The sequence below is a fragment of the Salmo salar genome, chromosome ssa15, assembly GCF_905237065.1.
Source record: "Salmo salar chromosome ssa15, Ssal_v3.1, whole genome shotgun sequence".
In the NCBI taxonomy this organism is placed as follows: domain Eukaryota; kingdom Metazoa; phylum Chordata; class Actinopteri; order Salmoniformes; family Salmonidae; genus Salmo; species Salmo salar.
Genome location: NC_059456.1, coordinates 83,166,015 through 83,309,704, shown reverse-complemented (window position 1 = coordinate 83,309,704; position 143,690 = coordinate 83,166,015). Strand labels below are relative to the sequence as shown.

General features: G+C 41.8%; 2 protein-coding genes across 9 annotated transcripts; both read left to right on the top strand.

Moving 5' to 3' along the window:
• The first annotated feature begins 6,556 nt into the window (after positions 1-6,556).
• On the top strand, positions 6,557-33,743 carry LOC106572364 (calcitonin gene-related peptide type 1 receptor). Of its 5 annotated transcripts, none has more exons than XM_014146432.2 (13): positions 6,557-6,693; positions 20,784-20,838; positions 20,964-21,105; positions 26,397-26,504; positions 26,627-26,728; positions 26,889-26,980; positions 29,197-29,320; positions 29,488-29,641; positions 31,301-31,472; positions 31,660-31,726; positions 31,835-32,053; positions 32,182-32,223; positions 32,398-33,743. In XM_014146432.2, the coding sequence occupies exons 3-13, from the start codon at positions 21,082-21,084 to the stop codon at positions 32,659-32,661; spliced, it is 1,368 nt and encodes a 455-aa protein (XP_014001907.1). In that variant the 5' UTR covers positions 6,557-6,693; positions 20,784-20,838; positions 20,964-21,081; the 3' UTR covers positions 32,662-33,743. The 5 variants fall into 5 exon arrangements, with proteins under 5 accessions (XP_014001907.1, XP_014001906.1, XP_014001905.1 ...); XM_014146431.2 differs by having other exon boundaries at positions 26,627-26,739; positions 31,412-31,472; XM_014146430.2 differs by having other exon boundaries at positions 26,627-26,739.
• A 30,050-nt stretch (positions 33,744-63,793) lies between these two features.
• vdr0 (vitamin D receptor) lies at positions 63,794-143,307 on the top strand. Of its 4 annotated transcripts, XM_014146371.2 has the most exons (10): positions 63,794-64,009; positions 64,487-64,628; positions 115,475-115,622; positions 122,260-122,390; positions 130,677-130,861; positions 131,083-131,182; positions 132,364-132,547; positions 137,895-138,049; positions 142,570-142,686; positions 142,845-143,307. In XM_014146371.2, exons 3-10 carry the CDS (start codon positions 115,477-115,479, stop codon positions 143,096-143,098), a joined length of 1,272 nt encoding a protein of 423 aa, XP_014001846.1. In that variant the 5' UTR covers positions 63,794-64,009; positions 64,487-64,628; positions 115,475-115,476; the 3' UTR covers positions 143,099-143,307.
• The last annotated feature ends 383 nt before the right edge of the window (positions 143,308-143,690 follow it).

Below are 143,690 nucleotides of genomic sequence, written 5' to 3'. Positions count from 1 at the left end.
TCTGTAAACAATTGTTGGAAAAATGACGTCATGCACAAAGTAGATGTCCTAACCGACTTGCCAAAACTATAGTTTGTTAACAAGAAATTTGTGGAGTGGTGTAACGTTCGTCGTCGGGTGATGAGGAAGCGGACCAAAACGCAGCTGGGAGCGAACACATGTTTATTCTTTAACCTGAAAATAAACACGTACACAAAACCAAGACAAGGCCGATACGTTACTTGCTCAAAACAAAGAGACAACACCCCACAAACAGCGTGGGGGAAAAAGGAACTTAAATGTGATCCCAATCAGAGACAACTAGCGACAGCTGTCTCTGATTGGGAATCGACAGAACCCAACATAGAAATAAGCCACATAGAGCTCACACAAGGCTATAACACAAACATAGAAAACAAACCAAGGAAAAATACCCAACATGACACACCCTGACCAAAATACCCGAGTTCACCTGGTCAGGGCGTGACAAGTGGTTGAAAAACTAGTTTTAATGACTCCAACCTAAGTGTATGTAAACTTCCGACTTCAACTGTAGGTGTTCCTTTTGTCCAGGTGGGAAAAGGTGTTGTGAAGTGCAATATAGATTGCATCATCTGTGGATCTATTAGGGCGGTATGCAAATTGGAGTGGGTCTAGGGTTTCTGGGATAATGGTGTTGATGTGTGCCATGACCAGCCTTTCAAAGCACTTCATGGCTACAGACGTGAGTGCTACGGGTCAGTAGACATTTAGGCAGGTTACCTTAGTGTTCTTGGGCAGAGGGACTATGGTGGTCTGCTTGAAACAAGTTGGTATTGCAGACTCAGACAGAGGTTAAAAATGTCAGTGAAGACACTTGCCAGTTGGTCAGCGCATGCTCGGAGTACACGTCCTGGTAATCCGTCTGGCCCTGCGGGCCTTGTGAATTTTGACTTGTTTAAAGGTCTTACTCACATTGGCTGCGGGGAGCGTGATCACACAGTCGTCTGGAACAGCTGATTCTCTCATGCATGTTTCAGTGTTACTTGCCTCGAACCGAGCATAGAAGTAATTTAGCTTGTCTGGTAGGCTTGTGTCACTGGGCAACTCTGGGTTGTGCTTCCCTTTGAAGTCTATAATAGCTCTGCCACATCCAGCGAGAGTCGTAGCCGGTGGGGTACGATTCGATCTTAGTCCTGTTTTGACGCTTTGCCTGTTTGATGGTTCGTCGGAGGGCATGGCAGGATTTCTTATAAGCTTGCGGGTTAGAGTCCTGCTCCTTGAATGAGTTATCACTACCCATTAGCTCAGTGCCGATGTTGCCTCTAATCCATGGCTTCTGGTTGGGGTAAGTACGTACAGTCACTGTGGGGATGACGTCATCAATGTACTTATTGATGAAGCCAGTGACTGATGTGGTGTACTCCACAATGCCATCGGAAGAATCCCGGAACATTTTCCAGTCTGTGCTAGCAAAACAGTCCTGTAGCTTAGCATCTGTTTCATCTGATCACTTTTTTATTGACAGAGTTACTGGTGCTTCCCGTTTAAATTTTTGCTTGTAAGCAGGAATCAGGAGGATTACATTTTGGTCAGATTTGCCAAATGAAGGGTGAGGGAGAGCTTTGTACGCGTCTCTATGTGGAGTAAAGGTGGTCTCAAGTTTTTTTCCCTCTGGTTGCACATTCTACATTCTGGTAGAAATGAGGTAAAACGGATTTACGTTTCCCTGCATTAAAGTCCCCGGCCACTAGGAGCGCCACCTCTGGATGAACGTTTTCCTGTTTGCTTATGGCGGTATACAGCTCATTGAGTGCGGTCTTTGTAACAGAATCGGTCTGTGGTGGTATGTAGACAGCTACGAAAAATACAGATGAAAACTCTCTAGGTAGTTAGTGTGGTCTACAGCTTATCATGAGATACTCTACCTCAGGCGAACAATACCTTGAGACTTCCTTAGATATTGTGCACCATCTGTTGTTTACAAATATACATAGACCGACACCCCTTGTCTTACCAGAGGCTGCTGTTCTATCCTGCCGATACAGTGTAAAACCCGTCAGCTGTATGTTGTTCACGTCGTCATTCAGCCACGACTCGGTGAAACATAAGATATTACAGTTTTTAATATCCCATTGGTAGTTTAATCTTGCTCGTAGTTCATCGATTTTATTTTCCAATGATTGCATGTTTGCCAATAGAATTGGAACTCGAATTGGTACTCGCTCGCCTACGAATTCTCAGAAGGCAGCCCGACCTCCGCCCCATATTTCTCCATCTTCTCTTCACACAAATGACAGGGAATTGGGCCTGTTCCCGTGAAAGCAGTATATCCTTCTCGTCGGACTCGTTAAAGGAAAAAGCTTCTTCCAGTTCATGCTGAATAATTGCTGTTCTGATGTCCAGAAGTTATTTTCGGTCATAAGAGATGGTAGCAGCAACATTATGTACAAAATAAGTTACAAAAATTAGTTACAAACAATGCAAAAAAATTAACAAAATAAGTTGGTTAGGAGCACGTAAAATATCAGCCATCCTCTCCGGCGCCATTTCAGGTGAGCCAAGCTTGTAGCGTCATACTCCAAAAGACTCGATGCTGTAATCACTGCCAAAGGTGCTTCAGAAAAGTACTGAGTAAAGGGTCTGAATAATAATGTAAAACTTTCAGGTTTTTATATGTAATACATTTGCTAAATTTTTAAACCTCTTTTTGCTTTGTTATTATTGGGTATTGTGTGTAGATTGACGGGGAAAAAACAATTTCATCAATTTTAGAGTAAGGCTGTAACTTAACAAAATGTAGAAAAAGTCAAGGGGTCTGAATACTTTCCATATGTAATGTACGTAAAACATAAGTAATATTAATATATTGCAATATTACTTTTATAAATGGGCACAGATGTTATCCACAAGTTTATCTGATTCTGGGGTAGTAGATAAAGGGCCTTGTTGCCAAAATCCGAAAGTATCCCTTGAAGACATCGGTTAGAATTACCAAATAAGTATTTTTCACATCTCTCATTGACTTCTCAAACCCCAGCCTAGTCTGTTTTGTCTGTTTTGCAAGCGTTCTCGGAAGTTTCGTAATGTTGTTTCTCTGGGTTTAGAAACTGTGGTTTTAGCATGGGCAGTGCCATTGAGGGCTTCCAACATGCTTCTGCCATTATAAAGTTGTCAAAATAGTCACCTGGTTTGGGATTCCTATGGGTTATAGCCTCAACAGTGCTAAGATTCTTCTTCTGTGGATATTTTATGGCGGTTGTCAACCAACTTTAAGGTGCATTACTTACTGTACTGGAGTGTGGACCAGTGACAGGAAAGGTCTGAATCCTACCCAAAATTGAAATGCATAATGAAATAGTACATCCACTGAAGATATCCCCAGCAGTTCACTTCATCTTGGCTTTTCAACCCCATTTCTCCTTAAATCTAATAACAAATCGCTCCCTTTCCCTCCTATATTGCTGGCACTAAAGTAGAAATTGTTCCACTGTCTCCATCTCCTTCTGACAATGATCCCACCTCCCAGTCAGTCTCAGCCCTTCCTGCCCCCACCTTTTCCTGGATCTTACACAGATGTCTTTCCCTCCTTTTTCCACAACTCTTGCCATTTGTTTTTAAACACTGTTTAGATCAACCCCTTGGCTTCTGCTTTACTGATTGACAGTTCAATCTCAACATTAGGATGTTTCGGACCCTGCTTCGCGAAAACATCCACCTCCTCATTTCCCTCTACTCCCATATGAGCTGGTACCCAGAGGAACATCACACATACACCCATCTGTCTCACTCTATACAAGCACTGCAAAACCTCATACATTTTTACATTTTCATTTTAGTCATTTAGCAGACGCTCTTATCCAGAGCGACTTACAGTAGTGAATGCATACATTTAATTTCATGCATTTTTTGTATTTTTGTAATGGCCCCCCGTGGGAATCGAACCCACAACCCTGGTGTTGCACACACCATGCTGGCGTTGCAAACACCATGCTCTACCAACTGAGCCACAGGAAAGGCCTGTGCCGATATTAATACATTGTATGCAGAGCAGATACATCTTGTCTGCTCTGAGACACAAATTAATTTAAGTTCCTCAGTGCTGCACAGGTAACAGAGAAGATGACTACCCTGTCTGGCCTCACCTCCTCCACCCACTCTGCAGCCAAAAGTATGGCCAGCAACTCCATTGTGTAAACAGATAAATTATCTGTTGCTCTTTTTATCACTGTGACCTTAAACTCAGGAACACCAAAAGCTGCACCTGTCCTCCCTGTTTTATGGTCCTTAGATCCATTTGTGAATATATTCAAGAAAGCATAGTACTGTGTTCTTAAATGGTCACTTACAACTGAATCTACTCCTTCCTCAACATATCTTACCCTCTCAAGCAACCATACATCTATCACTGGCTGAGGGAGCAACCAAGGTGGGATAGCAGGAAGAACCAGCTAAACTTCTTCCCAAACATCTCGCCATGCCATTGCCTATCCACCCAAAACTGGTATTCAGATTTCGTTCATGTTTCCAGCACTCCACGAGTACCATTTTTGTAGGATGTGTAACCTTATGTCTTTGTAGATTTACCCAATGTGTCATGCTTAGTTGTTGTCTTCTTAACTTTAACATCATCTCTCCCAACTCTACCTACATCGCTATGGCGCTACCAATGCTGCCACATACGCTATAATGGCACAGATATAAAGATGAGTCCTATATCTATTTATATGTGTGATGGAGCCTGCCCCCACCGCTGGAAAAGGATACAGATAAAACATTATAGCCAAAAATGTAACACACTAGCTAGGTTTCCATCCAATTGGCGACGGATTTTCATGCAAATATCACCATAAAGAAAATATATGCATTTTCCCACCAGTGTGTTTCCACCAAGCGGACTTGTTGCAGATAACAGTCAGTGCATGATGACATAGTGCACACAAAATTAATTTTTCTTCGCTTACATTTTCATGTTTCCATCTTATTTTCAACTCTACTGTAGTTTGTCACAAAAACTGCTGCTTTAAATAGCAAATGTGCCTACTCTGGTTTTTGCACGTGCGCTCTAGCCAACAGCTCGCAGATACAGTGCTGATAGGTTCTACATGATGAGATTATTATGGATAAAAGCTAGAATATTTTTATTCGTCAAAAGGCTGTCAAGCATCGATCATCATGTCACCAGAATAACACCTTCGATATTTATTGTAAGGAGCATCAATATGACCATGCATTTTCACAACTCTGTGAAGTTCATCATCATTTATTTAATCTGTAGACTAATTAACGGCATGGTTTCCCGAGTCATATACATATAAAGGATGTGTAACCTTATGTCCTACATTTCTTGCATAACTCACTTTAGACAAAAAGATCCCCCTCATGTCAAACTAACAAATGATCTGTCGGCATTTATAACATTTTACCGAAAAGTCCTATTTCCATCAGAGCTGTTGTGCTTTTTTTTCATACTTTATGATAAAAATTGTGGATGGAAATGTGGTTACTGACAATTATTTGTGGTTCTAGATTTCAGCTTCCATTTTGTAATATAACATACAATGTATTCATTTTTATCTCCAGGCTTAATGACATGATTACTTTTACTTGTTCATCATCATTTGTATAATGTTGTTGATCCAGTAAATTTCATGCAAAAGATTGTACAGAATATATTCAGCACAAAAATAAAATGAGAAAATGAGAGCCCTAAATAGACATCAGAGGGCAGCATTACTCAGTAGCTACTGAGTGTCTACGTGTAATGTCTTCTCTATGTCAGAGGGTGGAAATCCTTATGTCTGTGCTCAGTACTCTTGAATATTAACTACAATGTTAGATCATGAGAAATTGAGTGAGTTACCAAAATTCGGGTTGTGCAGAGTTTCCTTTTTTTTGTTGACCATGTAAGGTCTATGTTTATAAATGTAACTGTGACTTCATTAAATTGAAAAAAAATAATAATAATCACACACTCTTCAGCCAATTAATTCATGCATTTTCTATTTAATGTGAGTGAAGCAGCAGCTTGCTATAGTCTAAAAGCCTCAGACAGCTGACCTGCCATTAATGTCAACAGTCATGTGCATTGGAAGGAGTAGTAGGTTGACTACATCACATAATAGTGACTATAAAATATGTCTGAGCATTACTTCAACAATTGAAACACTGAATCAATCATGGAAATAGCCAATTAAATGTAAAGCTGCAATATGTCACTTTTTGGGCTACCTACCGAATTCATGTAGACATATGAGTTATAGATCTGTCATTCTCATTGAAAGCAAGTCTAAGAAGTGGTATATCTGTTCTTTGTGCACTATGCTTCCAGTTCTGAAGTTTCATATTTGCTTCTTTTACTTTCAGTTTTGTTCACCAGCTTCAAAAATCAGAAAATACAATATGTATGGTTATTGAAAATATATTTCACATCGGTTGAGATGGTACAATGAATATTGTACATTGCTTGTTTTGTCACATAAAGTGAAATTAGTAGAACTTTTCGAATTTTAGCAACCAGGAAATGGTGGTGTGATTTTTGCATATTGCACCTTTAATGTTGATAGTAAAATCCCCAAGAGCCTCATTGCCCGTGAGATGGACCGCCCTCAATATCCGCGGTTATCAATTCAATGCGTTGGTGCGGGCTGGACGCAGTGCCTGACACATTTACACTGGAACATGTGAAGGTGGGAAGATTTGGAAAGTAGTTAGAGCATCCAACAAATTCTGAAGGTATTTTTGCACATTTTCCAAGAGTATGTCTATGTTAGATTTAAATGTTTTTGCTTGTAACATAAATAGCTTTTTTTTTTTTTTACCAGCTACAGAATGTGACATCTATGTTACTGTGATTGTCTCACGAGTTCAAATCATAGATAGGCAACGCGCGTAGCCTATCAGTAGCTTACTGTATGTATGCCCAGCGAAACTTCAAGAATTTAGTGTTCTTTTAAGTAAATGGAACATTTTTGTTTATAAACAAAAAAAAATGTAAATTAGTAAAAACAATTAAAGCACATTTGGGCATTAATGCACGAATAACTCCACCAAAGCATGTTGAGTGATAAACAAGCCCAGACCAGTTAGTTGGTTGCCTTGTTTGGGAATCGGAGTGCATGAATTTAAAGTTGCAAAATGTAATTGTGTGTACGTGTTTGTGCGCGTGCGTGTGGACGTACGTGGTTAGTGCAACAAATTAGCTTTTTATGAACAAGTGATGTATGTGAAATGAAATTAATTTCCTTGACTGTTGTGCCTTCATAACTACATGTGACTGTTTTGTGTCACTCAAATTATGAGTAGTGGTTCACATCAAATGCTGGCAATAAGTAACTTGAGGTGTTTCCAGATCTGTTCTATTTATGCATATTGTTTTAAAGGGATAGTTCGCCCAAATTACACATTTGTATTTGGGTTTCCTTACCCTGTAAGCACTCTATGGACAAGGTATGACTGCAGTCCGTGCTTTGATTTAGTTTCCCTGTCACGGTTTCCACATGCTAACGTTTTATCATTTGTGGCACAAATTCCATTCAAGTCATGGGACCAATATTAGACATTTTCGTGCATCATATTTAAAACATCTATAAGTGACTATGTTGAGCTTCACAAATCAATTTGAGATACTTTAGGATGGTTTTGAACATGTGTGAGAAAGTACCATGACTTGAATGGGGCTTGTGCCACAAATGCTAAAATGTTAGCATGTGGAAACAGACCAGGGAAACTAACAGTAAAAATACTTTGAAGTACTACTTATTAAGTCGTTTTTTGGTTATCTGTACCTTACTATTTATATTTTTGATTACTTTTAGTCCACTACATTCATAAAGAAAATAAGTTATTTTTACTCTTGTACATTTCGTCTGACACCCAAACGTATTCTTCACATTTCGATCGCTTAGCAGGACAGGAAAATGGTCCAATTCACGTGGTCACCCCAAGTGCCTCTGATTTGGCGGACTCACTAAACACAAATGCTTCATTTGTAGATGACGTCTGAGTGTTGGAATGTGGCCCTGGCTATCTGAAAAATGTTAGCACGATTTCTTGTTTATCTTGTTTGCTTAATATAATACATTTGAAATGATTTATAACATTTACTTAAGTATATTTTAGCAATTTGTTTTGCATGTAAGCAATCAAGTTTAAGATGTATAACTTTCAAAATGCATAAATGCAGACAATATGATGCATTCATACCAGCTGTATTTATGTATTTTGAAAGTTTATATCTTAACTTGCTTATATTCAAAACATTTTGGGACTATATCAACAATGGACTAATGAAACAAATACCAAAATGTAGTGTATGGGTGGACTTTTCCTTTTAAGTATATTTAAAACCAAATACTTTTAGACTTAAGTATTATTTTACTCTGTGACTTTCACTTTTACTTCAGTAATTTTCTATGAAGGAATCTTAACTTTTACTCAACTATGACAATTGGGTACTTTTTCCACCACTGGAAACTAAACCAAAGCATGATTGTGGTCTTGTCTTGTCTACAGACTGCTTACAGGTTAAAGAAACCAATGTGTCATTTTTTTATTTGGGTGAACTATCGATTTTAATGGTGCTGTTCAGAAGTCCCCGCCCCCCAACATGTCTTTGCCCCAGAACATGCTGGACCTGCCAAGCAGCTGTTGAGTGGTATAAATAGGTTTTGTGTGCCTAATACTTTAGTCCAAAACCCTTTTGCAATCATGCCAAGACACTGTGCCTAACTAACCTCTGCTTTTTTGGGGTAGCGAAAGGAAATGGGGGGCCTGGGTATCATGTTACCTATGGATTATTTTTTATTTTGAGTAACTGGATGGCTTATAAACTGACAGTTGGGGGGAGTGCAACCAGAGTGTATTTGTTTGGGGGTATCACAGTGATAAGTTATGATAGTCGGGACAGTGTGTTGGGGAGCTGTTCTGGACAGTCTGTGCTGCCTTTCTCTCTATCGCTCTTTCTCTCTTTGCCTCCAGGAAAAAGTATGGCATGGCTCCAAGCTTGGAAAACTATTTTTGGATCCAGCTATGGGAAAATAAGCAAGTCCATAATCACTCACAAATAGACAGCTTTTTGAAAATCCCTTGAAAACAAAACGGTGATTTATGGAATCAGTCAGTAAAAGTAAAGAATCTTTTCCATGAAATACTTTACCTTTTGTCATATTAGACTTTGTACTGTGGTCCATACAGTAGTTGAGGTAGGTTTACACATTATGTACAGTATGCACTGACCCTATCTTGCACTGACTCTATGCACACTCACAAGACTATATACACTGAGCGTAGAAAACATTAAGAACACCTACTCTTTCCATGACATAGACTGACCAGGGGGATTCAGGTGAAAGCTATGATCCCTTATTGATGTCACTTGTTAAATACATCAGTGTAGATGAAGGTGAGGAGACAGGTTAAATACAGATTTTTAAGCCTTGAGACAATTGAGACATAGATTGTGTATGTGTGCCTTTCAGAGGGTGAATGGGCAAGACAAAAAATGTAAGTTTCTTTAAACGGGGTATGGTAGTAGGTGCCAGGCAGACTGGTTTGTGTCAAGAACTGCCACACTGCTGGGCTTTTCACACTAAACAGATTCCCATGTGTATCAAGAATTGTCCACCAAAGGACATACAGCCAACTTGACACAACTGTGGGAAGCATTGGAGTCAACATGGGCCAGCATCGCTGTGGAATGCTTTGGATACCTTGTAGCGTCCATGTCCTGATGAATTGAGGCTGTTCTGGGGGCAAAGGGGGGGTGGAACTCAATATTAGGAAGGTGTTCTTAATGTTTTGTACACTAAGTGTATACATACACTCACTCCACACACACTACACTGCCACTCTCACACAAAACCAACACAAATTCACATACACTACAAACGCACACACACGCGTACAGACAAGACAAACACACATACAAGCACACACACACACTACAACTCTTATCTATCCTGACACCTAGTGACTTTACCCTGCCTTCATGTACATACAGTATCTACCTCATACAGCATACAATGCTGTTAAAGGTAAAGCTCACAAGTGAATATTGGTATAATATTGGGAAGATGATTAGTTGTTAGACTATTATCACTATTGATATAATTAGTTATTATCATTAGTATTATGTTCCACACTTTGCTGTTATCTGGGTATCTTAAGGTCTTTTTGTCCTCAATAGCACTACATTTATTGTTCTCTTTCTCTCTGTCCTTTTTTCTTTTTCCATGAATTCCAAAAGAGGATGCACTTCTCATGGTCATGCCATAGGCTTACAGGGTTTTGGCTGGGCGCTTGAGGGGTGGCAGCATTGAAACGTGTCATGGGACAGTACCAATTCTTTACTTTGGCCATGCCAATCGGTGGTTGAAGGTGTGCTTTAAGACACTAAAGGCGCGTTACGGGTACAGAGGTGGTATGATAGTATCAGGGACAACAGCCCCATCTGGGATCGGGGAGACTTTCACAGGAAGGATTTTGGAAGACAGCTGGAGGTCTACTGAGAGTCAGTTGCAGCTACAGTATGTTTAGCAGTGCATACATTATAATTATAGTACAGTTACATGGATAGAGGTCATGTATTGATTCTTGTGGTATTGGTATGATACATTTAGAGTGTCTAGCAGCTTGATCATCATGGTACATTTTGTTAGTAAGTTTACATGTATGTATGTATGTATGTATGTATGTATGTATGTATGTATAATTGAAACTTGTACCTCATTATGAGTATAGCTAGTTATAATTGTAGTGGTTTAGCAGATTAGAAAAAAAAGACGATGAGTCTTTTAGCCAGGTAAACTCACTCTACAATTACAGATGAGGTTGTGTGGAAAAGGACTGGGAGAGAGCAATATATTTCTGTCATGGGCAAAGAAACTCAAAAGGGGTGATGATATTAAATGATCAATTGTCTTGATCTGAATGTGCAAACTGTCCAAACAAGGAATTCAACCTCATTGCTTGGTTTTTGCTCTGACATGCACTGTCAACTGTGGGACCTCATATAGACAGGTGTGTGCCTTTCCAAATCATGTCCAATCAATTTAATTTACAAAAAGGTGGACTCTAATCAAGTTGTAGAAACATCTCAAGGATGATCAATGGAAACAGGATGCACTTGAGCTCAATTTCGAGTCTCATAGCAAAGGTTCTGAATAGTTATGTAAATGTAATGTTTCAGATTTTTATTTTTGATAAATTAGCAAACATTTCAAAAACCTGTTTTTGCTTTGCCGTTATGAAATAGATGAGGGGAATTTTTAAAAATCAATTTTAGAATAAGGCTGTAATGTAACAATGTGGAAGAAGTCAAGGGGTCTGAATACTTTCCAAATGCACTCTACCAATAGCTGCCCTTCTTTGCAAAGCATTGGAAATCCTCCCTGGTCTTTGATTGAATCTGTTTGAAATTCACAGTTCGACTGAAGGACCTTACAATTATCTGTATGTGTGGGGTACAGAGATGAGGTAGTCATTCAAAAATCATGTTAAACACTATTATTGCACACAGAGTGAGTCCATACAACTTATGTCACTTGTTAAGCTAATTGTTACTCCTGAACTTATTTAGGTTTGCCATAACAAAGGGGTTTAATACGAATTGACTCAATATATTTCAGCTTTTCATTTGTAATAAAAATAATAAAAAATAATATATATATATATATATATATATATAATGACATTATGGGGCATTGTGTGTAGGCAAGTGACAAATCAATGTTTAATCAATTTTAAATTCAGGCTGTAACACAGAAAAATGTGGAAAAAGTCAAGGTGTGTGTGAGTACTTTCTGAAGGCAATGTAAATAATGGTTACTTCTCAAAGTATTGAACTGTCAAGGAGTTAAACAAGGTTGCCCATTGTCTTCGTATCTTTGTTTTGGTCATCTAAATGTTAACTATGAAAATCAGTTCCAACAATAATGTCAAGGGGTTACAAATCCAGTGTTTAAAAACCAAAGTGTCAATGTATGCTGACGACTTAAGTTCTCTTAAGTCTGCAATCTGGATCACTGCACAGTCTCATTGAGGATCTAGATATTTTCCTCTAGCCTTTCTGGACTAAAACCATATTACGTATTTAATCGTTAAAAGACAACTTTAACATTACCCTATAGTTTACCAATAAATTGGTCTGATGGTGAAGTAGACATACTTGGTATTCATATGCCCCCAAAAATAAATGAACTCGCTACAACAAATTTCAATAGAAAGTTAGCAAAAATTAACAGGATCTTGCAACCATGGAGAGTGCAATACCTCTCCATTTATGGAAAAAAAAATCACACTGATTTAACTCTTTAGTCATATCACAGTTTACATAATGACTTATGGCGCTGCTTACTCCAGACTAATAGTTTTTCAAATGAGCAAAAAATAATTTTATTTGGAACGGTAAGACAGACAAAATTAAATATGCCTATTTATATAATGAATAAGAGTTTGAGTCTAAAATTATTACACATTAAAGCATTAAACCTCTCACTAAAAGCTAAAGTAATACAAAAGTTATACCCAAACAAGCCATACAAAGCTGGTTGCAATTCCAGTTATCCCCTAGAAAAGACAGAATAAATATTATGGTTAAACGCAAATATACTGATAAAAAAAACACTCTTTATTAAAAAAAAGTGATATTATGAATAGGAATGGTGGAGTTATGTCACAAGTGCAGAGCAAACATTTCCAGATTTTTGTTCACTATCAAAACCAACTGATTGCAGCATTACTGCAAAAATGGAGGAGGCAGGTGGAAGGGGGAGAAGGTTCTTGTGTGTCTGCCTTTTATTAAAATACCAAAATTAGCAATTATAAAATAAACACATTTTCCAGTTTCATTTGAGGACAAATGTTGACAGCGGTGGCGCAATACAGGTTGCAAAATAGCTGGGAAAAGATTTGGGATTTTCCGATTCCATGGCACATGGTTTATGAACTGATACACAAAACAACGCTTTATTCAAAACTTAAAGTTTTTCAATTAAAATTATTATTCAAATTTCTTGCCACCAATAGAATGTTATGTGTATGGGGCATACAACCATCTCACCTTGGCAGATTTTGCTGAGAAGGAACAGAATCATTAGATCATTTATTCTGGTATTACCCCTATGTAGCTTATTTCTGATCACAGGTTCAGGAGTGTCTGAAAAATCACATTTACCTAAAACTAGCCCTGCAAATAGCACTGTTGGGAGATTTGGAAAGCCATAGTCAATCAACAATATAATAACTTATGTAAAAATATTCATCTTAACTTACAATCTGTAGATACTATGTGATTAGAAAGGTTCAGAATGTATGTGAATTATCCCAGCACAGTTGAAAAATATATGGCACATGAAAATCATAAGGGGGTGGTTTACGGAGATACTGTAGGTGGGATGGGCTGAGAGCAGCTGAGGGGTGGGTTTAAAAGCCCTTGATCTATGATATTTATGACTACAAACACTATATATAATGTACAGTATACTGGATGTGTTTAAGTACCATCTATCCAGATGTACACTGAACAAAAATCTCTTAAAGTCATCTTAGAGAATTTGGTAGTACGTCCAACCGGCCTCACAACTGCAGACCACGTGTAACCACGCCAGCCCAGGACCTCCACATCTGGCTTCTTCACCTGCGGGATCATCTGAGACCAGCCACCCGGACAGCTGATGAAACTGTGGGTTTGCACAACCGAAACATTTCTGCACAGACTGTCTCAGGGAAGCTCATCTGCGTGCTCGTCATCCTCACCAGGGTCTAGACCTGACTGCAGTTTGGTGTAGTAACAGACTTCAGTGGGCAAATTCTCACCTTAGTTGGCCACTGGCATACTGGAGAAGTGTGCTCTTCACAGATGAACCCCGATTAACTGTACCAGGCAGATGGCGTCGTGTGGGCGAGCGGTTTTCTGATGCCAACGTTGTGAACAGAGTGGCCTACAGTGGCGATGGGATTATGGTATGGGCAGGCATAAGCTACGGACAACGAATACAATTACAATTTCATTTTATTTATGTCAATTTGAATGCACAGAGATACCGTGATGAGATCCTGAGGCCCATTGTCATGCCTTTCATCTGCCGCCATCATCTCATGTTTCAGCATGATAATGCACGGCCCCATGGTCGCAAGGCTATGTACACAATTCCTGGAAGGTGAAAATATTTTTTTACTCTGCATCATTGGTAAGGGCTCGTAAGCAAGCATTTTACGGTAAAGTCTATATCCGTTGTATTCGCCGTATATGACGAATACATTTTGATTTGACAGAACTGTTTTAGTTATAATAAAACATTTCGGGAATCATTTTCAGGCAGTTAAATGTTAAAAATATAGTATTACTGACACCAACACCCAATGTTGAAAGTTCAACATTTTCTTCTAAAACCCTCTGCCTTTGTGTAGGTGTAACAATGGCGTATTTTTAACCTGTGGCTGTTGTGAGAGGGGGACGGAAGTGCCAGGACAACTAAGGAAGAGAGGCCTCCTCATACTTTATCCTTCCTGGGATTTGGAGAGGCTCTCCGCAGCCCCTTTGAAATACAAATAAACAGGCCTCTCCCCAGTGAGTAACAGTCAGTGAGCTATGACTGCCTGACCTACAATTAGCAAAAGAGAGGGGGAAGTTGTGTAGAGGTCGTCCCTAAGCTCAACAAATGGTTTACCATTATTGCATGGAACTCCGTTCCATCTCATATTGCTCAAATAAACAGCAAACCTGGTTTTAAAAAACAGATGAAGCAACACCTCACAGCACAACGCCTCTCCCCTATTTGACCTAGATAGTTTGTGTGTATGCACTGATATGTAGGCTATGTGTGCCTTTAAACATTTTTTATGTAGTTCTGTCCTTGAGCTGTTCTTGTCTATTAATGTTCTGTATTATGTCATGTTTTGTGTGGACCCAGGAAGAGTAGCTGCTGCTTTTGCAACAGCTAATGGGAATCATAATAAAATATCAAAACTACCACCATCATGTGGCAAGAAACAACTAATTGGCACCAGAGAGCCACCATTAGAATGTAACCCCTAAAGGACAGAAATAGATGAATTGCTCTCGGGGGTCATGGGGTCATCAAAAAGGAGCTGGGAAATCCAAATATTTTTCATAAAAACATGGAATGCATGATTAGCATCTCTCCTAGTCAAATGGGTTACAGATGCTTCTAACGCGTGGGTGGAAATTTAGAGTCCAGACGTCATTAAGGTCTGATGTCTCAGAGGAATTTATAAAACTGACTGGATTCAAGTTTTTTTTAAATGGTGAAATAAAACGGTAAACAGTTTAGAGTTAGGGAGGATGGTGCTTGGTAGAGACAAAATAACATGAGAAAAGCTTTCCTGAGAGACCTTGGTTTTAGAATCACACCATAAGATGATATTGTATTGTTCGGTCAAAGACAGCCAGGTTAGACAAATCATAAAGAAGGGGTCTTCTTGCCACGTGACGGGGGTAGTTGAGCCTTGGGATGATTCTGCACATCATAACACAAAAAGGTTTCAGGATCTGGGTTGAAAATGACATTTTCATGGCAATCCATTTCACAAACGCGTCAGCCACTTTAGAGTCCAATGGAAATCGTGGGAAACGTGTTGCTTCCCCTCCATCCACTTCGAGTTCCCTCGTAAAAGTCCAACACAATATAAACAGCTCCTCTTGCTGCTGTCGGAAATACTCAAGATGTTCAATATACGGTGCGACCCACATTAAAAAAATACTATAGTATACTATGGTATAAAAACTATATTTCCCATAGTGTTTTTGTGGACTTTACTCAGTATTTAATGTAGTATTTACAGTTAACTCAACTAAATACTGTAGTAAATATACTTGTTTATAATATATTAATTCATGTAGTGTTTTTGCGGACTGTAGTATTTACTGTATTATTTTTGCAGTCTAGTATACTGTAATTTTTACTGTAGTGTGTTTGTGGACATTACTGCAGTGTTTACTATAGTGTCTTCAGGAAACATACTGGAGAAAAGCGCACATTTTCCATAACTTGTAGATAGGTCAAACTGGGGTCGGAACAGAGCAGAAGCGCTGAACTATAACCTGTAGGGAACACAATATATGGTCCACACTTGGCATTTAGGTTACTCACTAATGGGTGGCACAAATTGCAATACAAAGGGAGGGGAATGGGCAGGGTATATGCAAATGAAATACTGTAGTTTTTACTATAGTGAAAAAACATTACTTTTATTTACTACAGTGTGTTTTTGATGATAATACTGTAGTATTTACTATATTATTCTATAGTATACTACAACATTCTATAGTAAGTACTACACATGATCGAGGGATAGTAGTTTTTACAAGCATTTTGCTACATTGTAAGCATTGCTACACCCCCAATAACATCTGCTACATATGTGTATACAACCATTAAAGTTTAATTTGACTTGATTGCTACAGTGTGTCGTATAGTATACTACATTTTACTATAGAAAACTGTAGTATTTTTTTTCATGTGGGAAGACACACTGCAGCCACATCTGTATTTTTCCAGTGGCAGGACTCTTTGGTAGAAAATAATGTAAGGAAGAGTGAACATGAGAAAGGTTTGTCTGAACCTACCCATACACATTTATGAAAGTGTAAATGGACATTTTAATTTATCTATGAAAGTGCACATGTGCTATATGTAACCCAAGAAGATAAACAAAACAAGTAAAAGTGCATTGAAAGCTTAGAACACAGAATACATCCTGTGAGTCAGACTTAAAAGACTTGGACTGGAATGAATAAATTATTTGAGTGGTTATGAAGAGCCTCCTGAGTGGTTGTCAAGGGACAGTTTCTAGCAGTAATTACAATTTTTAAATAGTCATACCTGTAAATATGTCAGTGTGCAAACCAGTGAATAAATCAATGTAAATTGTGTCAATCAAATTTTTGCATCAACTATTAATATAAGTACCAATTTGATCTTTAAATATGTTGATTACCTAGGATGCTGGACCAGGGATGTGAGTTTCTTAACGCCATCTCTGGTGTATTTTGTTTTGAGTTGAAATTCTCTTGAACCTAGATTCGGACTCAGAGTATGGGACCATTAGTGTTGGCCACAGACACATATCCAAACAGACTACTCTTCCCCTCCATGTCAGGGTAATGATAGGAGGCAGTGGCCTCTGGTAATATCTTTCTCGTCCTTATACAAGTCAAGGGTGTTCACAATCACAGCATGGCCTCTATCTTTTGTTTTCCGTTCTTCCTCGATTCTCTACATCAAAGCAACAAACACATAGAACAGTACAATAACAATAGACAAATGGATCTCTACCCAAAGCTGTTGTAGCTCATGAGTCATGGCTTTGTTTCTGGCAACAAATGAAACCGCTTGATTAAGGCTTTCTTTTGCAGTTTCTTTCTTGGTCTTGATATTTTTCATAGCCTAATTAGGCCTCTTTGTCCGGTCTACAGGAATTCAAATGCTTTGATAGCAAACACTGCATGTGTTTGAATCAATATTTGTTAATTGGGCTAATTTAATGTGGCAAAGCATAGTGCCAAATGAAATTGAAAAGAAAAAAAATCCCAGACTTGTTTGACACTAATATTCAATGACACAATATCAGCTTTGTTCACAGACAAACTACAGTGGCGTTAACACTTTTTTTTTTTACAAGATTTACTCAACTAAGCATTGTATTTCGTACTTAACTGTAGTTGGCAGAAAATCCACTGACATTTACATTTTAGTCATTTAGCAGATGCTCTTATCCAGAGCAACTTACAGTGAGTGCATCCATTTCCGTACCTTTTTCATACTGGTCCACCATGGGAATCAAACCCACAACCGTGGTGTTGCAAGCACCATGCTCTACCAACTGAGCTACTTGGGATGTGTAAAAGGGTTCTTCAGCTATCCCCATAGGGGAACCCTTTTGGGTTACATGTAGAACCCTCTGTAGAAAGGGTTCTACCTGGAACCCAAAAGGGTTCCTCTTGGAAAAAACTGTTGTTGGCAGAAAATCTACTGATCACTATGCTAGAGCTTTAGAGCATCAAAAGGACAGTTGGAGGGACTATTTTCAGGTTGTTCTCCATCATCTAGGGTTGTGTGATCATGATGTTTGCTGATGACCTTTATCCTTCATAAAAGGAGAAAGTGAAGGGTGTCACTCACATGATAGACTGATCTAGGTCCCTCCATGGAAACACAACCCTAGATGATGGAGAACAACCTGAAAATTGTCCCTCCATGGAAATATGTCCCTCCATGGAATAATTTTCTGTTGGACATTCTTCCCCACAGGCCTAGCAGTCTCTCTCATCTGATGAATTGATGTCCTCAGAATGTAATATTCTGCTCATTACTACTCCGTTTATGATAACAACCGGACTGTTATTACAGTTCTCATTATAGTTTGTTTTCCTTGGCATAGGAGGCAAATAGTAGTTTTATAGATGTAAAGGGATTGGGAACGTGGCTTGATTGTGAAAGGGTGTTGTATAGTCTTGGATGAGAACACTGTTGAACACGTGTGACACCATGTCCCTGTGTCTCCCTTTGGGACTTTGGTCAGGTGATAAGTCATTGAAGAGCGAGGACCCTACAGTGCATTCGGAAAGTATTCAGACCCTTTGACTTTTTCCACATTTTATTAAGTTATTTTATTCTAAAATGGATTTAATTGTTTTTTCCCCCCTCACCAATCTACACACAATACAACATAATGAGTTGTTTTGTTTTTGCAAATATAAAACTGTATCATATAAGTATTTAGACCCTTTACTCAGTACTTTGGTGAAGCACCTTTGGCAGCCGTTTACAGCCTCAAGTTGGGTGGGAGCGTCGCTGCACAGCTATTTTCATGTCTCTCCAGAGGATGTTCGATCGGGTTCATGTCCGGGCTCTGGCTGGGCCACTCTAGGACATTCAGAGACTTGTCCCAAAGCCACTCCTGCGTTGTCTTGGCTGAGTGCTTAGGGTCATTGTCCTGTTGGAAGGTGAACCTTGACCCCAGTCTGAAGTCCTGAGCGCTCTGGATCAGGATTTTGCTAAGGATCTCTCTGTACTTTGCCCTTTTCATCTTTCTGTCGATCCTGACTAGTCTCCCAGTACCTGCCGCTGAAAAACATCCCCACAGCATTATGCTGCCATCACCATGCTTCACTGTAGGGATGGTGCCAGGTTTCCTCCAGACGTGACGCTTGGCATTCAGGCAAAAGAGTTCTATCTTGGTTTCATCAGACCAGAGAATCTTGTTTCTCATGTTCTTTAAGTGCCTCTTGGCAAACTCCAAATGGGCTGTCGTGCCTTTTACTGAGGAGTTGCTTCCATCCGGCCACTCTACCATAAAGGCCTGATTGGTGGAGTGCTGCAGAGATGGTTGTCCTTCTGGAAGTTCTCCCATCTCCACAGAGGAACTCTGGAGTGAGCATCAGGTTCTTGGTCACCTCCCTGACCAAGGCCCTTCTCCCCCGATTACTTAGTTTGGCCGGGCGGCCAGCTCTAGGAAGAGTCTTGGTGGTTCCAAACTTCTTCCATTTAAGAATGATGGAGGCCACTGTGTTCTTGGGGACTTTCAATGCTACAGAAAATGTTTGGTACCCTTCCCCAAATCTGTGCCTCGACACAAACCTGTCTCGGAGCTCTAGGACAAATCCTTTGACCTCATGGCTTGGTTTTTGCTCTGACATGCACTCTCAACTGTGGGACCTTATATAGTGTGCCTTTCCAAATCATGTCCAATCAATTGAATTTACCGCAGGTGAACTCCAATCAATTTGTAGAAATATATGTTGAGGATGATCAATGGAAACAGGATGCACCTGAGCTCAATTTTGAATCTCCTATCAAATAGTCTGAATAAGTATTTTTTTTTTTTTTTTTTGCTTTATCATTGTGGTATTTTGTGTAGATTGATGAGGAAAGTGTGAAAAAAGTTGGAGTCTGAATACTTTCCGAATGCACTGTATATACACACTTAGAAAAAAGGGTTATTTGGCTTTCCCTATAGAAAGGGTTCTACATGGAACCCAAAAGGGTTCTACCTACAATCAAAAATGGTTCTTCAAAGGGTTCTCCAATGGAGACAGCCGAATAACCCTTTGGTTCTAGATAGCACCTTTTTTTTTTAAGAGTGTATACACTACACCAGTGTATTGTATTTCTGGGCCAATCATAAGCCTCTGTGGATTGTCCTTGGTCTTCACCCAAAGCTCCACAGTGTTCCATATTCTATCCTCTCTCTTTTCCTCCTGTCTTTCTCTCCCTTTGCTCATGTTTTATAACTCACTAAAAATATGTTTTCATGTCGCGTAGTACTAAAAAAATCAACATACTTATGTTCCTGTTTTAACAGGAAGTTTACTGTGCTTTAAACTGGGTTAGTCAATTAACATTTGGATTTCATGATGGGCGACTAGTGTTATACTTCACGTTTTTCCAGTTTCAAATTTCAACCATAATCAAATAAACATCCTGCTTGGTATTGTAAATATGCATGTTCCCTGACCTTGAGTGGAACGACTGCTGTGACCTCCTATTGAGGGTGGACATCCTGTTCTGAGACACTTGTACACACTGCGCTGCGTGTTCAGCGAGTGCAAAGACAGACAGTAGAATCATGAACAAACAAGTATTTTTGTTGTTTCCTCATAGTATGGCCAATTACTGTTGAGTGGTCCATTTCAAATGGGAGCTATTGCTGCAATTAATCCCCACCGTGAACCAAACCACATGAAGTATATCCCAAAGTTAGAAATACAGCCACACGCTCCTCTATATTATTTCCATGCTTGTGATTCCTCTCGCCATAGTTCACTGATGCTCACTGGCAACACCTCTCTTTGTCCCATATAGAACCATGTGGAGGATCCTAGCACTATGGCTTCCGGTGCTACTCCTGGGAGTTGAGGTGAGAGAGCGCAACTACTCTGTGTGTGTGTGTGTGTGTGTGTGTGTGTGTGTGTGTGTGTGTGTGTGTGTGATGTCTTTTATAATATTAAAAACTGAAAAGGGGCCCTTAAACATATCCAATAGGTGTGCCACTGTGAAGATGTGCTGGAATCAGAAGAGGTGCCTATCAACCCTGTGTCAACCACAGTGACACGCAGCCAGATTCTGTCAGCTCAGTTTGAGTGCTACCTAAAGATTCTTCATGACCCACCACACAATGAAGATGGTGAGGCACTATACACATGCACCCCCACACACACATGCACCTGTGGAGGCTCTAATAAAAACTATAATAAAAATATATTCACAAGTCACCAAATGGCTGATTTAAAACACACTGTTTTGCAATGAAGGTCTACAGTAGCCTCAACAGCACTCTGTAGGGTAGCACCATGGTGTAGCTGGAGGACAGCTAGCTTCCATCCTCTGGGTACATTGACTTCAATACTAAACCTAGTAGGCTCATTGTTCTCACCCCCTTCCATAGACTTACACAGTAATTATGATGACTTCCGGAGGACGGCCTCCAACCTATCGGAGCTCTTGCAGCATGAACTGAGATGTTGTCCATCCAATCAAAAGATCAGATAAATCATCCAGTACTGAAAGGATAAGCTGCAAATAGCTAGCACTGCAGGGCATAACGTGTGGTGAGTAGTTGACTCAAAGAGAGAGAAAGACAATAGTTGTACAGTTTTGAACAAATTCCTGTATTAAAAAATTAAGGAAAAGCAGCAGAGAGAGAGCTAGTTATATTTCATTACATTTTTTGTTTTACCTTTCACTTACTTAGCTAGCTAATGCAGCAAATTTAGCCTACTCAACAACCTGACTTAAACAGAGAGGAATGCTATTAAAATGTTAGCTAGCTGGCTAAGGCTATCCAACACTGCAACACAGTGGCAATTTTTTATTAATTTATTGCCACTGGGCCCCAACGGTGTAACTACTTGCTGTACACTACTGCGTGATTGTACACATGGATTGGGTTGTAGGTTTACTAACGCGTTAGTTTCGCTGTTGACTATGATGTTAGCTAATATGGTGACAACGATGTAGGTTGTGTAGACGCGGGGTTGGTTGAGTAACTGATTGCATGTTATTAAAAAGAAACTAACTGTAATCAGTTACATTACCCACAAAAATATTGTAATCAGATTGCAGATACTTTTGAAAAACCTAGATTACTTTTAAATTCAGAAAGGATGTTAGCGAAAAAAGAGAAAATACATTATGATACCTTTGTCCTCTGACATTCAATTCAGCGTTGAAAAAAGGCACAAGTTTAAGTTTGTTCCACCTGAGTGAGTCTAACCACAAGTCAGAGACCAATGTGATGACACACTAAATGCGTTTGATGGATCTTTTTTACTTTCCCCTAAGAGTCATTAAAAGAAAACAATCTAAAAGTAACTGACTAATCACATTACTGAGTTTGGGTAATCCAAAAGTTATGTTACTGATTACAATTTTGGACTGGTATCTAGTAACTAATGTATTACATTTAGAAATGATTATAATTATTTTTAATCCCAGCCCCCTTCCCCGCAGGAGGTCTTTTGCCTTTTGGTAGGCTGTCGTGGTAAATAAGAATTTGTTCTTAACTGACTTGCCTTGTTAAATAAATAAAGAATGCAACCCTTCCCAACCCTGTGTAGCAGTTATGGTATGAAAATAATCCGTTAGCGTCCAGAACTTTTCCTAGTAATCCTATTTTATTTGTGTAAAAAAATCCACTGGGACAGACATGCTTGACACATGCCTGATTCTGGAGCCCTTGACATGTTTTTAATCTAGCCATTCTCTTGGGTATTATTCCTAAGGTGTGGAAGTTGGCCCTTTTTGTTCTCCCGCTCCACAAAGGTGGTGATCCCTGCGATCTTAATAATTATTGCCTGATCTCAAAACGTTCACGTCTAGCGACAATATTAGAACTCTTGGTAAATTCTCAAATGCGGTCCTTTTTAGAAAATGTATTCTGAATGCTCACCAGTCAGGCTTTAGGCCAGGTCACAGCACCATCTCGCTGCTTCTCGAGTCTTAAATTACATAAACACACAAGACAGGAAAGAGCACTGCGCTGCCTTTTTTATTAATCTGTCGAAAGTATCCGATATAGTTTATCATGCACTCCTGCTACGGAGGCTATCCGAAGTTGGTCTAGACCAAGAGACCTATGGCTGGTTAAAAAATGACCTGCACGACAGAAGTCAGTGTATATCTGTTGATGGAGTTCAGTCTAATTTTCTTAACATAACCAAAGGAGTGCCACAAGGCTCAGTACTAGGCCCTTACTGTTCACTATTTACATTCATAATTTTGGTTTGTCCCCCAACAACAACAACTGGGGCTTACATCTCTGTGGATGACAGTTACGTATTCCCGTCCCCTCAGTGCAGCAGGCCATTCACAACTTTCAGCTTGGCTTTGATTAAATTCAATCTTAAATTAGTGCTACAATGTTGATAAAACAACGTTTTTATATTTTTCTCCAGGTCTCATTAAAATGTATCCTAAAGACCTGCATATATGTACATTAAAATAAGTCCAAATTAAGCTAAGCACCCATTATAATTATCTAGGTATTTGATTGACGATAAGCCGGCCTTTTAAAAAAACACACATTGATAAGCTGACAAAGTTGCGAGTATAGAAATAAATCCTGTCTCACTTTTGAAAATAAGAGGAAGACACTCCTCCCAGTAATTGACTATGGCGACACGATCTACATGCACCCAGCAGCCTGTTAAAACCTCTGGATTCAGTCTACCGCTCAGCCTTGCGTTTTATCACTGGTGAGAATTCGGTACGCATCATGTCTCTTATATATTTCTGTTGGCTCGGAGTCTCTGACTAACAGAAGACCCCAACATTGGCTATTATTCGTATATAAAGCACTTCTCCAGGAACTCCCTTATTACCTCACCTCACTAAATTGGAAATATAGTAGCTATAAGACTCGCTCTCAAGACTGGTTGGTACTAAAGGTTCCAGTGTCTCCTTTGAGTTAGGGAAGACAGTTTCAGTTACTATGCTTCTCCGTCCTGGAATGACTTACAGGTCACTCTAAAACTTCATTATTTGGTCTTTAAAGGTAAATTCAGGGCTCTGATAAAAAAATCTGACCAATGAAAACTGTACTTGTTTTGATTGACTGTATATAAACTCAGCAAAAAAAAGAAACGACCTCTGTCAACTGTGTTTATTTTCAGCAAACTTAACGTGTAAATATTTGTATGAACATAAGATTCAACAACTGAGACGTAAACTGAACAAGTTCCAGAGACAAGTGACTAACAGAAATGGAATAATGTGTCCCTGAACAAGGGGGGGGGGGGTTAAAATCAAACGTAACAGTCAGTATCTGGTGTGGCCACCAGCTGCATTAAGTACTGCAGTGCATCTCCTCCTCATTGACTGCACCAGATTTGCCAGTTCTTGCTGTGAGATGTTACCCCACTCTTCCACCAAGGCACCTGCAAGTTCCCGCACATTTCTGGGGGGGATTGGCCCTAGCCCTCACCCTCCGATCCAACAGGTCCCAGACGTGCTCAATGGGATTGAGATCCAGGCTCTTCGCTGGACATGGCAGAACACTGACATTCCTGTCTTGCAGGAAATCACGCACAGAACGAGCAGTATGGCTGGTGGAATTGTCATGCTGGAGGGTCATGTCAGGATGAGCCTGCAGGAAGGGTACCACATGAGGGAGGAGGATGTCTTCCCTGTAACGCACAGTGTTGAGATTGCCTATAATGACAAGCTCAGTCCGATGATGCTGTGACACACTGCCCCAGACCATGACGGACCCTCCACCTCCAAATCGATCCCGCTCCAGAGTACAGGCCTCGGTGTAACGCTCATTCCTTCGACGATAAATGCGAATCCGACCATCAACCCTGGTGAGACAAAACCACGACTCGTCAGTGAAGAGCACTTTTTGCCAGTCTGGTCTGGTCCAGCGACGGTGGGTTTGTGCCCATAGGTGACGTTGTTGCCGGTGATGTCTGGTGAGGACCAGCCAGGACCTACAACAGGCCTACAAGCCCTCAGTCCAGCCTCTCTCAGCCTATTGAGTACAGTCTGATTACTGATGGAGGGATTGTGCGTTCCTGGTGTAACTCGGGCAGTTGTTGTTGCCATCCTGTACCTGTCCCGCAGGTGTGATGTTCTGATGTACCGATCCTGTGCAGGTGTTGTCGCACGTGGTCTGCCACTGCGAGGACGATCAGCTGTCCGTCCTGTCTCCCTGTAGCGCTGTCTTAGGCGTCTCACAGTACGGACATTGCAATTTATTGCCCTGGCCACTACTGCAGTCCTCATGCCTCCTGGCAGCATGCCTAAGGCACGTTCACGCAGATGAGCAGGGACCCTGGACATCTTTCTTTTGGTGTTTTTCAGAGTCAGTAGAAAGGCCTCTTTAGTGTCCTACGTTTTCATAACTGTGACCTTAATTGCCTACCATCTGTAAGCTGTTAGTGTCTTAACGACCGTTCCACAGGTGCATGTTGATTAATTGTTAAGGGTTCATTGAACATGCATGGGAAACAGTGTTTAAACCCTTTACAATGAAGATCTGTGAAGTTATTCATTTTTTTATGAATTATCTTTGAAAGACAGGGTCCTGAAAAAGGGACATTTCTTTTTTTGCTGAGTTTATTTGTTTCTACTGCCCCTTTGAACGGACCGTAGTTTAACTGTAATGTTGTAGTGATCATGCTTGAATTGTTGCTCACTGTTGTTCTCAGGGCACCATTGGAAATGAGACCCTGGTCTCAATGGGTTCTCCTGGTTAAATACAGTCTAATAATCAAAATAAATGGCACTGACCGCCACTAACATGCAGCCACATACACACTCATCATAATAAGAGTGGAGGAGTAGTGCAGGTCAGGAGAGAAATAGGGAGAAGGGAAGTGACTACCCTCAGGTCTGAAAGGAGGGAAGTGCTCTTTGTCTCCAAGCTGCTTCCGTTACTGGAGCTCAGTAAATAACAGCCTTTGAAATGCTATTTTGCGCTCCATTTCCCTACATACAACAACCTGGACACAGACATCCTTGTATTGTTTACTAGGAATGTATTTAAAGTGATATGTGTGTTTGCATATGTAGCTGTTTCTCTCAGCTGTTTTAATGTACAGTATTGATACAATATTCAATGTTTAATACAAATCATTTTGAAGGGACATTTTAGGTGTTGGTTTGCATCTGCTTTTCATTTTTCTGTTGGCTTTTGCGTCACATTCACAGGAAATAAGAGACTGTTTTCAGTTTGTCTTAGAAAACGACCCAACACAATATTTTAAAATAAGTGTAAAAGATTTATACCTAGGTTATTAGAACTGTTCTTTAATCACTAATATAACTACCAGATGTCACTCTACCTGTATATGTTCATGATATAATACACAGTTCAGAGTTCACTAATGCAATGAACCTAAACTTTTTGAAAAATGAAATGGTTGCATTACTATAATACACTGCAAACAGCTGCTCCTCCCTCTTCGCCCCCTGCAGGCACATTCTGTAACCGCACATGGGACGGATGGCTGTGTTGGAGTGACTCTGCCCCTGGCACGGCCATGCAGCTCTGCCCTGATTACTTCCAGGACTTTGACCCCTCAGGTGAGCCAGCCAGTCAGCCACACATCTCATTCAATCACAATTCAACTGACTTGATCTTTACTGATGATGCCCTAGCTGAAATGTTTTGTGACATCGTCCTCTCCCTGTGTCCATTCAAACAGAGAAAGCGACCAAAGTGTGCAACTTGGATGGACAGTGGTTTCGTCACCCTGAGAGCAACCGTATTTGGTCCAATTACACTCAGTGTCAGATGTACACCAAGGGTAAACTGATGGTATACTTCTAAGCCAAGTAGTTTATCAATTCTGACAGTGGCTAAACCATTTTTATTAGTCAATTTAGTGATTGTTGTTGTCAACGTCTCTATTGTGTCCACTTAGTTAAAGAAGTGAATTAATGCTTCCTTATTCCCTTCTTTCCCAGTTTGCTTTCAGCTTGTACTACTTGGCCATTGTGGGACATGGATTGTCTGTGGTATCCCTCATCATCTCACTCTGCATCTTCTCCTACTTCAAGTAAGTCATTCATGGTTTCCTCCATGGACCCATTGAGGCAGATATTCAGAGTACAACGGTAGACTGTCACATTAGTGTACTTTTTCACTTTACATCCTTGAATCAAAGTGATTCTGTTGGTGTTGCTCTTCCTACAGACAGAGCCCTCTATTCTAAAACAGAGGTATTTGGTTCTTCCTACACACAGAGCCCTCTATTCTAAAACAGAGGTGTAACAGTCTTCTCCTTCATCTGACGATATGTTAAAATCACTGTCAGAAAAGGTGGACCAATACGCAGCGGGTTGCGTGTTCATCATGATAATTTATTAAATAAACGTGAACACGGGAAAAACAATAAACAAAAGAGAACGACAGACCGACAGTTTTACAGGCTAAGTACTTACATACAGCAGTGCAAAATCAACTACCCACAAAAACCCAAACACACACCTATATATAGGACTCAATCAGAGGCAACTAGAAACACCTGCCTCCAATTGAGAGTCCAACACCCAAACCTAAACATAGAAAAACTAAACTAGACAGAACGTAGAAATACATACAAAACACAAACCCTCTGCCACGTCCTGACCAAAAGTAATACAATTACTCCCTCTGCTGGTCAGGACGTGACAGTACCCCCCCCCTAAAGGTGCAGACCCTGAATGCACCTAAAAGAAAAGACAAAAACATCCCCCTAAACTAAAGGGAGGGAAGGGAGGGTGGCTGCCGTCAACGACGGCACTGTGCTACACCCACCCTCCAACCCACCTATATCGGAGGCGGCTCAGGTGCGGGACGTGGACCCCGCTCCACCCTCGACGGCGCCCACTTAGGTGGCGCCCCTGGCCGCGTCGGAGGACCGGTGGGCGACCCTGACTGCGCCCGGCTGGCGGGCGATCCTGGCTGCGCCCGGCTGGCGGGCGACACTTGCTGCGCTCGCCTGGCTGACGACCCTGGCGGCTCCAGACTGGCGGGCGGCTCTGGCGGCTCCAGACTGGCGGGCGGCTCTGGCGGCTCCAGACTGGCGGGCGGCTCCAGACTGGCGGGCGGCTCCGGCGGCTCCAGACTGGCGGGCGGCTCCAGACTGGCGGGCGGCTCCAGACTGGCGGGCGGCTCCAGACTGGCGGGCGGCTCCGGTGGCTCCAGACTGGCGAGGCTGGGCTGACGCACTAGAAGCCTGATGCGTGGGGCTGGTACTGGACGTGCCAGCCTGGAGACACACACCTCAAGGCTCGTGCGTGTAGCAGGAAACACTGGACCGTAGAGGCAAACTGGCGGTCTTGAGCGCAGGACTGGCATCACCCCTACTGGCTGGATGCCCACTTTCCCCTGGCACATGCGGGGCGCTGGTACTGCGCGTACTGGCCTGAAAATGCTCGGCCTCGCCACCGTACCCATCACCCCAAAGCACGGGACCTGTCCAGTTCGTCTCTGCCTAAAAAGGGTACGGGGAGCTGGCCTAGGGCTCCATCCTCGCCCCGCCAAACTGCCCTTGTGCCCCCCCCCAAAAAAATATTGGGGCTGCCTCTCGGGCTCCTTTACCAGCCGTGTTCCCCGGTCCTCGCCAGATTTCCTCCGCTGCTTGGTCCTGTTGTGGTGGGTAGTTCTGTAACAGTCTTTTCCTTCATCTGACGATATGTTAAAATCACTGTCAGAAAAGGTGGACCAATACGCAGCGGGTTGCGTGTTCATCATGATAATTTATTAAATAAACGTGAACACGGGAAAAACAATAAACAAAAGAGAACGACAGACCGACAGTTTTACAGGCTAAGTACTTACATACAGCAGTGCAAAATCAACTACCCACAAAAACCCAAACCAAACACACACCTATATATAGGACTCTCAATCAGAGGCAACTAGAAACACCTGCCTCCAATTGAGAGTCCAACACCCAAACCTAAACATAGAAAAACTAAACTAGACAGAACGTAGAAATACATACAAACCCTCTGCCACGTCCTGACCAAAACTAATACAATTACTCCCTCTGCTGGTCAGGACGTGACAAGAGGTATTTGGTTCTAACTACACACAGAGCCCTCTATTCTAAAACAAAGGTATTTGGTTCTTCCTACATTGCCAACTTGAATTCACAACATTTGACTACTAGTGCTACACCATGAAGTGGAAAAGTGAAAAATAAGAAAGTTATCCTATGACCTACACATACCATACCACACCACTTGTTTCTTGAGTTGTGTCCCTCTGTTCTAATCCTCCCATTAGGAGTCTGAGCTGCCAGAGGATCTCCCTCCATAAGAACATGTTCCTGTCCTTTATCTTCAACTCCATCTGCACCGTCATCTGGCTCTCTGTAGCCAACAACCAGCAGCTGGGGGCCAGCTACCCTGTAAGTAATGTACACCTCTGACATCAGGGGGATTACTCTGAACATGAATGGCTACTGGTTGAACTCATGAAGTTGGTGAAGATGCAATTTTGAGGTGCTACACTCCACAATGTGTGGCAATGAGTGACGGTGACAACTTCAGAAAGTTGTCCCTGTGCTGTTCTCAGATTGGATGCAAGATTCTGACAGTCCTGAACCAGTATACATTTGGCTCCAACTACTTCTGGATGCTGTGTGAGGGGATCTACCTGCACACTCTCATCGTCATTTCTGTGTTTGTGGGAGAGCAGCAGCTGGGCTGGTATTATGTCCTTGGTTGGGGTGAGTGACTGACTGCATCTTTGTCACACTGCTGTATGTTCTGCTCCGCTGTCTGAAATTCATTGTTGTTTCAGCATCCTGTTCCCCTAGCACAATGTTGAATATCTCTTCTATGCTTTCATATCTCTATATTATGCATCATGTCATCTAAGAAGGCCTTATGGAAGCTCATGACAGTCTTGGGCTGCAGTCCAAACAAGTTCATTTTACCCCCTCAGCCCTTGCGCTTGCCACTTTCCCTTGGGGGAATCCCCGTCGAAACCAGATGCAGTTTGATTGCCGACGTAAGTGGAGGTTAAATTCACAAACGTTGCCCCCTCGGCCCTCGATTTAGCTTGAGGAAGCGAGTGAAGAACTTTAATCACTTGTGGGGTTGACATGTGACTACAAACTGTAGCCACGTGTCAAACTCCGGTGGCCACGAAGTGTCAAATTTAATCAACAAAATGATTAAGCTCGGTTGCTAAAAATATATATACAGATGATATTGTGACCTGTAGCGACACGTAGCACTCACTTCTGTAGCCTTGAAGTGCTTTGAAAGGCTGGTCATGGCTCACATCGACACCATTATCCCAGAAACACTAGACCCACTCTAATTTGCATACCGCCCCAACAGATCCACAGATGACGCAATCTCTTTGCACTGCCCTTTCCCACCTGGACAAAAGGAACACCTACGTGAGAATGCTATTCATAGTACCCTCAAAGCTCATCACTAAGCTAAGGATCCTGGGACTAAACACCTCCCTCTGCAACTGGATCCTAGGCTTCCTGACGGGCCACCCCCAGGTGGTTAGGGTAGGCAACAACAAATCTGACACGCTGATACTCAACACGGGGGCCCCTCAGGGGTGTGTGCTAAGTCCCCTCCTGTACTCCCTGTTCACCCATGACTCCATGGCCAAGCACGACTCCAACACCACCATTAAGTTTGCCAACGACACAACAGTGGTAGTCCTGATCACCGACAACGACGAGACAGCCTATAGGGAGGAGGTCAGAGACCTGGCAGTGTGGTGCCAGGATAACAACCTCTCCCTCAACGTGATCAAGACAAAGGAGATGATCATGGACTACATCGCCAGGGCTGTAGTGGAGCAGGTTGAGAGCTTCAAGTTACTTGGTGTCCACATCACCAACAAACTATCATGGTCCAAACACTCCAAGACAGTCGTGTAGAGGGCACGTCAATGCCAGGAGACTGAAAAGATTAGGCATGGGTCCTCAGATCCTCAAATTCTACAGCTGCACAATTGATAGCATCCGGACTAGTTGCGTCACTGCCTGGTATGTCAACTGCTGTATACCTGTTGTATTCGGGCATGTGACAACTACAATTTTATTTGATTTTAGCATTGGCAAATGGGAATAATGCTCAAATTGGCTTAGGCTCCTCACTATGAGACTATAAAATGTAGCTAGCTTCATAAACATTTTTGGGAATTCTGAAAATGATTTGGAATAAATGACCAAACTATAAAACTAGCTAGCCAGCTATGGGTAACTGTAGCTAGATACCTGACAGGAGTGCTAGCTAGTTACGTTAGCTTGCTGCCTACATTAATAGCTTTAGGTTGGTTGTTTTTAAGCTCAACTTCAAGATTTTCACCAAGGACATTGCCTCTCTCTCCCTCGCTTGGGCAAGGGACATTTAAGGTACACTCCAATGTAACGATGTAAAACGTCATTCAAGGGCTGAGGGTTTAGGGCTGAGGGCCGTCTACTTTGCGTTTGAACTGCAGCCATGGACTCCTGTCTCTCTCCCAGGCTTCCCCATCATTCCTGCCATTACACATGCTGTGGCCCGCGGGGTCTTCTATGATGACAGGTAATGTGTCAACTCCTCCCTCTGAATAATATGCTACTGTGCACAATAATAGCAGAGGTTGACAGTGCACTGCATGCTGCAATCGTACGCTGCATCCTGTCAGTTACAATACTTGTGTCCCAGTAAAGGTCAGGATCTTATTTGACTGTCTCAGTTGAGTTTAGCCTCGTCTCTCCATGTCTCCCAGATGCTGGATCAGTTCCGACACACACCTGCTCTACATCATCCATGGTCCTTTCCAGGCTGCCCTGCTGGTGAGTCTGCACTACCAAAACAAAAATATCTAACAAAAATAGAAACCAAAGTGGACAGCGTGCTCAAACTCGATCCCTCCTCCTCTGCTTCCCTCTGGCTGTTTCCAGGTGAACCTGTTCTTCCTACTCAACATAGTGCGTGTGCTGATCACCAAGCTGCAGGTGACCCACAGCGCACAGTCCAATGCCTATATGAAGGCTGTGCGAGCCACTCTAATCCTGATACCTCTGCTGGGAGCCCAGTTCATCCTGGTTCCTTGGAGACCAGAGGGACATAAAGCCAGGGCCATCTACGAGTTCACCATGAACATCTTCACACATTTCCAGGTATGGGTGTTTTTTTTATTAAAAGCAAATCTGATAACCTTTCACCACCCAATATCCACAAGCGATATAAGGCCATTACAGAATGTTTCATCTGGAGGAATATTCACTGAATATTTATTCCTTTATAGGGACTCCTGGTCGCAATTATATTCTGCTTTTGCAATGCAGAGGTAAGTGCCAGTATTTCTTAAATAGCTGATGATTACCCTCAGTCTATCTTTTCATTTAGAAGTAGAATCATTGTCATTCAGTAATTCTCTATATATTTGTTTGCCAGTATTTACTGATAAGGTTCAAGCTTGCATTTATGTTGCTCTTAAACCACTCTGTCTTTGGTTCCACAGGTGCAGGCATGTCTTAGAAGGAAATGGGCCCAGACCAAGCTGGTGTGGAAATGGACAGATTCCTACTCCCACTACAACATCAACTCCTCTGTGACCGAGACGAGTCGCGCTACAGTCAGCCTGGAGCTTACCGCTTCTGAGGAGGACACCATCATTAAGCCAGGTGGCAGTGTACACTACCGAGCCAATGGACAGAGCAACGGCAAGCACTGCACCAATAGGGAGATGGACACGCCAAGGATTCTGGAGACCACTGACATCTGAGAGCATTGCATTGTCCCTTCCCATAGGCGTCATCACATTATGCTGGTCACAAACAGGCTCACTTAACTCACAGCATGGCCACAGACAATTGGTCAGAGCACAAAAAGAGGATCACACACACACACACACACACACACACACACATGGTAAGAACATACGCACAAATGTGTACAAGATACACATGCAAGCACAAACACACAACACAGACAAAGACACATACACACACATTTGATAATGAATGAGCAGTTTACAGGGTCCAGTTGAAACCTTGCAGACAAGTATTTGCCCCAGATGTATATACATTTCACTGTAGCTTCTCACTGTTGCTCATGTTGACCTTATGGAACAAATCCAGTGGTACAAGGACCCAATGAAGATGGCTATCTCTGGTAATGTTTGATCTTGGCCTTCAATGCGAATTAGTGTCTGATGTAATCATTTTCTGTAGGCCTATTGTACCATTTGTACAGTATATAAGCACTCTTATATTTGAGTTTATTCAACTGACACTCCTTTTATATTTTAAAATTATGATCTGTCTTTTTGATGTCACTTTAATCATGTGGAACTTATTATTTAATTGTGTGTTGCATAAGCTTGCCTTTTTAGAACCATGAAATTACTTGGCATAGTTCTGACTGCTGTATGTTGAGTTCTCAGAGGCAAGGAAGATGACTGACAGTGAATAAGGCATACAACACAATGAGGAAAAGTGTGTCTGTGTGCTTTGACACTAATGGGAGAACCTATGATTCAGTGATGTGGGGTTGCCCCATGTCTGACAACACCCAAGAGTCACTTTTTATCCAGTGTTATTTTCTTACGGTTTTACAAGTCTTGTTTATTGAGTTGCTTTTCACAATATGAAAAATCTAAGGATACATGTATTATACCACTGAGCTGCAGTTTAACTATTTATACTCACATACATACATGTGTGTGAAGTAGCGAGAATTTGCAATGCTGCAGTTTATGAAAAACATTCCACTTTGACTTCAGAATAAATGCCTAACTGAATAACACTACTTTATAAACCTGTTTAATTGTGTAACAATGGTATTAAAATAAACTTTTATAATTTAGGTTTTTGCTTGTTCTTTTCTATTTAAATATAAAAAAAATTGTAATGTAGATCTGACTCCCTCAGAATGTGATATCTTCAAAGGCAGAGGTATTAAAAGAAAGACCACCAGGAGTGAAAAGCTCCACTTAATCTTACAAATGGGAAGAGGGAATTTATTGCAAACCATTAAGATCACTATTAAAAAAGGGGGATGGTATTTTTTCCCGACTCTTCATCGTATGTGCCGGTGGACAGGGCCTGTTTCAATCCTGTCTTGCTGGAAATGAAAGTTACCTTTTATGGGCTGATGGTGTTACTGCTCGGTGGCCTAGTTTAATTAAAAAATATATACTATTGTGAGAAGCCATAAGTGTATACTTGATCACATGAACCTAACAAATAATGCTGGCCTAAATCGAATGTAGGCCTAATGACGAATCCCTATGGTACGCCATTGGCACAGGTTCATGAGGTGTCCACATATATATGCCTAACTGGCTTTCCCAACATAGGTCTTTAGTTGGGTGATGTTACTACTTATTGCAGATAGAAGACAATTAAAGTGCAACTTTGCATAATAAATAGGCCTACCGTAGGCTACAACATGAAGATAGTGCTCTACACAAGCATTTTCCTGTGAGAAGTGTATGCTCTCTCCTCTCACCTGTGTGTTCAGAACGGTGTGCAACATTGAGTTCAACATAAATGGTACTGTAGTGAACGACCAGTTGAAAAACATTGTAATTTCGGTGGCTAAGGTTGCAAACTTTTGAAGTTAACCAGTAAACTACCAGAATTGTGGTATCTTTCAAGGATTTTATGTAATCTATCACAAGACAACTAGTGCCCTTTTTGGGTTCTTACATTTTACATTTACATTTTAGTCATTTAGCAGACGCTCTTATCCAGAGCGACTTACAGTAGTGAATGCATACATTTCATTTCATGCATTTTTTGTTGTTGTACTTTTGTACCTTTTTCAAATGATCACAGGTGTCTATAATCATGTCTAGCCTACTGTGTGGCCTTATCACATGTAAAATCATTAAATAATACCCGCAAATCACCAGTCTCAACGTCAACAGTGAAGAGGCGACTCCGGGATGCTGGCCTTATAGGGAGAGTTCCTCTGTCCAGTGTCAGTATTCTATTGCCCATCTTAATCTTTTATTTATATGGGCCAGTCTGAGATATGGCTTTTTCTTTGCCCCTCTGCGTAGAAGGCCACCATCCCAGTGTCACCTCTTCACTGTTGACATTGAGACTGGTGTTTTGCGGGTACTATTTAATGAAGCTGCCAGTTGAGGACTTGTGAGGCGTCTATTTCTCAAACTAGACACTCTAATGTACTTGACCTCTTGCTCAGTTGTGCACCGGGGCCTCCCACTCCTCTTTCTATTCTGGTTAGAGCCAGTTTGCGCTGTTCTGTGAAGGGAGTAGTACACAGCGTTGTACGAGATCTTCAGTTTCTTGGCAATTTCTCACAAGGAATAGCCTTCATTTCTCAGAACAAGAATAAACTGACAAGTTTCAGAAGAAAGTTCTTTATTTCTAGCCATTTTGAGCCTGTAATCGAAACCACAAACGCTGATGCTCTAGATACTCAACTAGTCTAAAGAAGGCCAGTTTTATTGCTTCTTTAATCATCACACAGTTTTCAGCTGTGCTAACATAATTGCAAAAGGGTTTTCTAATCATCAAATAGCCTTTTAAAATGATAAACTTGGATTAGCTAACAGAACGTTCCATTGGAACACAGGAGTGTTGGTTGCTGATAATGGGCCTCTGTATGCCTATGTAGATAACCCATTAAAAAAAGCAGCTGTCTCCAGCTACAATAGTCATTTACAACATGAACAATGTCTACACTGTATTTCTGATCAATTTGATGTTATTTTAATGGACCAAAAAAATTGCTTTTCTTTCAGAAACAAGGAAATTTCTAAGTGACCCCAAACTTTTGAACGGTAGTGTGTGTGTATATATATATATATATTATTATTATTATTTTTTTTTTTGTCACAAAGCCCTATATACTACCCACCACTGCGACCTGTATGCTCTTGTTGGCTGGTCCTCGCTTCATATTCGTCGCCAAACCCACTGGCTCCAGGTCATCTATAAGTCTCTGCTAGGTAAAGCCCCACCTTATCTCAGCTCACTGGTCACCATAACAACACCCACCTGTAGCACTCGCTCCAGCAGGTATATTTCACTGGTCATCCCCAAAGCCAATTCCTTCTTTGGCTGCCTTTCCTTCCAGTTCTCTGCTGCCAATGACTGGAACAAACTGTAAAAATCATTGAAGCTGGAGACTCATATCTCCCTCACTAACTCTAAGCACCAGCTGTCAGAGCAGCTCACAGATCACTGCACCTGTGCATAGCCCATCTGTAAATAGCCCATCCCACTACATCATCCCCTTACTGTTATTTATTTTGCTCCTTTGCACCCCAGTATCTCTACTTGCGCACTCATCTTCTGCACATCTATCACTCCAGTGTTTAATTGCTAAATTGTAATTATTTCACCACTATGGCCTATTTATTGCCTTACCTCCCTTATCCTACCTCATTTGCACACACTGTATATAGACTTTTTCTATTGTATTATTGACTGTATGTTTGTTTATTCCATGTTTAACTGTGTTGTTTGTGTCGCACTGCTTTGCTTTATCTTGGCCAGGTCACAGTTGTAAATGAGAACTTGTTCTCAACTGGCCTACCTGGTTAAATAAAGGTGAAATAAAATAAAAAATATATAATTGTTATTTATTTTATTATGTCAACAAATGTATTTGTTGTCAATGTTTTGGAGTCAAACTGGTGGTAGTTGTAAAGAAAGTAAATAGTTGGAAAAGTTGCAGAGTTAATTGAATGTTAATGCCATTGTTGATTAGACAGTTTTTAAAATTAATTATGCTATTTTCTCTTGAACCATATGGTATCTGCTAGAAACTCAGGGACAATATTGACACATAAATTAATACTATATATGAATACATACAGCTTGGGTGAAGGCCTTGTCAGCGTTAGCAATGGACCCAACACAGAACCTTCCACATTGGAAACAAAATGTCTTCTACAGCAACCGAGTATTGCAGCCACTCTCTTCCTATGACCAGTTGTTGTTAAATTAATGTTTTTGGACAGAAGATCTACAGCTAGAGTAGGATTCTAAGCTAACCTGGGCTGGATTCTCTGTTCCAAGATCATCAGGAACAGTCGGAGGTGGAGGGGGCTGTGGAACTATTATCGTGGCGGCGCTTGTGGAAGGCTGGGTAGGCTCTGCACGCGGAGCTAACTGGAGCTCGGCAGCCTCATTATTTTACTGTTAATGTAACTAGCCTGAATATAGAATGTGTTGTTTACTAGGCCTACTTGGTATCACTGTTTTGTTCTGTTTGCATTCATTTGTTCGTATTCACGGTTGTGTCAGTTTCCTAAGCCAAACTGCTATTCAGTATTTTTGTTTGCATGCATGTATAACTAGGCTGCTACTTTCAGCATTTAGTATGCATTATTTTGGTATGTCTTACCAAAATTACGACTGCATTCACATAGGGTAATTCAACTATTACAAACAGTGTATCTATCTTGTTGTCACATCTGTCGGGAGGATTGGACCAAGGCGCAGCGTGTAGAGTGCTCATCTTAATTTATTATAGGAGAACACTTAAACAGAAAAATACAACGACTAACAGTTCCATAAGGTACAAAGACTATAACGGAAAACAACCACCCACAAACCCAAAGGAAAAAACAGGCTGCCTAAGTATGGCTTCCAATCAGAGACAATGAAAGACACCTGCCTCTGATTGGAAACCATACTCGGCCACACATAGAAAATTAACATAGAAAATGAAAACTAGAACAAATCCCCATGAAACAAACCAACCTCAAAACAACACCCCCTGACCATACTACAATGACAAATGACCCCTTTTACTGGTCAGGAGGTGACACTTGTAGCCTATATGCATTACCAAAACCGCCTTGCTTTAGTGTGTAGGGCACGGTCCATTGTGCTGATACAGCAGAGATAGGCAACAGAAATACTGAATAGCAACTGACACAACTGCGAATGAGAACAAATGAATGCAAACAGAACAAAACAGTGGTACCAAGTAGGCCTTGTAAACAACACAATCTATATTTAAGCTAGTTCATTAACAGTAAGAGAACTATACTGCCGAGCTCCAGTTCGCTCCGTGTGCACAGCCTACCCACCCTTCCCCAAGCGCCAACAGGATAATGGCTCCACAGCCCCCTCCGATTGTTCCTGACGACCTTGGAACAGAGAAGCCAGCCCAGGTTAGCTTAGGAGCCTACCCTAGCCACAGGTTTTCTGTCCAAAAATTTTCAAGTAATAACAACTGGTCATAGGAAGAGAGTGGTTGGAATACTTGGTTGCTGCAGATGCAAAAAAACAAAAACATTTCCCATGTCGAAAGTTCTGTGTTGGGTCCAATGTTAACGCAGACAAGGCCTTCACCCAAACTGGGTATTCTAACTGGAAGCATGCGATTGATAGTACCAAAGGATTCGCTCGGAACGCATCAAGCAAGGAGCATTTGAAAGACAAGGAACTAGCCAAGGTGTTTAGAGCCATACCCTATAATGCCACATACAAGTCACACGATATTCAACATGAAATCATAGGGTTCATGAGTAGGGCGTCCACAGCTACATGCAATAACACATTTTCCACCTTGACAAACGTGTTCAGTCAGCGCAGAAGAAGCATGCTACACCCGAGGACAGCTCAACTAATCCAACGAGCATTTGACAGGGATCTTACTAGAAGATTTCGGGGAGATTGAAATGATCAATTACTCAGGAAATTCCACAGTGCGTCAAGGAGGCGCAACACTTCTGAAAAGGTAAGAAACATTAAAATCTTGGCGGTATAGCCAGTGGAGTCATTTCAGCAAAAATCTAGTCTATGGAATGACAAAATTACTTTCTTAGAAAGGCCTAGGTTTTCAACAGTTTTGTGTGTAGGGCGCTGTTCATTGTGCTGATACAGCACAGCGGAGATTGGCACGTAATCTGTAGCCTACCTGTCTCTGCATTTTAACTTTGTTGTGATATAAGCAGAATCCAATAATTCCAATGCAAGAACCCTCCCAGAATTGTGGCCCCTTACCGATTACAACTGCCTCCTTAGTCACTTTATCCTCGAGCCGGGTCTACCTTTCTCTACTTCTCCAGTCAGATGAACTTGTGTGCAGTTTGAAGGAAGTTGCTTACTGGCATTGGCGCAATTGCTAGCATGCTAGTAGATGCTAGCCACCAGGGGTATTTTCACAGTCCCCAAATTCAGAACAAATTCAAGACAGAGTACAGTATTAAATAGAGCCCTTATTGCATGGAACTCCGTTCCATCTCATATTGCTCAAGTGAACAGCAACACCTCACGGCACAACGGCTCTCCCCTATTTGACCTAGATAGTTTGTGTGTATTTATTGATATGTAGGCTACGTGTGCCTTCTGTATTTATTTATGTCCTTGAGCTGTTCTTGTCTATTAATGTTCTGTATTACATCATGTTTTGTGTGGACCCCAGGAAGAGTAGCTGCTGCTTTTGCAACAGCTAATGCAAATCCTAATAAAACACCAAAAGCCTGTTATTATTTAATGAAGTGCACTTTAATATAGAAAATTCAATGCATCTGATTTTTTAAAATATGAATAAAGACTTGCTGAAGTGCCAAAATTCAGCATTTTGACATGTCTCTCTGTGCTCCCTCTCTGACTTCGAGGAAGATTTTAACCCACTTATAATCCCAACATTTCACCATTATTGTAAAGCCCTAGTTATTTTGTTGTTTTGACAAAGTCATTTCTGAAGATTATTTATTTCATGTGATTAATCTAATCACATGAAATGTCTGTCCCTCATTGTAAGGTCAACCCTGTTAAGTGAAAGGAAAGGGGGATACCTAATCAGTTGTACAACTGAATGCCTTCAACTGAACAGTGAACTGAACTCTCGTTTTAATATGGTTCAACTATTCATTTCAAAAGAAACATTGAACATATACTGTAACAGTGAAATCATAGTGTAAAAGCAGGTGAGCTGTTTCTACTCTATTTGGACATTTTCTGGTGTTTTATGGTGGAAAACTGAGCGGGTCGAGCATAACACGCCAACCCTGTTACCCATAGATAGACAGGTTAAAAATGTTTTAACAATTACATTTTTTGGTGAAGCTTGCATTCAATTGTCCCTTCCTGTTGCACAAAGCAAACTTCCCTCCCCCTCATCACAACAGGATTTATGGCTGATTTAAAATGAAATTGTCAACCCAGTTACTTTATCTGGCATTTAATAGGCACTTCCTATAATGTATTTTTCCATTTAATAAGCTAAACTTAGGTGAATATATACAGTACCAGTCAAGTTTGGACACACCTACTCATCCAGGGTTTCTTCTTTATTTTTATATTTTCTACATTAGCAGTGAAGACATCAAAACTATGAAATAACACATATGGAATCACGTAGTAACCAAAAAAAGTGTTAAATAAATCAAAATATATTTGAGATTCTAAATAGCCATCCTTTGCCTTGACAGCTTTGCACACTCTTGGCATTCTCTCAACCAGCTTCACCTGGAATGATTTTCCAACAGTCTTGAAGGAGTTGCCACATATGCTGAGCACTTGTTGGCTCCTTTTCCTTCATTCTGCAGTCCAACTCATCCCAAACCATCTCAATTGGGTTGAGGTCGGGTGACTGTAGAGGCCAGGTCATCTGATGCAGCACTCCATCACTCTCCTTCTTGGTCAAATAGCTTTTATACAGCCTGGAGGTGTGTTGGTCATTGTCCTGTTGAAAAACAAATGATAGTGGGACTAAGTGTAACGACGGTCGTCAGGAATGGACCAAGGCGCAGCGGGTTGAGTGCTCATAATTAACTTTTTAATGAAAACACTTATACAAACAAAACAAAACGATGGACGACGAATACAGACTTGAAGGCAACCGACAGCAATTCAAGTGACAACCTCCCACACCTACAAATACAAACACACCCTAATATATAGGACTCTCAATCAAAGGCAACTAGACAACACCTGCCTTCAATTGAGAGTCCACACCCCAATTAACTAATCATAGAAACAGACTAACTAGAAAGAACATAGAAATAGACTAACAGAGCAGTGACCAAAAAACCCCGGAATACATAAATCAACTACCCTCTACATAATACACACACCCCGAACCACATAAACCAAATACCCTCTGCCACGTCCTGACCAGCCTACACTAACAAAATAACCCTCATACTGGTCAGAACGTGACATTAAACTCCCCAAAGGTGCAGACCCCGGATGCACCTTACACACAAAAACAAAACAACAACAAATAACCCCCAAAACACTAACAAATCCCCAAAAGTACATGGAAGGGAGGGTGGCCACCGTGCTCCTGCAACCCCCCCCCCCCCAACCCCAATACTCCCCCCTCAGGAGGTGGCTCAGGAGCCGGACGCAGACCCCACTCCACCCCTGGCTCACTCCCCTCAAACTGTCTCTACAGTGATGTCCCTCTCTGTCGACCCCGGACTGTAGGACGACTCTAGGAGCTCTGGACTGTAGGACGACTCTAGGAGCTCTGGACTGTAGGACGACTCTAGGAGCTCTGGACTGTAGGACGACTCTAGGAGCTCTGGACAGACTCACTTGGTTCTGGACTGTAGCTAGACTCACTCGGCTCTGAACAGTGGGCCGTCTCACCTGGTTCCGAACAGTGGGCCGTCTCTCTCCGGGACAATGTCGCCGGAAGTTCTGGATGAGGCACTGTCGCCGGAAGGCCTGGACGAGGCACTGTCGCCGGAAGGCCTGGTGCGTGGGGCTGGCTTAGGACGTGCCAGACTAAGGACACGCACCACATGGCTAGTACGAGGAACATGGACAGGACGTGCTGGACTGGGCTGACGCACTGGAAGCCTAGTGCGTGGTGCTGGTACTGGATATGCCAGACTGGAAACACACACCTTAGGGCTAGTGCGTGGAGCAGGAACAGGCCGAGTCGGACTGGGTTGACGCACTGGAAGCCTGATGCTGGTACTGGAAGTATCAGCCTGGGAACACGCACCACAGGGCTAGTGCGGGGAGCGGGAACAGGACGAGTCGGACTGGGCTAACGCACTGGAAGCCTGGTGCGTGGTACTGGATGTGCCAGACTGGAAACACACACCTTAGGGCTAGTGCGTGGAGCGGGAACAGGACGGGTTGGACTGGGCTGACGCACTGGAAACCTGGTGCGTGGTGCTGGTACTGGATATGCCAGCCTGGAAACACACACCTCACGGCTAGTGCAAGGAGCGGGAACAGGATATATTGGACCGTGAAGGCGCACTGGCGGTCTCAAGCGCAGTACTGGCTCCACCCTTCCTGGCTGGATGCCCGCTTTCCCCTGACAAATGCGGGGCGCAGGTACTGCGCACACCGGCCTGTGAATACTAGGCCTCAACGCCGTGCACCTCACTCCAACGCACGGGACCTGACTAATAATAGGCTGCCCCCAATAAACATGGGGATTTGGCTTGCGGCTCAATCCTGGCCCTGCCAAACTACCCGTGTGCCCCCCCCAAAAAAATTATTGGGGCTGCCTCTCCGGCTTAATAGCCAGTCGTGTTCCCCTGTAGCGTTCCCGGTCTTCGCTCCATTTTCTCCATGGGCCCTCTCCGGCCATAATCTGTTCCCATGTCCATTTCTCCCGTTGGTCCAACTCAAATTCCCTTTGCTCCACTAAGTCCACCTGTTGCTCCTTCCTCCGCTGCTTGGTCCGGATTTGGTGGGAGGTTCTGTAACGACGGTCGTCAGGAATGGACCAAGGCGCAGCGGGTTGAGTGCTCATAATTCACTTTTTAATGAAAACACTTATACAAACAAAACGATGGACGACGAATACAGACTTGAAGGCAACCAACAGCAATTCAAGTGACAACCTCCCACACCTACAAATACAAACACACCCTAATATATAGGACTCTCAATCAAAGGCAACTAGACAACACCTGCCTTCAATTGAGAGTCCACACCCCAATTAACTAAACATAGAAACAGACTAACTAGAAAGAACATAGAAATAGACTAACATAGAGCAGTGACCAACAAAAAAAAACGGAATACATAAATCAACTACCCTCTACATAATACACACACCCCGAACCACATAAACCAAATACCCTCTGCCACGTCCTGACCAGCCTACACTAACAAAATAACCCTCATACTGGTCAGAACGTGACACTAAGCGCAAACCAGATGGAATGGTGTATAGCTGCAGAATGCTGTGGTAGCCATGCTGCTTCATGGTGCCTTGAATTCTAAATAAATCACAGACAATGTCACCAGCAAAGCACCCCCACACCATTACACCTCCTCCTCCATGATTCACGGTGGGAACCACACATGCGGAGATCATCCATTCACCTACTATGCGTCTCACAAAGACGCATTGTAGGTGAATTAGACCAAAGGACAGATTTCCACCGGTTTAATGTCCATTACTCGTGTTTCTTGGCCCAAGCAAGTCTCTTCTTATTATTAGTGTCCTGTAGTAGTAGTTTCTTTGCAGCAAGACATGAAAGTCCATATTGACGGACTTTCATGTCTAAAAGTAATGATGGACTGTCGTTTCTCTTTGCTTATTTGAGCTGTTCTTGCCCTAATATGGACTTGGCTTTTTAACAAATAGGGCTATCTCCTGTATACCACCCCTACCTTGTCACAACACAACAGATTGGCTTAAATGCATTATGGAAAGAAATTCCACAAATTAACTTTTAATGAGGCACACCTGTTAATTGAAATGCATTCCAGGTGACTAGCTCATGAAGCTGGTTGAGAGAATGCCAAGAGTGTGCAAAGCTGTCATCAAGACAAAGGGTGGCTACTTTGAAGAATCTCAAATATAAAAATCTATTTTTATTTGTTTAACACTTTTTTAGTTACTTAATGATTCCATATTTGTTATTTCATAGTTTTGATGTCTTCAGTATTATTTTACAATGTAGAAAATAGTAAAAATAAAGAAAAATCCTTGAATGTGTAGGTGCGTCCCAACTTTTGACTGGTACTGTATATTTATTTTACTAAGTTTCACTACCCAAAAAGCTGTTGAAGAACAGTGCACACCATTTTGGGGAAATGTGTCATTCAGTACAAACCGTCAAGCAATGTAGTGTAGTGACCTTAATCAAACACCTAGCAACCTCATCAAGAGGTTCTGTCTTCTTGGGGGTTGGCTTCAGTCGCTGGACGCGGAAATGTGTTCAGTATAAATAAATATACACAATATGTAGAAACCAGCTCCTCCTTCACCAGGGACCGACTAGCCAGCAGATCTGACCCATTGCTTAAAGCTTTACTCGGGTCGGACAGGCTTCCTGTGTAGATTATGAGACAATTTATGCTTAATCCAGAAATGTGGTCGTAGACTCCGTATGGATGGTGTGACGCAATTCCTGAGCCTCCGGAGGCACGCAGAGGCCAAATTGAGCCCCGTACCGCATCGCTGTGGACCTCCGAAATGTTGTAACAATGCGGAGGGCTCAGTATAGGTTGGTTGACAGTAGATGGGGGCGGGAGGTCCTGTATACACACAAACTCACTTCCTTGGAAACTTCCTTCACAACAGTTCTGCTAACAGCTCTGTGCTGCTCCTCGAAGCGCAATAAGTATGAATGTTCTGACTTCTGCAGAGGCCGTATCACTGTAAATGCTGCACGTCTAATGCAGACATTGGATAGACCATGCAGCGCCTTTAAGACGTGGAGCCGGCGCAAGATATGTCTCGGAAAACGTACCTCAATCCAGGGACGCATTGTACTCCGAATTGTCTCATTATCCAAACTGTTGCACCGAGAAGATTGTCATTCAATCTTCTTGGTGTAACAATTGGAATAATGGGACAATTCAAAAGTACGATGCATTTCTCATCGCTGGATTGAGGTACTTTTTCCAAGACATATTCCGCGCCATGTCCGTGGTGTCTTAATCTACACAGGAAGCTTGTCCAACCCTAATGCAGCTGTAAGCAAGCGGGTTGGATCTGTTGACTAGGGACTGATCTAGAGCAGATAAGATGCTTCGGCCCACCACCGGTAACATCAGAACTCTGGGTGACATTATAAGGTCTTACCGAGATTTGAACTCAGATCACTGGATTCAAAGTCCAAAGTTCTATCCATTACACACTAGGAATGGATGACAACATGGCAGCTGAATTTAAGTTTATCAAAGATGGTCACAGCAACATTCTATTTCCTGTATTCAGAAGAAAACTACTCTACTGTTTGACATTTTGATTCACCTGAGTATTAATCTCTTGAAGTTCAAAGCAATGATGTGCAGTAGCTCAACGACGGTTAGCCATCAGAACCCGCTTGGTTACAGATGCACTCGGGTCGGACAGTCATTTAATCTTCTTGGTGTAACAGTTGGGATAATGGGACAATCCCTGGATTGAGGTACGTTTTCCAAGACTTATCTCTCGCCGGCTCCGAGGTGTCTTAATCTACACAGGAATGCTGTCTGACCCTAGTGCAGCTGTAAGCAAGGGGGTCGGATCTGCTGGCTAAATAGTAGTAAACCATATCAAAGATTATGCATGCAAACAACCTAGATAGCTAGTTTAGCTCTTCCATGCTAAATGTGCACTGCAAATGTGAATAGATGCACAATAGAGTTGCTATACAAATTAAAATTAGTCTGAACTAAAATACTGTTAGCCTGTTTCTATACAAAATATTAATATCATGACGCCAGTGCAGATATGGGTACATGCCAATCATCATGTCTATAATAAATTAATAATGGTTTCTGCAGGCCAGGCATAACCAGTGCATTGACATAAATGCTGTAAACCCAGAGCTCCATGTTTGAAGTGAGGTGTGAAAGTGATTGAATCCATTATTCATCATCCTAGTCCCTCTCTATGGCACTGTAGCAGGCTAGACCTTTAGGCCATTGCAAAACATACACACCAAGAACTTTTCAGAATAGGCCTGCCAGTGATGGTAAGTGCTGTCCCTTTACAACACACCTAAGTGCCATTGCTGCTATATCTGGCGAGTGTTGCCATTGATAATATAAATATTATATCAGCTTTGAAGTGAATGTTAGCAATGGAAGACTAGTCAAACAAATTCAGAGAACACGCCATTTCACAGTTAGATGAGCTCCAAGATGTTTATGAGTGCACACACTCTCTGGCCGTCGGAGAGACAATGGAAATCAAGTCACCTCACTCAATGTTTTTGTCATGACCATAATAGGTAACACAACCTGCAAACCTGCCCTTACACCACCATCACCATGGGATCACTCTCTGCAGGGTTGGATAAACCGGATGTTTCGGTTTTTTAGGGATACAGTACTTTCAAACTAACTTCCGTTTCCCCTAAAAAACAGATATGGGGACTCCGCTCAGGTGTCTTTTTATGCATGCTACGCTAGGTTACCATGGGATTGACCAGTACTCAAAGACAACATTTGATGAGTCCCATTTGGGTAGCTTTAGATTAGCTGGTTTGACCAGACAGATAGGCTCTTGCTGCAATTGGATCACTATCTGTCTGGTCAACCAGGCCAGGGCAGCTTATCATAGGGCCCATGCTTCAGCCCAACTGAAAATATTGTCTGGATGCTCATCAGTCAGCATTAAGAAATTAGGTACACAGAACCCTTTCAAAATCTATGTTGCCCTAGATCAGCGTTTCCCAAACTCTGTCCTCAGGACCTCAAGGGGTGCACATTTTGTTTTTTTGTCCTAACACTACCCAGCTGAATCAAATGATTAAAGCTTGATGATAAGTTGATTAATTGAATCAGCTGTGTGGTGCTAGGGTAAAAACTAAAACGTGCACCCCTTGGGTTTGCGAGGACCGAGTTTGGGAAACCCTGCCCTAGATAATCAGGTTGGTGTTGTCTTGTTTAGAAATATCTCAATCATATCAGCTGGTTTCGCTATGACTATAAACATAAGTCTGAGTCTAGGTTACTACCACCAGAGAGCGCTAGAGCCTACAGATTTACTCAGCGTCCATCCGGCATGTTCTTGTTTTGACATGATGATCTTCATCTCTGTCTTGTGTCATACTAGAAAACACTAACAGTTTTGTCAGTTTAGAGGGTTATAATAGCGTAATCTTATGTCACTCCAGCCACATAAATTAGAAGAGGAACATTTTGTCTTATGGAAAAATTAGACCGAGACTAGAAGATGAGCATGGATCTATTAATAAGGCTACATTACCTTGATCGCCGAAGGTTTACCATGTACACCGTCATGACAATCCTCCTATACTAGTGTGCGTTTGGTGTGCGTGTCCATACCACCCAAATGTATTTGACCTCTTCACAATTCACCATTAAGGTCAACCACATGGGCTGTGTTTACACAGGCAGCCCAATTCTGATCTTTTTTTTTCACTAATTATTCTTTTGACCAGTCAGATCAGCTAATCTAATGTGAAAAGATCTGATGTGATTGGTCAAAAGTCAAATAAGTGGAAAAATATCAGAATTGGGCTGCCTATGTAAATGCAGCCATGGAAGTAGCAACATGTGGCCAGAAATCAATTACTGCATGTCCCTGTCAATTTGAATCTTTACAGGGGACATCTACAGTCTTCAAAATGTGTAGTTCTTTACTATCTCCTGTGCATCAGAGGCAGGGGCGCAACTTTGGTTTTAGAAGTGGGGAGGACATAACTATTTCTTATTAAAAAAGAAAATGTATCCTATACGATAAACACTCCAAACAGCCTACCCGACCGCTCGGCGGCACCTGCATGGTCCTAAAGCACACCGTTGCCTCGTTTTATATCACATTCCAATATATTTATTTTATTTTATAAAAAGGTTTTTCCCCTTTTCCTCCACAATTTCATGATATCCAATTGGTAGTTACAGTCTTGTCCCATCGCTGCAACTCCTGTACGTGTCCTCCGAAACACAACCCTGCCAAGCCGCACTGCTTCTTGACACACTGCTTGCTTAACACCATCCAACTGGCGACCATGTCAGCTTGCATGTGCCCGGCCCGCCACAGGAGTTACAACAGCACGATGGGACAAGAACATCCCGGCAGGCCAAACCCTCCCCTAACCCAGACGACGCTTGGCCAATTGTGCGCCGCCTCATGTGTCTCCCAGTAGCGGCCGACTGCGACACAGCCCAGGATCAAACCCAGATTTGTAGTGAAGCCTCTAGCACTGCGATGCAGTGCCTTAGACCACTGCGCCACTTAGGAGGTCCTCACATTCCAATTATAAAATTGGGGGGGACAAAAATGCAATTTCAAAATGTGGGGGGGACAGAATGTATCTGAGACAATCCTTAATCCGATTTCAGCTAAGACCCTGATGAGTGTTAATCAACATTTTTGCCTAATAGGCACCTCCTACTAGACCCTTTGCTAATCTGCATTTCCAACCCGTCACTGGGATGCTGGACATGTTAAGTATGTATTGGTACTGTCTCCTCGCATCCATTTAATTAACCAGAACAGAGCTGTCTTGACCTGCCTCCACAGCCGACACCTTGGAATCCCAGGGCTCTTACAAAGCCCTCAGACTCACAATAAGACATTCAGACAAGGGCAGACCAATTCCACAATGGACCATAAGCAGACGACATAGGCTGCGTTTAGACAGGAAGACCAATTCTGATATTTTCTCCACTAATTGGTATTTTGACCAATCACATCAGGTATTTTCATATCAGCTCTTTTCCAGAGATGATCTGGTTGATCAAAAGACCAATTATTGAAAAAAGATCAGAATTAGGCTGCCTGTCTAAACGCAGCTACAGAAACACAATGTATACATTTGTAGGATGAATGGCTTTGTGAGAAACCTTCAGGTCTATTCCCAATGTATACATGCATTTGTAGTGAAGACTTCTATATCTATTGAATGTACTTAGACATACACTTACTATAGATTAATCACACGTCAGTGAACTAACTGCCAGCGACTAAAAATATCCTTAGGAAAAGCCATGGAACTGTATTTGCTGTCCAGAGAATCTCAAATTGGGATGGAGCTACATAAAGAGTTCATATTCAAATTGTGGATGGTAAAGAATGATGGACTTTCTCATTCCCCCTCTCTCCATCTCGCTCTCTATCTCTCTCTCTCTCTCTCTGGACACACCTCAATAGAGCAAACAAAAACAATCCTTTTTGTGGGATTTTGGTACAGGGAACAGTTTGTGGACTTAGAATGTTAGCTGTGTCAAGTCAGGTCGAGAGCAAACACAACAGCTTTAGAGATTTATTGCAAGCCGGGCTTCAGGAATGAATGAGGAGTATTTGTGTTGCATAGTCTCAATAGTGCTCTTGTCAAATGTACCATGCCTATGTGGCCAGCGGGGTGTGAGGACGCATATCTATTTTCATCATGGGTGAATCGGTCATGCTGATGTATACTGTAGCTGGAGGACTTCATAGGCCTATGAGCCCATTCTTGCTTCTTGGGATCAGAGGTGGAGATAATATGGTATCAGTTTCAGCTGGATTTATTGTTTGTTGTTGACATTGTAATCTCATCCTTTGAGTAAGTGGCCATTGTGAATTTGGCTCTTGTTTCATCTAGTCTGTAAATAGTGAATTGTAACAAGAGACAGACAAGTCTCTATTGAGAATCAAACTTGTAGTACAAGAAAGAAAGAGACAACCATTTCACACTCATTTGAACGAATTAAGAGAATTTGCAAACACGATCATGTTTGACAGATATGTCTACCAAGGAACTCAACTATTTAAAAAAAAAAAATGTATTTCACCTTTATTTAACCAGGTAGGCCAGTTGAGAACAAGTTCTCATTTACAACTGCGACCTGGCCAAGATAAAGCAGAGCAGTTCAACAAAAACAACAACACAGAGTTCACATGGGATAACCAAACGTACAGTCAATAACACAATAGAAAAATCTATATACAGCGTGTGCAAATGTAGTAATAACTATCACAAAACATTGCTACAGTAGCAATAAGTGTAAAGGGGAGGTTGTCAGAAGATGAGATAGACACGGGGAAAAAAAGGCCAGTGGCCTCCTGGGGGAGGAAGGGGGAGGGAAAAGGGACAGCTAATCTGTGACGTCTGTTACATAAGACCTACTACTTGGGCACTGCAAATTATACCAGAACTCTGGTAGGTCGCAGTCATAAGGAGGCCACCTCCAAAGGGCCCCTGTGACATAAATAGCAACGATGGACACACAGTTAGTCAAACATTTACTCATCTCGGGCAAGAAGCTAATAGCGTTGCCTGGAGAGTTTCACAAGGCCTGTTTACTTATTTTACGAACCACCATTTAAAGATTGGACAAGTCCACATTGCATCACTGGTTTGGCAAAGAGGCCATCGCTCTACTGCGCTGTAAACAACCGGGGTAAATAAGACAGCAGAGTGCTGTTTTATTTACTTGTGTTCCTTTTACCTTTTAGTCATTTAGTAGACGCTCTTATCCAGAGCGACTTACAGTAGTGAATGCATACATTTCATACATTTTTTTTTTCTTTTTCTGTGCTGGCCCCCCGTGGGAATCGAACCCACAACCCTGGCGTTGCAAACACCATGCTCTACCAACTGAGCTACAGGGAAGGCTAAGTTGTGTTCGGTCAAGTTGTGATGGGAACCCTCTTATTTTACCTCTCTGTCTCATCTTCCCTTGTACTTTTCAAGGGCAGTGTCAGCAGGGTTTGGCAGGGAAGTGTGTAATTTTCTAAGTATAACCCTGGTTAAGGGGGTAGTTGGACAGGGGTTGCCAGTTTATGTTTGCTTTTTTAAATTGGATCCAAACAAAGGCTCAGACGGACAACCCAAAGTCCTCCTGTAGCAACTCAACTCTTCCTTCCCACCTCTGTCTATTCTCTCTTTCTCTGCAGGAAGGAAGTCTCAGGAGAAAACAAGACGTGAAGCTGACTACAGTGTTGGGAGGAGTAGGTGACGTGTGAAGGTCCAGCAGGCTGACATTCTGTGATGCCTCATCATAAGTCAATCCTAAGGAGAACATGGATGACTATACCATATAATCTCATCTGCATAAATCAGGGCCTGTCAAAGAGCCGACCATCTACAATAACAAACATAATGGTCTGCATCTAGCTTGGATACCAACTTTGTGTTATTCCACCTGAAGCCTTGATAACTACTGTTCAAACGTTGTTCTGTTCAACTGAGCTATACCAAACCACCTATTCAGGACATATTCAGATGTTCCATGATCACAGTTATGAGAGGCTATGGTGCCATGGTAACTAGAGACCATTCTTCTCAGCTGTTGCAATGTTTCTGAAAGTGCATCTGACAGGGTGATGATATCCCACTTTATTGTCACAAATCTCACTCTGTACTATAAGGGATAAAGGTATTTGGTTTACTAAACATTTGAACATGTACAGAGTATGCACCTGTTGTTTTTAGAAGAAAATAAGACATAACTGCGGTTTGAGTTACAAGGGTGCCCTGGCAGGCAGGGCAATCCCATCAAATCAGGGCACCCCCATGAGATAATGTATGCCCATTTCTTTCCACACGCCCGTTGTCTGTGTGGCAGAGGTCAAATGATTGGGAAATATTAAAAGTTGGTCCAACGTTTTACGCACACTGTCTAGACTCAATGTGCAACAAGTATCCTGCATAAAATAAATGTAAGTCTGTAGCGTTTGCGTAACTGGCTGCAGGAAAGTCAGGCGCAGGAGAGCAGAATTGGGTAGCAAACGGAGCAGTTTATTTCGGTGAACAAAACACACGGCACTAAGAACACTAAACAACTAAGGGTAGACGTACCCCGGCACAAACCAGTCAGACGTGCACATACACAAAACAACAAACAATTCCACACGCAGACATGGGGGGGAACAGAGGGTTATATACATGTCAAATAATGAGGGAATTGAAACCAGGTGTGTAGGAAAACAAGACAAAACAAATGGAAAATGGATCGGCGATGGCTAGAAGACCAGTGACGCCGAACGCCGCCCGAACAAGGAGAGGAACCGACTTCGGCGGAAGTCGTGACAAAGTCTTTATTTATTAACATTTAAACATATCCTGATTACTCTTCATTTCATCTTTCACTCAACAATGTATTTATTTCCTATGGAAAAAAGCTAGTACAAAATTACAGTATATCAACATGTGCTGCATGTGCTGCCAATGCATGTTAATATGAACATGTGCAAACATAAAGTAAATTAACATTTTCAAACATATATCAATATGAACATGTGCAAAAATAGAGTATATATCAACCTCCACACCCAAGTGACAACCCACTGGGCACAAACTGGTTGAATCAATGTTGTTTCCACGTCATTTCAACAAACAAATTCAATTTGATGGATGTTATATCAATGTGGAAATTTGATTGGATTTGCAAAAAATCATCACTGTAAAGACCTTTTTGGGAATGTTTGTCTATTTTTCAATCACTTTTTTTACCTTCATCCAGTGACATTGTTAAATGTTTTGTTGATTTCACATTGAATTCACGTTAGTTGACATCTCGATTAAATGTAAATCAAAACTAGATGTTGAACGGATGTCTGTGTACAGTGGGAAGCGATAATCAATTCAAAACAGAAAACAATTACACACTAGGGTCTATGATTGACATGTCTCTTTCATTTCCGCTCTCTCTTTTGTTCTCTTCGCTATACGTTTTTCCAGGGACGGTCACATGTTCTGTGTGCTCCTTAACCTCTGATCTGGGGTAGTTCTCACATGCATGGTGCTGTGCTGTGTGTCAACCCCTCCCTTATCTCCACACAGAGCCAAGTGGGGCAGAGGTGGAGGAACAGCCAGGGCAATGGGGGTCGGGGACGTTTTTTTTCCCAGGGCCGGTTGTTGTGCAACACTTGACATTGATCTGGGGCTGATGAGCAATGACACTGCAATTTACTGGTGTTAAACAGCCATACAACATGCCTCCTTCCTTTTCACTCTGCTGTGCCTCGATTCTCTAGTAATACACACATTGTTGTTTTCCTCTTTCTCTGGTGCATTGACTCGTCCCACCTCCTCTCTGTCCTCTTTTCCTTTCCTCCTGCTGCTCCTTTTTTCGTCTCTCTCACTTCTCTGTATGTCTTTCACCCAACCAATAATTTTACTGCAGTTAATAAGGAACCTGCATATAGTATGTTGCGTCATTGTACATTCCGGTGTTCTACAAAACAATTACAGAATATTAAAGTTTCTCTGATATGGCCCAATGTGTAGTGGGTTAACAGTTGGAACAAAATATGAATCAACACTCATGAAATGGGCTTTATGTAGCGGCTGGCTGGATATACAGTTGAAGTCGGAAGTTTACATACACTTAGGTTAAAGTCATTAAAACTAGTTTTTCAACCACTCCACAAATTTCTTGTTAACAAACTATAGTTTTGGCAAGTTGGTTAGGACATCTACTTTGCATGACACAAGTAATTTCTCCAACAATTGATTACAGACATTATTTAATTTATAATTCACTGTATCACAATTCCAGTGGGTCAGAGGTTTACATACACTAAGTTGACTGTGCCTTTAAACAGCTTGGAAAATTCCAGAAAATGATGTCATGGCTTTAGAAGCTTCTGATAGACTAATTGACATCATTTGAGTCCATTGGAGGTGTACCTGTGGATGTACTTCAAAGCCTACCTTCAAACTCAGTGCCTCTTTGCTTGACATCATGGGGAAATCAAAAGAAATCAGAAAAAAATATTGTAGACCACCACAGCTCTGGTTCATGCTTGGGAGCAATTTCCAAACGCCTAAAGGTACCACGTTCATCTGTACAAACAATAGTACACAAGTATAAACACCATGGGACCACGCAGCCATCATACCGCTCAGGAAGGAGACGCCTTCTGTCTCCTAGAGATGAACGTACTTTGGTGCGAAAAGTGCAAATCAATCCTAGAACAACAGCAAAGGACCTTGTGAATATGCTGGAGGAAACAGGTACAAAAGTATTTATATCAGCAAGGAAGAAGCCACTGCTCCAAAACGGCCATAACAAAGCCAGACTACGGTGTGCAACTGCACATGGGGACAAAGATCTAACTTTTTGGAGAAATGTCCTCTGGTCTGATGAAACAAAAATAGAACTGTTTGGCCATAATGACCATTGTTATATTTGGAGGAAAAAGGGGGAGACTTGCAAGCCAAAGAACACCATCCCAACTGTGAAGCATGGGGGTGGCAGCATCATGTTGTGGGGGTGCTTTATTAGAGGAGGGACTGGTGCACTTCAGAAAATAGATGGCATCATGAGGAAGAAATTATGTGGATATATTGAAGCAACATCTCAAGCCATATCAGTCAGGAAGTTAAAGCTTGGTCACAAATGGGTCTTCCAAATGGACAATGACCTCAAGCATATTTCCAAAGTTGTGGCAAAATGGCTTAAGGACAACAAAGTCAAGGTATTGGAGTGGCCATCACATAGCCCAGACCTCAATCCTATAGAAGATTTGTGGGCAGAACTGAAAAAGTGTGTGCGAGCAAGGAGGCCTACAAACCTGACTCAGTTACACCAGCTCTTGTCAGGAGGAATGGGCCAAAATTCACCCAACTTATTGTGGGAAGCTTGTGGAAGGCTACCAGAAACGTTTAACCCAAGTTAAACAATTTAAAGGCAATGCTACCAAATACTAATTGAGTGTATGTAAACTTCTGACCCACTGGGAATGTGATGAAAGAAATAAAAGCTGAAATAAATCCTTCTCTCTACTATTATTCTGACATTTCACATTCTTAAAATAAAGTGGTGATCCTAACTGACCTAAGACAGGGACTTTTGGCCCTTCTTTGGAAGGGTGAATATTATATATATAATATGTGGATATTCTAAGTCAGAACCGTCCAGAGTAGTGATGCTGGATGGGCCGGCAGGTGCGGGCAGTGATCGGTTGAAGAGCATGCATTTAGTTTTACTTGCATTTAAGAGCAGTTGGAGGCCATGGAAGGAGAGTTGTATGGCATTGAAGTTCGTCTGGAGGTTAGTTAACATAGTGTCCAAAGAAGGGCCAGAAGTATACAGAATGGTGTCGTCTGCGTAGAGGTGGATCAGAGAATCCCCAGCAGCAAGAGTGACATCATTGATGTATACAGAGAAGAGTGTCAGCCCGAGAATTGAACCCTGTGGCACCCCCATAGAGACTGCCAGAGGTCCGGACAACAGGCCCTCCGATTTGACACACTGAACTCTGTCTGAGAAGTAGTTGGTGAACTAGGCGAAGCAGTCATTTGAGAAACCAAGGCTGTTGAGTCTGCCGATAAGAATGTGGTGATTGACAGAGTCGAAAACCTTGGCCAGGTTGATGAATACAGCTGCACAGTATTGTCTCTTATCGATGGCGGTTATGATATTGTTTAGGACCTTGAGCGTGGCTGAGGTGCACCCATGACCAGCTCGGAAACCAAATTGCTCAGCGGAGAAGGTACAGTGGGATTCGAAATGGTCCATGATCTGTTTGTGAACTTGGTGTTCGAAGACCTTAGAAAGGCAGGGTAGGATAGATATAGATCTGTAGCAGTTTGGGTCTAGAGTGTCTCCCTCTTTGAAGAGGGGGATGACCGCGGCAGCTTTCCAATCTTTGGGAATCTCAGACGACACGAAAGAGAGGTTGAACAGGCTAGTAATAGGGGTTGCAACAATTTCGGCGGATAATTTTAGAAAGAGAGGGTCCAGATTGTCTAGCCCAGCTGATTTGTAGGGGTCCAGATTTTGCAGCTCTTTCAGAACATCAGCTGTCTGGATTTGTGTGAAGGAGAAATGGGGGAGGCTTGGGCAAGTTGCTGTGGGGGGTGCAGGGCTGTTGACCGAGGTAGGGGTAGCCAGGTGGAAAGCATGGCCAGCCGTAGAAAAATGCTTATTGAAAATCTCAATTATCGTGGATTTATCGGTGGTGACAGTATTTCCTAGCGTCAGTGCAGTGGACAGCTGGGAGGAGGTGCTCTTATTCTACATTGACTTTACAGTGTCCCAGAACTTTTTGGAGTTTGTGCTACAGGATGCAAATTTCTGTTTGAAAAAGCTAGCCTTTGCTTTCCTAACTGCCTGTGTATATTGGTTCCTGACTTCCCTGAAAAGTTGCATATTGCGGGGGCTATTCGATACTAATGTAGTACGCCACAGGATGTTTTTGTGCTGGTCAAGGGCAGTCAGGTCTGGAGTTAACCAAGAGCTATATCTGTTCCTGGTTCTACATTTTTGGAATGGGGCATGCTTATTTAAGATGGTGAGGAAAGCACTTTTAAAGAATAACCAGGCATTCTCTACTGACGGAATGAGGTCAATATCCTTCCAGGATACCCAGGACAGGTTGGTTAGAAAGGCCTGCTCACTGAAGTGTTTTAGGGAGCGTTTGACAGTGATGAGGGGTGGTCGTATGACCGCAGACCCATTACGAACACAGGCAATGAGGCAGTGATCGCTGAGATCCTGGTTGAAGACAGCAGAGGTGTATTTGGAGGGCAGGTTGGTCAGGATGATATCTGAGGGTGCCCGTGTTTACCGATTTGTGGTTGTACCTGGTAGGTTCATTGATAATTTGTGTGAGATTGAGGGCATCAAGCTTAGATTGTAGGATGGCCGGGGTGTTAAGCATGTCCCAGTTAGGTCACCTAACAGCACGAGTTCTGAAGATAGATGGGGGGTAATCAATTCACATAGGGTCCAGGGCCAGCTGGGGGCAGAAGGTGGTCTATAGCAAGCGGCAACAGTGAGAGACTTGTTTCTGGAAAAGTGGATTTTTAAAAGTAGAAGCTCAAATTGTTTGGGTACAGACCTGGATAGTAAGACAGAACTCTGTAGGCTATCTCTGCAATAGATTTCAACTCCGCACCCTTTGGCAGTTCTATCTTGTCGGAAAATGTTATAATTAGGGGTGGAAATTTCAGGGTTTTTGGTGGTCTTCCTTAGCCAGGATTCAGACACGGCTAGGACATCCGGGTTGGCAGAGTGTGCTAAAGCAGTGAATAAAACAAACTTACGGAGGAGGCTTCTAATGTTAACATGCATGAAACCAAGGCTTTTACGGTTACAGAAGTCAGCAAATGAGAGCGCCTGGGGAATGGGAGTGGAGCTAGGCACTGCAGGGCCTGGATTAACCTCTACATCACCAGAGGGACAGAGGAGGAGTAGAATAAGGGTACGGCTAAAGGCTATAAGAACTGGTCGTCTAGTACATTCGGAACAGAGTAAAAGGAGCAGGTTTCTGGGCGTGATAGAATAGATTCAAGGCATAATGTACAGACAAGGGTATGTTAGAATGTGAATACAGTGGAGGTAAACATATGCATTGAGTGACGATGAGAGATATTGTCTCTAGAAACATCATTTAAACCAGGTGAGGTCACAGCATGTGTGGGAGGTGGAACTAAAGGGTTAGCTAAGGTGTATTGAGCAGGGCTAGAGGCTCTACAGTGAAATAAGGCGATAATCACTAACCAAAACAGCAATGGACAAGGCATATTGACATAAGGGAGAGGCATGCGTAGCCGAGTGATAATAGGGGTCCAGTGAGTCGCTAGGCGGGCTGGAGACACGGTGATCAGTCGTGATGGATCAGCATCACTTGAGTGACTGAGGGATACAAAGTACATTGAAAGCAGGTGCTTCACATAGGTGTGGTTCCTGAGCAATTCCTTAGTAATTAGTATCCCATCATGCTTAGGGTCATGAATAAAAATGGCTATGCCCCCATATGATGACAATGCCCCCATCCACAGTGCACAAGGGGTCACTGAATGGTTTGATGAGCATGATGGGAGATTCTGGAGAGGCGCCTGAGCAATTTCCACCACCATCAACAAAACACCAAATTATTGAATTTCTCATGGAAGAATGGTGTCGCATCCCTCCAATAGAGTTCCAGATACTTGTAAAATGTATGCAAAAGTGCATTGAAGCTGTCCTGGCTTGTGGTGGCCCAACGCCCTATTAAGAAACTTGCAGGCGGTTTCTTGGACAGAAATGAATTGAAATCAGGACCAGGCTAATTCTACTTAAATGAATCCAGATTTTAAAAAATGGCTTTCTGAGACTTTGCTTAACTTCAGACTAATTAGTTCTAGACTAGGGAGTCCCAGACTAAGGTAAATAAGGACAACTCAGTTCATTTTTGTGAAGCCTAATTAGATAAAAAAATGTGGACCTTGTGCTAACCTAAGGATGCTTCTAAACCAGGGATGGGACATTAATACATAATCTTACTGACACTTGTGGCTGCTTTGCGTGATGTATTTGTGGTCTCTACCTTTTGCCCTTTGTGCTGTTGTCTGTGCCTAACAATGTTTGTACCATGTTTGTGCTGCTACCATGTTGCGTTGCTGCTTTGTTGTTGTCATGCTGTGTTGCTACTGTGCTGTGTTATCATGTTTTGCCACCATGTTGTGTTGTCTTAGGTCTCTGTTTTATGTAGTATTGTGGTGTCTTGTCGTGATGTGTGTTTTGCCCAACATTTTTATTTTTTTATCCCAGCCCCCCTCCCCCAGGAGGCCTTTTTCTCCGTGGTAGGCCATCATTGTAAATAACAATTTGATTATTGACTGGAATTGGAGCAAGTCATCTAAACCAAACAATGGACAGAGGTAAAATAAAACTTTGAAATTGAATTGTGTCAAATCACCCAATTATCGAGAACAAACAGAGTGATTCGTCAACAGAAAATAAGAAAAAGAATGCCTGGACTACCATTTGTAATGAATTGAACTCTAATAAAGTAAAAGAAATTAACAAAAGGACGCTACAATAACTTCAGACAAAATGCTATATTTATTGTTGCCTCACTTTTACAAATCACTTTGAAATGTCCGTTTTCTTGTGTAATAACACAGTGGGGCCTAAATGTATTTGTGACAGTAACAAACTCCTGAGTGGCGCAGCGGTGTAAGGCACTGCATTGCAGTGCCAGAGGCGTCACTACAGACCTGGGTTCGATCCCAGGCTGTGTCGCAGCCAACCGGGAGACCCATGAAGTGTCGCACAATTGGCCCAGTGTTGTCCGGGTTAGGGGAGGGTTTGACTGGCTGGGATGTCCTTGTCCCATCGCGCTCTAGCGACCCCTTGTGACGGGCCGGGCGACTTCGGTCGCCAGCTGTACTGTGTTTCTTCTGAAATATTGGTGCGCTGGCTTCCGGGTTAAGCAAGCAGTGTGTCAAAAAGCAGTGCGGCTTGGAGGGGTCATGTTTTGGAGGACGCATGGCCCTCGACCTTTGCCTCTCCCGAGTCCGTACGGGAGTTTCAGCAATGGGACAAGACTAACTACCAATTACATATCGCTAAAAATGTATACAAAAAATATACACTGCTCAAAAAAATAAAGGGAACACTTAAACAACACATCCTAGATCTAAATGAAAGAAATAATCTTATTAAATACTTTTTTCTTTCCATAGTTGAATGTGCTGACAACAAAATCACACAAAAATAATCAATGGAAATCCAATTTATCAACCCATGGAGGTCTGGAATTGGAGTCACACTCAAAATTAAAGTGGAAAACCACACTACAGGCTGATCTAACTTTGATGTAATGTCCTTAAAACAAGTCAAAATGAGGCTCAGTAGTGTGTGTGGCCTCCACGTGCCTGTATGACCTCCCTACAACGCCTGGGCATGCTCCTGATGAGGTGGCGAATGGTCTCCTGAGGGATCTCCTCCCAGACCTGGACTAAAGCATCCGCCAACTCCTGGACAGTCTGTGGTGCAACGTGGCGTTGGTGGATGGAGCGAGACATGATGTCCCAGATGTGCTCAGTTGGATTCAGGTCTGGGGAACGGGCGGGCCAGTCCATAGCATCAATGCCTTCCAATGCCTTCCACACTGGTGGCTGACCCCCTAGTAAGACCACAGACAGTTCAGATTGGGGACCGTTCCAATCCTCATTTGGTAGGACACATTCATTCAACATGTGCCATCCACGGACTGCAGGGAATATGTAATGTTGTAAGTCATCTCTTGCACTCCCATAATAAAACATAATGTAAGGAACTCAACTCTTGATGAAATGTGCTCAATTGGATTCAGGTCTGGGGAACGGGCGGGCCAGTCCATAGCATCAATGCCTTCCTCTTGCAGGAACTGCTGACACACTCCAGCCACATGAGGTCTAGCATTGTCTTGCATTAGGAGGAACCCAGGGCCAACCGCACCAGCATATGGTCTCACAAGGGGTCTGAGGATCTCATCTCGGTACCTAATGGCAGTCAGGCTACCTCTGGCGAGCACATGGAGGGCTGTGCGGCCCCCCAAAGAAATGCCACCCCACACCATGACTGACCCACCGCCAAACCGGTCATGCTGGAGGATGTTGCAGGCAGCAGAACGTTCTCCACGGCGTCTCCAGACTCTGTCACGTCTGTCACATGTGCTCAGTGTGAACCTGCTTTCATCTGTGAAGAGCACAGGGCGCCAGTGGCGAATTTGCCAATCTTGGTGTTCTCTGGCAAATGCCAAACGTCCTGCACGGTGTTGGGCTGTAAGCACAACCCCCACATGTGGACGTCGGGCCCTCATACCACCCTCATGGAGTCTGTTTCTGACCGTTTGAGCAGACACATGCACATTTGTGGCCTGCTGGAGGTCATTTTGCAGGGCTCTGGCAGTGCTCCTCCTGCTCCTCCTTGCACAAAGGCGGAGGTAGCGGTCCTGCTGCTGGGTTGTTGCCCTCCTATGGCCTCCTCCACGTCTCCTGATGTACTGGCCTGTCTCCTGGTAGCGCCTCCATGCTCTGGACACTATGCTGACAGACACAGCAAACCTTCTTGCCACAGCTCGCATTGATATGCCATCCTGGATGAGCTGCACTACCTGAGCCACTTGTGTGGGTTGTAGACTCCGTCTCATGCTACCACTAGAGTGAAAGCACCGCCAGCATTCAAAAGTGACCAAAACATCAGCCAGGAAGCATAGGAACTGAGAAGTGGTCTGTGGTCACCACCTGCAGAACCACTCCTTTATTGGGGGTGTATTGCTAATTGCCTATAATTTCCACCTGTTGTCTATTCCATTTGCACAACAGCATGTGAAATGTATTGTCAATCAGTGTTGCTTCCTAAGTGGACAGTTTGATTTCACAGAAATGTGATTGACTTGGAGTTACATTGTGTTGTTTAAGTGTTCCCTTTATTTTTTTGAGCAGTGTATTTAAAAGAAGAGCATGACGTGAAGATGCACATCCTTCATGTTGAGTTGGCTATGAAGGAGTAGGAGAGAAACATGAAGCAGCAGTAGTACCAATCTTCTTCTCAAATCAGCACCAGTTCAGGGTCCAGATATTTCCATTTGTGAAAGAAAATGTTTTGGATATTACTTGTTTCAATCACCTGAGCTATCTTTGTTGGAAGAAGTGCTGCATAGCAAAAGCATCTCTGCAGGCGAGTCCATTTCTGTCATTCTCTGCCTCAACCATGGGAACATGGGGGTCATCCTCATCTTCAATGCGAGGATCTGGACAGCCATGCTGTTAGAGGTAATTGTGAAGCACTGCTGTTGGAATTATGACAATGCAGCATCTTCTTGGTAGAAAGCGCAATGTGTTTCTGAGACACTGGAAAGGACTCTTCCATACACCAAACGTGCGCTCCACTACACCTCAGGTGCCGATATGAGCTTGGTTGTAACGTTGTTGCTCAGGTCCTATTATATGAAGATGAGCCTTCCCCTAAGAGAGTCAGATGAAAGCCTTGGCTCAAGCATACAAATTATGTCAGCAGCATTTTCTTTGTACATACGGAAATTGTCACAGAAATTGATTTCATCAAAATCATTCAGTGGGTTGCTCCTGTCTATAACTGCCTTTCTGCCTGGCCTTGGAGGTGCTCTGTGATCATCATTGAAAGTCCAGGTAATCCATTTTCCTCCATTGCCAAGGTCAACCTGGATACCAACATCCATTCATCTGAAGTTTAACCTGCCTCTGGCCAGGTTTCATTTAAGGCTTCACTTAGATCTAGATTAAGGCCATTTCAGTTAGTCCAGTTTAAAAGCAATTTAGTCTATGATTAGGCTTAATCTGTGTCTGCAAAACTGCCCCTTCATGTTGGTCTTTCCTTTATTTTGGCAGTTACCAGTATTTTTTCACATTGTTGATTATGTGTTTATTACCAGGATGATTTGTGTTGTATTGTTTTTCTCTATACTTTATCTCAGAGGAAGGGTTATACGTAGATGGGTGAGAATCCTTTTCAGACAAAGCTGCTGCTTGTTAATGTTCCTCAAATAAGTGGAAATTGTCTATCAAACATTTCTCTTGGGTTAAGTGGGCTGGGAACTCACCCAAGCCGCCTACAGGGCTGTATAAAATGAAGTCAGTTTTTGTAAATAAGGCATAATGCAGCAAGAGGTCACAATAAGTGTTAGGATTTATGAATATGTCATATCATTGATAATTAAATGGTAAATTATTACTTTTATAGCGGATAGAGCCTCTATTTCAATTCATTTGAAACTTACTACATTCACCATGAGTTCAAGTTCAAGACTGCATTCATAGAGTCATGGGCCTGGTCCGTGAGCTTTTATTTGCTTTTCCAGCTGGACTCACTGTGGCTCTGGGGCTTTTTAAATAGGACAGTCTGGGATATGTGCCCTTGTGGTGAACACAGTAAAAGCAGAACAGTAAACATGATGGACTGAAAATTGCAAACGTCCTTTGTGCATCATCCTTTAATACACATTTCACTCACCATCAAGAGCACTGGGCAAATGGGAATTTCCACCAATGGAGGTGAATCCAGAGAATTTGTGGCTTGTTTATTTTCCAGTGGAGTCTGCATTCGGGAGAGAGGATGCCTAGTGTATGGAGGGGGTGTGAGCATGGGGTGGAATTTGAGAGGGAGAGAGTGTCTCCTGTTCCTCAGTTGCACTGTGTTTACACAGTGGACACACCCCTGACCCAGGCACCACCACACACCCCCATGCCTCACTTCCCCCACATACACTGATCCGCCCCTCAGACACAAAGCCACAGGGATGGCCTAGATTCCTGCACGTGCAGACGCAGGCACATAAAGGCACAGGGAAAATATTACACATGCCTGTTCTGTTGCACATGCAACCCACATACCTTGCCAGATGTTCATTTACATGTACACATAGCACAATGGCGCTCACGCCAGATTCACACACTCCATCATATGCTGTGTGTATGAGCACGTTGAAAGACTAGACCACTAACCATTGCCTACACATTCACACACATGTATACGCCCACACAAGGTACGCAGACAAAGCTTCATGCGGTCACTGTTACACACTGAGCCTCCTCCTCCACACTACACACATCTAGCCATCTGCAAAGTGCTTTGTGAGGAGAGTTCTGGTAGGTTAGATTTGAGAGACACACCCAGGTCGCAGGAAACCGTCTGAGTGGGGCCCATGTGACTCTACAACAACACCACTTTCCAATGAGTGATGAGTGAGCATGTGTCCTGCTGTTCACAATATGGCTTTGGGGAACCACTTGGTGCTATAAAAATTCTAATAGCCTACTGGTCAAAGATGTGGCTCTGGTTTAAAGGTCTGAAATCCTCCATTATTTGTAAGTGAAACCAACCTAGCCAAGCTCAGCTCGCAGCCTTCACACATGATCACTGACAGACAAAGAGGCCTGACAGTTATTCCTTCAGACTACCTCCAGAAAGGCATGTGCCCCAAGTTAAGCTCTAACTCAACAACACTGGGCTGCATACAAAATCAGTTCCCCTAACCTCTTGATTCCCCTCCTCTTCGGGATGTGGCATTCGTTTTCAATGCAGAGAGGAAGAGAGGCTTTGATGCAGCCTTTGACAATGTATAATTCATAACCAGAAACACTTTACATTTTTGTATCCACATTGTTAATGTCTCTTTCTTGCGATAGAATCATAGCTCACTGTAGAAAAACAACAACATTCACCAATTCTCCTTTCAGTCATTATGAGAAATCCCCAAATACACATAATTCCAAACTTCACAACAGCCGAATTGTTGAGCTCTTCGCTGGTTTTCTATGACGTCAGGACACACCCCTATATGGCAGGGGGGGCATCGTCTTCAATAAATTCAGAGGAGTTCTATTCGACCAAAAACATGAGACTGTCATGCTCCTCCTGTCCAATAAAAAGAGAGATTATTCTTACATGTTTGTTATGATTGGTTGCTTGTGGTGATATACTTACAGATATGCCTTTCTGCTGAGCTGTGGGGCGGGACAACGCAGAAGTGGTGGTTGTAGCTATTTATGGATAGATTAAAGATTTGCCTCCGTACGGATTAATGTAAGTATTTTTACTAATAAGCTTACAATTTGGTCTTTATAACATGCACACGTTAAATACATTTGATAATGATGCACTGACTTTCAGTAATATGTGTTTTGATGCGTTTGACACTGAAAAAATTGTTCGCTCGCGCAGCGCTGCACGCTTTTCTGGCGCTTCGCAACTGCGCGGCTAGCTCGCGGCATTTGTAGGCAGCTAGTTTGTTAATATTTGAAGTTGCTGACAATGTAGTTAGCTAATGTAATTTTACTGCGTTTAATTTGGTAATGTTGGTGAATATTATTGTTATATACTTTACGAGCTACTTAATATGGCTACCTAGCTATCTTGCTACAATATTACTTGTTTGCGAGTTATACTCCTAACGTTAGCTATTTTGTTCTGCATAATAAATGTTTTGATTTATCGTCTTTATTTATAGCTAGCCCGTTACGGTTACGTAAGGTTTGTGTGATCCATTGCCATTTCTTTCAGTTTAACACCAGAAAAGTTTCCATTGAACGAAGAATACGTTCACCAGCTACCAAACATTTGGAAAATTCTCGACCTGGCTACAAGTTTAACAGTTCCCGAGACCCTACCCAGCAAAGTAAAGAAACGTGACATGCCACATCAGGTATGAACATAGCTTTTTAGCAAGTTTGCATAATGCTAGTTAACTAACGTTAGTCACAAACTCGATTCATCCACCACAGCAGGGACTGTGATGCAGCTAGCTGAGGAACGCTCAACTCATTTTTCTTATCGAGGCTGAATTGAGTTTTGATATCTGGTCGCGGGATTTGCTAGCAACAACATTCAGTGCGGTTACATGCACACAAAAGCGATTATTTTGTATAGTCGGATTATTATAACAGTTAGATTAAAACGTTTACTTACTTTGCAAGAAGAACCTAATAATACTTTTTACATGAACACATCTGAAATCAGGTTACCTGATGGCAATCTGATAAATGCAGAAAATAGTGCTGAGTGATTAGTGCTTTTTGGTTTGGGTTCGATAATTATTTTTAAACATCGAATGCATTATGCGGGTTGAATGCTGTAACAAGACATAATAAAACGGCCAATAAAAGTCCCATGATGGTAGTGACCGCCCATTACTGCTTATCACTTATTAACCATTTATTCACATTATTTTACTTAATTCAAATATTTCAGTTGCGTATATGATTTGTTTTATTCACTGACTATTTCATTCCAAGTCATCTCATCTCTATAGAAATGCTGCCTATGCTATCTGACAAAATCACTATTTTGTAGTTCTTCAAAGTAAATGAGGCATACTTTTATGACTGCTGAATACCAACTATCAATCCCTTAGATCATGTATTTTCAAGTAGATGCTTCCCAAAGCAACTGTTATTAGTTGTTTGAAAACCAAAAAGTAACTTGCTCGGCACTAGCAGAAAACTGGCAATCAAAATAAACGTTCCACCACAGCGAACATGTTATTTTTGCTAAGCATATTCGATTCTGAGTTCGTACATATAGAGTTTGTATGTGCAAACTCCTTCCAAGATGCATGCATTCAGTTCCGAAAACACTTCACTCACGCTGAAGAGGGAGGCTCGCTCGGCTGGTGCTAGCACATGCGCAGATCAAATGCACCGCTTGTACGCCGATTTAAGGTCATTACGTGTCGTAATCATTTCGAAAGATTGCTCAGAAAACCAGGTGTTTTAATCCGCGAATGCTCTCTTGATTTTGACTTTACGCAGATTAAAGCTGCAATATGTAACTTTTTGGGGACCTGAGCAAATTCATGTAGAAATGTGACTTATCGATCTGTCATTCTCATCGAAAGCAAGTCTAAGAAAGGTATCTGTTCTACCTTCCCATTCTTAAGTTTTGTTTTTGCATCTTTTAGTTTCTGTTTTGTACACCAGCTTCAAAAATCTGAAAAATACATTATTTGGGGTTATTGAAAATATATTTAACAGCGATTTAAATGGTACAATGATTCTTTACACTTGTTTTCTCACAAACTGAAATTAGGCAAACTACTTGAATTTTAGCAACCAGGACAGTGATTTTCTACCTAGTGTACCTTTTTTAAGATGAGCAGAGTATGGTGTTTACATGATTATTGCATAATCGGTTTAATATCATTTTTATTGGGTAAACTTACTAATTGTAAACCTACTTATTGAGTTACTATCAGTCGGTCCTTGTGAAAATGTCAATTCTGAAAATGATTCTGTTTTTCCTTTACAACTGCAGTCCTGCTGAAATTCATATTTTTAATAACTTTTTGCTAATACAACCACCCACTTAAAAAATATCTAACATTTCTAAAATGTACTTTGGCCTTTGCTGCTATAGCCCATAGAAACACATTGAATTACTCATTTGTACATGGCAAAACAGACAGTCAAAAGATAAATCATAAGGTTCTGACAGGTCTGTCCTAAATGGAATCGAATAGGCTTTGTAAAAATGTGGTAGTGTGATTTTCTTTTACGTCCCATCAGGTAGCCTGCTTTTAAATGTGTCCTTGTAAACAAGATTATTAGGGAAATAGTTATTCTTGAAAGCATGTGAATGTTTTTTTAAACTATTATATTAAAGGGAAACTCTGCCACTTCATATTCATTATCTCAGCACCAAGCCAATTGTCTACATATGTGAAAAAGGCACTTTCTATCATTTGTGGTCAAAAAAGATCAGAAAGGTCCTAAAACAATGCAGGGTAGGATTTAAATGTAAGAAAAACAATGATTTTCAAAACCTGCAATTTGTTTCTAGCCATAGGGATGGTATTTCTTTCTCCCCAAATCACTGAATCTGTTTGAAAATCACTACTTTTAAAATGTTTAAACTTTTGATATCATCAGTTATAACTTCTTTACATTCAATTTTTTTCTTTTTTTTCCTGCAACTTAGAAATGTGCCATTTTTTTTCTTATGTAGACACTGGTTTGATGATGGAGATAATGAATATGAGGTTGAAAAGTTTCTGAGTTGCCCTTTTTACTCACTAAAATAGCTATATGGGTCCCAAAAAAAGATACGGGAACTAAAATGTAAAATTCTTTATTTCTACCCTTATTTCAGACACTAAACTATCTCCATATACTTCCATTCATTTTTTAAAAACTGGTTCCAGGTACCTTCATACAAGGCTTGTGGGCATCCTAGATCAAAGTGGAGAACACCATCGTGTTCACGAGAGTCTCTGGTTTCAATAGTGGTCATAATCGGCCAAACTGTTTGGATGCTACAGACGTTTTTGTGAGAAGATCGATTTTTGGGAAGTCTATGATCTGACAAACACCACTGTAGCTCTGCCACCTTTCACCGCAGATGCGGAAGGGCGATATTGGCGGATGTGGTGGATTGAGACGCAGGCCCTGCAACAAAAAAAAAACACATCTCTATCTAGGTTTGCAAACTGTCTGAAACCTTCCACTAAATTACCTGGAATTTCTCTGTAAATTTCTCTGTAAATTTAAGCCCAGGAATTTTGCTTAAATTCATCAAAAAAGTTAACTTGTAACAGTGAACTTTATTGTGGGATATGATACACATAAGGAACTTCTAGGTATTGTGGCCTATTTTGGTTAAACTATCCCCAATTCAATGGAATTGCAACCCTCTGCATGCACAGTGCATTCTTCCATCACATGTGCAGCTGATTCTCAAGATCTTGCACACTAATGAGATGCTATTGAGCCCACACTACTACACTGTCTGAGCCAAGGACTACATGCTTTCTGGTAAGTTTTGATTACAATACTGGGTCAGGTGAATATATATTTTATGACACATGATTTGTTAACTAGTAAATAGTAGCCTACAGCAAAGTGTGTTTAGCAGAAATTGTTAACAAGTTAGAAATGATTTAGTCAGTTTTTGCTACCATGTGGGTTTTAGCTTGGTTGAGCCTGCTAACTGAGTGTTTCATTTTAAAACATTTATCTTATAAAGGAGTTGATTAACTGCTTAACTATTTATCTGTACATGGAATTGTATTTTATTTATTTTTTACTCATTTTTTTTCATCAAATCTTTACAGGGAAAAGCCACGGGCTCTATCTGATTTGTGGAGAAATTTCACTGCAGCTAATGTAGAAGGAAAAGCTGTGTACATTTGCTAATACTGTGAAAAATCATATGTGAAGAATGCAACAGAGATGAGAATCATCTGGCCAAGTGCATAAAGTTCCCTCCACTCACAAACAAACAAGCTCTGACAAAAGTCCCTCTACTTCTATTCGAGGTGAAAATGATGAATCAGACACCTTATCGATAGCAACAGCTCAGGGTCCTCCTGGAATCCATTTTTTTTTTACTCAATGGAGGAACGTAGTCAGAGATGCTGATGAATGTTTTGCTCGAGCTGTGTATGCAACTGGTTCACCTCAAGCTCACAGGCAATGTGTATTGGAAGAGATTTCTGAATGTTCTTCGCCCAGCATACACCCCTCCAACCAGACATGCTTTATCTACTCATTTGCTGGATGCAGAGTTCAAGTGAAGGTCAAGCAAATCATAGAGAAAGCACACTGTATTGCAATCATCTCTGATGGGTGGTCGAATATTCGTGGGCAAGGAATAAGTAACTACATCTCCACCCCTGAACCAGTATTCTACAAGAGTACAGACATAAGGGACAACAGACACACCAGTCCCTACATTGCAGATGAGCTGAAGGAAGTCATCAATGACCTTGGAACACAGAAGGTATTTGCACTGGTGACAGACAATGCTGCGAACATGAAGGCCGCTTGGTCGAAAGTGGAGGAGACCTACCCTCACATCACACCCATTGGCTGTGCTGCTCATGCATTGATTCTGATTCTCAAGGACATCATGGCACTGAAAACAATGGATACACTCTACAAGAGATCCAAGGAAATGGTTAGGTATGTGAAGGGTCATCAAGTTATAGCAGCAATCTACCTCACCAAGCAAAGTGAGAAGAATAAGAGCACCACATTGAAGCTGCCCAGCAACACCCGTTGGGTTGTGTTGTCATCATGTTTGACAGTCTCCTTGAGGGGAAGGAGTCTCCATGGAATGGCCATATTACAGTCTGCCCATATGGACAGCCCCATCAAGAGGATCCTCCTGGATAATGTATTTTGGGAGAGAGTGGTAAGCAGCCTGAAACTCCTGAAACCTATAGCAGTAGCCATTGCACGGATTGAGGGAGACAATGCCATCCTGTGATGTTCAGACTGCTTGCAGATGTAAGAGAATAAATCTGTACTGCCCTGCCCAGTTCAGTGTTGCTCCAAGCAGAGGATACGGCAGTTCTGAAATGCATCAAAAAGCGTCTGGCGAACTACACTTCCAAGCAAGGGCTTTGGGATGGAGATGCAATATGGGAGTCGTGCCAACATATCTCATCAGCCACCTGGTGGCAGGGACTTTGTTGATCTGAGGCTCTTTTCTCTTTTGCCTCCATCATCCTCCAAATCCCACCAACATCACCCGCCTCAGAGCGCAACTGGTCCTTTTTTGGGAACACACACACCAAAGCACACAACAGTCTGACCAATACTAGTGTTGAAAAATTGGTGGCCATCCGGGCAATTTTGAGGCTTTTTGAGCCTGACAACGAGCCATCCTCAACAAGGTTGGAAGATGAGGCCTCACAGTCTGATGTTCAAGAGGTGGACATTGAGGAGGTCCAGGGAGAAGAGAGGAACACAACCAAAGCTTTAGTTTCTGGACTATAATTTTACAGATGTATGTTAAATGTTTTTGGGAGATGCGATGGATCATTATTCCCTTATCAGTATTCCCTTTTTGTTGTTCAGTGAAATCTTCCCATGTGAAGTGTCAACTCATTTAAAGTTCAGTTTGTAACTAAATGTTTTTTTTTTTCTATTGGAATGATTTAATCATTTGCAATTATGTCTACTTATAGTAAGGTAAAAGGTTTCTGTCTCCATATGATATAAAAACCTCTACATTTTAAATGGTATCTTAATATGAATTGCATATATTCTCTGTAAAGTTTCCACTTCTGAATATTCCCCAAAATGTGCAACCTATCTTAAACAGATGGATTTTTAAAATTATGTTAATTATATTTCAAGTCTTTAAAAGTAAGAGAAACAATGATTTTCAAAACCTGCAATTAGGGAGGGTATTTTTTTCCCCCATATCACTGCAAATCTGTTTGAAAATGACTTGACGCACTTGATTTATTTTTTTCTTCCTACAACTTACAAATGTGCCGTTTTCACACACAGACACTGGTTTGATTCTGGAGATACTGAATATTAGATTAAAAAAGGCGACTCAGCAACCTTTCAATCTGACTATCCACAATACTCATTATTGTGTGCATGTAACCCTACTCACTAAAAAACTGTGGGTAACGTTATATCCTCCTGTATGTGACTCGATAGACATTCTCTGTTGCGGACACATTTCTAGTAACATGGCAGTGTTCATAACCTTGCCAGACTATTAGCTTTTTTTGCCTGAGTGGTTCATTTAATTTATTTCCCCCCAAAATTCTGTTCTCTCTGTTTTGTTGCTTCAGGTTTTTTACTGTCAATCACTTGTTTAATAAAAAAAACAACACTTGCTTAAACCAAAGACTACTTTTGAGGTCTGGGAAAAATATAAAATGTTTATTTTGAGTAGTTACTCTTTTAATGGAAGTGTATACCAGCAAGAGACTATTGTTTCAGTAACCCTCATGTGATTGCAGAGTTTGCAAAACAAATGGCCACTGGATTCATAGGCTTGTTTGTAGTTCACATTTAATTGAGAAGGTTTTGGGAAAGCCTTTCCATCTGAATCAGAAGATGGTTATCGTTAGCATTGTCGCTAACAGCTACACATGTTGACATGCGCACGCACCACACACAGACAGGCATTCCTGTGCTTTTGCATTTTGTCTTATGTTTAACTTTGGCAAATGTAATGCATTTTCTAATACGTTAATACATTTAGTTGATTTCAATGAAAGTTAAACACATTAATTTTAATGTCTGGATTCTGTCAGTGTTCTCTGCAGCTCAGACTGTTCCTAAATGTTGTAGTCTGGCCTTATTTGTGGTCTGATGTATGGGTAAATTTGACGTTTTGTTTTTAGCACCATTAACCCATAGGCTAAATCTCGTACCTTTGTGAAAAGAGACTTTGTCTACGGTACTTTTTGTGGCTGATGGCCATATTACGTTGGGAGTCACTGTATTGTTTCAGAAGCCATTACCATGCAGAGATCTTGGCTGGCATGGTTGGGCTATTTGATGTGGTCAGATTGTGAGGTACTCCATGCTTTTCTGAGGCGGTGCTGATAAAACCCTTTACCCCTCACCTCCCCAGAGCAAAACAAGAGGTTCACTTCGATAGGGAAAGAGCCAGAAGATTTAGCACTGCCAATGATCTTTGTTTACCCACAAACTGTAGGCAAGAGTTGTTATCAAAGAGATTTTATGTGATGGTGGAGTTGGCAAATAATCATATCATTCTGCCAAGTAAGCATAGGCTACTTTGTAGTTAACATATAATTGAGAAGGTTTTTGGGAAAGAGTTTCCATCTACCAGAAGACTTTCATTAGCATCATTGCTAATGGCTACACAAAGTGGTAGACTCGCGCACCACACATACCCAAACGGGGAATTCTCAATGTCTCTTTAGAAAGTTGCAGGAGATACAAATCACTGATGCATTCTGTTCATGTCTTATGATAAACTTGGGCAAATTAATACATTTTCAATACATTTTGTTGATTCCTTCAGTGTCAATACATTTTTGAATATTGTTGAATACGATTTTGTCTGTATTCCTTCCGCGTTCTCCGCATTTTATATGGCCTTACATAATAGGCCCCATTCAGGCAAGTGTTCCCAGCTCATCTTGAGTTCTGCCCTAGTAGCTGGTTAGTTCAAAGTGCAGTACAAACTGTCAAGCAGAAATGTTTCCAACACCATAAACAAACACGTCCAAGTATCTTGGCTATTGCTGGTCTACAGCAATTCCCTGGCTTGTGGTGTGAGTGCACGTGTTGCTGTACAGACGGTGGGCTTTCTCTTGACGGCTCCCATATGGGCAAGGCTTGTGAAATTTTGTGTACATGCTTTGAAAACAGAACTAAATGGGTATCATTCGTTGTTCCCCCAACCACACATTGCAAACAAATAACTTGCTGTGCTGAAAGGCCCCTTGCGCATTGCGTAGGACCACCCAGCTATGAGTGACACGAGGGAGATCATTCAACAAGATAAAAATTGTCTTTTTTTTTTTTATGAGTAGAGACCCATGCAATTATTAATTATTACCCTTTGCCTCACTGTCTTCCACTATTTTCCTTGAAGATGCAGTTTACGCCTAAGTATTTAACTGTTAAATCACTACACTCCAGTAGCCTTGCAGCCTGAGTAGTGGATTACTTTGAAAAAGGGGCTAATGGTTTCCACATGAGTGTAATTGCAATGGAACAAAATAAGTGTAGGTATAATTCAGGCCTTTAGAAAAATCGCTGATGTTATAGTTTTGTGATTAGGCCTTGGCCTTAGGGGCTTTGAGATCCCCAGGGGCGGCCAATGTTTGTAACAGGCAAGCCAGGCGGCTTTCTGTGACTGATCTGTACACCTTGACACTGTTAGTCTCCAAGCACGTTGACAGAAGCCACATGGCTGGTTAATCCTGTGCTAGCATTCAATGCCGACAGAGAAAACGACAAGTTGAAGTACTCCATTGAGAAGAATTTATGTTTTCACAAAACAGCTCTTGGAGAGGACTTTGACTTTTTCAAAAGGTTTTCATAGTGTTCATTTTTTTCTAAGTAGGTGGCTCGATCAATTGTAAAGGCCTTGCACAGTGCATACAACATGGAATTAGAGTTACCAGAGACCAAGGATTACTTCAGATTTTTTACTTTTGGCTACTCGATTACACTAGTTTAACTACCATTACCTTAATGTTTTTACTGCTACAATAACATTTGCTCGTAGTGCTCATTAAGCCTTAATGGGCAGTGTTGATGTGCTGCTGTGTAAAGTGTATCCCTGGGGCTTGCAGTGCAGGAATTCACATGCTTTTGTCCTGTGCAGTGTATGATCCCTGGACTTGGAGAGAGCATAGCAGCAGGGAGGGGCTGTGTTTTGTAAAGGACTCTGGTCTGAGCTCTCGCTCTCTGACCGGTTGTCCTCACAAAGAGGCCCAGCGCAAGGGGGATATCCACTCCTCTCTCTCGCTCCCCTCCTTCCTCTCTCTGCAGCTCATGGGTCGAGTGGATCAGGGAGGGATGGGGTGTAAACTGAGTCCACTGGATAGGATTGGTTGAGAGACAACAAGCCCCCCACTGCAGCCCCTCCCCTTCCTGTTTGTGTCCTAGTCATGCGCACCCCAGACCCCCCCCCTCCTCTCATCCTCACCACCGCCACTACTGCACAGAAGAGCTGCTGACTCCTGTGGATCTTCTGTGAATACAGAACACAGGGGTAAGCCCATGGAACAGGACTGAGCATGTTTGGCTTGAAGTGTTCTTCTCCACACTCTTTCCCCTTTCCTTCCACTCCTGTCTCCTCTTCTCTCCTGTTTTTGAATGGTTCTGATTTTCATTTTGGTGTCTGTCTCAGAGGTGTGTAATATGAGGTAGCTTGTTGAAATGTTTTTCTCGCTCTGGGTTTCCATCTTTGTTTTCCTGTTGTTCTTGTCCTTAGTAGCCTCTGTGGTTCTGTGCTATTTTTTTGGGCCACTCTGAGGTCTTCTCGGGTCAGATTTGTTTTGTCTGTGCTTGTAGTTTGCCAGTCATAGTATGCTTTAAACCAACACCCGCTTACCTCTCTCTTAGGAACTCTGTCAGATCAGATGACAGATATTACCCAGTGACGCAGCATGCATTAGAGTGACTTAATGGGGTAGTTAGATATAATTTTTAGTTTGGTTTCCTCTGGCATGATGTATTTGTCTGATTGCTGTATGTGGGGTTCCCTGTATGGAGGTGAAAGCGGACACCACTATGCTTCAGTGACCTTTCTGCCTACACCACAGGCTACAGTTGCGCTCATGCTGCGTTCCTGTGTTCACCTTTCATCACAGGGATGTTATTGACTTAACAAAATGCTGTTGACTATTGAAATTGAGTACCTCTGGAATGCATATGGAAAACCTAAAGAGAACGGATACAATGTGTGATTGCAAATATTGTGAGAACTAAGGACATCTGACATTTATGCTTATTCTTTGATGCTGCTCGTTAACACAGGAAACCATGAAACCTTAGTTCTGTGGGTGGCTATTGTCTCTATTGCATAATGTGTCTGTAATCTCATCTTTATTGCACTGCTGTAGTGCGGGGTGTTAACGTTTAAACGAAATTGGTATCCTTAACGTTATGAAAATCCTAAACTGAAATGTCCCCTCCACAAAATTAAAATCACAGTGCAGTTATCGCAAACATTATTATCCGCGTTATAGCCCAACTAGACAATAGGCTATAAAGGCCTGGGAAAAGTTGTGTAATTTAAATAAAACCAGAGCGGAAAAGGTTAACTTTAGGCAACTTTGGTGAAATTTGCAAAGCATGCAAGACAGATTACCAAGACACATGCACACCCGGCCTGCCCCTCTCTCTCTGTCGCGCTGGCTCGCCTGGGGTGTATTCATTACGCTGATTTATGTTACAAAACGTTTCTTAAATGGGTGCAAATGGGACCTTCCTGAATTTGGCCAATAGAAACTCATTTTAGTTGAACGATTACACCCCTGCTCTTTCTCTTCTGATGCAAGTGTATGTTGTGTGTAGAATATCCTTGCCTATTCATTAATGCTAGGCCCTACTCTACTGAAGTTGCGATACATTGCAAGCTAAGAAATTGTGAGATAAAGCATTACATTGCAAGATACAGCTTTTGATTGCCTATCAATAGGCCTAGTGCACAGCTCTGACTGTCTAGCTGGGGGCCTATACTGTGCCTCTTTCTCTCTCTTATGAAAGATACAAGTGTTTGATTAGCTGCCGTACTTCAGAGAACAGTCTCCTCTGTTCCAAAAATACTGAATCTTAGGTGTCGATTCCTAGCGGAAACTAATCTTTACACTCAGAAATGTGAGTCGACATGCAAGGAGTTGAGGAATCAATTATTTTAGTCAACTCACCACCACTACGTCGTTATCCGTTGGGGAAAAATAGCAGAGGAAAGGCAAGCGACAGCAACAAAGTCCTGTATGGCAGTTTAATGAGAAGGAAATGTAAACTTTGCTTTGTGGAATTGAGAGAGGCCAACAATAATGTTAGTACAGTTGCAATGCTTAACCATCTGAAAGGGACACATCATGAGACCCAAGCCCAGAAAGTCCGTGGCACCTTAATTGGGGAGGATGGGCTTGTGGTAATGGCTGGAGCGGAATAAGTGAAATGGTATCAAACATGTGTTTGATGCAGGGGCGGAGCCAGAATTCTTTGGGGGGGGGGGTAGGCCTAGAAAAATGTGGATAGGCATTTTTTTCCCTACTTGTTTATTACATTTATTTTGCGATGTGCACCGTATATTATTTCATAATACAATCATTTTATACTAGTGCATAGTACTTGGCGCAACCTCGTTGCATATACAAATAATTACATATCCCAGCATATTAAAATAAGACAGTTGCCAATAACATAAAACTGATCTTCAGGCGCACTTTAATCTCGATGGGCAAACGTGCCTATGTTTGATGTTACCATGTATACCACGGCGGGCAGTAGTACTATAAAAAGGTACCTTACCTTTTTAGTAGACGTATCATAAGGCGTGACCTACATCACAAGGTGCAGACAGCGAGGCTTTGAGTTGACTATAGTGATGATTTCATCATAATCCAATGTATGTCAGTTCACGCTCAAAAGACAGCAAACTGAAGTGGTTCAGCCGGGCACTTGTCATTGATGTGCGAAGACTATTTTTTTTAATCCTAGTTGTTGATGAGAAAAGTCTCTCCGCACTGCATGCTGTCATTGGAAGTATGACAGTGATCCTTAACAAAGTTTATATTAGGGAAAATATCTTCAGGGCAGCTGTCAAGTACACTCATTATGGAGGAAATGTCACTCTTGCCCATGTTAGTTTTGCGACTCAACTGCTGAATAAAAACAGTGAATTCAGCATCCTCAATTGATATTGCATAATGATCGCATATGGTCTTCAGCTGCTCTTTAAGGCCGCAGGTTTGGGATTCTTTGGAAAAGGAGACTGCGCTTGCATGATCCCATATGTGTCTTCTTGAAATCTTGAGTTTAACTCAGTAATCTGTCTGTCTAGAATATTGTTCCAAAGTTGCCTCAGGTTACTGTCACTCTTGATGCTGGATGTTTTCCCTAATGAAGTTGTGACTACACTGTCTGCCAATTTTACAGGCAGTTTTCGCTGCTGTGACGCGCTCACATCCCAATTACTAATATCATGCTTAATCATCATCTCTTCAGTTAACTCGGGGGAGACTTAGCTTGAACTTTATCAATCTCTGAACGTTGAAAAGCTGCTTTTGAGGATTTCAATTAAACCAATACAGTCCGTCACAGATAATGTAGAGCTTTGTAATCCCTTCGTTGCAAAATCACTAGTGTGAAACATTTTGCGAAAGGTGACTAACGGGAATAAAAACGTATTGTTCTGGATTTGTTGTAAGAGGGCATCGGCTTCTAATTTGGTTTTTCCACAAGCCTCTGAAAAATCTGCAAGAACCTCTAAAAGCACTTTACTCACAGACCCTGATTTTGAACGCCAACGTACATCTGTGGATCTTTCTAGCTTGATACATGGTCTATCGGGATGCAACTCTTTTTGTACTTCTATGAATAGAGCATGTCAGTGGGATCCACTCATAAATGTGTGTAGCTGGTTTATTGTGTCAAAAAAACTACTGACATGTCCCAACACTTGCCGCGGTGCACAGAACCAAATTCAAACGGTGGGAGTTGCAATGCACATATTCCGCTTGCTTAAATGTTTGCTTTAGTAGGACTTGTTCCCTGACATGACTGAAGCACCATCGAAACAAAAACCCACACACAGAGTGGGATCCAACTCCAGGGGTTGAAACACTTCAAGTATTTTCCGAGAAATTCCTTGTGCAGACAAATCAGCGGTTTCCATAAACCCAACAGCTCTTTCTTTAATCATTCCAGCATGAATGTATCAGATGCACACAGCAATAAGTTATCGTTTAGATTGTTCTTTTATATTCATCTGCTTGTATGGCAAAATACGTGGAAGGGGCAGAATGAACTTAATCTTTTATCCTGCACAGTGACAATGATGCTTCACACTCCAGCAACTCATTCTGAATTTCATGGCTCATAACCGTGGCATTGTGAGATGGCTCATTAAGCCTGTTTTTGTATTTCTGAGTCATACTTTGAGATGAAATTGAAGATTTCTAAAAAGTTACCTTTGTTGATTGCCTCTGGTTTCTCTATGCCCTCTGAGTGGAATATCCTTCTTTGCACACATTAGAACAATATCTGTGACCACTTTAACATGTGCACAGTTTTGTTCTATAAAATCCATGTTTGCATCACCATGTATTTGGTTTAACACAGTCCCACGACTTCTAGGCTCATGGGTCGCCTTGTAGGATTCAAATTTTGCAAGGGCACTAGCATGTAATTTGCTATTCTTGTGCTTGCAGCAAGCATTTCTTGGGAGTTTCCAGTTTTTAAATACATCTCGTACAAATCTGAATTTGACATTTGCCCCAGGAAAGTGACTACAAAACTTACAATAAATTGCATCTTTTGCTTTACTATACTCAATCCACACAAACTGGTCATACCACCTTGAAGAGAAGCAGCGTGATTTATCATACTTGAAGGGAACTTTGCTAGCTTTGGTTGACAGGCTGGTTCATCAACGGCAGACAAATTTGTTGGTGGACCTACTGCAGGTTCACCCCCACCTGCAGCATCAAGAACGAGTGGAGACAGTGGGGTAGGCAAGCATGCCTGGCTCAACATGGCATTGGCGGTTGTGATGGCGTTTGCGGTTGTTTCTATCCTGGCGCCACCTGTTAATGTCTCGTTCTGGAAGATATCGGTAGATTGATCCAAATTATTTTCTGGCACACTCTTTTTCCTCCAGGTGTCTTTTTTTGAAAAACCTAGCGATCAACATTTGGTTTGCCATTGCTAGAACCACTAAATGACCTCAGCTGGTGAGTCAATTCGAGTAAGCTAGCGTGGTAGAGCTTGCTAGCTTATGCGCTACAAAGTTTATCCACGTTGTTCAGGTAAACCACTATATGATTTTATTTTAAATGTAACCAATAGTTGGAAGCCAACTTGATTGTCGCGGACTATTACATTTATATTAAAATTACCCATAGAAAATAAATCTCACATGCATTTCTTTTAAAAATGTAATAAAATACCAATATAAATGTATATTGAAGAATAATAACTTTTTTGGAGTAGGCCTGAGATCAAACACCCAGGCCTACCCGTGGCTACGCCGCTGGTTTGATGCCATGCCATTTGCTCCGTTCCTGCCGTTTTATTATGAGCCGTCCTCCCCTCAGCCTCCGCTGGACCCAAGCCATTGCAGGCAGCAGCGCAGCTGCATTGTGAATTTCTGGATTTCTAGGATTTATTTTATTTGCATTTTAATGGACAATCAGGGAAGGTGTCTTAAAGATTGTCCAATTGTCACATCCTTAGTTGTAGTCAAGTCATACTGACTAACAAAAGTGAATTGACTGACTGGTCTAAGATCTGAGGGACTTGCTTCTTTGAGTGGTAGGCATGCACAGTAGTGGAACGGTTCCGTATTTCACTGAAAGAATAAAAGTATTGTTTTCAAGATGATAGTTTCTGGATTCGACCATATTAATGACCAAAGGCTCGTATTTCTGTGTGTTATTATGTTATAATTAAGTCTATGATTTGATAGAGCAGTCTGACTGAGCGATGGTAGGCAGCAGCAGGCTCGTAAGCATTCATTCAAACAGCACTTTTGTGCGTTTGCCAGCAGCTCTTCGCTGTGCTTCATGCATTGAGCTGTTTATGACTTCAAGCCTATCAACTCCCAAGATTAGGCTGGTGTAACCGATGTGAAATGGCTAGCTAGTTATCGGGGTGAGCGCTAATAGCGTTTCAAACGTCACTCGCTCTGAGACTTGGAGTAGTTGTTCCTCTTGCTCTGCAAGGGCCACGGCTTTTGTGGAGCGATGGGTAACGAAGCTTCGAGGGTGGCTGTTGTCGATGTGTTCCTGGTTCGAGCCCAGGTAGGGGCGAGGAGAGTGACAGAAGCTATACTGTTACACTGGCAATACTAAAGTGCGTATATGAAATACAAATTGTATAGAGAGAAACAGTCCTATAATGACTACAACCTAAAACTTCTTACCTGGGGATATTGAAGACTCATGTTAAAAGGAACCACCAGCTTTCTCATGTTCTGAGCAAGGAACTTAAACGTTAGCTTTCTTACATGGCACATATTGCACTTTTACTTTCTTCTCCAACACTTTGTTTTTGCATTATTTAAACCAAATTGAACATGTTTCATTATTTATTTGAGGCTAAATTGATTTTATTGATGTATTATATTAAGTTAAAATAAGTGTTCATTCAGTATTGTTCTAATTGTCATTATTACAAATGCAGAAAAGAATCGGCCGATTTAATCAGTATCGGCTTTTTTTGGGGGGTTCTCCAATAAATCAGTATCGGTGTTGAAAAATCATAATCAGTCGACCTCTAATCTAAACCGCTGTGAAGTATGTTTTCCATAACAAAAAATATTTAGTTTTTTTCAGTGGTTTGAAGCTGGTGTAAAAGATGCAAAAACTAAACTTAAGAACGGGAAGCATAGAAATAGTGCACGTAACAGATCTATAACACTAATTTCTATGTGAATTTGGTCAGGTTGACATATTGAAGCTTTAAAATGGCCAAATCACAATTTTAAGTAACATCAAACCAAATATGAAGTTGATTTCCAGCGATTGTGGTCACAGGTGATATCAGGCCCCCATCACTGCGATTTAGATTTTTAGCTGAATATTGTAGTGGCGGTTTAAAGAACTAAACTATGGAGTAGAATTTCTTCTGGCTCATAGCCTACTTTTAGGGCGAGGAACCATCTAACATTTTGTAAAATAGTAAACTACTCCTTTAATTCCCCTTTGCCAGGAATTTAAATCCTTCAATGGATCTGCACTCATAACTCTGTCCTGTGTGCCAGCTGGGCCTGGTCACCTTTAGGAGATGTAGGCTACAGCAGTAGTGTAATGGTGGTGCAGTAGTAGTGGATGATGTGATGGCAGGCAGCAGCACACTTCCCCCCCCCATTGCAGTACCAGCCAAGAGCCAACAAAACTGTGCCTTTTTCTCCTGTGCACTGCTGCTGCATTAACACAGGCAATCAGTCGTTTCCCTGAGTGAGGGCGGGAGGGAGAAACAAACTAAGCCAACACCAAATAAGAGTGAGGTAATGATTTTCGGAACTGCCTCTCCTGCTCTCTCTCATTATTTTCCCCATATGGACTTGGTTGTTTTTTTTCCTCCCTCACGTAGGTTTCATGTGGGAGCGACTCATGCCTGGCTGAGGAATATAGGAGCTGGATGTTTCTCTATCTGGACTGGAGGGACAATGTAGCTGTGTGCTGCTGTGCCCATTTTGTCAAAAGGCCTTGTTTACACTTCTGTTGGATAGAGGTGGTGTACCAGATTTTGCAATCAGATATTCACTGTTCAAACAAATGTTTTACTGTGACCTGATTTATGATTTTTTTTTTAAATTATGATTGATCAATCTGATTTTAATTCCTTTGTGATGGAGAACTATTTGTCTCCATGGCAGGCAGCAGTGGTCGGATCCACCACTGTGTATGTGTAGTCTGGGGCTTGTCTGGGGGGAGCAGAGTAGCTTTTCCTGCAGGTACCTCCCACACTGTACAGTAATGAACTCTGACTCTTGCTGTGTGTGAGGTCTTTTTCTGCTGTCCTAGTCAAGTGTGGTAAGTGCAGCAAGTGGGTCTTGAATTAGTGGCATCTATGTGCTTTCCCCACTTGCCCTCTTCTATGTTTTGCTATAAATATCCTCCCCTGACTTCAGCTGTGGGCTGCATTTGAGCTGGCATGATTGTCTACTCACCCGCTCACTCACGCTCTTCCTCGCTGTCAGTTTCTTGAACAGCCTGTATTTTATTTTTTTTTTTTCTTAAACGGATGAGTCATTTTCTTTGTTGCATGTAAACCTTTTTTCCAATTCTATTTTTTTTTTTATCATTAATTGATGCCAGGGTTGCGTGAATCCCTGAGCAGATGGAGTGGTGGTGTCTGTCTGCTGAAGATGTGGGTTTGGACACGTGACTCCAGGAAGGGTTAATATTAGGTGAACTCTACAAAGTGAGACATACTGCAAATCATCTATTTTCTAAGAATTAAAAAAAGATTTAAATAGGGTTTATTAGAAATATTTTCATAGTTTCTTATACTCATGATGGTTAATTTGTGTAGTCCTTTAACACTAGAACCGCTAAAGCAGTCATTCTGACTGCTCATGATTATAAACATTTTCTCTGCAATTTTTAAAGTCATGACCCCCTCTGTCCTTGACTTTTCCTAAATATTTCAACATGCTGTTTAAATGTTAATATCACAAACAGAACTGGAGTTATAACAAGTTTTAGGAGGGTATGTTTTTTTTTTTTTATGGTTTCCCCTCGTTGCCCCGCTTCCCGACAGTAGGGCCGATCTGCGCCTTCTCCCAAATTGCCTCAACTGAACCTAAACTATACCGTCACTAATTTAATTTATGTATCTCAACAGATGAAATGAATGAAGTAAAGTATGATGGGTGAGTTGATGAGCGAGGGGATGTGAAAAATGCATAGTTATGTAATCACCAATTGTGAATAAAGAACATGGCGGGCCATTGTTGTATTTTCATTTTCTAATTATAATCTCAAAATGGTATGTACCCTATATCAGTCCACCAAATCCAAGCAGTCTTATCAGTCTACTCTGGCCTACTTGGAGTACACAGTGAGAGCGTGCGCAATTTACCATGTCAAGAAGACCAAGACGAATGGATGCACATGCTAGGTTAGCGCTGCTACAAGATCTGAATGAAACGACTCGGTTATTTGGAAAGAAATGAATCATGACATCGCTGATTTATTCTTCTGATTCTGGGCTTCAGCTTGAAGCACAAAAAAGCCAGAATGGTGCACACTGAGCAGGGGCCCGCTCCACCACCCAAATGAAACGGTGAGAGGGGAAGGGACGGCACCATTTGGATAGAACAAGCCGGTGACAATGCTACGGGACAATTATCAGCACAAAATGTCAGGCCCTACACTTCTTAAGCAAAAAACCATCAGCAATGCATTCACCAGCTTTCATTGTTTATGTGAGATGGACAATGCTACAGCACATCAGGAACTACTGTGGCTGAGACACTGCCTGGGATCTGTCTATTGATGAGCTGGAAGCATTCATTTCAATCCTGTGTGTATGTGGAGCATTCGGTGGAAAGAGCGTGTATATGGAGAGCTGATCAGATGTATGGGATACCTTTCTTTGGAGAAACCATGTCATGGTAATGCTTCATCGATCATGTGTTACACCATCATTTTGATGACTAAGAAACGTGACCATGACGCCGCCTGGAAACAGACATTCGTCGTGGTATCCAACAAATAAATAATTGACAATTGGTGGCTGCTGTCATATCCCCACTATTCTTTATTATGCCATTATTTCTTTTGTGCTGAAAATGTAGCTCCAGTAAAATGGGTATTTTTTTTTTGTTTTGAATGGCTTGAGCTACAGACGAGTGGTTTTCTGTATTGTGAAGGTGCAACCACAGGCAGAGGCTGTGGTATACCTAATCAGACTTGCCTGTGCTAATGGATTTTCAGACAAAGTAAAATTTCGCAGATATAAACGTGTGCCGTTTTTTTTATTTTTATAATGTATTATCTGTGCGGCGCTAGTGCTCCCAAGTAGGGATGATAACCGATAATCGGTTAGCCGCCGAAATTACATTTGACTGGTTATGCTTATCGTCTATAGGTTAATTTGCGTAATTTAGTTTAAATTGGTGCGTATATTTTCATTACCTGTCAGCTGGTACTGGAGTGAAACATGCTTTTATAAGCACAATCTTTGTGCAACATAGCAATTCTAAATGCAACCGTGTGTTAAACTGTAATGGCTTACTTTTTATTTCTCAACTCGTAATTAAAGCTCACCTCCCATTCTCCATTAGAGTGCATAGGCTATCAGTGCGTCACCCAATGTCAGTTCCTTGTATGCATGCATAGTATTTTCTGTTGGTCTCGTCATTTTACTGTTTGGGAAAAATGTAACCATTTGTTGACTGGTTAATGAGGGTCGGTTAGTCGGCTGAACATTTTACTGACGTACGTCCCAAGTCAAAATTCCACAGGCATTCCTGTGGAGTAAAAAAATATATAGCAAGATTAGGAAGGGATTGGTGGCACACCCGAGTTCCTCAAGGTTTAGAGCCACTTAGATCACAGGACTTTATAGATCCTTGGTTTGTAGGCTGTCTTGTTTTTCCCCTCTCCTCGGAGACCGGCGCTTAGCTTTTTGTCTCTGAAGTTCCCTGTCCCACTTCAACCCTTTACATTTTTCCCTCAAGGCTACAGTAGGGCTGTGAATCTGTGTTTTAAATAAAGTTGAATCTTTTCTCCCGCAATTAAAATCAGTGTAATTAGTACTGGTTTGTGATAACGGGTACCAATCATCATAAATGAAAAAAATAAAATAAAAACATTGTCCTGCCAATGCCCCCAAGCATACAGCCAAAGCAACGCTGGAATCGCTTCAGAACTAGAATGTGAAAGTCCTTGAGTGGCCCAGCCAAAGCCCGGACTTGAATCCCATTTGATAATCTGTGGAAAGACTTGAAGATTGCGGTTCACTGCCACTCCTCATCTAACTTACCAGAGCTTGAGAAAATCTGCAAGAAAGAATGGGAGAAAATTCCCAAATCCAGATGTGCAAAGCTGATACAGACCTACCCAATACGACTCAACGCTGTAATCACCGCCAAACGTGCTTCTATAAAGTATTGACTCGGGTGTGAATACTTGTAAATTAGATTTCTTTCATTTTCAATACATTTGCAAACATTTCTAAAAATATGTTTTCACTTTGTGTGGAGATGGGTGACAATACCCATAATGACAATCTATTTTTTCCATTTTGAATTCAAGCTGTAACATGTGGAATAAGAATAATTTCTAAAGGCTCTCTGTGTGTGCACGTTACATCCTTGTTACGTTACAGCTTTATTCTAAAATTGATTAAATAACAATTCAATCTACACACAATACCCCATAATGACAGGGAGACTAGTCAGGATCGAGGGGAAAGATGGAGAAAAGTCCTTGATGAAAACCTGCTCCAGAGAACTCTGACTGGGGGGGGGCGATGGTTTACTTTCCAACAGGACAAGGACCCTAAGCACACAGCCAAAACAACGCAGGAGTGGCTTTGGGACAAGTCTGTGAATGTCCTAGTGGCCCAGCCAGAGCCCGGACTTGAACCTGATCGAACATCTGTGGACAAGCCAGAAAATAGCTGTGAAGCGAAGCTCCCGATCCAACCTGACAGACCTTGAGAAGATCTGCAGAGAAGCATGGGAGAAACTCTCCAAATACAGGTGTGCCAAGCTTGTAGCGTCATACCCAAGAAGACTCAGGGTTGTAATTGCTGCCTAAGGTGCTTCAAAAAAGTACTTAGTTCAGGGTATGAATATTTATGTAAATGTGATATTAGTAAATTTTTATACATTACATTTTACATTTACGTCATTTAGCAGACGCTCTTATCCAGAGCGACTTACAAATTGGGCTACATTTATACATTTTCAAACATTTGTAAACACCTGTTTTTGCTTTGTGATGATGTGGTATTGTGTGTAAATGTGTTCAATTTTAGAGTAAGGCTGTAACATAGCAATGTAGAAAAAGTCAAGAGGTCTGAATACTTTCTGAATGCACTGTAACTGCTGAGTATACCAAACATTAGGAACACCTTCCTAATATTCAGTTCCACCCCCCTTTGCCTGCAGAATATCTTCAATTCGTTGTGGCTTGGATTCTACAAGGTGTTTAAAGCATTCCACAGGCAGGCTGGCCCATGTTGACTCCATTTGCCTGGATGTCCTTTGGGTTGTGGACTGTTCTTGATACACATGGGAAACTGGGGAGTGTCAAACCCAGCAGCGTTGCAGTTCTTGACACAAATCGGTGCCCGTGGCACCTACTACCATACTATGTTCAAAGGCACTTAAATCTTTTGTCTTGCCCATTCACCCGCTGAATGGCACACGTTACACAATCCATGTCACAATTGTCACAAGGCTTATAAAGATTTTAGCAGCTCGCTGTTGCTAAATGAAATATGGGAAACACTGAAGATGCCTTGTCCTGTTCATAAAAAGATTGCGTTCAGCTCAAATGTCTGTTGTGACAAAAGATCTTCAGGTGCTGGGTTCTAAAGGAATATACATGAAAAAGGGAAAAACCTGGGCTCACAAATATTATTTAGATTTTAATTAATTTTTTTTAGCAGCAGAGGTAAGACAAAATTGAGAGGTTTTGGCAGTATCCTTCACCAGCGTTTACGAAGGCTGCCGCCTAAATGCGCCAGTTTCTTCTCACCTCTGCTGCTAAAAAAATACATTTAAAACAAATATTTCAGCGAGTGCAGGTTTTTCCTTTAAAGTTGTCCTGCCGTTCATCTCAGTGCGTTCAGATCGAAGGTCAAGGGGTGTCAAATTGGCGATGGTGGGGACTGAGGCTCGGCGGGGAGCCTGTATACATTTTGTCTCCCTGGGCCTCGAGGAGCTCTCTGCCTCTAGGGTGCTACTTTTCACCATTTTTAAACTGCCCGGAACAGCTTTTTATCTGGACTACCAATCACAACCATTTCCTTCCAAAAAGTACATGAAGAAAGAGTGTGGCCTTTTTGCCCCTTTACCAAACCTACTGTACACTGCCAGTACGACATGGCTAGACACTCTGATATGCATAGCCTAAACATTGATCGCAATTTGGATTAACAAAAGTTTCTGATTAGTTAGCTGATTGGCTATAAATCATACTACTCTCACGCTTGAAGTTTTCTGGTGTGTGATACCATAGGGCAATTCCACCGTTATAGAGTGACACTGAGACTCAGATTGTTCACTTTAAAATCTGTCAAACAAAAACCAATGATTGCAAAGTCAAAGAACCTGTAACTCTATGCACAATGCTTAATTTTTACAATTTCCATTGAGTTGTATGGCTTAACTTGGCAATCATTGGATTTTGTTAGACAAACATTTTAAAGTGAAAGATCTGAGTCTGTCAATCTTACTGTGGAATTGCCCCATAATTACCCAGCATACCACTCACTGACCTGAATCGCTCCCTGTCGTAACGTTTTCCAAGCTGTTTGATATATAGGCTAATGCCTGCTGGCTTTATCTGATAGAAACGCTATGAAGTAAGTAAAGCGATCGGTGCTCTGATATGTACAGTGCGTTCGGAAAGTATTCAGACCCTTTGACTTTTTCCAAATTGTGTTACCTTACAGCCTTATTCTAAAATGGATGAAATCGTTTTTTCACCTCAATCTACACATTACCCCATAATACATTTTCTAAAAAACAGTTTTTTGCTTTGTCATTAAAATAAAACTGAACTCACGTTTACATAAGTATTCTGACCCTTTACTCAGTACTTTGTTGACGTACCATTGGCAGTGAATACAGACGCGAGTCTTTGGTAAGACGCTACAAGCGTGGCACACCTGTATTTGGGGAGTTTCTCCCATGCTTCTCTGCAGATCCTCTCAAGCTGTCAGGTTGGATGAGGAGCATCACTGCACAGCAATTGCAGGTTTCTCCAGAGATGTTAGATTGGGTTTAAGTCAGGGCTGTGGCTGGGCCACTCAAGGACATTCAGAGACTTGTCCTGAAGCCACTCCTGTGTTGTTTTGGCTGTATGCTTAGGGTCGTTGTCCTGTTAGGAAGGTGAACCTTCACCCCGGTCTAAGAACCTGCTCCAGAGCTCTCAGGACTTCATCAATGATCTCTCTGTACTTTGCTCTGTTCATCTTTCCCTCGATCCTGACTAGTCTCCTTGTCCCTGCTGCTGAAAAACATCCCTAGAGCATGATGCCGCCACCACCATGCTTCACCCTAGGGATGGTGCCAGGTTTCCTCCAGACTAGAGGTCGACCAAATTTTTTTTTTTGTTGTATTTTTTTATTTTTTTGTATATATTATTTTTTTTTTTTTTCCCCAACGCCGATACCGATTTCATTGGAGGACCAAAAAAAGGCGTTTCATTTTTTTATATATATATATATAAGAAAGTAAGTGCAATACGTGTCATGTAAAAAAGCTAACGTTTATGTTCCTTGCTCAGAACATGAGAGCATTTGAAAGCTGGTTGTTCCTTTGAACATGAGTCTAAAATATTCCCAGTTAATAAGGTTTTAGGTTGTAGTTATTAAAGGATTTTCTCTCTATACCATTTTGTATTTCATATAGCTTTTGACTATTGGATGTTTATTTATTTATTTATTTTATTTTTCTCCCTATTTCGTGGTATCCAATTGGTAGTGTCTACTGTCTTGTCTCATCGCTGCAACTTCTGTACGGACTTGGGAGAGGCAAAGGTCGAGAGCGTCCTCCAAATCACAACCCAACCTAGCCGCACTGCTTCTTGACACAACGCACATCAAACCCGGAAGCCAGCCGCACCAATGTGTCGGAGGAAACAACACCGTGCACTGCGCCCGGCCCGCCCCAGGAGTCGCTAGTGTGCGATGAGACAAGGATATCCCTGCCGGCCAAACCATCCCTCACCCGGAAGACGCTGGGCCAATTGTGCGCCGCCCCATGGGCCTCCCGGTCGCGGCCGGCTGCGGCAGAGCTTCAGTCCCAACCAGAATCTCTGGTGGCACAGCTAGCACTGCGATACAGTGCCTTAGGCCACTGAGCCACCCGGGAGGCCCCGACTATTTGGATATTCTTATAGGCACTGTAGTATTGCCAGCCTAATCTCGGGAGTTGATGGGCTTGAAGTCATAAACAGCGCTGTGCTTCAAGCATTGCGAAGAGCTGCTGGCAAACGCAGGGAAGTGCTGTTTGAATGAATGCTTATGAGCCTGCTGCTGCCTACCACCGCTCAGACTGCTATATCAAATCAGACTTAATTATAATATAATAAACACAGCAATACGAGCCTTAGGTCATTAATGTGGTCAAATCCGGAAACGATCATTTTGAAAACAAAACGTTTATTCTTTCAGTGAAATATGGAACCGTTCCGTATTTTATCGAACTGGTGGCAACCCTAAGTCTAAATATTGCTGTTACATTGCACAACCTTCAATGTTATGTCAGAATTATGTAAAATTCTGGCAAATGATTTACTGTCTTTGTTAGGAAGAAATGTTCTTCACACAGTGTAGTTAACTAGTGATTATGTTAAGATTTTTGTAATTTTTTTTATAAGGTAAGTTTAATGCTAGCTAGCAACTTACCATGGCTCCTTGCTGCCTGCATTTGCCTACCAGGTGGTCAACCTGCCACGCAGTCTCCTTGTGGATTGCAATATAATCGGCATCCAAAAATGCAGATTACCGACTTATGAAAACTTGAAATCGGCCATTCCGATTAATCGGTCAACCTCTACTCCAGACGTGAGGCTTGGCATTCAGGCCAAATCTTGGTTTCATCAGACCAGAGAATGTTGTTTCATGGTCAGTCCTTTAGGTGCCTTTTGGCAAACTCCAAGTGGTCTGTCATGCGCCTTTTACTGAGGAGTGGCTTCCGTCTGGCCACTTTACTATAATGGTCTGATTGGAACCACCAAACTTCTTCCATTTAAGAATGATGGAGGCCACTGTGTTCTTGGGGACCTTCAATGCTGCAGACATTTTTTGGTACCCTTCCCCTGATCTGTGCCTCTACAAAATCCTGTCTCGGAGCTCTGTGGACAATTCCTTCGACCTTGTGGCTTAGTTTTTGCTCTGACATGCACTGTCAACTGTGGGACCTTATCTAGACGTGTTTGTGTGTGTGTGCCTTTCCAAATCATGTCCAGTCAATTGAATTTACCACAGGTGGACTCCAATCAAGTTGTAGAAACTCTATGTAAACCAGATGCACCTGAGCACAATTTCGAGTATTATAATAAAGGGTCTGAATACTTGTAAATAAGGTGTTTGTTTTTATTTTTAATACATTTGCAAAAATGTCTAAACCTGTTTTCGCTTTGTCATTATGGGGTATTGTGTGTAGGTTGTAGACTATTTAGTCCATTTTTTTGAATAAGGCTGTAATGTAACAAAATGTGAAAAAAGTCAAGGGTCTGAATGTTTTCTGAAGGCATTGTAAATGTCATGTGATCTGTGGATATGGTGCATAAGGAGTAGAGGATGGAGAGTAGGAAGGAGGGGCTTTGGATGACTAAGGTGACCCGCTCTGCCCTGATACCTATTCCTATGCTAGCCTGTATGCTAGTGAGGTATGGTACACTTAGTACTACCATTTGCATGACCACTTAACTTTTTTCTACACTTTCTTCCAAGATCTTTTTTTTCTTCCACATTTTCCTATCCCTACTCTTGTTTCTATTTCATCCTTTTAGGAAAATTAATGAGTTGCTAATGAAATTCCTTCAAGTGAGCTGCACTGGCAAATCTGAGATCATTTCGATGAGAGCTTCATATCGATCTTTGTTTTGATTGTTATCAGACTGATTTCATCATTTAGCTAGGCAATCTCCTAGCACACCACTCCTTCAGTCAATGGCACAAGGCAGAGAGAAACAGTTTTCTTGGTTGATCGTCACCCTTGCCTGGGGGGAGGGTCTACATGCTTGGCTGCGTAGACCGGAGCACTCATCACAGTGCTCCCATGATCATTAGTGGTGATACTTAAGGTAATGTTGCCATCATTACTTTCAACAACAGCATTTGCAGCAATTACGATGGAATTAATTAGCCGTCCTTCACACTTTGTCTACGAGACAACGAGTCAGGTGAATGAGTCGGGAGGCAAGAATCTGCATGACTCAATGAAGGTATAGGCTGGCCTAGCTTATGCATTTGTGTGGGCGTTATTTGGATGTGCTGATTTGTTGTTTTGTAGTCTAGCATGCCTACTTTGTGGGTGCACTCTGCTGATACGTTTCTTGTGTTTAGGTACCCACATATGACTGTCTAAGCCTGAAACTGCTTTCCTCAATTTCATTGCCAGTATCTGTTCATTCAGATGTGGACAAAATGGAGGATAAACATGTTGCCTTCTGACTGTTCCTGGTCGGAACAGAAGATGGGATAGAGTTGCATAGGCCTACCTGTTGAGGTTATCCTGTGCTTTTGGCCTCCCCACCACACAAAAATACCAGCTCACCTTAGCTCACAAAATGCTATCTAAATAGGTCACATTTTCTGCCTAACAGTAGTCTGATGTGGATGGTTTAAGTTTAAAGCTTAATCTTTTGGGATGGATTGTGTTAAGTATGTTTTGGAGGCCAGTGTTCATGAGATCAGTATGGTTGCAATCAATGACAACATGGAGATATTGAGGGTGATTTGACAGTTGGAACTAAGGGGTTCGGGGGGCCTGATGGTGGTAAAGCATTAGAGGCATGACCGTTTGGTTTGCTCCATGGGGGCAGCATCTGTTGTAGACTGCTGAGTGCAGCCACAACTTTGTTTGGTTAAACCCACATTTATTTGATTAACTTTCCCTTGTTTGTTTTTGTAACCACCTCTGATGTCTTGGCCCAGACGGTTACTAAAGTGCAACAAACTCTACCCCTGTCTGCCTAGGGCTGTGACAGTCATGGAATTTTGGATGACGGTGATTTGTCAGTCAAATGACCACGGTCACTGGCGGCTGGTTAGAGTGTTGGGCCAGTAACCGAAAGGTTGCAAGATTGAATCCCTGAGCTGACGAGGTAAAAATCTGTCGTTCTGCCCCTGAACAAGGCAGTTAACCCACTGTTCCTAGGCTGTCATAGTAAATGAGAATTTGTTCTTAACTCACTTGCCTAGTTAAATAAAAATAATGAAAATAGCCCCCCCCCCCCAAAAACACACATTTTCACTCTTGCTCCTGACTGTCAGTGTGCCCTGTTTTTGGTGCATGAATTTCATGATACTCGTTTGCTACAAAACGTTGCTGAACAAGGAGCAACACTACATATTCGTCGCCAAACCCACTGGCTCCAGGTCACCTAAGTCTTTGCTAGGTAAAGCCCCGCCTTATCTCAGCTCACTGGTCACCATAGCAACACCCATCCGTAGCACACGCTCCAGCAGGTATATTTCACTGGTCATCCCCAAAGCCAACACTTCCTTTGGCTGCCTTTCCTTCCAGTTCTCTGCTGCCAATGACTGGAATGAATTGTAAAAATCTCCCTCTCTAAGTTTAAGCATCAGCTGTCAGAGCAGCTTACAGATCACTACCTGTACACAGCCAATCTCCATATTGTTACTTCTCCTCTTGCCCTTTTGCACCCCAGTATCTCTACCTGCACATCATCAACTGCACATCTATCACTCCAGTGTTAATGCTAAATTGTAATTATTTCGCCTCTTTAGTTCACTTGCTTTCTCCCCAATACAGTCTTGTCCCATTACTGAAACTCCCCTACGGGCTCGGGCAAGGCAAAGTTCAAGAGCCATGAATCCTACAAAACACAATGCTGCCAAGCCGCTCTGCTTCTTGACACACTGCTCGCTTAATCCGAAAGCCAGACGCATCAATGTGTTGGAGGAAACTCAGTCCAACTGGCGACCGAAGTTAGCTTGCAGGCACCTGGACCACCATGAGTCGCTAGAGTGTGAATGGGCAAGGAATTCCCAGCCGGCCTAACCCAGACAACCCTGGGCCATTTGTGACACAGCCTGGGATCGAACCCGGGTCTGTAGTGATTCCTTAACCTCTCTAGGGTAGGTGGCACCAAATTGTCCCACCTACGTAACAGCCAGTGTAATCCCGTGGCGCGTTATTCAAAAACCTCAAATGCAAAAAATGTTCAAACATATGACTATTTTACACCATTTTAAAGACAAGACTCTCGTTAATCTAACCACACTGTCCGATTTCAAAAAGGCTTTACAATGAAAGCAAAACATTAGATTATGTCAGCAGAGTACCCAGCCAGAAATAATCAGACACCCATTTTTCAAGCTAGCATATAATGTCACATAAACCCAAACCACAGCTAAATGCAGCACTAACCTTTGATCTTCATCAGATGACAACCCTAGGACATTATGTTATACAATACATGCATGTTTTGTTCAATCAAGTTCATATTTAAATCAAAAACCAGCTTTTTACATTAGCATGTGACTAGCATTCCCACCGAACACTGCCGGTGAATTTACTAAATTACTCACGATAAACGTTCACAAAAAGCATAACAATTATTTGAAGAATTATAGATACAGAACTCCTCTATGCACTCGATATGTCCGATTTTAAAATAGCTTTTCGGTGAAAGCACATTTTGCAATATTCTCAGTAGATAGCCCGGCATCACAGGGCTAGCTATTTAGACACCCAGCAGGTTTAGCACTCAAAGTCAGATTTACTATAAGAAAAATGTTATTACCTTTGCTGTCTTTGTCAGAATGCACTCCCAGGACTTCTATTTCAATAACAAATGTTGGTTTGGTTCAAAATAATCCATAGTTATATCCAAACAGCGGCGTTTTGTTCGTGCGTTCAAGACACTATCCGAAAGGGTAAATAAGGGTGACGAGCATGGCGCAATTCGTGACAAAAATTTCTAAATATTCCATTACCGTACTTCGAAGCATGTCAACCGCTGTTTAAAATCAATTTTATGCCATTTTTCTCATAAAAAAGCGATAATATTCCAACCGGGAATCTGCGTTTAGGTAAACGGACGAATGAAAATAAAGCATTCGGTCGACTCGGGCACGCGCCTAAGCCCATAGTACTCTGAGCGGCCACTTGCCAAAAGCGATAATGTCTTTCAGCCAGAGGCTGCCTCGATATCGTTCAGCTTTTTCCCGGGCTCTGAGAGCCTATGGGAGCCGTAGGAAGTGTCACGTTAGAGCAAAGATCCTCAGTCTTCAATAAAAAGAGCCCAGATGAAACACAACTTCTCAGACAGGCCACTTCCTGCATGGAATCTTCTCAGGTTTTGGCCTGCCATAGGAGTTCTGTTATACTCACAGACACCATTCAAACAGTTTTAGAAACTTTAGGGTGTTTTCTATCCAAAGCCAATAATTATATGCACATTCTAGTTACTGGGCAGGAGTAGTAACCAGATTAAATCGGGTACGTTTTTTATCCGGCTGTGTCAATACTGCCCCCTAGCCCTAACAGGTTAAGCACTGCAATGCGGTGCCTGAGACAGCTGCGCCACTCTGGAGGCCCCTACCTTTGCTTTCTTGGGTACAGGAATAATGGTGGGCATCTTGAAGCAAGTGGGGACAGCAGACTGGGATAGGGAGACATTGAATATGTCTAAACACTCCAGCCAACTGGTCTGCACCTGCTCTGAGGATGCGGCTTGGGATGCTGTCTGGGCTGGCAGCCATGCAAGGGTTATTGCACTTTTAATGTCTTACTCGCATTGGCCACGGAGAACGAGAGCTCACAGTTTTCGTGAGCAGTGGCCTTTTTATTCTTTTGAAGCGGGCAAAGATGTTAAGCTTGTCTGGTAACGAGGCGTCGGCGTCCGCAACTTGGCTTGCTTTTCCATTTTAATCCGTGATTGTATGGAGTCTGTCACATACTTTTCGTATCTGAGCCGATGAATTACAACTCCACTACTGTTTTGCCTTTTTGATTGCCTTATGGGGGTCACAGCTGGTCTGGTCTGTACACGCCCACGTTCCCAGTCACTTTGTCGTGGTTAAATACGGTGGTTCGCGCTTTCAGTTTTGTGCAAATGCTACCATATATCCATGGTTTGGCTAACTTGGTCACCGAGTCATTGTATGTGTGTACTGTTCTGCAGCAACCCGGAACATTTTTCAGTTGATGTGATCAAAACAGTTTTTTTGAAGCATATGTTCCAATTTTTATTTTTGTTCCAAAGGAATGCTTTTTGTCTCACCACCTCTCCGCTCAATCACTGAATTTCTTGGTCTCTTATGCATTTGTAGTCAGTCTGATGCATATTCAAACCTCTGCACTTCAACTTCTGATTCCATGACTCTCTAGTCTCCAAATCTAAAATGCATTCTGCAGACCATCCCATAGGTGTGGTGTTTGGGTCTGTGGGACCTATATCCAGTTATTACTAAAAGAAAAATGATACAATTAATTATTTTTTCAATCTGAGACACATTGGCCTTGGCTCATTTTCTGTGACGAACATGCAAAATAACACATTTTCATTGAGAGCACACTGTTTACCTCCCTACACATTTATATTACATATGTGGTGTTCAGGTCCAATGCATCTGAGGGTAATAAAAATGTGTGTTTTGTGTAGGTGAAAACAAGTAAAAATTAAACAAAGGTTTGCCTTCACGGTCTTCCTCCTTCCTGTGCCTGCTGTTTCAACATAGGCAGGTTTTTGGTGCTGTCTCCCGCTTTTCTCAAACTCTTTACCCTTTCTAGTGTGTGAAACTACACAATGTCTTGCGGGAACCTGCACAATGTTATTACAATACATTATTTTGATACATTGTAAAAAATGCAGTACATTCCTGCTCTACCCCAGCCAGGTGCACATTGAGGGAGGGACAACAAATAAATAGCTTAGCATGTGTGGCTCCTTACCACAATCAGTATGGCAAAAATAATCTCTGCCTTAGAAAACATTTTTTTGCAGAGAGAAGCTAGTGTGGAAGGAGCATCTTCCACTTTGGAAGATTAAGAATTTTCTAAATATGAGGATCATGTCTCTGTCACTTTGGAGTCTGACAGTGAGTTGGAAGAGGATGAGATTGACTCTGAGCCAGCCCCAGGACCAGCCCGTCAGCAGCCAGCCCCAGGACCAGCTCGACAGTAACCAGCTCATCAACAGCCTGCAGGAGGAGAAATATGGATGTCAAAAAATTGTTAAATTGAATGGTCTTCTTGCTGAAGGAATGAGCCACCCCGCATGGCTACCAATGTGATAAGGATACAACCAGGGCCAACACGGATGGCGGTTACACATGTGCAGGACATAAAGTCTTCTTTTGAACTGTTCATCCCAGACACCATCCCAAAAATGATTCTGGACTGCACTAATTTGGAGGGAAGGTGTGTTTTTGGAGAGCGATGGATGGACGGAGATGGGCCCAACTCATTTACATGCATACTTTGGGGTTCTTATCCTTGCTGGTGTCTTCAAATCCAGTGGGGAATCCACGTAATTCTTGTGGGATGCAGAAACTGGCAGAGAACGTTTCTGTTTAATAATGTCTCTGGAAAACTTCCACATTTATTTCCAGGATTATCCGCTTCGATAACCGACACACCAGCTCGGCGGCAGAGAGACCAGCTAGCTGCAATCAGGTCAGTGTGGGACAAGTGGGTGGACCGCCTTCCCCTTTTTAATAACCCTGGGCCCAACGTTACAGTTGATGAGCAGCTTATGCCATTTAGGAGCCGCTGCCCCTTCAGGCAGTACATTCTGTCTAAACCCGCAAAATATGGAATCAAGATCTGGGCTGCCTGTGATGCTGCTTCATCATATGCGTGGAACTTGCAACTGTATACGGGGAAGCCAGATGGAGGAGCCCCTGAGAAGAACCAAAGAATGCAAGTTGTCCTGGATGTGACACAGGGACTCCGTGGCCACAACATCACATGCAATAACTTTTTTACTTAGCACAAGTTGGGACAGGAGCTCCTCAAGAAGAAGCTGATGATGGTAGGAAGAGTACGAAAAAACAAGCTAGAGCTCCCACCTCAGCTGTTAAATACACGGAACAGGCTTATCAATTCCTCTAAGTTTGTGTTCACGGTCGACACGTCCCTAGTGTCCTACGTGCCAAAGAAAGGCAGAATGTGGTACTCGTGAGTACTCTGCATAGTGATGGGAATCTGTGGCCAGGAACATCAAAAAACAGAAATCATAATGGTTTACAATGCCACAAAAGGAGCGGTGGACAATTTAGACAAGCTGGTGACTGGCTACAGCTGCAAAAGAAGGAACACCCTGCACTGGCCACCTGTGATATTCTTCAACATCTCGGCATACAACACGTTTGTCATCTGGAAGGCGTTGAACCCAGATTGGAACAGAGGGAAGCTCCGAAGGAAACGTCTCTTTCTCGAGAAGCTGGGCAAGGCATTGGTAAGACCTCAAATCCAGAGGAGGCAACATATCCCAAGGACCACAGCTTCTGCAGCCATCGTGAGGAGGGTGCTGGTGACCCATCTGCCCGACCCACAAAACCAACATCTCCAATACTGGAAGGAAGTGTGAGTGATGTTGCGTGTGTGTCTGACTCTCCTACCCTGGTGTGTGTGTGTGTGTGTGTGTGTGTGTGTGTGTGTGTGAGAGAGAGTAAAATTCCTGAACTAAGTGTTCATTATTCTAGATTGCTGCCGGTAGTAACAAGAAGAAGCGCTGTGACGTGTGTTTGGACCCAAGAAGGACAGGAAGACACAGTAAAATTCTGTCCCTCGTGGTGTGTAGCCCGGCCTTAATTTGTGATCAATGGGACTTTTTAAAATCATTTCCATAAAATACTGTATGTACAGTTTGTCCTTCCAATTTGTTCATTTCAAAGCAGTAAACATCAATAGTGATAAACCTTGTTTAATTTATATTTGTTCATGATAACATGATTTATTCCACCAATGTTTTTTCAAATAGCGCTTTTATTGATAAATGTTATCTAGCAGAGGTAAATGGCAAATATTAACCATTGTATGCTGTCTGTCTTGCTTGTAATTGAAGTCATCTAAAGTTAAGTATTTTTACGTAAATTGTTATGGCTGTATTTTTTTTTAAACCCAATGTTGTGGGTCTGTCAGGCCTGTGAACATTGGGTGAATAACAAAAACATGAACACCACACAAGGGTTAATAGGTACGCTTACCCTAACTCTCAACCAATTTAGTAATTGTTCAACAATCTACAGATCTAAAATGAAGGGATTTTCTTAAATGAGTTTATTTTGAGTGGCTGAAGTGAAGATGAATGTGTTCCTAATCATAAATCTCCTCATGTTGCCTGTAGGGCTATTACTGCCATATTAGGCACCTTTTTGTTCAACAGGCTAATATGTTACGCTTGGCACCTTTTTTTGCCTAACATGAAGATTTGGCAGTGGACAAAGCTCAGATCTTAATCTGTTCCCCTTCTGAACCAAGTTGATGAAATCTCAATGTTCTTGAGTCCGCCCCTATTAGCTGAGGAGAACTTAATGTATAGTTTCCTCAACCCCCTCACAAACTTGAGGTCTCAGTGCTGTACAGACAATGTGGCGTTTCCGAAGGTCATATGTCGCTACCAGTATGTTTAATAGAGATGCGTAGCCGGATGATTCTCTTCTCAAGGGCTCATCTGCCATGTCTTGTCTTGAGGTTAAGTGCACTCCCCTACACTTTCCATCACCTGTTTGTTTTTGTAATGCAGTACTGTAATAAAATCCAAACTTTTTTTATGTAGGCCTTACTCCCATTGGTCAGGTGATGTAAAAACATACTGGTCGGTGGCTCAGTGCACACGACAAGCAGAGCTAAACTCTTCAGACATTTCAGAACATGGTTCTGCTAACCTACAACATTCCAATGTCATGTGGGCTGTTCCAGCTTATAGCCAATACCATAGAAAAAATCTAAATCAAAGGGGCTTATTCAGCTAGAATGTAAGTTTTACTTTGCCAAATATTGGTTTAAAAGCAACCTCACTGTAACTATCGGAGCACCATAATACCGTTACGCTGCATTATGTTAATATAATGCTAACTTTGATCTGTCCACACATCCTACTTACTGTGTTTATGTAATTATGTCCCCACTTAAGTGAATGTCAAGTACATACTCTTGTTTTAAAGGCTGGTCTGTTAACTGTTGCGGTTTCACTACCTAGCCTTTCCTTGCTCATGGTCCTTTTTATTTTGATTAATGGAATTGCATGTCAGGATGTTATGAGAACATTTGTACTGCGTCTCCCTATGTTATGAGCACATTTGTGGGCCACATCTCATATGTTGGTGGACCTCTCTCCTTTGCCCACGCCAGTCCTGGAGTTTGCACTGCTGACCCCATGACTATGTTAAACATTAGCTAGCACCACTCGCCTCTTTTGCATCACTACCGAACCGGTACAAAGAGAGACATTACTGCACCTGAGGGGTTGAAAGAATAAGAGAGCCACCTAAAGGAGTGTTAGGCAGAGGAGAGAGGAGAATACTCGTTTTCTCGCAGACCTTGGGGATTTTGTCTGGAACTGTATTTTCTAATTCAGAGGAAATGGATCCACAGACCCCTCTCTGAGTCACTCAGGTCAGTGCTCCTGTGTTTTACCTAGTTTGACGAAGTCTGACTTATCAATTCTATGTTTATAGTCATTTAAGAATTGCTTGTAGCTTCTGCCTAATGGTGCCCACTGTATGTAAGGTATTCTAGCTTTTATTTTAGGAGGTGAACACTTTTCGAGCAGTTTCTTTGGGAGCTTATCTTTGTGCATTGGACTATTAAATTAGCCTGTGTTCAATGCCCGGGCCAATGAATGTGTGAACACAAGCTGTCGACAGAAAAAGACCACACGGTGAGCACTGAGCACTCATTGACAGCTCCACTCGGTGAATGCTTAGTGAGCCCATCTAATACTTGAATGTGAGTACCTAGCCTCTTGGGTTTTAATGGGCAAGTTTTAATGTGATTCTTCAGGGAAAAGAGATGGTGGCCATAGTAAAATCTAGCCTAGTCGGACTTTGCTGCCCCACATTAGCTATAAGTGTGTCAGTTCAGTTAATTTTTCATGCACTGCAGCTGTCTGCTGGGCGTTTCATTGACGCTTTGGTTCTATACTGCAATTCTGTAATTGACAGAATTCCATTGCTGAGTTGTCACACTGGTGTTGAAATCTGACTTGAAGAGACCCCACGTGGCTTTCCAGCAGAGGGGCATTGTTCCCCATAGGAGGATCACTTTATTACAACAGGCCTATATTGATCATGCGCAGCTATTTTGTTTATTAACAGTCTTAACATATGTTAACAAAAACAAAAGTCAAAGAGATTTGCAAAAACAGCAAAATATGAATATACTAGTCCCTTGTATTTTGCTGTTTTGGTAAATCTCTTTCAGGTGTTTTTGAAATTCCTTTCTTAACAAAATTGGCTACTTTCTTAGTTCTGCTCTAAATGAGGAGTTCAGAAATGCTGTCATTTGTAGAGCCCAACAGATAAATCGATTGGCTGATTATTAGCCTTTCACCGAAATATTTGTACAAGTCTTTTTTCCGCCGATAAAGCACAAATTGTATATACATAGAATGAACAAATGTGCTCGTTTGCTGCTCATTGAACATCATCATTCAGCCCGTAAGTCCCAACGTGACTAAGTGGGCATGGTGGTTTGACGGTGGTGCATGGTGGTTATAATCAAAAGTACACTTTACCAAACAAGTAGCCCTGTCATCACATGCTCACTTGGTTAACATTAGCTGACTAGCTAACCAGCAAGTTAGTTAGGCACTATCTAGCCAGCAAGGTAGTTAGCCAGGCTAGCTTGCAATCTGTGCTACTTATGTGCAAACACTAGACTGGTGCCCAAGTCAATCAACGCTGACTCATCCTTCATACAATAATAACACTGTTACCATCTGGGCCTGTTATGTTAATGGCATTATTTAGATGGTGCAGATAAATCATTCAGCCCATTTGCATCATTAGTGATGAGAATGTTAGCTAGCTAGCTAAATTAAGACTAAATTAAAACCAGTGCGGCAGGCAAGCGTTTTACTGCATTAACGTTTTCAGTCATCAGTGCATGCCATTTGCAGTTGAAATAGATAGCCAGTACATTTTGTATTGAATAACAGTGTAATTTATGGTTTCAGTAAGAATAATTTTTTGTAATGAACAGCTTGTCATAACACAGTACATTGTGATAACAAGCCAGAGAGAGAGAAAAGAGGAGATAGGAATTCCATTGGGCAATGAATGGAGGAACGTATAACGCCTCACAGCACTTTCGATCAGTCGCGTTCACGTTGTCATGCTGTGTTGCGTGGTTGCAGAGCTATTCACCAGGCAATTGCTTCTCAGTCAGGGTGAGTCAAGAAACCTGTATTTTCCTCAAGTACGTAATATCACAATTCCAAAACTCTGCGATATTAGAGAACAAGTTAATTAACTCACATCTCTGAAAAATATTTGTAATGTTGTACTTCTTGTTAACAATTTATGCTAATGTTTTTTTGTTTGTTTTTCAGCTAGTTCCCAATTGACTCCCATACAGTCATGGCAAGCTCTCCTTGTCCCAGAATGCACTGCGCGTTTCATTGACGATGCATGGGAAACATACACAATGGCTGTTAATACAATGGAGTTTCCCATCTCTCGAAAGTATCTCTGAACAAGCTCTCATTGCGAGGTTGCCGTAAAGTGTTTATTTACATGACCTTTGACTGTTTTAAAGCACTAGTAAATGTACTCAATGCAAAGTGGTGGCATTATGAACTGCATGTTACAGGATTTTACTGCATAGTTTGATCTTATGAAAAGTGCAGTTTCAGGTTTATTTTGAGACCAAGTTCAATTAATTCAGCCCTTGTTTATTAGTGTGCCTGTGGTTCTTCAGCACAAACACTTCTACATTCTTATCTACTCCCATAGATAGGTACAACTTAAAGATGTCTAAGAAGGTAAACTGAAGAAGTGTTTTGTATTTACTTTCATATTTATAGAGGATAAAGTAGCTTTTTGGTGGTTATCATGTAAACCACAAAATGTTCTTTAAGCAATGTACTTGTAATGTTAAGAAAACATAATTTAAAATATCTGCGACTCCTTTGGAGCACAATTTTTTTTAAATATTTTAAAGTATTTTTTTCTTTCCACACTATCGGCAGATGTAATTGGGGATTTTTGCCTCCCTAAAATCAGTATCTGACCCAAAAATCACATTTCGGTCGGGCTCTAGTCATTTGCCTTATTTGGTTTTTGCTTGTTATTTTACACATTAACAATATCCTGTTTCCCAGCTGTTTAAAAGTACACTACTTTTCTTTGCATTACACAGGGCTGTAGTACATGCTTGTGCTCTCGTGCAGTTATTTGACTAGTTGTTTCCGCAAGGTAGGAGGATTTGCCACATCTAAACCTTTGACCATGTATGTTATTACTGCCCTGTGGGGAACATACAAGTCATCTCTCCTTTTACCTTATCGGTCTGCCCTCCATTCTCTCTAATTGTCAGTCAAAGCTGCCTGAGTAAGATGGCTGACATATCAGTCTTACTAGGAGTAACAAATGGCTTGCTGCTCTATAAGGAAGTTCATCTCCCTCCAGCTCATCACGTACTGTGATAACCTCTCAGCCCGATAGGCTACACCGTTGGACGTGTCTCACACTAGTTTACATCCCAAAGGTTACAAGCCAGTCTGTTTTTGTTAACTGCTTTATGCACTTATCAGGGATATCAGAGTTCAGGCAATCATTCCCACAGAGAGGGATTTCTTTGCTGTGGTAATCTGATTTGTGTTTCTGTCTGTGTGCATCCTCTGACAGTTGCGCCTCTGAACTTTGAACTACAGCCCTCTCTTGATTAAGTCAAGGCAAATGGAGGATGGGCTGAAAGCATATTTTTGAGAAGGGACGGGGTGAGAGGTTTAGATTTTGTGTGGTCACAAGATGACACACCTTGACCCCAGTCAGAGATACCATACTTCATCCTGTCCAGTTTCGGAGACCATAAGCACTACAGTTCTCTTTTTAGTTTGCTCTTAAATGTATCTATTAATGTAATGACAGTCTCTTACTGTTGAAGTAAATAAAAGATTGATCAAAGAGAAAGTTGGCTTAGTTACTAATAATACATAGCTAGTAGAATTCAGATATACATTCCACCATGGTTGCGAGAGAGGTGTGTGGACAGTCGGCATCGTAAAGCTCAGCACTGCTCAGCTCAGTTATGCTGCAATGCAAGTTTATGTTCCTGTTATTCATCCCTACGAGGCCTTGCCGAAGGGATTTGGGGCCCCCCATACCACTCCAAACCACAAGTTGTTTTTTTTTCTCTCTCCCTTCACTTTTGTCAGCCTGCCAACAACACGGCGGCCTATTCATTTCCAGCCAATGCCGAAAACAAGGTCCAAAGTTCAGAGTCGCTGCAGCAGTGTGGACCTGGGGACAGGGATAATGTTATTTGTTTATTTTATTCTATTGCTTTGATGAGCAAGAGAATAATATTAGTTATCCAGTTTCGGATGCCCATATCCAGGGATGCTTAGGGAAGCCTGGTGATTTCATTAGCATATTATCCGTTTGTACAGTCATGGACAAAAGTTTTGAGAATGACACAAATATTAATTTCCACAAAGTTTGCTGCTTCAGTGTCTTTAGATATTTTTGTCAGATGTTACTATGGCATACTGAAGTATAATTACAAGCATTTCATAAGTGTTAATGGCCTTTATTGACAATTACATGAAGTTGATGCAAAGAGTCAATATTTGCAGTGTTGACCCTTTTTTCAAGACCTCTGCAATCAGCCCTGGCATGCTATCAATTAACTTCTGGGCCACATCCTGACTGATGGCAGCCCATTCTTGCATAATCAATGCTTGGAGTTTGTCAGAATTTGTGGGTTTTTGTTTGTCCACCCGCCTCTTGAGGATTGACCCCAAGTTCTCAATGGGATTAAGGTCTGGGGAGTTTCCTGGCCATGGACCCAAAATATCGATGTTTTGTTCCCCGAGCCACTTAGTTATCACTTTTGCCTCATGGCAAGGTGCTCCATCATGCTGCAAAAGGCATTGTTCGTCACCCAACTGTTCCTGGATGGTTGGGAGAAGTTGCTCTCAGAGGATGTTTTGGTACCATTTGTTATTCATGGCTGTGTTCTTACGCAAAATTGTGAGTGAGCCCACTCCCTTGGATGAGAAGCAACCCCACACATGAATGGTCTCAGGATGCTTTACTGTTGGCATAACACAGGACTGACGGTAACGCTCACCTTGTCTTCTCCGGACAAGCTTTTTTTCCGGATGCCCCAAACAATCGGAAAGGGAATTCATCAGAGAAAATGACTTTACCCCAGTCCTCAGCAGTCCAATCCCTGTACCTTTTGCAGAATATCAGTCTGTCCCTGATGTTTTTCCTGGAGAGAAGTGGCTCTTTGCTGCCCTTCTTGACACCAGGCCAACGTCCAAAAGTCTTGGCCTCACTGTGTGTGCAGATGCACTTACACCTTCCAGTCTGTTATTCGAACTCAATCAGCATGACAGAGTGATCTCCAGCCTTGTCCTCGTCAACACTCACACCTGTGTTAATGAGAGAATCACTGACATGATGTCAGCTGGTCCTTTTGTGGCAGGGCTGAAATGCAGTGGAAATGCTTTTTTGGGATTCAGTTCATTTGCATGGCAAAGAGGGACTTTGAAATTAATTGCAATACATCTGATCACTCCATAACATTCTGGAGTATATGCAAATTGCCGTCATACAAACTGAGGCAGCAGACTTTGTGAAAATTAATATTTGTGCCATTCTCAAAACTTTTGGCCACGACTCTACAGCTGGGCATGTGTTGAACCCTGCTTACTGTGCCCATCGTTAAACAGCCATGTCTCTGCTGCAGAAGTGCACAGGATTGATGACTTGGCCCGTATGCCACCATGTGTTTTTTTTGGCGTGTCACGTTTGTGCATCTCACCCTGGTCTTACCCTCGCCTGCTCCTTGTCTGCCCTCAACTCACTAAGAATAGGAGGCCGCCCACCTGCTTTTTTTGGCCCTTTAGCTCAATTCTGCCCCTATGATTGTTGCTGTAATAACATGCACAACAAGTGAGGCAGCACGCAATGGTGCTGTGACCTGGTCTTTGTTTTTTTTTTGCGTGTAACTTAGGGTGTGGTTTCACTGGCCAATCAGAGCAATGTGTCCATGGGGGGGGCGCGGTAGCCGCGTTAGCCAATCTGAACATTGTGTGAATTTTTTTGGGAAGGCCTGGGGTAGGCTTCGTCCCGTCGTTGGGTTTTATGTCTGTGACTAAATGCGACTCTCACATGGCCCCTTTCCTATGGCCCCCAACTTAATGGTTTCTGGGTCGTTTGCTCTATGAGCGAGTGTCCAGTTAGATAACATCAGCGCTTTCTTCCCTCTTGTGTGATGTCCTGTAGCTGCACTGAGGTTGGTTGTTTCTCAGGTCAGGTCTGGAGCGACAATAGGAACAACGTGTAGTGACTGGTTAATCATCCTGATTTAATAGTTACGTCCCTGAGTAGCAAACTATTGCACAGCAACGTAACATTCAACCTAGCCCAGGGCTCTAGGCTGCGACCATTTAGTCGCATTTTGCGCCCCTATGACATGGCTGCGCAAGTAAAGTGTTTAATTGGTCGCATCAGTGCAGGTGTCAAATTCAATGGTCACCTCACTCAAAACCAAGGCTTGAAGTGAACTTTTTTTTGCCACTTGTTCTTTTGGACAAGTAGGAAAGATATATTTATTTATTTCACTTGTCCGAAAGCTGAAGTCTTAAAACCATTCTTGCTGCATTGTATTATGCAAGGAACCACTTTACAAATACAATGCTTTGCTATCCTTTTTCCATAGAACCAGTCAAATGTAGGCTATACTCTGCCTATTAGGCTTGAATATGCTAAATGAGCCTCTCAAAATACAACATTTCCCATTTAAGGCTCTCCTGGAGGATGGTTGGCCACCCTTGGAAACCTTTAAAATTAGAGGTCGGCCGATTAATCGGAATGGCCGATTTAATTAGGGCCAATTTCAAGCTTTCATAACAATCGGTAATCGGTTTTGTTGGCCACCGATTTGCCGAATTAATTTTTATATGTGTGTAATTATTATTTATTTTTTTACACCTTTATTTAACTAGGCAAGTCAGATTAAGAACACATTCTTATTTTCAATGACGGCCTAGGAATAGGGGTTAACTGCCTTGTTCAGGGGGGATTCGTTTTTGCAACCTTCCAGTTACTAGTCCAACGCTCTAACCACCTGCCTTACATTGCACTCCATTGCACTTTATTGATGTATTATATTAAGTTAAAATAAGTGTTCATTCAGTATTGTTGTAATTAGAGGTCGACCGATTATGATTTTTCAACGCTGATACCGATTATTGGACGACCAAAAACGCTGATACCGATTTTAATCAGCCGAGAAGAAAAGAAAAGAAAAAAGAAATAAAAAATGTGGTTGTTTTTACAAAAATATATAATTTATTTTTTAATTTGACTTGTAATAATGACAATTACAACAATACTGAATGAACACTTATTTTAACTTAATATAATACATCAATAAAATCAATTTAGCCTCAAATAAATAATGAAACGTGTTCAAACTGGATTAAATAATGCAAAAACAAAGTGTTGGAGAAGAAAGTAAAAGTGCAATATGTGCCATGTAAAAAAAGCTAACGTTTAAGTTCCTTGCTGAGAACATATGAAAGCTGGTGGTTCCTTTTAACATGAGTCTTCAATATTCCCAGGTAAGACGTTTTAGGTTGTAGTTATTATATGAATTATAGGACTATTTCTCTCTCTACGATTTGTATTTCATATACCTTTGACTATTGGATGTTCTTATAGGCACTTTAGTATTGCCAGTGTAACAGTATAGCTTCCGTCCCTCTCTTCGCTCCTACCTGGGCTCGAACCAGGAACACATCGACAACAGCCACCCTCGAAGCAGCATTACCCATGCAGAGCAAGGGGAACAACTACTCCAAGTCTCAGAGCGAGTGACGTTTGAAACTCTATTAGCGCGTACCCGGCTTGGGAGTTGATAGGCTTGAAGTGCGGAAAGTGCTGTTTTGAATGAATGCTTACGAGCCTGCTGGTGCCTACCACCGCTCAGTCAGACTGCTCTATCAAATCATAGACTTAACCTCTATGGGCTAGGTGGGACGCTAGCGTGCCACCCGTGGTGCACTCCATCAACAGCAGGTGCATTTCAAGAGCGGCAAATTTGAATCCAAATAAATGTCAAAATTCAAATTTTTCAAAAATACAACTATTTTACACCATTTAAAAGATAAACATCTCCTTAATCTAACCACGTTTTACGATTTCAAAAAGGTTTTACGGCTAAAGCATAAATTTAGAGTATGTTAGGACAGTACATTTACAAGAGTTGTGTGTAATGTTTTGTCAATTCAAAGACAGGGTCACCAAAACCATAAAACCAGCTAAAATGATGCACTAACCTTTTACAATCTCCATCAGATGACACTCCTAGGACATTGTGTTAGACAATGCATGCATTTTTAGTTCTATCAAGTTCATATTTATATCCAAAAACAGCGTTTTACTATGGCATTGATGTTGAGGAAATCGTTTCCCTCCAATAACCGGCAGTCAAGTCAGCGTCACAAATTAAATAATTAAAATTAGAAAACATTGGTAAAATATTATATTGTCATTTAAAGAATTATAGATTTACATCTCTTGAACGCAATCAACTTGCCAGATTTAAAAATAACCTTACTGGGAAATCACACTTTGCAATAATCTGAGCACTGCGCCCAGAAAAATACGCGTTGCGATACAGACTAGACGTCATGTTGGGGAGATCTAAAATCGAAAATACTATGTAAATAATCCATTACCTTTGATTCTCTTCATCAGATGTCACTTCCAGGTATCACAGGTCCATAACGAATGTAGTTTTGTTCAAAAAAGCTCATCATTTATGTCCAAAAATCTCCGTCTTGTTAGCACATGATCTAAGCCAGCCGGACTTCTCGTCATGAACGAGGGGAAAAAATATATTTACGTTCGTTCAAACATGTCAAACGTTGTATAGCATAAATCATTAGGGCCTTTTTTAACCAGAACATGAATAATATTCAAGGTGGACGAATGCATACTCTTTTATAACGTATTGGAACGAGGGTACCCAACATGAACTCGCGCGCCAGGTGTCTAATGGGCCATCATCGTTCCGTGGCTCTTGTTCGGTCAGATCTCCCTCCAGAAGACTCAAAACACTTTGTAAAGGCTGGTGACATCTAGTGGAAGCAATAGGAAGTGCCAAAATATTCCTCAGCCCCTGTGTTTTTCAATGGGATAGGTTTAAAGGTAATACAACACATCAGGTATCCACTTCCTGTCAGAAAATGTCTCAGGGTTTTGCCTGCCAAATGAGTTCTGTTATACTCACAGACACCATTCAAACAGTTTTAGAAAATTTAGGGTGTTTTCTATCCATATGTAATAAGTATATGCATATTCTAGTTACTGGGTAGGAGTGGTAACCAGATTAAATCGGGTATGTTTTTTTATCCAGCCGTGTCAATACTGCCCCCTAGCCCTAACAGGTTAATTATAATATAATAAACACACAGAAATACGAGCCTTAGGTCATTAATATGGTCGAATCCGGAAACTGTTATCTCGAAAACAAAAAGTTTTTCCTGTCAGTGAAATACGGAACCGTTCCGTATTTTATCTAACGGGTGGCATCCCCAAGTCTAAATATTCCTGTTACATTGCACAACCTTCAATGTTATGTCATAATTGCGTAAAATTCTGGCTAATTAGTTCGCAACGAGCCAGGCGGCCCAAACTGCTGCATATACCCTGACTCTGTTTGCAAGAGAAGTGACACATTCTCCCTAGTTAAAAGAAATGCATGTTAGCAGGCAATATTAACTAAATATGCAGGTTTAAAAATATATACTTGTGTATTGATTTTAAGAAAGGCATTGATGTTTATGGTTGGAGCAACGTGTACCTAAGCGATTATATGCAACGCAGGACAGGCTAGATAAACTAGTAATATCATCAACCATGTGCAGTTAACTAGTGATTTATGATTGCTTGATTTGTTTTTTATAAGATAAGTTTAATGCTAGCTAGCGACTTACCTTGGCTTCTTACTGCATTCACGTAACAGACAGGCTCCTCGTGTAGTGCAATGTAAAGCAGGTGGTTAGAGCGTTGGACTAGTTAACTGTAAGGTTGCAAGATTGAATCCCTGAGCTGACAAGGTAAAAATCTGTCGTTCTGTCCCTGAACAAGGCAGTTAACCCACCGTTCCTAGGCCGTCATTGAAAATAAGAATGTGTTCTTAACTGACTTGCCTAGTTAAATAAAGGTCTTTAAAAAAAAGGAAAAAAATCGTTGTCCAAAAATACCGATTTCCGATTGTTATGAAAACCTGAAATCGGCCCTAATTAATCGGCCTTTCCGATTAATCGGTCGACCTCTAGTTGTAATTGTCATTATTACAAATAAATAAAAGTATCGGCCTTTTTTGGTCCTCCAAGTATCGGTATCGGCGTTGAAAAAGCATAATCGGTCGACCTCCAATTTAAAATATTGCAACATTACAATTTACAACCAAATACTATTTGTCTTGATAAAATAATTCCTTCCAGGGCTTGAAATTAAGGGCGTACCTGGGACGATTACAAAAAAATGGCTAAGACCAAAACACACTGGGACAGTTCTGGGATGACAGATCCAAAAATCATACAACCACTCCACATCAAAATATTGTAAAGCAATGAGGCTGATGCAACAGGTCAGACCATTTAGCGTAAAATATTGACAGTTCGTAAAAGCTCACCACACGTGTGGGCGGTTTCATGTGATGAAGATAAATATCTGTTAGAGGGGAGATCTAAAGATGCATCAACTGGCATGGGTTACTAATATGACTACGATTGTGCCTTTGGCTGCTGGACAGTTAAGTAACATTGATTTGAAAACCTATAGAACATGAGAGAAATGCTGGTTTCAATGACATATGAAGTGTTTATAATTTTTTTTTTTTTTAAATGTCCTCAACATGTCTATAGTTATATTTTGGCTAGGCTTCTTTGAAACAGGGTAAGACATGCATCATAAAATGACATAAAACGTTGATTTTAAACAATTACGTTTATGGTTAAAGTTTCAAAATGCTGATTTGCCTCTGCTCAGATTCCATGTGGGTGACGTGTGGTGCACAAGAGGTGCTGTCCTTCACTCTCCGGTCTTGTGACCATTTGATCTGAACGAACCGTGCCTCAAGTATGTCGACAGAATTAAGTCTTTTAGACGTTTAATGTAAATTATCCTTCATTATATTTGTCAAACATGACTGGCGTCTAGCCTATATTTATATCATTAAAAAGTCTCATTAAAGTTTGGCTACATTTTCTGGCGCTTCGTGTCTGTTTTGGACATGAAGGTGTAGCCATTCGGACAACTTAAATCTATGTTCTTGTCTTTTTTTACTTGTCCCGGACAACCATTAATGTCAAGCATTTGTCGTCTAAAACCATAATTTGGTCAAACCGTACACCTAAATTAAAGTGCATTGATTTTTGCCATGAAAGTGCCTGCCCTGCCTCTGACTGTTCCTACTGTGATGAGAGAGCTACTCACATTCCCTCTCCCTCCCCTGCGCAATGCATTTTGAGGAAAGAAATGCATTCTTCAAAATGCAATTGTGGGAAAAACTGTTTAAAAAAAATAAGTAATAAAATATGCTGTTAGTTGGAGAGAGGAGTGTCTTTTCTCAACTCAATATTGTGCGATTGACAGTTTTAAAAACCAATGTTTCTGGCATGTCTTTGAGCTGTAGAGCGTGCAAATGTTTTTAGGATACTACTGCTAGATGAATCAACTACACAGCTAACTATCAACACTATTTAAAGTTGCCAATCTAGCTAATGTGTTTCCACTTCCTCAGGTCTTCAGTTATCCCCAAATGAATTAGCCTGTTAGCGAGTGCAAATGGATCTCTATTGAGCAAAAATAAAATCTCAATTCTGGAGTGCTATTTTGACAGGAGAATATATCAAGAATAACCTAATTGTCAACCAAAAATGTATTAAAATCACTCGTTTTAGGTTGGACATATTTGGTTTGAAAAATCTATCATACCATCTCAGTAGTCGAATTTTCAACAACAAAAAATCGCGCTGAATGCATTTTTAAGGTGATTACTAATTTAATGGGCTGGTGCCACCAACTGAGTAAGTTAGTCTGGAGCCCTGACCTTTCTTTTCATTATCTTCTCAGTGTGAGACTCCAGGCAGGCGGTCGTTCACTGTCAGAGGTCTGTTGTGGAACATCAGATTTGTGATGGCAAGAACTCACAAAGAGAAGACTGGCACTGTACTACTTGTTAGTGGATGGTGTGTGTCAAGAGACCAGAAGACATGCAGTCAAAGCAGGGTGGAGGATCCATGTTTTGTCTCCTGGCCTGCATAAATTAGATGAAATTAGCCTAATATTGTTGCTTTATTGCACTTGTTCCATTTGTTTACATAAGAGCCCCCATCCAGTGAAATAGCATACATTGCTGCACCACATGTGTTTATAGTTGGATGTTTACTGGGTCTTGTTGAGCATCTGCTCAAGGACTAAATGGCATTGACCTGACTGAGATTTGTCTTCTTGCTCTATTCATTAAACAGCACTGTTGGCTGGTGGATCATGTTTCGAAAGAAAGGGATTATCCCCATGTTGTGGAGAGCGCAGAGAATTGTTTTATGGGACAACCGCCACTATCCATGTCAAAATGACAATTAAACCAAGCTACCAGCCAAGCTAACAAAAATACAGCAGATGTTGAAAGTGCACATACATTGACCCAGCACTATTAGGAAAGTTAGTCCTAGTTTTCATTCAGCTCTGTGTTTGGGGAGTGATGGGGCTTTAAAAGCCTGTGTTTCAATGATTGGCACAATGATGGGGAAGCCCTGGCCCAATCCTAAATCGACCCCTAAGCCCTACTCCCTATGCACTTGTGGAGATCTGAGTGGATTTGGCAGGTGTAAGAAATATGGTAATCGTTCCATCTTGCCCTCTGATAGGCTAGGGTGTAGGGGCTTGGGTTGATAATTAACATTAACTCTAATAGACTTTAGGCCTACTTCCCTGGACTGATAATACACTGAACAAAAATATAAATGCAACATGTAATGTTTCATGAGCTGAAATAAAGATCCCAATTTTTCATATGCACAGAAAGCTTATTCATATGCACAGAAAGCCTAATCGAAGGATTAGGCCTGACTGACATCTTTATAACCATGAGGATTAAAAAGATGGAGGACCTCTTGCCAGTCTCATATGAGATAGTGGCAACGCTGGAATAGTTTACCATTGGGGCAGCCTGGCTTTATATTAGGCACCTCTGTCTCTATGCAATTCTTTGCCAGTCAGACCAACAACCTAATGATTGCTTCCAGGAATAGAGAGGGACTCGCTTCGCCAGTCTGCATTATGTTTTCAGCTTCCAGCTAAAGAAAAACAACTTGTTTTTCTGTTCTGGCCCTGTGGTGAGCCGTGGACGAAAGAACAAAATGCTCAAACCAACCAGTGCCTTTGTCAGCAGAGAAACAGATGACAGCTGTTCAGTTATTCACATCTTGGCTAAACCTTGATTTCTCTAGTACAACGATGAATTATGTTATGGTCTGTGGTTGGGCTGATTTGATAGTGTGTTGCCCATGTTTATCAATCAACATCCTGTGTCTGCATTGAATGCCCATGCATATGTACACACACCCCTGTTACACATGGGTCATTACTTGCTAAATAAGAATTTTATTATTGCTGTTTTTCCGTCTTATGGTTCAGAATGTGCTAGTACTGCGTATTGAGAAATGTCATGTCCTTGTTTTCTATGTATAAGGGGGTTATTGGTGTTTGGCATTTTGATGGAACTGCCTAATCAGTATGGTTGGGCGACCTATATCAAATTAATTCTATTTTTGTGTGATATTCCTAATGCCTGTAATATTTTTTTTAAATGTTTTTATGAGCTTTTGTGCACTTGTTCTCGTGTTGTCTTTTTGGTCTCGTCTCCTATGCTCTTTCTGTGCTCTGTATACCTTCCCATTTACACCAGAGATTAGTATATCATGACGAGATGCTTATGTCTCTGCCTTAACAATGGGAGTCGTTGTCCCAAAGGCGGGAAGGCAGGCAACAAGCTTAGGCCCAAAATAAGCCCATAGAAACGCATTGACTTTATTTTGGACAGATTATAGCGAGAGTGAAACCTCTCACTTTGCTTCTTCCCCTCTATGGTTTACACACAAACCAAGCCCCTGCCACTCAAAACAACAAAGATGAGCGATCACTTCTTCCTCTCTGACGAGCTGTTTCAACTTTTTGCATTTGAGGTTTGGTCCAACAGAATCGGTCATATGGACACAAACGTTTTGAGACATTATTTTACTGTAATAGAGAAGTTAACCTTTTCTATCGATAACCTTTTTATGTCTCAACTCTTCAAATTGTGAGCAGAGCAGACACTACTAAAATGAGACTATCAATGAGCACTGATTCTGGAAAATAAACGCTCAGTTTGTCGGGTGCATCATTGTGGTACCTCTTGCTGTTAGCAGCTTTATAGCTGAAGACTGTTGTACTAGCTGTCTAGTCTGTGTTTTATAAATGTGCAACAATAATCACAATTATAAGGAATTGGCAACTCATTGTCATTCTGAGGAATAAGGTAGGCCACTTGATTTTAACATCTGAACAAAGTTGACAAGCTAACATGCTGCTCAAACAGTTAGGGATGGACCGAAGGGTGTGTTCATAACAATTCTAAGTTGGCTAAACTTGAAATATAAAGATTAGCTGGCTACTCACTAGCAGGTGGTCTTGTGCTTGAGAGGTTGTTTATATACTTAGCTGAAATAAAAGATCCCAGACATTTTCCACAAAAAAAAGCGTATTTCTCAAAAATATTGTGCACAGATTTGTTTACATCCCTGTTAGTGAGCATTTCTACGTTGCCAAGATAATCCATCCACCTGACAGGTGTGGCATACCAAGCAGCTGATCATTACACAGGTGCAACTTGTGCTGGGGACAATAGAAGGCCACTAAAATGTTCAGTTTAGTCACATAACACAATGCCACAAATGTCTCAAGTTGAGGGAGCGTGCAATTGCCATGCTGACTGCAGTAATCTACTAGAGCGGTTGCCACATAATTTAATGTTAATTTGGCTACCATAAGCCGCCTCCAATGTTGTTTTAGAGAATTTGGCAGTACGTTCAACCGGCCTCACAACCGCACTGTAACCACGCCAGCCCAGGACCTCCACATCCGGCTTCTTCACCTGCGGGATCGTCTGAGGCCAGCCACCCGGACAGCTAATGAAATGGTGGGTTTGCACAACCTGAAGAGTTACTGTACAAACTGTTAAAAAAAACGTCTGCGTGCTCGTCATCCTCACCAGGGTCTTGACCTGACAGCAGTTCGGCGTCGTATTCTACGTCAGTAGGCAAATGCTCACCTTTGATGGCCACTGGCCTGCTGTAGAGGTGTGTTCTTCACGGATGATTCCCGTTTCAACTGTACTGGGCATACGGTGGTGTATGGGTGAGGGTTTTGCTGATGTCAATGTTGTGAACAGAGTGCCCCATGGTGGGGATATGGTATGGGCAGGCATAAGCTACGGACAACAAACACGAGATCCTGAGGCCCATTGTTGTGCCATTAATCTGCCGCCATCATCTCATGTTTGAGCATGGCCCCATGTCACAAGGATCTGTACACAATTCCTGGAAGCTGAACATGTCCCAGTTCATCCATGGCCTGCATACTCACCAGACAAGTCACTCTTTGAGCATGTTTGGGATGCTCTGGATCGACGTGTACAACAGCGTGTTCTAGTTCCGGCCAATATCCACCAACTTCGCACAGCCGTTGAAGAAGAGTGGGACAACATTCCACAGGCCACAATCAACAACTTGATTAACTCTATACGAAGGTGTTTTAAGGTATCTGTGACTGACATGCATATCTGTATTCCCAGTCATGTGACATCCATTGATTAGGGCCTAATGACTTCATTTAAATTGACTGATTTCCTTATCTGAACTGTAACTCAGTAAAGTCTTTGAAATTGTTAAATGTTGCGTTTTATATTTTTGTTCAGTGTAATACCCGTGTTCATTTTATATAGCCTCATGCTTATTCTAAGAAGTTACGCATGGTTCTGGTTAAATTTGTAACAAAAATAGCATTTTTATAGACTCTTAAAAACCAGATCAGTGAATATTGAAAAAAAATGACATGTTAAAATAATATAATTATTACTGGGTCTCATGGTTGTGGAAGGCTTGGGCCTATATTTAGCCTAGGTATAACGTCACAAGCCCAGAATTAATTTGATTATTGGTGACTTGTTTGAAATGCTGTGTATTTTACCTTTTAATAGTACATTAACATTTATTTAGACAACAGTTAATAAACAAGATGTATGTTGTGAATCACTCTTAATTTAGAAAAGAATTGAGGTGATTTTTAGGTCGTATCACCCTGCCCTGCTAATCCGGGTGACTGGATTTATTCCATGGTTTTTTTGTCCCTGGTTTTACTTTTTCCTTTTGAGTTATTTATCAGATGCTCTTATCCAGAGCGATTTACAGTAGCAATTAGGGTTACGTGCCTTGCTCTAGTGCATATCGACAGTGTTTTTTTTTCACCTAGTCGGCTTGGGATTCGAACCAGCGACCTTTTTGTTACTGGCCCAACGCTCTTAACCGCTACGCTACCTTCCTGGACCTGTTCCCAGTTTCTTGCTCCATCCTCTACTGCAGGGATCATCAACTACATTCAGCCACATTTTTTTTATTTCTTGAGCGGATGGTCAGCGGTCAGAACATGATTACAAATAATAAATGCTATAAAATTTTACTAAAACATTATTTCAAATCTTTCTTACATTTATATACAATCACATCTCTAATTATGCGTGGGAATACATTGGAACAAATTATGAAAATGTAAAACCACTTGGAGCTCATTTGCTGGTGTTTTTGTCTAAAATCACCCACAGGCCAAATTGAGCCTGGGCAGCCAGTTGGGGAACCCTGCCCTACAGGCAGGCTAAACCCTGTCTGGCCATGTGACTGACTGTTGACACTTTCTCACACCCCGTCAATCATAACCTCTTCCCGGTTCTCTTTTCTTTGGTCCAGCTTCCTGTTCCGTGTTAGATCTGCTTCATCTTCCTGGGAGGTCCCTAATTCCTATATGTAACACCGCTACTAGAATATAATGTCTCTCTGCTCTTCTCTCTCCATACAATGCCAGAGGATCTTTTGGCTGTCAAAGGAAATTAGGCAGAGTGAGATTGAAAAGGGGTTTGGGTGTGTTACCTCTGGTGTGCATTACTTCAGTTATTTTCATTGACAGGGACAAATGGCGTTAACTCACTACAGAGCCAATAACAGGAACAATCATTGGGCTGTTTCTTGTCTTGTGGCTTATGATGATTTCCCCAACACCTGTCTCTATAATTTGAGTTGCAACACATGCAACCTGTCTGATACAGCCTTGCTCACACACATGGGAAGGATGGACTGCACCAGACCACTGCTTACCAAACACACTCTCTCCTCTCTCATTGCAGTGATGGAGACCATGGCTGTGAGCACGTCTGTGGTGGGGCCTGATGAGTTTGACCGCAACGCGCCGCGCATCTGTGGCGTCTGTGGCGACAAGGCCACAGGCTTCCACTTCAACGCCATGACCTGTGAGGGCTGCAAAGGCTTCTTCAGGTGGGTACTGACCAGGACAGGACCGGTACACTATGCATGGGATGGGTTTGCTGGAGGGTCCAGTTTGACTTGGAACAGAAAGGGTTATCCAGGGTTGTCTTTTATTTCCGCTTGCTTGCCCTAATGAACACAATGTAGTGGAGTAGCCTGTGGGGCTCCAGGGCTTATTATGGCTCAATACTTCCCACACAGCGGAGGACATACCACACTGTCCGGGAATAAAAGCAATGTAGGCAATATTGAAATTATCTGACAGCCTCTGATCCAAGCCAAACTAAAGTGCTGTCCATATGGAAGCTTATTATCTGGAATCTTTTTAAAGCTAGAACAAGCTGGTCTTTTGAGCAGGAACGGGAGAATGTATTTTTGTTTAATGACAAGGAATAGGCCGAGAGGTTGTAACTTTATTAATGTGGCCAAGATCGGTCGTTTGTGGCTGTTATTTTACAGCACACGATGTCAGAAACCACAGCCTTGTTATAAACTTGTTCACAGTAAACTAGTTTAGTCGATCATAGAAACAAGTGCACGTAATCAGCGAGTCCAACGCCACTGTATATCTTTAGAAGTAAAATCAAGTATGTCATAGACGACCAGTTCGCTGCTGAGTTCAAAGCTGAGCGGTTTCCGTTCGATTCTTTAACTTTGATTTCTTGAAACCATGAAGAAAATCAAGAAACATCTAAAAAAAAAAACTGTAGGGTTGTAGGTTTTATATTTATTTTTATTTAACCTTTTATTTAACTAGGCAAGTCAGTTAAGAACATATTCTTATTTACAATGACGGCCTAGTGGGTTAACTGCCTTGTTCAGGGGGAGAACGACAGATTTTTACCTTGTCAGCTCGGGGATTCGATCTTGCAACCTTTCGGTTACTGGCCCAGCGCTCTAAACACTAGGCTACCTGCCGCCCCTATAGGGTATACCTGCTGCCCCTATTAGAGGTCGACCGATGATGGTTTCTCGACGCCGATACCGATTTATTGGAGGACCAAAAAAAAGCCGCTACCGATTAATCGGTCAATATTTTCATTTATTTTGTATTTATTTTTTACAATATATTTGTAATAATGACAACAATACTGAATGAACACTTTTATTTTAATATAATACAGAAATAAAATAAATTAAGTCTCAAATAAATAATGAAACATGTTCAATTTGGTTTAAAAATGCAAAAACACAGTGTTGGAGAAGAAAGTAGAAGTGCAATGTGTCATGTAAAAAAAAAAGCTAACTTTTAAATTCCTTGCTTCGAACATGAGAACATATGAAAGCTGATGTTTTTTTTAACATGAGTCTTCAATATTCCCAATTTGTAGTTATTATAGGAATATTTCTCTCTATACCATTTTGTATTTCATATACCTTTTGGCTATTGAATGTTTTTATAGGCACTGTAGTATTGCCAGCCTAATCTCGGGAGTTGATGGGCTTGAAGTCATAAACAGCGCTGTGCTTCAAGCATTGCGAAGAGCTGCTGGCAAACGCAGGAAAGTGCTGTTTTGAGTGAATGCTTACGAGCCTGCTGCTGCCTACCACCGCTCAGTCAGACTTCTATATCAAATCATAGACTTAATTATAATATAATAAACACAGCAATACGAGCCTTAGTTTCCGGATTTGACCATATTAATGACCTATCATTTTGAGAACAAAACGTTTATTCTTTCAGTGAAATACGGAACCGTTGCATATTTTATCGAACGGGTGGCAAGCCTAAGTCTAAATATTGCTGTTACATTGGTTGTGCAATGTTATGTCAGAATTATGTAAAATTCTGGCAAATGATTTACTGTCTTTGTTAGGAAGAAATGTTCTTCACACAGTTGCAATGAGCCAGGCGGCCCAAACTGCTGCATATACCCTGACGCGAATGCGCTATTGTTAAATCATCACCCGTTTGGCAAAGTAGGCTGTGATTCAATGATAAATTCACAAGCACTGCATTGATTATATGCACGCAGGACAAGCTAGTTAATTTAACCTCTTACATCTAGGCGTTCCACTAGCGGAACAACCCCTAGCCAACAGCCAATGGGATCGCATGGCGCGAAATACAAAAACCTCAAAAATCCAAAATTTAAAATTTTTCAAACATACGACTATTTTACACCATTTGAAAGATAAACCTCTCCTGAATCCAACCACGTTGTTCGATTTCAAAAAGGCTTTACAGCGAAAGCAAAACATTAGATTATGTTAGGAGAGTACATAGACCAAAATAACCACACAGCCATTTTCTAAGCAAGCATATATGTCAATAAAACCCAAAACACAGCTAAATGAAGCACTAACCTTTTATCTTCATCAAATGACACTTCTAGGACATTAAGTTAATCAATACATGTATGTTTTGTTCGATAAAGTTCATATTTATATCCAAAAACAGCATTATACTTTAGACAGCCAATGGAAGCCTTAGAAAGTCCAACGTAACAGCACAAATACTGTAGTTTTGAAAGGGACTAGAAAGAACTACATTTCTCAGATCCTACACCTCCTGGTTGACTTTTTCTCAGGTTTTTGCCTGCCATATGAGTTCTGTTATACTCACAGACACCATTCAAACAGTTTTAGAAACGTAAGTGTTTTCTATCCAAATCTACTAATAATATGCATATTCTCGTTTCTGGGCAAGAGTAGTAACCAGTTTAAATCGGGTAAGTTTTTTTCATCCGGCCATGAAAATACTGCCCCCTATCCATATCAGGTTAAACGAGTAATATCATCAGCCATGTGTAGTTAACTAGTGATTATGTTAAGATTTAATAGTTTTTTTATAAGATAAGTTTAATGCTAGCTAGCAACTTACCTTGGCTCCTTGCTGCACTCGTGTAACAGGTGGTCAACCTGCCACGCAGTCTCCTCGTGGATTGCAATGTAATTGGCCATAATCGACGTTAAAAAATACCGATTGTTATGAAAACTTGAAATCGTCCATGCCGATTAATCGGTCGACTTCTAGCCCCTATAGGGTATACCTATAGGGTTCATAGTGATAGAAGTACTATTGCAGTGCAGAAAGCACCACATCAAAGGGTCGGCCATATCATAACTCAGTCTAGGCTACTTGATGCAGCTTCATATAATGTAACCGATGTAAACTCAGCAAAAAAAGAAACGTCCCTTTTTCAGGACCCTGTCTTTCAAAGATAATTCGTAAAAATCCAAATAACTTCACAGATCTTCATTGTAAAGGGTTTAAACACGGTTTCCCATGCTTGTTCAATTAACTATAAACAATTAATGAACATGCACCTGTGGAACGGTCGTTAAGACATTAACAGCTTACAGACGGTAGGCAATTAAGGTCACAGTTATGAAAACGTAGGACACTAAAGAGGCCTTTCTACTGACTCTGAAAAACACCAAAAGAAAGATGCCCAGGTTCCTTGCTCATCTGCATGAACGTGCCTTAGGCATGCTGCAAGGAGGCATGAGGACTGCAGATGTGGCCAGGGCAATAAATTGCAATGTCCGTACTGTGAGACACCTAAGACAGCGCTACAGGGAGACAGAACGGACAGCTGATCGTCCTCACAGTGGCAGACCACATTTAACAACACCTGCACAGGATCGGTACATCAGAACATCACACCTGCGGGACAGTTACAGGATGGCAACAACAACTGCCCGAATTACACCAGGAACGAACAATCCCTCCATCAGTGCTCAGACTGTCCTCAATAGGCTGAGAGAGGCTGGACTGAGGGCTTGTAGGCCTGTTGTAAGGCAGGTCCTCACCAGACATCACCGGCAACAACGTCGCCTATGGGCACAAACCCACCGCCGCTGGACCAGACAAGACTGGCAAAAAGTGCTCTTCACTGACGAGTCGCGGTTTTGTCTCACCAGGGGTGATAGTCAGATTCGCGTTTATCATCGAAGGAATGAGCGTTACACCAAGGCCTGTACTCTGGAGCGGGATCGATTTGGAGTTGGAGGGTCCGTCATGGTCTGGGGCGGTGTGTCACAGCATCATCGGACTGGGCTTGTTGTCATTGCAGGCAATCTCAACGCTGTGCGTTACAGGAAAGACATCCTCCTCCCTCATGTGGTATCCTTCCTGCAGGCTCATCCTGACATGACCCTCCAGCATGACAATGCCACCAGCCATACTACTCGTTCTGTGCATGATTTCCTGCAAGACAGGAATGTCAGTGTTCTGCCATGGCCAGCGAAGAGCTCGGATCTCAATCCCATTGAGCACGTCTGGGACCTGTTGGATCGGAGGGCTAGGGCTATTACCCCCAGATATATCAGGGAACTTGCAGGTGCCTTGGTGGAAGAGTGGGGTAGCATCTCACAGCAAGAACTGGCAAATCTGGTGCAGTCCATGAGGGGGAGATGCACTGCAGTACTTAACTTCTTGGGGCTATGTGGGACGCTAGCGTGCCACCCGTGGTGCACCCTATCAACAGCAGGTGCATTTCAAGAGCGGCAAATTTGAAACCAAATAAATGTCAAAATTCAAATTTTTCAAACATACAACTATCTTACACCCTTTGAAAGATAAACATCTCCTTAATCTAACCACGTTGTCCGATTTCAAAAAGGTTTTACGGCGAAAGCATAAAGTTAGATTATGTTAGGAGAGTACATTGACAATAGCTGTGTGTAATGTTTTGTCAATTCAAAGCCAGGCGTCACCAAAACCATAAAACCAGCTAAAATGATGCACTAACCTTTTACAATCTCCATCAGATGACACTCCTAGGACATTATGTTAGACAATGCATGCATTTTTAGTTCTATCAAGTTCATATTTATATCCAAAAACAACGTTTTACTATGGCATTGATGTTGAGGAAATCGTTTCCCTCCAATAACCGGCAGTCAAGTCAGCACCACAAATTAAATAATTAAAATTAGAAAACATTGGTAAAATATTATATTGTCATTTAAAGAATTATAGATTTACATCTCTTGAACGCAATCAACTTGCCAGATTTAAAAATAACCTTACTGGGAAATCACACTTTGCAATAATCTGAGCACTGCGCCCAGAAAAATATGCTTTGCTATACAGACAAACGGCCATGTTGGAGAGATCTAAAATCGAAAATACTATGTAAATAATCCATTACCTTTGATTCTCTTCATCAGATGTCACTTCCAGGAATCCCAGGTCCATAACGAATGTAGTTTTGTTCAAAAAAGCTCATCATTTATATCCAAAAAGCTCCGTGTTGTTAGCACATGATCTAAGCCAGCCGGACTTCTCGTCATGAACGAGGGGGAAAAATATATTTACGTTCGTTCAAACATGTCAAACGTTGTATAGCATAAATCATTAGTGCCTTTTTAACCAGAACATGAATAATATTCAAGGTGGACGAATGCATTCTCTTTTATAACGTATTGGAACGAGGGTACCCAACATGAACTCGCGCGCCAGAGTCTAATCGGCCATCACCGTTCCATGGCTCTTGTTCGGTCAGATCTCACAGTAAAAGACTCAAAACACTTTGTAAAGGCTGGTGACATCTAGTGGAAGCAATAGGAAGTGCCAAAACATTAATCAACCCCTGTGTGTTTCAATGGCATAGGCTTAAAGGTAATTCAACACATCAGGTATCCACTTCCTGTCAGAAAATGTCTCAGGGTTTTGCCTGCCAAATGAGTTCTGTTATACTCACAGACACCATTCAAACAGTTTTAGAAACTTTAGGGTGTTTTCTATCCATATATAATAAGTATATGCATATTCTAGTTACTGGGTAGGATTAGTAACCAGATTAAATCGGGTACGTTTTTTTATCCAGCCGTGAAAATACTGCCCCCTAGCCCCAACAGGTTAATACAGCTGGTGGCCACACCAGATTCTGACTGTTACTTTTTGAACCCGCCTTTGTTCAGGGACACATTATTCCATACATGTCTATGGAACTTGTTCAGTTTGTCTGTTGTAGAATCTTATGTTCATACAAATATTTACACATGTTAAGTTTGCTGAAAATAAACGCAGTTGACAGTGAGAGGACCTTTATTTTTTTGCTGAGTTTATATGGATGAGAGGCAGTTTCTAAAAGAAAGAAGGGAAAAAATGCCAGACGTTCTTTCTCAGGCATCATGCTGTTCTCATTAAACTCAACCATTAACTCTTAAGTCAGCTGTCCTCTCATGTCTGTCGTTCCCAATTTGTTATTTTGGAGAAAGGTCAGCTGACACCTGTAGGTACCCCAGTGTGTGAATATGTGGGAACAATAGGGACTCAAGTACTTATCTATGGGTTTGTTTTATTTATGCTTTTGGTGTGTTGATCAATTTCTGAACTTGTGTGTGTGTGTGTGTGTGTGTGTGTGTGTGTGTGTGTGTGTGTGTGTGTGTGTGTGTGTGTCTACCTGTGTGTGTGTGTGTGTGCGTGCGCGCTTGCTGTAAATGGGAGGCTGTATGAAAAAAACGAATTCCTTCAAAGTGCACGCTGCGTAACTGCTCATGATATGTTTTGTTTTTTTCTGTGAGGAGGTAGTGTGTCTTATTCCGTTTGTGTGTCTGCAAATGTAATCCAGTTGCGTAATAATCCCATCTGCCTCCATTTTGCAAATAAATTCTGTGTTTTTAATGTCTCTGTGTATATTTGAAAGTGTCAGTGAGCCAGGTTTCGATATCTCCTTCTCGCTGCCTCCACCAGACGCAGCATGAAGCGTAAGGCCAGTTTCACCTGCCCCTTCAACGGCAGCTGTACCATCACCAAGGACAACCGGCGGCACTGCCAGGCCTGCCGGCTCAAACGCTGCGTGGACATCGGCATGATGAAGGAGTGTGAGTGCTCAGAGACTGATTGCTAAATGGTCATAAATACAGTAACTTCAGCACTTTAAGTGCTAGGCTCATGCTGGCTTAAGACTACATCATATAGGCCTAATGTGAAAAAGCAGTACGGTGTACTGTATAGAATTTTAGTAGAATCTGTTTTACTGTACATTCATGCATAGTCATTGTTGCCTGGACATGTTCTTTATGTTTAAGATATCTGTATTTTTGACCTGTTTCAGGAAACTAGGCGTATGTCGCGGTCACTACTTCACACGAGAGCCATTTGAACATAATCTTAATTTTTTTAATCAAAATGCCTTTTTTGGCAGAAATGCCTTCTGGAACATGTGACCTTTCATGTGCCTTAACCCCTGTGCGGCCATACGGGACGGACATCCAGCGAAAAATCATATCGCCATTAGCATAACAAAATGTAATTAAAAAAAATAATTCAATTTTTTTCTTCAAATTATATCGTTTTATAGATACACCTCTCCTGAATCGAACCACGTTGTCAGATTTCAAAAAGGCTTTACAGCAAAAGCAAAACATTAGATTATGTTAGAGGAGTATATCGTAAAAGTAGCCACATAGCCATTTTCCGACCAACCACATGCATCACAAATAACCAAAAAACAGCTAAATGCAGCACTAACCTTTGACAATCTTCATCAGATGACACACCTAGGACATCATGTTACACAATACATGCATTCTTTTGTTCGATAAAGTTCATATTTATATATAAAAACAGCATTTTACATCGGTGCGTAACGTTGACTAACTATTTTCCCTCAAATGCATCCGATGAAACAGAGCTACAATTTACTAAATTACTATTAGAATTTTTTTTTAAATGTAATATTGTCATTCTAAGATTTATAGATGAATATCTCTTAAAAGCACCTGTAATGCCAGATTTAAAAATAACTTTACTGGGTAATCACACTTTGCGATAAAAGGGGATGCGATACTCAGAACAATAGGCTAGCAATAGCAATAGGCTAGCCATCTTGGAACAATCACATATCACATCTAGTCTTGTATACTATTGTCAATAATCCCTTACCTTTGGTTGTCTTCATCAGAAAGCACCTCCAGGAATCCCAGGTCCACAACAAATGTATTTTCGTTCGAAAAAATGACTCCTTTATGTTCCAAGAGCTTGTTCTTGTTAGCGCGTCTGAAGGCTGCTCAAAAACTTCCGTCGGCCACGGGACAGCCATTTCGAGAAAATGCATTTTTTTCCCCATTTAGGTTCGTTCAAACATGTCAAACGTTGTATAACATAAATCTTCAGGGCGTTTTTCAACAAGAGAGCCAATAAGATTCGAGAGGGACGATTGCATTGTGTTTCAAAACGTTTCGAAAGGGGAGGGTAACCAGGGGCGCCGGCGTCATAATGGTGATGGCCCTCTCCGTGTGACTACGTTCCACAGCGTCTCATTCATTCAGTTTTAACAGTATAAGGCTCAAACCAATTTCTGAAGACTGGGGACATCTAGTGGAAGCAATAGGAAGTGCTCAATGAACCATAGCTCACGGTGTGATTAATAGGCAACGTGATGAAGTTGAGTTCAATTCAGAATTCCACTTCCTGTTTCCATCTGTCTCGGGGTTTTGACTGCCATATGAGTTCTGTTATACTCACAGACACCATTCAAACAGTTTTAGAAACTTTAGGGTGTTTTCTATCCACAAGTATTAATTATATGCATATCCTAGCTTCTGAGTTTGAGTAGGAGGCCGTTTAAAATGGGCACACATTTTTTTCAAAAATCGCTTTAGCGCCCCCTATCCTAGGGGAACGCCAAGAGGTTAATAACAAACTTGTATGCCATCAGTAAATATGAATAAAATGACTAAATTACAAGCCTAGTTGGTTTAGCCACAGAAAAGGAGAGCAACCTTCCCGCTAGCCATGATTGGCTGAGATAATAAGTGGGCTGGACATGCCGAGAGATGAGTTCGGATTGGTCTGCCATATAGCACGCTTCTGTCTATTTGAGCTGGTCAGTATGTGTAGGTAATCCTGTCTAATGCTGGTTTTAATTTAACTTTTTTTTTTACATAGTAGAACTGCATAAGTGTTGCTCTCCATTTTCTGGAGGACCGAGTTTTGAAATCAGTGGAATTAGAGTATGATAGCTAAGGAGATGGAGAACACCTGTCTCCGGATTACATCTTCAAACTAAGGGCACCCATGGCATCTGTGACAGGGAGAGGCGTTCATCCATGATGTATACGGGTAAGATAGTCTAGCTAGCTACATTTTCAGATTTTACACATTTCCAATTTTGACATAGTACACTTTAACTTGAAAGAAAATACTATTAGCTAACTAGCTGGCTCGCTAGCTAACGTTACATGTATGATCTTATTATTCGTATCTGAGCCATTTTTCTTGGCTAGTTATAGTATAATGTTGGCTAGCTAACACTGAACCTGGTTGGTTATCTACCTGCAGATTCATGCAGGGTAGTAACGTCATGAGTTGGGATTATGGTTAATTGTTTAGCTAGCTAGCTACATGTCTTAACAAAAGACTCTGCTATGCAAGTAACCATTTCGGGTTCGTTCGTAAATTCAGTCTTGCCGTCTACTTCGATTTCAGAGCACTCTCGTCTGACTGTGCCAGAACGCAGAATAACTGATGAATTTACGAACGCTCAACACCTGTTGAATATGACTGGTGTCGGTAAACATCCAGCAAAAAAGCATAATTAAATTGTTGCCAGCAGCACAGTTAGTCACCAATGCTCTGGATAACATGAAAACAGCCTAACCAGCTCTACTAGGGCAAGTAAAGTGGTCAGAGTGGGGTGATCTCTCATTAGTGTCTGGAAGTAACTAGCAAACTAGCCAATGTTAGCCAGTTAGCTTGGGTGCTTGACTGCTGTTGTGAGGTCAGAAGGCTGGGATCACCTCATCAAATAGTGTCCAGTGTGCGCTCTGAAAGCTCCGAGAGCGAAATGCTCTGATTTTACGAATGGACAATCTGACAGCACAGTTGCAGCCACCAACGCTCTGGATAACATAAAAACAGCCTAACCAGCTCTGCTAGGGTGAGTAATGTTCAGTGAGCTGTTCTCTCATTTGTGCCTGGAAGTAGTTAGCCAGTTAGCTTGGGTGCTTGACTGCTGCTGTTAGTACAGAACGCTTGTGTCGACCCTTAGAGATGGGTCGGGCTAAAGCTTAATAGGGGGGGAACGATGGTGAATGGGTGTAGACAAAGAAGAGCTCTCCAGTTGGTACCAAAACGTTCAAAGGTCATTTTCTCAAAAGTGAAGATACAAGTTTAGCCACTTTCAAAGCAAATATTTGTTCCTCAAATATCATGTATGATTTACCATTTTGTAGCTCTGTGTGTCTGCTTTTATCCAATGTGTAAACACTCTAATTTTGCTACACAAGATTGAATCAAGGCGGTCGGTCACATTTGGGTTGCATTCAGCCAGAAAATAGACCAGGGTTGTACTGTTTTACCTTCTGTACCGTATTAGGAAATATGTGGTGGTTTCTGAATATTTAGACAAATTTACTGGCTAAGTCATATTAATCCTGCTTTATGAAATACCCTCCACTTTACTGTGCCGGAACACCAACAAATCCGCATGGTTATGAAAATAGGCAAGTTGTGCATTTTGAGGTGACAGAGAGAAGGGGAACGAGTGGGAGGGGATGGGAGAGAAATAAAGACCAGTCCAACAATGATAGTCTTTCTCCTGCCCGTTACACAATGGTCTGATACAGAGTGGTGCTGCTGCCCTGTAGCGTAGCCTAGCCTGCAAACAGTCACAAGCCTAAATGAGCCCCCTGGAAAATAAAAAGGATCCAAACCGCTAAAATGGCCTCTTTGTCTGCACAAGTGCTATAGCTCCAGGCCATGGGGTCATGGATGAGGAGGGAGCTGCCTGGTGCTGCATGCCCCAGTCATGTGGACCTCACTCATGTAAAAAAACAACAACTATGTGGTACGAAACATTTCAGGCAGAGGTGTGGCACAGAATGAGACTTGCGATTGGATGAGCATGGTGACTGAGCAATTGTCGAGCTGTGCTAAGCTTGATGTGGATACAAGCGGAGGCGGTTATTTAAAGTGTTAAAATGTTGATGTTCTTTAAATGTTGCCTGTTGGTCCTCATTTTTGGACTGCTACAGTTACGGTATGCGTCTCATTTAGCACTGTATGTACACATTAATAATCATGTTTTTGTGTGTGTTAATGACAGTTGACGTTGATGACCTGTGGGTGTAGTCTTAACACTGTAATTGGTCAATCCAAGCCTCGCCCCTAAAGTTTTTTTGTTGCTTCTTCAAAGCACCGCTGCCATGCTGAGGATCCAGCCACATTGTCCGCAGTTGTTAGTGTTAGTGCCAAGACAACAGAGCAGGCATGCCCACTCGGCGCAGCCTGACAAATCAGTGAGCAGTACACAATTACTCATGCTCCCTTAAGCTGCAGGGTTGCCAGGAATAGCGCCTCTCTGCTCATTCTGCATGGAGGTGCCTCCTTCCTTACTTTCTCTGAGAAATAGAGGGATTGTAGTAGTTGTGGAGATATTAACAATATCCTGACCCAGAGTATTAACACCCTAGAGTTGATGTCCGCGCCCCAAGAAAATCGTTTAAATCTTCTGTTTGGGAACATTTTGGCTTCACAGATTACAATGGCGATGGACAGAGTTGTGGATAAAACGTTAACTTTATGTCGCCACTGCTCAACAAGAATATCCTATGCAGTGGCTTGTTGTCGGCCACTCACACGTCAAAGCGAAACTACAGTCAAAGAGCCTCCCTGTGTGGCAAAGCAAGTTACAAGATTATCTAATCAATGGAAAATGGAATTAAAATGAAAGATATGCTACAACAACCAAGAGCCAACAGGTATGCTGCTACTTAATAATCTGAATGGAGGTGTTGTTATTTGGATCTGTAGGACAGGGAGAAAGCGCATGAAGCCTTAGTTAGCCTAGCTAGCTAGCTTCGCTTGGTTTGCTGCAGTCAAAACAGTTACCTCATAATCATATTGAATGATAAAAAATCTAGCTGTGACAAACTAGAAGTTGGTACACTAGCGCGAGTATGCTTGGTATGGTCTGTTGCTGTCTCTCTCCCTCATCCTTGCTCCTGTATCACTCGCTCACATTACTCACACCACAAGGCCCCTCCTACACCTGCTAGAGCGTCTCTCCCTCGCACTTTATCAGCTCTGTTAATAAAGTAGCTTACAAATTCACGTCGCTGCTGCTTCCCTTACTCTGCTCTGACCAGGTCTCTCTCGCCTTCTCTCCTCTTTCTCTCTGCTCTCTCCTTCCCTTTCACTCTTATGTCCTGCTCTCTTACTCCTTTGCTCTCCTTTCCTCTCCTTTTATTTCTCCTATTTATACTTCTTTCTCTCTCCTCATTCGCTCGTTCTTTCTCCTGCTCCTTCCTCTCTCTCGCTCCTTCCTTTTTCTCGCTCTACTTCTCCCCTTTCTCTCGCCTTCTTGCCTCTCCTTTCTCTCTGCTCTTTTCTCTCATCTTTCTCTGCTCTCTTCTCTCTCATCTTTCTCTCTTGCCTTCTCCTTTCTCTCCTTCCTCTCCTTTCTTTTTTTCTCTTTCTCTCCTCTCTTTTGTGCTCCTCTCCTCCTTTCGCCTTCTCTCTCCTTCTTTCGTTCTTTCTTAATCCTCTCTCTCTCACCCTGCAGCTCAGTCCTCTGCCATGTCGATCCAGGCATGAGGCTAATGAATAATTGTGGACAATTTTGTGGTAAACAGCTCGATTTTCTGGCCTCCGCTGTCTCACACTTCACCGCTGTGCCATCCAAACAAAAAGGCACTGTGAAATACTATCCAGACAGCACAGCAGACGATTGCTGGTGTACTCTGGGAAATTACCACATGCTTGCCTGGCTGTGGCGGCGGTCCTTCTGACTATGCCATGCTAGATGGGCTACTCGGTGTCCCATTCTGGCCTGATGTCAGCCAGGCAGCAGTAGTAAAATAAGATTCTCTCATAGAGTAAAGCTGGTCCAACTCTAGTTCTGAGCAGTATGTTGTCTCCGTTGTTGATAATCCCTAAATATTGCAATAGATTAAATAAAATGTTTAGCCGCAGTGGAATAGTCCAATAGGTAGCTACAAGCTAGCATATAACACAAACCAGCTGCCTGGTTGTGGTTAGTCAGCTCCTAAAGTCTTTTGGTTTTATCACCTACATCATGTACATTTCCTTCAATCTGCTGTTCAGTGAAGACTATTGGCAAGTGATAGACATAAACATAAAATGTATTTTACCACAGCTGCTGTTAATGGCAGGCAAACTTGGTTTAGCAGGAATTCGATCTGTCCGTGTGTGAAATAGGCAACATTTGTTTTACTGTTGCGTAATACAGGGTGGTAAAAGCCATTTTTTGCTAATGAAGTGTGCAGGAGTTTGTAGAAAACATCAGACATGACAAGATTGCCCTGCCATGAAGATGATTCACATTTTGTGATGGGGGGGATCAATACAGTTGCATATTGGGGTATTATTTTTGACGATATATTGTATCGTTTTGACAATCACAATATAATTTTTGCGCTAGTTGGCTGTACCTGCAACAAAACTCCCATATTTTTCCTTCATAGAGAATTTGTTTTCAGCACTTTTATTTCCATGACTGAGAAACTCGTTTTCTCATGTTGTATCTTGTCCATGTGCAGCACACATATGGTGTTTGAGGAGGCAATCAAATTTTATTAGTCACATGCGCTGAATACAACCTTACAGTGAAATGCTTACTTACGAGTCCCTAAACAATGCAGCTTAAAATACGGATAAGAAATTAAAGTAACAAGTAATTCAAGAGCAACAAACGCAATAAAATAACAGTATTGAATCGCAATACACACAGAATCGTGAGAATCGCAATACATATATCGGCACCTAAGTATTGTGATATCGTGAGGTCCCTGACAATTCTCAGCCCTATTCACATTCAGGAAAGGCTTTTAGCTTTTAATTGCTAGTTATTTACAAGGCTAACTTGTAGCAGTTAGTCTGTCTGGTACATTTTGGATGATTATTTGTTTCATCATTGAAACTAAAATTTGCTTTTAGTTTAGTTTCTATTTATTTACTAGTGTGTAGTAAAGCTGTCCCTGACTAAATATATATACTGTCTATATCCTGGTCAACCTAGAGTAGTTTGTTCTTTCGACCAATCGATTTGATCTACATTTTTAAACGTGAATTTTTCCCTATATAGACACACCCTATGTGTTTTAATAAAAATAACTTATATTGTCATTGCCAACTATGTTAAAATAGCCTACATAAAGCCAACAATAAAAACCTTGCAGCCTGAAGGTAGAAAATATCCTGGTAAAAACATTGGCTACACATGGCCTGAAACGTGGAACTTGGGTCTGGCCTGAAGCTGGCACTAGCAAACTTGCAACATTGTATAAAATATTCGGGGCCCTCAGAGTTTCCTGCCCAGTGAGCTCCTGACATAGCTGTAGGCTATTTGCGCCAGGGATAAGAAGTAATCAGGTAGGCCTATTTTATAACGTTTCCACCAGATAAGAGCAATACTTTCCCCCCTATAACGCCCAGTGGTTACCAAGAGAGCTGGAAAGATATTTCAGATATCAGATCCCCAAATGGGCACACATTTGTGCGCAAGCCAGGTAGCCTGGGCCTACTTCTATGCATAATCAGCTGCGCGTCCTTACTCAACATTGACAGGAGCACCACAAACAAAAGTCAGTGAATATATGGACAACTCCAAAATGGAATGAAATAAACCAACTTGCTCCTCACAAGTGTAGCCTAGGTTGTGCGGTCCTCCACAACGTGTTCACTCCGACAATGACAACGGTAAAAGACTAATAATATATTGAATGCATTAACAGAAATTACCGTAACCAAACAGTGTAGATTAGAAAATTATAGGAACGGTAAATGTTGGTGTGCCATCCCCGCGGCCTCCACAATGGGTTAGTCCACTGAGACAGGCGTGGATCAGACAGGTGTCGTGTGTCCCATTTAATTTTTATATCAAAAGTTTAGACACACCTACTCATTCAAGTGTTTTTCTTCATTTTTACTATTTTCTGCATTGTTGAATAATAGTTTAGACATCAAAACTATGAAATAAGACATATGGAATCATGTTGTAACCAAAAGGTGTTAAATCGAAATATATTTGTGATTCTTCAAAGCTAGCTGTGATTCAATCAAGCTAGCTGTGTTCTTCCTTCTCTCTCTGTCCCCCACCGCTCCTCTTCTCACCCGTCTCCCCCTCGCCTCTCTCTCTGCCCCAGTCATCCTGACAGATGAGGAGGTGCAGAGGAAGAAGGACCTGATCCAGAAGAGGAAGGAGGAAGAGGCGGCGCGGGAGGCCTTGAGACCTAGGCTGAACGACGAGCAGAGCCAGGTCATCGCCTCATTGGTGGAGGCCCACCACAAGACCTATGATGACTCCTACTCTGACTTCTCACGCTTCAGGGTCAGTACTGGTCAAACTAGCCGAGCCGCTCACGTTCTCACTTTTTTTGCAATATTGTTTTTATATATTAATCACAGATATTGCATGATGTTAATGTAATGTTTTACCATTCTCTTTTCAAGTGATCATGGGTCTGTTTTATCAATCACTTCTATCTGCACTTTCCAAGACAAATCAAAATATGTTGCATTATGACAATTGTATGTGTTGTGTGTTTGCAGCCCCCAGTGCGAGAGGGCCCAGTAACACGCAGTGCCAGTCGTGCAGCCTCCCTTCACTCTCTGTCAGATGCCTCCTCAGACTCCTTCAACCACTCACCAGGTGAGGGACACATGCTCACGCATGCACACGCGCATATAGCACTTGTACACACAGTATACATGCACCACAATCACATTTTCCATTAGCAAGATGTGTTGGCGTTAAACGTCTCAAAGGTCTCCTTACAGTGATAGGGTAAAACCAAAGGCCATAACGTGGCTGTGGAAAAATTCACAATCACACACCACGCCGAGGTTTGTTACACAGCTGCTGTGTACCATACATTTGCTTTTATAAAATGCCTGCCTGGGTGTCTTTTTGAAAATCCCTGCCTTACTCCTACACTACATAATGGCATAATGGGCTGCAGCCTTTTGTACCTTTCATTGTAAACCTGTTGCTTCTTTTAGCAACCATTTGTTCATATTCCCCATGAACTATTATATTTCTGATCGCTCGCTCACTCGCTCTGTCTTTCTCTCGTACTCTCTCTCTCGTTCTCTCTCTCTTTCGCTCTTTCTCCCTCCCTCTTTCTCACTCTGTCTTTCTCCCTCTCTCTTTTTCGCTCTGTCTCGCTCTTTCTTACTGTCTCTGTCTCGCTCTTTCTTACTGTCTCTGTCTCGCTCTTTCTTACTGTCTCTGTCTCGCTCTTTCTTACTGTCTCTGTCTCGCTCTTTCTTACTGTCTCTGTCTCGCTCTTTCTTACTGTCTCTGTCTCGCTCTTTCTTACTGTCTCGCTCTTTCTTACTGTCTCTGTCTCGCTCTTTCTTACGTCTCTGTCTCGCTCTTTCTTACTGTCTGCTCTTTCACTGTCTCGCTTTCTGTCTCGCTCTTTCTTACTGTCTCTGTCTCGCTCTTTCTTACTGTCTCTGTCTCGCTCTTTCTTACTTTCTCTGTCTCGCTCTTTCTTACTGTCTCGCTCTTTCTTACTGTCTCGCTCTTTCTTTCTGTCTCGCTCTTTCTTTCTGTCTCGCTCTTTCTTTCTGTCTCGCTCTTTCTTTCTGTCTCGCTCTTTCTTTCTGTCTCGCTCTTTCTTGTCTCTGTCTCGCTCTTTCTTTCTGTCTCGCTCTTTCTTACTGTCTCTGTCTCGCTCTTTCTTACTGTCTCGCTCTTTCTTACTGTCTCTGCTCTTTCTTTCCCTCTGTCTCTCGCTCTGTGTCTCTCGCTCTGTGTCTCTCGCTCTGTGTCTCTCGCTCTGTGTCTCTCGCTCTGTGTCTCTCGCTCTCTCTCTGTGTATGTAGAGTCTGTGGACACCAAGCTGATGAACTTCAGCAGTCTGTTGATGATGTACCAGGACAGTGCTGGCAGCCCAGACTCCAGTGAGGACGATGGCTCCAAACTCTCTATGCTGCCCCACCTGGCTGACCTGGTCAGCTACAGCATCCAGAAGGTCATCGGCTTCGCTAAGATGATTCCTGGCTTCAGGTGGGACTCTAGCATATTGTGTGCCTACTAAAGGTGTAGGGTGGAGTTACCCTTAGATTCTGGTCTTGGGTCAGTTTTGTGTTTCCCCCCACTAATGTTAAAGGTTAGGATTGGGGAAGGGGACGCTGATCCTATATCTGTACGTAGTGGAAACTTCGCCCAGGAGCCTTAATATGGTACATTAAAAGGATTGTGTAGGACACATGATTGATCCACCATATATCTTTAATTAGGCCATTACATAACCTTTCAATCTGAAATTGGATCTTAGTCAGGCTTCTACTGTCCATTAAGCTTGTAATAGTTATTTGTGGGTGGATGACTTCGGTAATTGCATAGCTACATGCTTTGGTACAGTGTGTTATTATGTATGTAAGGCATTTAATAAAGACCTATGGCTCAGTGGTATTCCTGGAATACACTGGAACAGAGTGGGTGCAACACCAGTTCAGTTAAGGTTCCCTATCCATCTGCTCCCCAGATGCACAGTGTATTCAGAAAGTATTCATACTTCACTTGTTATATATTTTGTTGTTACAGCCTGAATTCAAAATGGATTAAACTTTTTTTTCACCCATCTAAACACAATACCCCATAATGACAAAGTGAAAACGTGGTTTTAGAAATCTTTGCAAATGTATTGATATCTACTTTCCAGAAGCACCTTTTTCAGAGATTACATCTGTGAGTCTTTCTGGGTAAATTTCTAAGAGCTTTCCACCCCTGGATTGTTCAACATTTTCCCATTTACTATTTTCCAATTTATTCAAGCTTGTCAAGTTGGTTGTGGATCATTGCGAGACAAACATTTTCAGGTCTTGCTATAGATTTATGTCAAAACTGTAACTTGGCTACTAAAGAACATTCACTGTCTCATTGGTAAGAAACTTCAGTGTAGATTTGGCTTTGTGTTTTAGGTTATTGTCCTGCTGAAAGGTGAATTCATCTCCCAGTGTCTGTTGGAAGGCAGACTGAACCAGGTTTTCCTCTAGGATTTTGCCTGTGCTTAGGTCCGTTCCATTTGTTTTTTTTTTCTTAAAAAAAGACTCCCCAGTCCTTAATGATTACAAGCATGCCCATAACATGATGCAGCCACCACTATGCTTGGAAATATGTAATGTGTTGTATTGGATTTGCCCCAAACATAACACTTTGTAATCAGGACAAAAAGTGAATTGCTTTGCCACATTTTTTGCAGCATTACGTTAGTGCCTTGTTGCAAACAGGATGCATGTTTTGGAATATATGTATTTTGAACAGGCTCCCTTTTCACTCTGTTAATTAGGTTAGTATTATTTGGTAACTACAATGTTGTTGAACCATCCTCAGTTTTCTCCAATCCCAGCCATTAAACTTTGTAACTGTTTTAAAGTCACCATTGGCCTCATGCTGAAATCCCTGAGCAGTTTCCCTCGTCTCCAGCAACTGAGTTATTTTTGTAGTGACTTGGTATATTTCTATACCATCTAAAGTGGAAATCTAATTAGCATTATAATAAATATCCCCAACAAAGTCTGTCTAAACTAGAGTTATGTCTTTTTACATGAGCTACGTCTCAATCCACCGCATCCGCAAATGGCGGCCTTTCGCATCTGCGGTGGAAGGTGGCCAAGCTACAGTGGTGTTTGTCCCGAAAATCGGTCTTTTCATGAAAACATCCGAACGGTTTGGCCTACGTGTTACGAACACAATGGTGTTCTCCATTTTGCTCTACAACCCCCACAAGCGTCACGGGACTCTGCCAACTTCTGTCTGTAGCGTCTGAACAGTTTGGGCTACACACTAATATGACCCCTCTATGGAAAGGTGAGACTTCCACCAACACGTACGTTGGTTGTTTTGCTCTAGGATGCCCACAAGCCTCACAAGACTCGTCTGAAGGTAGCCTGGTAACAGTTTTTTTTTAAATGTTAGTACTTTGTTAAATATGGTTCAATGTTTAAAAAAAATACATTCCTGATCGTACTTATATAAGAAAGCTATAGGACACTTTAAAACAACATTTTGATTACATTTTGTGCTCTGTTTTTTTTCATGTATGAATCTGTTAAATTATTATATCAAAATATATTTTATATTTGAGATTCTTTAAAGTAGCCACACTTTGCCTTGATAGCTTTGCACACTCTTGGCATTCTCTCAACCATCTTCATAAGTTAGTCACCTGGAATGCATTTCAATTAACAGGTGTGCCTTGTTAAAAGTGAATTTGTGGAATTTCTTTCCTTAATGCATTTGAGCCAATCAGTTGTGTTGTGACAAGGTAGGGGGGTATACAGAAGACATCCCTATTTGGTAAAAGAGCTAGTCCATATTATGGCAAGAATAGCTCAAATAAGTAAAGAGAAACGACAGTCCACAAGGCTGTAATGTTAAAAAAAAGTCAAGGTGTCTGAATACTTTCCCATGGGTTTTTTACGCACATTCAAAACTTGATTAGTTTAATAAAGTTTTGGTGATTAAGACTTATTTCAAAGAGGTGTCACAAGCCAAATCCTTATTGATAGTCTTGACTACTTGAGTCCGACGCAACGGATATACTGCTTTCTCAGGAACGGGCCAAAATCCCTTCATTTGCGTGAAGAAAAGGAGAAAAGGGGGGGATTTCGGGCTGCCTTCTGAGAATTCATAGGCGAGTGAGTAAACTCCCACTGTCTTCTGTTCTATTGGCCAACGTGCAATCATTGGAAAATGTAATGGATGACCTATGATCAAGATTATACTACCAACGGGACATTAAAAACTGTAATATCTTATGTTTCACTGAGTCTTGACTGAACGACGACATGGATAATATAGAGCTGGCGGGATTTTCCATGCATGGGCAGGACAGAGAAGCTAGGTCTGGTAAGACGAGGGGCAGGGGTGTGTCTTTTTGTCAATAACAGCTGGTGCGCGATGTCTAATATGAAAGGAGTCTCGAGGTATTGCTCGCCTGAGGTAGAGTACCTTATGATAAGCTGTAGACCACACTATCTATCAAGAGCATTCTCATCTATATTATTTGTAGCCATCTTTTTACCTCCACAAACCGATGCTGGCACTAACACCGCACTCAACCAGCTGTATAAGGCCATAAGCAAACAAGAAAATGCTCATCCAGAAGCGGCGCTCCTAGTGGCCGGGGACTTTAGCAGGGAAACTTAAATCCGTTTTACCTAATTTCTACCAGCATGTGCAACCAGAGGGGGAAAAACTCTAGACCACATTTACTCCACACATAGAGATGCATACAAAGCTCTCTCCTGCCCTCCATTTGGCAAATCTGACCATATTTATATCCTCCTGATTCCTGCCTACAAGCAAAAACTAAAGCAGGAAGTACCAGTGACTCGCTCAATACGGAAGTGGTCAGATGATGCGGATGCTACGCTACAGGACTGTTTTGCTAGCACAGACTGGAATATGTTCCGGGATTCATCAAAGGGCATTGAGGAGTATACCACCTCAGTCATCGGCTTCATCAATAAGTGCATCGACAACGTTGTCCCCACAGTGACTGTATGTACATATCCCAACCAGAAGCCATGGATTACAGGCAACATCCGCATCGAGCTAAAGGCTAGAGCTGCCACGTTCAAGGAGTGGGACACTAATCCGGATGCTTAAAAGAAATCCTGCTAGGCCCGCCGAGGAACCATCAAACAAGCAAAGCGTCAATACAGGATTAAGATTGAATCCTATTACATCGGCTCTGACGCTCGTTGGATGTGGCAGGGCTTGAAAACTGTTACGGACTACAAAGGGAAACCCAGCCACGAGCTGCCCAGTGATGCAAGTCTACCAGACAAGCTAAATGCCTTTTATGCTCGCTTTGAGGCAAGCAACACTGAACCATGCATGAGAGCACCAGTTGTTCTGAACGACTGTGTGATAACGCTCTCGGTAGCCGAGCTGAGCAAGACCTTCACCGTCAACATTCACAAAGCCTCGGGGCCAGACGGATTACCAGGACGTGTACTCCAAGCATGAGCGGACAAACTGGCAAGTGTCTTCACTGACATTTTCAACCTCTCCCTGACTGAGTCTGTAATACCTACATGTTTCAAACAGACCACCATAGTCCCTGTGCCCATGAACACTAAGGTAACCTGCCTAAATGATTACCGCCCCGTAGCACTCGCATAAATAGTCATGAAGTGCTTTGAAAGGCTGGTCATGGCTCACATCAACAGCATCCTCCCGGATACCCTAGACCCACACCAATTCGTATCGGCACCCCCTGTATATAGCCCCGTTATTTTTGTTACTTTTTATAATTTTTTAACTCTTATTTGGTAAATATTTTCTTAACTCTTTCTTGAACTGCACTGTTGGTTAAGGCTTTGTAAGTAAGCATTTCACGGTAAGGTCTACACATGTTGTATTCGACACAGGTGACAGTTTGATTTGCATTGGGCAGGACAAAAACAACTGCCTTTATTGAGAGGAGGCTATATGCTTGTTTTTGAATCAAATGAAACGAAATGGGTAAGAAATGTTATTTAAACTTCGGTCTCAGAAAGCATTCAAGTAAATGGCTGAATCCTGTAATTTTGACGAAGGGTTCGATCACAGGTGTAAACAGATCTCCATTTCCATCCATGTCAGTCAGTGTTGCATGTATTCAGGATTCCCATTGTGTCGGAGGATGGCTGGCTGTATGTTAGCCTGACAGCCTTTGTTAGTGTGGCTCATGATGACTCATCATAAGAAGGGAATAGGCACCGAGGCAGAGCGGATAGAGTTTCTCGTTAGTTTGGTGTTAACCTTCGTACAAGTGTGTGAATATGGAAGGTTGGATGAGGTAAAGTGCTCATGCCTCCAATAGCAACATTTAAGTGAAGCACACGCTGCAGTGCACTATGGAACGCTGTTGTCCCGGTAACCATAAAATGCATTGTACTACCTGTCCTTTCCGGTCTCCCCCTCCCTTAGAAAATTCTAGAAAACCGTGCTCATTCATTCATTCATTCATTCGTGTGTACAAAAAAATTGAAACGAGCATAAGATGGCAATTAAATATTTGTTTGTCAGACAATGAGGCTATTCCAGTTTCAAGGATAAGAACTACTTTATTTAGTTTGGAAATAGAAGAATGACATCGCCCAATGTGCTGTAATATTCCAGCCTTTGATTGTTGTTATGCCGATTCCCCCATATTTTGGTACCAACGAAACACTGTCTTTACGTCTCTGCCATCAAATCTGGAATGAATTTCACATTGGGAGAAATAGGTTGCTATTGCCACAGTTTCTCATCAGGTAAAATAAAAGCAGATAAGGCCCTCTGTGTGTGATGCGATGAGGGGTAAGGGCACCCTGTCAATCTGCATGTTTGGCTCAATACATGTATTGTGTGTTTCCAGAGGGCTGACTGCTGAGGACCAGATCGCCCTGCTGAAATCCAGTGCCATCGAGATCATCATGCTGCGTTCCAACCAGTCCTTCAACCTAGAGGACATGTCCTGGAGCTGTGGTGGTGGTCCTGACTTCAAGTACTGCGTCAACGACGTCACCAAGGGTGAAATACATGTACACACACAATACATGTATTAAACTCCCCTCCGCATGTTTAAATTTGGCTCTATACTCCAGCTTTTTGGTTTTGAGATCAAATGTTTCATATAAAGCAAAAGGTGACATTCTGCACAGTTATTTTAGGGTATTTTCATATCTGTTTTACCGTTTAGAAATGGAAGCACTATGTACAGTGCATTTAAAAAGTATTCAGACTCCGTGACTTTTTCCACATTTTGTTACGTTATACTTATTCTAAAATTGATTAAATAGTTTCCTCATCAATCAACACACACTACCCCCATAATGACAAAGCAAAAACTGTTTTTTAGAAATGTTTGCAAATGTATAATAATAAAAAAATATATATATATGAAATATAACATTTACATAAGTATTCAGACCCTTTACTCAGTACTTTGTTGAAGCACCTTTGGCAGCAATTACAGCCTCCAGTCTTCCTGGGTATGACGCTACAAGCATGGCACACCTGTATTTGGGGAGTTTCTCCCATGCTTCTCTGCCAATCCTCTCAAGCTCTGTCAGGTTGGATGGGGAGCGTCGCTGCACAGCTATTTTCAGTTCTCTCCAGAGATGTTCGATCGGGTTCAAGTCCGGGCTCTGGCTGGGCCACTCTTGGACATTCAGAGACTTGTCCCGAAGCCACTCCTGCGTTGTCTTGGCTGTGTGCTTTGGGTCATTGTCCTCTTGGAAGGTAAACCTTTGCCCTAGTCTGTTTCTGAGCGCTCTGGAGCAGGCATTCATCAAGGATCTTTCTCTACTTTACTCCATTCATCTTTACCTCGATCCCAACTAGTCTCCCAGTCCCTGCCGCTGAAAAACATCCCCACAGCATGATGCTGCTGCCACCACCATGCTTCACTGTAGGGCTGGTGCCAGGTTTCCTCCAGATGTGACGCTTGGCATTCAGGCCAAAGAGTTTAATCTTGGTTTCATCAGACCAGAGAATCTTGTTTCTCATGGTCAGAGTCCTTTAGGTTCCTTTTGGCAAACTCCAAGCAGGCTGTCATGTGCCTTTTACTGGGGAGTGGCTTCTGTCTGGCCGCTCAACCATAAAGGCCTGGTTTTGGTGGAGTACTGCAGAGATGGTTGTCCTTCTGGAAGGTTCTCCCATGTCCACAGAGGAACTCTGGAGCTCTGTCAGAGTAACCATCGGGTTCTTGGTCACCTCCCTGACCAAGGCCCTTCTCCCCCGATTGCTCAGTATGGCTGGGCAGCCATCTCTATGAAGAGTCTTGGTTCCAAACTTCTTCCATTTTAAGAATGATGGAGGCCACTGTGTTCTTGGACCTTCAATGCTGCAGAAATGTTTTGGTACCCTTACCCAGATCTGTGCTTCTACACAATCCTGTCTCGGAGCTCTACGGACAATTCCTTCAACCTCATGGCTTGGTTTTTGCTCTGACGTGCACTGTCAACTGCGGGATCTTATATCAACAGGTGTGTGTCTTTCCAAATCATGAACAATCAATTGAATTTAGCACAGGTGGACTCCAATCAAGTTGTAGAGACATGTCAGATTTAGATGCACTATTGTAAAGTGGTTGTTCCACTGGATATCATAAGGTGAATGCACCAATTTGTAAGTCGCTCTGGATAAGAGCGTCTGCTAAATGACTTAAATGTAAATGTCAAGGATGATCATGGAAACAGGATCCACCGGAGCTCAATTTGGAGTCTCATACCAAAGGGTCTGAATACTTATGTAAATAAAGGTATTTCTGTTTTTTATTTTAAATACATTTGCAAACATTTCCACAAACCTCTTCACTTTTTCATTATGGGGTATTGTGTGTAGATTGACGAGGAGGATTTAATTTTTTTTACATTTTAGGATACGGCTTTAACATAAAACAAATTCATAAGTATGTTAACAAATTCACTTATAGTGTATTAAATGAGTCAAGAGTTTAGTATTTGGTCCCATATTCCTAGCACACAATGATTACATCAAGCGTATGACTCGTGTTGAATGCATTTGCTGTTCGTTTTGGTTGTGCCCAATATACATATTAATGGCAAATAAGGAATTCACATTTTGGAGTCACTTTTATTGCAAATAAGAATAGAAGATGTTTATGAATGCTTCTACATTAAAGATGCACTATACAGAAATTTCTCTCCAATTTCTTTGTTGCTAAAATTCTAGTTTTTCCAAATGTTTGTTTGTACCATGTAAACCGCTGTGAATTATATTTTCCATAAAAAATATTGTATTTTCTGCTGTTTAACCTCCCTGGGCAAGGTGGGACGTTTGCGTCCCACCTAGTCAACAGCCAGTGGAATCGTGTGGCGCGAAATACAAATACCTCATAAATGCTATAACTTCAATTTCTCAAACATATGACTATTTTACACCATTTTAAAGACAAGACTCGTTAATTTAACCACACTGTCCGATTTCAAAAAGGCTTTACAGCGAAAGCAAAACATTAGATTATGTCAGGAGAGTACCCTGCCAAAAATAATCACACAGCCATTTTCAAAGCATGCATATATGTCACCAAAACCACAGCTAAATGCAGCACTAACCTTTGATGATCTTCATCAGATGACACTCCTAGGACATTATGTTATACAATACATGCATGTTTTGTTCAATCAAGTTCATATTTATATCAAAAACCAGCTTTTTACATTAGCATGTGATGTTCAGAACTAGCATACCCACCGCAAACTTCCGGTGAATTTACTTAATTACTCACGATTAACGTTCACAAAATACATAATTATTTTAAGAATTATAGATACAGAACTGCTTTATGCCATCGCGGTGTCAGATTTTAAAATAGCTTTTCGGCGAAAGCATATTTTGCAATATTCTGAGTAGATAGCCCGGCCATCACGGCTAGCTAATTTGACACCCACAAAGTTTGGCCCTCACCAAACTCAGATTTACTATAAGAAAAATTGGATTACCTTTGCTGTTCTTTGTCAGAATGCACTCCCAGGACTTCTACTTCAACAACAAATGTTGTTTTGGTTCGAAATAATCCATAGTTATATTGAAATAGCTCCGTTTTGTTCGTGCGTTCAGGTCACAAGCCGAAGGGTGACACGCGGGCGCATTTCGTGACAAAAAATGTCAAAATATTCCATTACCGTACTTCGAAGCATGTCAAACGCTGTTTAAAATCAATTTTTATGCCATTTTTCTCCTAAAATAGCGATCATATTCCAACCGGGCGACGTTGTATTCGTTCAAAGAGAGAAAGAAAAAAATTCCTCTCGTCCATGCGCGCTCCAGTGTCAGTGTTCCCTGCCTGACCACTCACAAACACTCCTGCTGTTTTTCGCCCAGAGACTGCAGAGCTCTGATTCCACTTTCTGGCGCCTTCTTAGAGCCAATGGAAGCCTTAGAAAATGTTACGTTACAGCAGAGATGCTGTATTTTTGATAGAGATGCCCTAGAAGGACAACAAATTGTCAGACAGGGCACTTCCTGCATGGAATCTTCTCAGGTTTTGGCCTGCCATATGAGTTCTGTTATACTCACAGACACCATTCAAACAGTTTTAGAAACTTTAGAGTGTTTTCTATCCAAATCTACTAATTATATGCATATTCTAGTTTCTGGGCAGGAGTAGTAACCAGATTAAATCGGGTACGTTTTTTTATCCGGCCATGAAAATACTGCCCCCTAGCCCCAACAGGTTAAAGCTGGTGTACAAACCCGAAAGTAAAAGACGGAAAAACGAAACTTAAGAACGGGAAATAGAAATAGCGCACATAAAACAGATCTACCGCTTCTTAGATGTGCTTTCAATGAGAATGACAGACAGATCTGTAACACACTTTTCTAAGTTCAATTTGGTCGGGTCGCCCAAAAACGGACATATTGCAGCTTTAATGTGGATGCTACCTTAATTAGGAATAGTTAAGCAATAAGGCCCGAGGGGGTGTGGTATATGGCCAATATACCACGGCTAAGAGCTTTTAGGTACAACGCAACGCAGATGACTGAGAATGTTAGAGGCACAAAGACCATACCCCCTCCAAAAATGCTAACCTCCCCTGTTATTGTTAATGGTGAGAGGTTAGCATTTTGGGGGGAAAATATCTTCATTATTTTGGGGTATAATCATCATTATTCAAGATTCATTCATGATTATCCCTAATCATGGCAGCATCCACATTAATGTAAAAATGTTCAGAAACATCTTATTTAATTTTTCAATAAAAGTGACTACAAAATGACACTCATTCACCATTCAGTTCCTATTGGGCAAAGCATAATACAAAGCACAACCAACACAAACTGCAAATGCATTCAACAAGTATGTAGAGTCACAAGCTTGATGTAGTCATTGTGTGCTTGGAATATGGCACCAAACACTAGTCTTTTGACTAATTTAATACACTAAGTGAATTTGTCCAAGTACTTAGTGTACCTGGAGTATCGAGACAAATGTAAACATTTTAGCTTCACTGTCCAAACAAATATGGAGGACCGTGTCAAACCACATGAGCACACACTTACCCACTGTCGGCCCCTCCCTGTAGCGGGTCACACTCTGGACCTGTTGGAGCCACTGGTGAAGTTCCAGGTGGGCCTGAAGAAACTCAAGCTCCATGAGGAGGAACACGTGCTGCTCATGGCCATCTGCCTGCTGTCTCCAGGTATCTACCCACTTGCTGTCATGTGTGCTTTGCATGCTTTTGTACATGTTTGTGCGCACATGTGCAGCATCTGTTTGCATGGTGTTTTTGTGTGCATTCCCCTCTCTCCACCCCTCCTTTTAAAGGCCTCTCTCTCCTCCCTTCTCTCATCCCTGTAGATCGACCTGGGGTGCAGGATCACGCTAAGATCGAGGTTCTCCAGGACCGTCTGTCGGAGGTGCTCCAGGCCTACATCAGAGTGAACCACCCAGGAGGACGGCTGCTCTATGCCAGGATGATCCAGAAGCTGGCCGACCTGCGCAGCCTCAACGAGGAGCACTCCAAGCAGTACCGCTCGCTGTCCTTCCAGCCAGAGCACAGCATGCAGCTCACCCCGCTGGTGCTGGAGGTGTTTGGGAGCGAGGTGTCATAGCAGCCCCTCTGACCCCTCCCCATGAGGGACCCCCTAGATGGCGTTGAGATGCTGGATGGAGGATTCAGCGATGGAAGGGTATCTGAGGGGGATAGCCGAATGGACCTGATAGTCACACTGTCAAAGAAGGTTTTGGGGGGTTAATTAGGGGATTGTGAGTAAAGAGAGGAGTGAGGGGCTTTGATAAGGTTGGAATTTCCCATTGATAAGAAAAAGGGAATTTCAAACAGAATGTATTTATAAATATATATACATACATAAGCAAATATCTATATTTAAAAAAAGGTTGTTTCAATTAAAACAAATGGATGAGTAATCTATTGTATATTATAGGATATGTAGGCCCTATTTGTGTGCATATGAATGTGTGTATGTGTTGACATGGTGTTTCAAATGTAAAAAAACTATAATGCATGCATACAAGCATACACGCACAGACACACCCCGAGTAGAGTGTGAGGGGCCTTCTATTTTTGATGTTTGTATATTGAATGACCACAAGAGGGTGTTGTGTACAGGCTCTGACTGAGTGTTTAGTAGTGGGACTAACATCTGTGTTTAAGTAGCAATTAATGGATCGGTTAAAGTGTAG

What these genes read in the sequence shown, in the direction of transcription:
- vdr0 (XM_014146371.2), top strand. Translation starts at nt 115,477, where the DNA reads ATGGAGACCATGGCTGTGAGCACGTCTGTGGTGGGGCCTGATGAGTTT. An exon ending in GGCTGCAAAGGCTTCTTCAG is followed by an intron (nt 115,623 to 122,259) that starts GTGGGTACTGAC and finishes TGCCTCCACCAG; the next exon opens with ACGCAGCATGAAGCGTAAGG. An exon ending in CTCCTTCAACCACTCACCAG is followed by an intron (nt 131,183 to 132,363) that starts GTGAGGGACACA and finishes CTGTGTATGTAG; the next exon opens with AGTCTGTGGACACCAAGCTG.
- LOC106572364 (XM_014146430.2), top strand. Translation starts at nt 20,788, where the DNA reads ATGTGGAGGATCCTAGCACTATGGCTTCCGGTGCTACTCCTGGGAGTT. An exon ending in TGCATCTTCTCCTACTTCAA is followed by an intron (nt 26,981 to 29,196) that starts GTAAGTCATTCA and finishes TCCTCCCATTAG; the next exon opens with GAGTCTGAGCTGCCAGAGGA. An exon ending in GTATTATGTCCTTGGTTGGG is followed by an intron (nt 29,642 to 31,300) that starts GTGAGTGACTGA and finishes GGGACATTTAAG; the next exon opens with GTACACTCCAATGTAACGAT.